The sequence below is a fragment of the Andrographis paniculata genome, unplaced genomic scaffold (assembly GCF_009805555.1).
Source record: "Andrographis paniculata isolate CXL003 unplaced genomic scaffold, ASM980555v1 Contig78END, whole genome shotgun sequence".
NCBI lineage: Eukaryota > Viridiplantae > Streptophyta > Magnoliopsida > Lamiales > Acanthaceae > Andrographis > Andrographis paniculata.
In genome coordinates, this window is record NW_026137615.1 from 2,274,265 (window position 1) to 2,414,914 (window position 140,650).

Consider the following 140,650-nt stretch of genomic DNA (forward strand, 5'->3'; position numbering starts at 1 on the left):
TTTTTATTTTACTGACACGATTCTCCATACTTAATATAAAAAAATACATTCATCCAAAAAAAACAAAATGAACACACACATATATATCATGTATATATATATATTTTTAATAGTATAGGAATTCGTAGTCATTACTCTTCATCATATGTCATAGGTAAAATTTAGAGACATAAAAAATTTAAACTTATGACGTTATAATCACAATTTCACCCCATACCATCAGACCATCCAACTTCTTCATGTACAATTTTATTTATTTATTTTTTTAATTTTTGGATGAACTCGTGATCGTGAAATTATGAGTTAAAAATCCAAATATTTCACTTTTCCTCTGCCACACATGGCTACCTAATATAATGTCTTGTTGGATTTAATTTGTAGGCTATTAGGTTCGGCCAGAAGTATATCAAAAACGCATTCGAAAAATAGCGATTACGAATTCCCATGTTTAAATAATAATAATAATAAAAGGAAAAACTTCTTCTTCATGTATAGTTGATGTGCAATAAAATGGAAGATGACCATTTCACATGACCATAGAAAAGCAAAGCTTTAGTATGTGAACACATCCATTTCTTACCAAAGCAAAAATTTGGTGGGACCCACCCTAATGGCTAAGCATTTTGACATTGTAATATATATATATCTCACATTGACCAAGTTCTTTCCCTTTTCCAACACACAATTATATTAATTTCAAAAATTATTTTTTCAAAATTTTTAATATAATTATATTAAATATTTAAATATATATATTATATATATATTTTATCTCATCTTAGTAAAAATAGTACATATGGTCAATCCCAACATCCATATGCAATTTGGATTATAGAACCATTCACACTCTTGTTCTACTTTGAATTTGCATGGTTTCCATTAATTTACCTACATGTAACTATCATACTACTTTATTAACAAAAATAATTTATTTTGTTTAGTAAAATACTATTTCAATCATTACTAATTCAAATCAAAATTCACAATAAAATCCCAAATAAACATATCCTCTAAATTGTATAATTATTTAACATGATATAAATTGTATAATTATTTAAAAATGCATATTTTGAATTTTTTTTATATATAATATATATCAAATAAAAATAGACATATAATGTGACGTTTTAAGGGTAACAAATAAATGATCATATTAATAAAAGTAAGAAATAATGAGAGAAAATTCAACCAAACAAACCCAATTTTGCTAATACATGTGGAAATAGTGTACGTTTGTACATTTATATAAGGTTTTTCTTTGTGTGTGTTATTTCAACAAAATAACATTATTTTGCACAATTTTTAATAAAAATATATTATTTTTTTCACAAAATATTAAATCACAATATTATTTAAATAAAAATTCAAATCTAATATTTTATTTCAAATCAGTTAGAAATCACAACCAAATAACCTAACTGTTCATTTACATAATTCAAACAACTTCTAGATTTATTTATTTTGCATTTTTTTATTTTTTTATTTTACTTTTTGAATTAGAAATATGCTCAAAAAAAAAAAAAAAAAACATATACGTACACCTTTTCGATTAATAATAAAAAAATTCAATATATAGTACATTCTATTTATTTATGAAAAATTAATAATTTAAAATATAAAATAATGTTTTTGTATATTCAAATACATGTCCTCATATTTAACTCAAAAAATACTTCAAACTAAAAACAGTAAACAAGTACAAGTTTTAAATAAAAATAAATACTAAATTTAAACTTTTAAATAAAAATAGGTTATAAACAAGAATGTTTCAACAAAATTATACATAAGATGTCTAAAACTTTCAAGTAAATAAATATTTTATTATAAATCACATAGTACGACACTAAAATCAGAAAATAATTAAATAAATCAAAGTGAACTAAATTAAGAAACAAAAGTTTGGTAATTTAATCCCGTTTGACAAAGTCAAAATTGATACCCTTTTTATAACCCCTTCTTTCAAGAATCTTACCCATGTCTTGTCTTCTTACATCTTTCTTCGAGCACAAAAATCAAAATTTCGATCATCAAAAAATCAAGAATTCAATCACCAAAACAATATAGATTTTTATTGCAATAATTGTGTTCAAAAAATGGGAAGAGCTCCTTGTTGTGACAAGACAAAGGTAAAGAGAGGGCCATGGTCCCCCGAAGAAGACCTAACTCTCAAGAACTACGTCGAGGCTTACGGCACCGGAGGAAATTGGATCGCGTTGCCTCACAAGGCCGGTAAGAAATTAGAGTTTCGAATGCATGACTCTATTCGCTGAAAAAAATTATTTTGAAATATTATTTTTCGATCATTTAGGACTTAAACGATGTGGAAAGAGCTGTAGACTGAGATGGCTGAATTACTTGAGGCCGAACATTAAGCATGGCGGTTTCACTGAGGAAGAAGACAATGTTATTTTGTCGCTTTACCATACCATTGGAAGCCGGTAAGGCTATCTCCGACCCATCAACTCCATTTATCCAATTTTATCTCCAAATATGCCGTTGCTATGGTAATTTTATTCCAATCATAACTCCATTTTTCACTATTATTATTCAAATATTCAATTTTTCCTATTATTTTAAACAAATTTTTATTTTTATAATTTTAAATAAAAATTTTAAAAATTTTAAAAAATTAAAATTAAATTTAAAAGTAAAATTTATAATTTTAAAAATTAAAAAAAATAAAATAAAAAATAAAACAAACACATCATAAATGACATTTGCTACAGTACAACACAAAAAATGGTGTTAAAATTGGCGCCCGATTGGAGACCGTGAGCGGCATAAATGGGATTGCAACGTCAAAATTGAGGTTGCATTGGAGATGCAAAATAATAAAATAAATTCTGACTTTATCATAAAATAAATTTCCTGGAAAAATCACAGTTCTATTCAAAACATATCTAAACACATTCATATTTTTTTTAAGTGTTCATATGATTTAGGGTTTAGGGATTAGGGTTTTTATTGAGTGGTTTAGTAATACATTTTGTGTTTAGGTGGTCAGTGATAGCATCGCAGTTATCAGGGAGGACAGATAATGATGTCAAGAATTACTGGAACACGAAGCTAAAAAAAAAATTATTGGCCACGTCATCATCCTTAGGGTCATCGTCTCACCCCGCCGCCGCCGCCGGCGGCGGCAATGGTGGCGGCAACTATATGACCTCATCGACAAACTATATTACGAGCCAAAATAGCTCGAGTTTCTTGGCTAGTAGCGTCGATGGCAACATGTCATTGCCGTATTATCCTAATTTCAGTGATCAAGAAACTGTCGCGGGTAAAATGCTTATAGAGGCGATGATCGCCGAGAGTTTGTACGATTCGGGGCCATTGTTGTTTCCTCTTCAAGAAGGGCTCTCTCCGGCGCTCTCTGTCGGGGGCGGGTCGTGGACGTCGTCATCGTCGACGTCGGGTAGTGGATCCGGGGGAGGTTACGATGCGTTTTTGCCCGACGGATCGATGCCTTTTGACCTTATGAATGCGTTCGACGAATTTTCGGGCGGTGTTTGAGGTTCGGTCAGCTGCCCGGCCGGAGGCATTAAGGGGTCTTTTTATTATATGTGAAAAAGCTAAGTTAAGAAGATGTAAATAAAGTTAATGAAGGTAGGGTTTGTAGTTAATTATGGCTAAGGATGAATGTAGTTTTTGATTTTTGAACAAATCAAAATTAAATTAATTAATTAATTAATTAATTGCCACTATTTAATTAATTATTTTTCTTTAAATATCACAATCATAATCATCGACATTATTGATCGATATTATATTATTTGTGTATGTAATAATTATATATATATATATATTAAGTCTTACAATAGATTGGGACACGAAAACTTCATGTAGGGTTTATTGACAGCATGAAATATCATTTTTTATTATTTTATTTTCCAAATCTTTTAGTATTAAATTTAATTTAAAAATATAGCAAAAATTATACTCTATCCGTCCGTCTCCGAGGGTCACGTTTACTGTGTTATTGTACTTAACGTTAAAAATATTCTTATATTTGTATAATATTTTGTACAAATTTCTTTCTATTAGTATTATAAGACACTAATTAAAGTATTTTTTTTCCATTTTTTTTTAATTTATACTATGTTTTGATACAATAATTAATATTCGAATATCAACGCACAAAAAATAAATGAGAGCCTTAGAGCCGGACAAAAATACTATAAATTTTCATTCTTTGTATGTATATATTTTTATTTTATCCTTATAATATAACCTTAAATAAAAAAAAATCAAAATAAAATGATAAAGAAAATCAAATATATTGAAACGTCACATCCAATAGTATATTACTCTAAAATACCCAAAAAAAAATAATACTAATAAAACTAAATACATACCAAGGGTGTGTTTATTTGGAGGTTTGGATTTTGAGTTGGGATTTGAATAGTAAAAATTTTGAATTTGAATAGTTGTATGATGTGATATAAATAGGTGTTGATGTGATGTTTTGAATGTAAAATTGATTTTTAGTATAATATAAAAAATAAAAAATAAGTGTTTGATTTGATATTTTTGGGGGGAAAAAATTGGATGAATAGTAAAAGAAAAATCCAATCCCGCAAACAAACACACCCCAAGTAAACATATATATTTATATGCATACAATCATTATCATGTTATTTAAAATTGCTTGGAATATTAAATATAACATTATAATAAATAAGAATTTTTATATAATTTTTTTTTTCGAATATAAATAAATTATTTAATTAAATATGCATATAATATTACATATGTTTAATTACATAAAAATAGAGGTAATGTATCTATGTCATCCTTAGAAAAAAAGTGGACATATATATATATTAGAATCCATACTTGTAGGAAGCTTCCACGAATGTTCCTCAATAACATAACTATAATAATTGCTGACTTATTGAGATTTTTATTTTTATTTTTTAATTTTTAATTTCAAACCACAATTTGTGTTTATATATATAAAAAAGTTTTGTCACTATTTATAGATATTACTTCTTTTTTAAAATGTACCACATTATTATTTTTTTATTTTTATACTCCCTCCCTCCGTCCACAAACTAATGTTCTACTTTCCTATTTGAGACGTCAAACAACTATTGTCCTCTTTCATTTTTTAAACGTAAATTTTACATTTTTACCCTTCATTCATTTATTACTTTTAATCTCTACCATACACTTAAGGACAAATTTGTCAATTTATAACAAAAAGACAATCACCTAAAAAACTGTGCAAATATAATTTAGGACAATAGAAATTGGACGGAGGAAGTATAAAATATCATACTCTCTCCGTCCACACATAAAGTATACAATTACTTTTGGCGCGGTGTTTAAGAAATAATAGTATTTTAAGTATAATAGGTAATTAAAAATAGTATAATAATATTTTTGCCCTTGTTTTTTGGTGTAAAAATAATGATGTGATGTAAAGTAGGGGTATTTGTGGAAAAAAATCGAGGTATTTAATGAAATGTTTACTTTGTAATTGGACGTCCCAAAATAAAAATATGTATATTTTTTAACTAGACGGAGAGAGTATTATTTATATTATATTAAACAATCAAATTTTATTTTTACCATATTTGTTTTCAAATTTTATTTATATTATATTAAACTATCATGTATTCTTTTCGAATTTTTCATTAATAACTATTTTGATGCAATATTTCCTACAATGAAATAATATATTTTTGAAAAATTATAATAATTATATAATAAATAAAAAAATAAAAATTTGAAGTTACTTATATATAAACAAGGCCCTATGTTAGTTACTTCGACATGGTTAATTATTGCACTTATTATATACTCTCAACTTCTACTAAATTTAAGTTTTTTTATTTTTTTATTTTTACATAACATATATTCTATTTGTCATAATTCAAAGTGTTTTTTTTGTATATATATATATATATATTATTTTTGTTTGTTTCAATTTTAGAAAAAATAATTATATCATTACATATGTAATTATAATATACATAAAATCAAATGGCAAAAATATACTAAAATTACAATATTTTTATCTAATAAAATATTATTCCCTCCGTCCCGCTGCAAAGTATACATATTTTTATTTTGGGACGTTCAATTACAAAGTAACCATTTCATTAAATACCCAACTTTTTTCCATAAATACCCTTACTTTACATTACATCGTTACTTTTATATCAAAAAGTAAGGACAAAAATGTCATCATACTACTTTTACATACCCATTATAATTAAAATACTATTATTTTTTAAACTTTGCGCCAAAAAAAAATGTATACTTATTGTTTAAAAGAATGAAGTATTATTTATTAATTTACTACAAAACGTCAAATGATCCATTTAATTTGGACAGGAGGGAGTATAACTTTTATTTATAGAAAAAAATTCTTATATCCTTTTCAATTTATAATCTTCATATTATATTTATTACAAGAATGTTACAACTACTTACTTATTCAATCAATTAAAGATTTTTGTTTCACTTTATTAATTAACACGCTCAGATATTTTCAAATATACTCTTATTTTATATCACAATCAACTAATATAATATTTGTGCAAACTTAATAGCGCACTCGAGGTTAATAACCCCTACAAAGAGATAATTAGTTAAATAATAATGATGATATTTTCGTAATAATACATAAGATTTGTTTGGTTGTTGTTTGAAATTGATTTTGAAATGAAACATTAGTTTTAGTTTTTATTTTAAATAGTATTTTGATATGATGATCTGTAAGAACAAATAATATATTTTTATTGAAAACTGTGTCGAGTGAATAACGTTGATTTCAGTTTAAAATAAATCGATCGATTTTGGGCATATTGTTGTTTAAACCAAATTACAAACCAAACACACTATCTGTTGGGGTGCAAATCCAAGTCCCACATCGAAAATTGTGAACAAAATTACACATCTTATAAATCCTAAGTGACCTCCACTAGAATGATGTCTTTTAGAGAATATCCAAAAATAAATTCGTGCGGGCTCAGCCCAAAACGGATAATATCATACTAGCATTAGTTGACCCAGTCCCAACACTATCTATTTAGTTGATCAAATTGATATTAATATTTTAAACAATGTGATTAAAAAAAAATAATAACAAAGTAATAGTAATATCTTTGTCAAATTCAAAATTTCAAGCAAGGGTTCACATTCCTATTTTTTAAGGGTTTACCAATAATATGAACATATTGGTCAGCTTATAAATAAATTTTCAAATGTACTTTCACTCATATACAATTAGGTGTGGACCCAATTTAGTGTCCTTAAATTTTTGTGTAACAATTTTTTTTTTACCATTCAAATCTATGTGATATTTTAAATAATTTTAAAGATTAGATTATAATGCTCAGATTGTTTTTATAGATTAAATAATTATGAAATTAATTAATATGATGTTTACTTTGTCTGATTAAATATAAAATGACATAAAGTATCACTTGGATAAATTAATCATACTCATTTATCTAGATATGATTAATTATATTTAATTAGCATATTAGTGTAGCTGGCTTTAATCAATATCTGATTTTAATTCATTACAGTAAATATATGATTTATGATGGATAAAATAATATTATCAATTCTAATGCTCCAAAGTAAACACACCCTTAATATATACAATATTAAGTAATAATTTATATTAATATAATATAAATATAATATATGAACTGACAAAATATGACAATAATTTACATAACAGTGCTTTATGACTATCTTATTCAATTGTACTGTAAATATATTATTGTGCTATAAGCTTGTAATTGCTGTTGTTTTGAAATTATATGTTTATTTATTTTTTTAGATACTTAATGCATAATTTCATATTTTAATTTTATATTTTGAATTAATAAAACAACTATACATGAATTCTATTAAATACTCCATCCGTTCGCCTCTAAAAGTCACATTTATTTTTTGCGTCATTATACTTAACATTAAAAATATCATTATATTTGTATAATTTTTTCGTACAAATATCCTTCTATTAGTAATACAAGACACTAACTGAAGTATTTTTGTAATTTTTTCTTAATTTGTACTATGTTTTGATATAATAATAAATATTTAAATATCAACACGCAAAAAATAAATAAGAACCTTAGAGCCGGACGGAGATAGTATCCTATTTGAATTGCAGTATCGTATATTTACGATTTATATGCAATCACATATATTTAATACATTTTTAAATGTAAAATATTAATACATTTGATCATATATATTGTAAATTCATCGATATTTTATGAAATTATATACTTTCTATGTCCCATAATAAAATATTTATTTTTCTATTTTAGTATGTCTCATAACAAAGTATTCATTTTCTTTTTTAATGACTGTACTATCTATCTAACATTATAAATATCCTTACAACTTACAATATATTACACAAATGTCATTACCTTTATATCACACATACTAATAAGATTATTTTAGTCATTTTTACTTTATTCATACTATATTCAAATATAATATTAATATTTTTAAAACTACGTGAAAAAACAAATGAATATTTAGTTATGAGACGGAGAGAGGGAGTACGTTGAATTTTTTTACCCCATTGAATGATTCTAAATACACAAGACAATTTTACTAATTCATATAATACTGATCAACATGCAAAATTTTGATAAATCTAATGGTGAATGATTCAACATAGTATAAGTCTTAGTCGATCAAATTGATTTAAATAATAGCCATGATTTAATTAAGGGTATGTTTATTTTTATTTATTTATTTTTAAATTTATATATTATAGTACAATTTACATTCATAATTTTTGTTTTCTTATATAATACTCCTTCCGTCCCATATCAATCTATCCATTTGTTTTTTGCACGGAGATTTAGAAATATTAGTATTATATTATGACGTAGTATAAATAAAAGTAAAAAGATTAAATTAACCTTATTAGTAGTGTTTGATATACAACTAATAACATTTGTGTAATATATTGTAAATTAGAAGGGTATTTGTAATGTTAGGTAGATAATACAATTACTAGAAAATCGGATATTTTGTTATAGAACGGACCAAAATAAAAAAAAATGAATAAATTGTTAAGGGACGGTAGAATTTGGTCGCTTTATATTTTTTGGTGACATGATTTTCATAAATACTATAAAAAATACAACATATACACATATGCATTAACATAATATAATATATATTCCCTCTGTCTAAATACAATAGTCTTGTTTACCATTTTTGTACGTTCCAAAACAATAGTCTCATTTCCATAAATAATCATATTACTATAAAATTATCCCTATTTTTTATTATTATTATACAATTGCCACTACTTTTTACACTAATATACTCACAACGGCAAAAAAGTCATTTATCCTTATTTTTTACCGACTACCAATATAATATCACTATTCTTTAAATCTAATGCCCAACACAACAAGATTATAATTTTGGGACTGTGGGAGTATTATTTTACAAAAAATCAACAGTTCAACACAATATATATATATATTTATATTACCGATATAATTCTCCGTACTTAATATAAAAAATTACATCTATCTAAAAATACAAAGTGAATTATTTTCTGACACATTTAGTACGAAATGGTTTGATGGTGTAAGAATGAATTTGTGACTAAATACTGCAATTGATTTCAGTACATACTATTTACTTTATACAACACGTATTATTAATTATATTTTTATATATTGTTTGTAATATTTTTATGTGTTGATTGAGTTTAATCGGCACCCGATCAAAATCATAACAAAAACGGATTGTGGTTATTATATTTAACTTATTTATTCAAATTATTATTATTATTATTATTATTATTATTATTATTATTGACTGAATAAAAAATTGTGGCATCCTTATCAATTGCTTGGAGTAAAATAAACATAGTGGCATAAGTCAACTGTGAGTTGTAAATTAATGGGTTTCCATTAGACTTTGCATTGGTGGAATCTCTCCAATAATCAAACAATTATCATTATTCAATAATAATAATAATAATAATAATAATGCCATATAAAAAGTTGTTTGGTTTTAATTTAAAATTGTGATAATAATTTAAATTTTGATTTAAATAGTATTTTGATATGATATTCTATATAATATATATATATATTACTCCTTCTATCCCACGTAATTTGTCCCTATTTTTCATTTTTGTTTATGCCACATAACTTGTCATTTCCTTTTTTTAGAAATATGATTATCCACTTTAATCAAATTTTAAATTTTATAATTTTTTTAATTTTAATTAAATTATTTACTTATTTTAATGTTAATCTATAATTATTTTTAATAATATATTTTTTAATTACTTACTATTTATATTTTACCTAAATTCTTTTATATACAGTAATAGACTCAAAATATATAGGACGGTGGGAGTTTATTAATTAATAGTGTCAAAATTTTCTATGTAAACAAATTGCCTAACTTCATCAACCTATTTATGGTAATTTGCAATTATCTCTTTTATTTTGTCGTTTTTTGTCATCATAATTTAATATTGTAAATTTAGTGGATCAAAATGTTATGTACTCTCTTTGTCCCATATTATTTTTTTTTAATAATTTTACTATCTACCTAACATTATAAATATCCTTACAATTTAAAATATATTACACAAATATTATTACTTTTATATCACACAATACTAATAAAGTTATTTTAGTTATTTTTACTTTATTCCTACTACATCCCAATATAATACTAATATTTTTAAAACTCCGCAAAAAGCAAACGGATACTTAGGTATGGAACAGAGGGAGTATAATTTCTCACATGGACAATTAAATCTATATTAATACATTATTATGATTATACTCATTTTGGTTTATAAAACTATGCTCAACTTTTTATTTATTTATTTTTAGCATGGAGATTAAAAAAATAATATTCTAATATATATTATTTTTGTATTTTTTATTGGTAGAATTAAAAATTTTATAGGATCCTATAAAATTTTGAATTAAACTAGAATGTGTAAAAAATATCAAGAGAGTCATCGGTGGCAAGGTGTAAATAAAGAAAATAATAATGGGTAAAAATTTAAAGAAATATTACTCTCTTTGTCATCTAAATGTGTGTTCATTTGACTTGGCACGAGTTTTAATAAAAATGAGTAATAATTGTTAATTTTTTTTTTATAGTAAAAAAAGTACAAAAGTAAAATGTTTTTTTACTTAAAAAAAATGATAAATTTTATCGATGACAACCCAAAAAGAAAAATGAGCATAGATTTGAATGACGGAGGAATTATTATTTTTTTGCTGTATATGATATGAAGATATGTTTTTATAATAATTGCTATATGTATGGTCACAATTTTTCGTAATTGTTTTTAAAAAATAAAATATCGTATTTGATTATTATTATTTAAATAAAAATAAAATTAAAATAAAGTGAAAAATATCACATCTAAAAATTTGAATTTACTATTTTCCTTATATATAATACACAATATATTTCAATAAGAAACCTCAATTTGTCCTCTTCAAAGTCTTATATTACACATAGTTTAAATGTTACTTATGTATACAAGTGTGTTTATATGTATATACTAAAAATTTCGTACCAATTAATTGAAGTATATATAAATTCGATTTTATATTTTGATATGGGCCACTTTGACTTAGTAACATATCATAAAAAGATTGTTAAAAAGATGACAACTACATTTAAATAATTTATTATAGATATTAATAATATGTCCCGAAAGTGCGCACTGGATAAATCCCCGGCTGAACCTAATACCCTGCAAACCAGGTCTGAAAATACCGATCGATACTGATACAGTACCGAACTTTTCGGTATAACTAAAATACATACCGGTACCGTACCGAAAGTTTCAATATACCGAATTTCGGTATACGGTATGTACCGTTTATACTGAAAATTTCAATTTCGGTACAATACCGTATATACCGCTTATACCGAAAATTTTGATTTCGGTAAATACCGGTATATACCGATTATACCAAAAATATAATTTTAAACTTTAAAATAATTAAAAAAATTAATAAGTATCACTATTCTCCACCACAAAAATATTATGAAAAAATACATAAATTTTTAATAATTTACATATTTTTCTGTTATGATTTAAAAAAATATTAATAATTATTATTTATATTAATAATTAAATTATTTAATAAAAATAATATATACCGAAAATTTTGTCACAAATTCAACACCTACCCCACCAGACCATGACTTTATTATAACATGTACTCACGAGTATTCTTTGCAATGATGCTTTTCATGAAATAAGTTTTAAAAAAAATTATATAAATATAATCGGTGACAGAAAGACTTTTGTTTTTGTTGCAACGGACAGAATTTGATATGTTACAATATAAAACAAATATATGTTTTTATATTAAAACAAAATAATTATTTATTTTAATATTTTGAATATAAAATTTTATATTTCACTTTCATCTAAATTTATATATATATTTTGTTATAAAAAATTATTATGGTTATACTTTTTAATAAAACATCATGTATTTATTTTTATTAATTTTATACTTTTTCTTTTTTTTTTTTTTTTTTTACAAAAAATATCAATTACTAATCATTAACATTAAAACATATGCCCAAAGTATCTGTATAAATATTAATTTTATCAAAAATTGAATTTTATAGGGAAAAATTTATTTTTGGTCTCAATATAATCAAAATTTATCAATTTTACTCTCAATATAAAAATCTTATCAATTTTGATTCCAATATAACCAAAAGTCATCATTTTTTGTCATAATTTAAAATTTTTATCAATTTTAGTCATAATATAACCAAAACTCATCATTTTTTGTCCAAATATAATCGAACCTTATCTTTTTTGGTCCCACTGTCAACAAACCGACGGAAAATACTGCAAGATTGTGCAATTTCTTCAAATATAAATATAAGGTTTGATTTCTTTTAAAGTTAGCATTCTCCGTCAGTTTGTTGCCGGTGTGGGACCAAAAAAATAATGTTTGATTATATTGTGACCAAAAAAGATAAGATTTGATTATATTTGGACTAAAATTTATAAAAATTTTATATTGCGACCAAAAATTATGAGTTTTGGTTATATTGGGATCAAAATTGATAAAATTTTTATATTTGGACCAAAATTGATGAATTTTGGTTATATTGAGACCAAAAATAATTTTTTCCCAATTTTATACTCCCTCCGTCCAACTAAAAAGTATACATATTTCTATTTTGGGATGTCCAATTACAAAGTAACTATTTCATTAAACACTCCAGTTTTTCCACAAATACCCCTACTTTACATCACATCATTATTTTTATACCAAAAAAATAAGGGCAAAAATATCATTTTACTACTTTTACCTACACACTATAATTAATGCGCCAAGTATTCCTTAATCTCCGCGCCAAAAGTAAATGTATACTTTTAGCTTGGACGGAGGGAGTATTATATATATTATTATTATTAAAACTCAAATAAATATACAATTATGATTTTGGCCCAACTTGAGCCCAACCCATGAAAGCCCACGACTCGATTTCATATCAAAACCAATGAATTCATTTAAAATATATTTAACTAACGGGCCTTACTATATTTCTCTTAATTCCAAATTTTAGTTAAGTCTTTAATAGCGACTTTGTTCCCTTTCAGTTTTAATGCAAGTTTTAACTATTTAAATTCTACGATTATTTTATGTTACAAAATATTATATTTTTTCTTATCATAAAAAAATTATCATCGACAGCTTAATCGGAAAAGTCTACCTGAATTTTTAATGCAAGTTTTAACTATTTAAATTCTACAATTATTTTTATGTTACAAAATATTATATTTTTTCTTATCATAAAAAAATTATCATCGACAGTTTAATCGGAAAAGTCTATTTGAATTGATTTTTTCTTCCAAAAAAGGAATCAGATCTATCTTGCGATATCCAAATAATTAACATCGCGTGAAAGCAAAAATAAATTTAAAAATACAAAGGAAAAGCTGAAAAAAAGAGCTGAAAATTAATTAAAGAAATTAAAATTGATGAAAATAAGCAGTAAAAAATAAGATTGTTCTTGAAAAAAAATTAGACTAAAAAAGTAAAATACAATTATTGAAAAAAGAGGGCGAATGCCGTAGGAGCAGAGAAAAAAAAAAAAAAAAAAAAGAATAATCTTATTATTTTATCAATATATTATATAAATGAAAAAAATAAAAATATTTACTAAATTCGATTAATCTACTCATAAAATATAATACAAAATTTATTTGTTCAATATAATGAAATAAAATTTATATTATTATGTATCATAGGAAACAAACACTATATATATTTAAATATATGTACAATATATATGTACAATATTTATTTAATATATGTTACTCCCTCCGTCCCACATACCGTGTCTACTACACTGTAGACATGGTATTTTAGGAAAAGTGTAATTAGCAAATAATTAAAAATGTATTAATGAAAATAATTATTCTATAATATAAATAATTATAAATTAAGATTAAGACAACTAATTAGTTTAATTAAAATTAAAAAAAATAAATTAAAAAGTTTAAAATGAAATTAAAGTGTATAATTATTTTTCAGAAAAAGAAAGTGACATAGTATATGAGACTGACAGAAACGGCAACGTGATTTATTTACTATTTAAGTTAAAGTACTTGATTTAATATTTTTTGAAAAAAAAAAAAAATTGATTAATAATAGAAAATTCGAGGAAATTCGCCAAACAAAAAATTGAATCAAACACATAAAATTTTAGAATTCTATCTCTTTCATTCACTTCTTACTCCTAAAACCTCAAAACAAACAGATCTTAAAAGAAAGCACTCTTAATATTTATTTTACTTATATGGTTTGTTTCTATATTTGTGTTTTGACCTTTTGAATAAAATATTTGAATTTAACATTTTATATAGAAAATTGATATAGTCCATTCCTCCGTTCCATTGAAAGATTATAATTTTATATTTTTATTCGTCCCAAAACAAGGTTACTATTTTCTAATTTAGTAATTGTACTACTTACCTAACATAATAAATACCCTTTCAACTTACATTATATTACACAAATATCATTACTTTTATATCACATCATACTAATAGGGATATTTTTGTTTTTTTACTATAATCCAATATAATATTAATATTTAAAAATCTACGTGCAAAAAATAAATGTCATCCTTCCAATGGGACGGATGGAATATATTTTTTTATAAAACATGATTTTACATAATAATAATAATAATAATAATAATAGTAGTAGTAGTAGTAGTAGTAGCTCAAAAGACAAAAGTAAATATAACTTCAGTATCTACAATTTTTCTTGATATATATATATATATATATATATATTCATCTCTTATCTCTAACCAAAATTGTTCTTAATTTACGATAAAAAAAAAAATAAAAAATAAAAAAAAATAAAAAAAAAAAGATCAGATAAAAAAAAAAAAGAAAATTATTCTTGATTTTCATGAAGTTTGGAACGAAATAAGATAAGGGTTTTTAATTATAAAAAACAAATATATATCAATTACGCAATTTACACTCAAGTCACATTAAAATATATATCCAAAGCATGGACATATATAATGTATGTGTTTATTTAGCCACCGAACTCGAGTTTTTACTATTTGAATTATGTATATTTTTAAAAAATATATTTTTTAATTTTATAAAATATCTCGTTATATATTATTTTAATACTAAAATCAAGCAAAAAAAATAAAATTCAAACCAAATCAAAAGAAACACGCCTTATATATTATACTCCCCCCGTCCACTTACAAAGTTTACATTTACTTTTAGCGCGGTGTTTAAGAAATAATAATATTTTAATTATAGTGAGTAGTTAAAAATAGTGTAATAACATTTTTGTCCTTACTTTTTTGTGTAAAAGTAATGATGTGATGTAAAGTTAGGGCATTTGTGAAAAAAAATAAGTTATTTAATAAAATATTAACTTTGTAATTAGACGTCCCAAAATAAAAATATGTAAACATTGTAAGTGGACGGAGGGATTATATAATAATGCAAAACATTATATGAGGAAAGATAAGCTTTAGGAAAGATAGCTGTAAAACTTTTTCGTCTTGTTAAATTTAATTTGCAGATTATTATGTTCAATTGAAAATTTATCCGCAAATTTTCACGTTATCAAAAATATATAAAAAATATGTACCTTTTGGATGAATCTTTTTTTCTCTAGTGCGTTCAGAGAAGAGAAAGAGACAAACTATGTTTTTGTTTTTTATACTGCATTTTTGTTTAGAAATAAATTTATATCATTAAAAAAGAAAATTTGAAATTTGAAATTGGTTGATTTTCAATATGTCGGGTGCGAGTGTTTATTTATAAAATAAAATTTTGATATATAATATTATTTTAATAAATTATATTCACTCCGTCCTACTGAAATTGAATCATTTGGTTAGGGACACGGTATTTGGTGGGAATGTTTAATTAGTTAATAATAATTAGTTATGATATTATTATATTATTTTTTGTATAATTAATAATATTTATAGTTTTAAAGTAAATTTAATATATAGATTTTAAAAATTAAAATATATATTTAAAAATTATATAGTAATTAAAAAAATATATTCAATGTGGGTATCATTTTGTAGAGAATAAAATCTTCTATAATACTAAGTAAATAAAAAAAAATATTTTTGTTTATTTATAATTAACATAAATCAATTTTATAAAAGATGTGTAGTTTTCAATATAAATAAAAATATTTATTTTTTTAAGAGATGTAGAAATAAAGGAGTTTTGAATGGGATTTTGTATGTTACGTAGTTAATTAAGTTGATTTATATTTGTTAAATATGTTTTAGTTTAATAATTATTTTCAAAAATAGAAAGATGTCAATTGTTATGTGAAGACAAAAATAGAAATAGTATTAATTATTGTGGAACGGAAGGAGTATAATCTTATGATAACATAATACAATATTTATTTTAATCAATTATTATATAAAATTATAGTTTCTTTCTCAAATAATATGATAAAACTAATACTATTATTAATTAGACAAAATATTTTTTTTTTAATATTAATATTAATATTATCTTATACTCCCCTTGTCCCGAAACCAAATATCTATTTGTTAACCAAATATCTATTTGTTTTTTACAAGTAAATATGACTAAAATAACCTTATTAGTATGTGTGATATAAAAGTAATGACATTTGTGTAATATATTGTAAGTTGTAAGGATATTTGTAATGTTAGGTAAATAGTACAGTTACTAAGAAAGAAAATGAATACTTTGTTATGGACTATGCTACTTTTACGTCATGTAAAATTATGCATAAGTTTGAATAACAATTTAAAAATAAAATATAAAATTTGAATAATAGTGGAGTATATTTTAATTATCTTACAAAAACTTAATATTTAAACACAATATTCTTATATTTCTATAATTTTTTTTATATATTTACCTTTTGCATCGTGTACTTAACATTAAAAATATTTTTATATTTATATAATTTTTTTATATATTTACATTTTAATGTAAATAATATTAAAAATATTCTTATATTTATATAACTTTTTTTATAAATATCTTTATTATAGATTAAAATTATTCACAATCTAAACAAATTTTTTATCCATAATTTTATTACTTTTATTTTAAGAAATTTGTCATAATTTTTCCTACTTTGATCTTTTACCAGTTTTTTATAAGTTTTTACATATCATATTAAAATATTACTCCATCCGTCCCATGTAATATGAGTGTATTACCGTAGACACCAGAATTTATGTAAAATATAATTAGTAAATAATTAAAAAATGTATTAATAAAAATAATTATTATTTAGTAAAAATAATTATAGATTAAAATTAAAATAAATAAATAATTTAATTAAAATTAAGAAAATAGAAAGGAAAAGTTGGACGGAACAAATTATGTCCCGGGAGAATAATTTATTATTTTCCATACAAGTAAAATGACATAATTAACCAAAATTAAATTAATATATTTATATATATTACCTCTGTAATTCGCTTGCCAAAATCAAGAGCATATTTTATATAATGAAAATTAAAATGAAAAGAACAGAAGAAAGAAAGAATAAATTAGTGCTAATGAATCTAATATTTTCTCATCCAACAATTTACAAGCAACAATCAATCAATCGACAGTAAAATCTGCCCCAAATCCAAATAATGATTCTCACCACAAAGAATAATTCACCCTAAAAATAATCGACAAACAAACATGGAGAGATGACCGACCGAACAGCACCACTGCACAAATCCAAATCCAACTCCGGAAAGAATAATTCAGCATCCGAAGTACCACAAAGTTAAATGTAATTTACCAAATTTCGACTCAATGAATCATGTACGTAATCGCCAGAGCAACCAGCATTAGCAAATACGCAATTCCTTGGTCAATCGCTACTCCTGCAATTCATCAAATCTACCGTTCAATCACCACTTCAATTTCACAAACAAACAGAAAAAATATATATATATATAAACAAACGTGTTTTCTTCAGATTCAAACTCAATTTCGAATCGAACAAAAATCAGTCACTAAATCTCATCCAATCCACGGATAAAATTACTTCAAAAACAAATCGAGTGCAGAAAACTAACTCACCGTCGCTCGTCGGAGCCGGCGCCGGCGCGGTGACTTGACCGCTGATCGAAGGAGCTATCAAGGCCAAAACGAGAGCGATCACCGCCATAACGAAGTACAATCTGATAATCTCCATAGATCTTCTCCGAATCTCGAATCGAACAGCCAAAAATATCTCGAAAACGCGAAGTAGACGCGGCTTGGAAAATCAACCCAAAATTCCTGAGAGAGAAACGCGAAGTGAAGCTCTATATATATATACAGATATATATATATACGCGGGGGGCGTAGAAAAGGGAATAAAACCTTACCTGTCAAAGATGATAGGCAGCCATGTTTGAGATCGTCGATGGAGGACACGTGTACGGCTGGGATGCAATGCACGTTACGCGTCCAGATATTATCGCGCTGGCATGGCAAAGGGGCAATTGTGGCACATGCAAAGAATGATTGGTGGGACCCAATTATTCTTTCTTTGAATTTAATTTTCAAAATTTTGAAATATATAATATTAATTAAAAAAAAAAAGTGGCATTTTCCCCAGCTGATGAGTTTTGACCAAAACGGTTAATAAAATTAAATCGATTTTTTTTTAATTGAATTTATTTAAATTCGTGTAATTATAATATATAAAGTAATTCATAGGGGGTGTTTGTTTCGGGGTTTGGATTTTGAATTGGAATTTGAATAGTAAAAATTCTGAATTGGAATATGATATAAATAGGTGTTGATGTGATATTTTGAATGTAAAATTATTTTTTATTATAATATAAAAAATAAAAAATAGGTGTTTGATTTGATATTTTTTGGAGAAAAAAAATGAGATGAATAGTGGAAATCTAATCCAATCCCCCGAACAAACACTCTCATCGAAATTGATTTTAAATTTTAAATCCAAGATTTATCTATTATATATTAACTATAGTTGAGATAAAAGAAATGGAGATATAACTTTATTTAATTTGATTTTTTTTAAAATTTTTATATTAAATCAACTATCTATTTTATATTCATTTTTTTAAAAATAAAAAACTAACTGACAATGTGTTTGGTTTTATTCATATTAAATTTGAAAGTTTGAAAGTTTTATTTAAATAATATATATATATTTTTTAATGAAGTGAAAAAATGTATATTTTTATGGATATGAAAATAAAAGAAAAACAAAATACATTATTCAATATATATATATTATCAAGTCAAATATAATTTAAAATAATTAGTTAGTGTTATTTAACACTAATTTTTAATTGCGATTCTGCAAAAATAATAATAATAATACAAATGGTAAATTATATAACACCTCATTGTTTTTAGTAAAAATGCACAAAATACCCTGTGTTTTATTTATTAGGTGAAATCCCCTTGTGTTAATGTAAAGTTTGCACGAAACATGTCCAAAACTGATATTTAGTTCTAAATAAATACCTAAATTACACAAGTTTTATCCAAATAAAAAGCACAAAATATTTTAAATAATTTTTTTTTTTTTGCATTAGATAAATAATTAAATAATTTATTAATTCTTTATTTTATAGTTTTTGAAGATAAATTATTGTTTGATTTTTATAAAAATTATAAAAATAAATGATTGATCAATTATTTATTTTATTCAAAAAAAAATTATTTAAGATATTTTACGTTTTTTATTTGTATAAAACTTACGTAATTTAGATCTTTATTTCGAACCAAACATCAGCTTTGGACAAAGAGGATGTGCAAATTTTCCATTAACACAAGGGAGTTTCACGTAATAAATAAAATACATGGTATTTTCTGCATTTTTAATAAAACACAAGGATGTGTTATACTCCCTCTGTCAAACTAACATCCTACTTTTTTATTTGGAATTTCCAACAATTATTATCCCCTTTCTATTTTTATACACAAATTTTACTCTTTTATCTCTACTTTATTTACCCTTTCATTTTATATACACAATATTAAGGGTAAATTTGTCATTTTATAATAAAAACTCTAATTATCTAAAAATGCGTGTATATATCAAATAGGACATTAGAAAATGAGCGGAGGAGTATAATTTACCCAAATACAAAAGGACACGGATGCCGTACATGGTACGGTTATGATTGAACAAAATATTACTTTGACAAGATTCTACGAAAGCAAATTCATTATTTCAAACATGGTAAGAGATAAAGACGGAACTATTTGACGGTTGCTTCAGTCTCCAATTTTATTTTTAATTTTTTTCTTAGCGTAAGAATATAATAAAATTTATTTAGTTTTATTGATTTATCCCTTCGACACTTAATTTTTTAAAATATTTTTTGTAGTGTGAAAAACACAATTTTATTAGATTTTTTATTTGGAAACCTTCAATTATTTTTTGAGTTAAAAACTGCAAAATGTTATACTCTCTCAGTCCGCCTGTAAGGATCGCATTTATCTTTTACGTCATTATATTTAACATTAAAATTATATTTATATTTGTATAATTTTTTGTACAAATATCCTTCTTTTAGTATTATAAGATATTGATTGAAGTACTTTTGCAATTTTTTTCTTAATTTTTACCATATTTTGATACTCCATCCGTCCCATAACTATATGTTCATTTGTTTTTTGCACGGAGTTTTAGAAATATTAGTATTATATTGGGATATAGTAGAAATAAAGTAAAAATGACTTTATTAGTATTGTGTGATATAAATGTAATGATATTTATGTAATATATTGGAAGTTGTAAGGGTATTTGTAATATTAGGTAGATAGTACGTTTACTAAAAAATGAAATAGATACTTTTTTATGGGACAAACCAAAATGGAAAAATAGATACTTTGTTATGGGACGGAGGGAGTATCATAATTAGGGGTGTCAAAAGTAAACCCGACCCGAAAAATCGAACCCGTTTGACCTGAAATTTTTCAGGTTCAGGTTTGGGTATTTCGGGTTTGAAAAAAATCGGGTCGACCCGAACTTGAAACGAAAAAATTCGTGTTGTGTTCGGGTCGTGTTTCGGGTTGACTTGATAAGCTGAAATATAAAAATCATTTAAGGTTTTGGGTTTCGTGTTTTGGGTTGACCTGAAATTTTTATTATTATTATTATTTTAATTTATAATGTTTATATTATTTTAAATATAAAATAATATAAAAATTTAAATAAAAATGATATCTCTTAGGCCAATTTAATTTTTTTTTTAAATTTTCGAGTCTGTTTCGTGTCAGGTTCGTATTGTGTTTGTTCGGGTTTCGGGTGACCTAAAACTAATTCAGGTCAACCTGAATCCGACCTGAAGGAATTCGTGTCGTGTTCGGGTCTAGGGTTTCAGGTCAGATTTCGGGTTCGGGTTGACAGTTTTTTTGTTATCCCCATGACTCAATCCGACACGAACACGACCCAAAAACACGAATTGACACTCCTAATCATACTTAATATTCAAAGATCAACACGAAAAAAATAAATTGACCCTTATAATCGGATGAAAATAGTATAATTTTATCGAATTTCCATAGCTCATCTCTTCCTCTTTTTTATTATTATTATTATTATTATTTTTTTTTATTTTTTTTTAAAATTATCTGTTGCACAAAGAAAAATTGAAAAGACATGACTGAAATAGTAGAAATGAACCGATGTTCTGTCCCTCAATTTTCGAAAGTTGATTAGGTTAAACATATATATAAAAAATAAAAAATATAATTACAAATTGAACGACTTAAAAAACTATTTTTAAATGAAAGAGAGTAGTACATATGAATGTTGAGATATGAAGCCGATTATATCCTAAAATTTAGATATGATTTAGATATTATATTCTAAATTTTAGAGATATAATTTGAATATTATTGGCATAGATTTAGCCTATAAATATCCATATATTCTCACTTTAACGTGAGTCTGCGTACTTTATAATAAAATTCCTGGCTTGACAACGTCCCAAATATAGATCATTGTGATCAAACTGAATTACCAAATTCTTGTGTTCTCGTGTCCTTTGTTTGCTTAATCTTGATTTCCTGAAATTTTAGTAACAATAAATTATGAGTAATTTTATTTAATTGTAATTTTATTTAATTGTTATAGAATTACGTCACGATAAAATTATTAATAAATTAAAATATTAAAATCAACATCTTAAAAAGAACAATTTGTATTAATGGTTTTTTTTTTAGGCAAAAATCAGTGAAGATGGGAGACAGGAAGGTTCTGAGGGTACATAGTTTGACTATATACCACTTTTGCAACGGTCTACTTTGACTAACCAAATTATGACCCGAAATCTATGAAATACTATTTTGTTTCTATTTTCTGGAAGACTTCAATATTTTAAATAAAATAAATAAATATATAATATACACTCACATATAATAAACACGTGTTGAATGTATTACTATTATTATTATTAGAGCAAAAATTCATTTTGGTTCCGATATAAAAAATTTATCAATTTTAGTTGTATTATAAACAATTTTAATCAATTTTGGTCTCGTTATAAACCATTTCAATCAATTTTGATCATACAGTTAAAATACTAACGGAAATTGCTGACGTGGATATAACGGAGGCGACATGGCAGCTGACTTGGAAACTATACGGCCATTTACAATTATACACGGTCATGTCGTCACACGGCTATTTATAGTTCAGTATATAATTATGTAAGGTCATATTGTGTAGATTGTGGGTAGGAGTGTTACATAGTTAAAAACCGGTCTAGATCATTTCAACCCGGCATTGGCCAATTTTTTATTTTATTTATTTATTAAAATTAACATGACTTGAGACTCATCAAGTACAATTCAATTGTGGTTAAATTGGGCCGGAACTTGACATGGGCCAATACGGTTTGAGCCAGCTTGTTTGGGCCTATCGAGTAGAACTTAAAAAAAAATAAGTATAATCCAAAAATTTGATTCGAACCTAATATAAAAAATAGTTTTGATACTAAAATATAAGTTTGAAAAATTCGGGCCAGCCTCGGGGGCCTGAGTCTATTCAAGTCGGGTTGCGCCCGATCCGACTTAAGAGATTAAATATTTTCAAATCTATGTTTGTCTTTTTTTATTTGATTTGAATTTTTTTTAATTTGAATTTAATATTAAAATATTTTTTTTATGATTTTTTCAAAAAGTCCAAATAGTATTTGAGAGTTTGATGAAAAAAGACGGTCAACAAAGCAATTTTTAGATATTTACATTCTACTTTTTATTCTTATTCAATTAAATATCTTTACTCGGCTAAAGATTTTATTTAACTTATGTGTCATTAAAAATATTTTTATATTTGTATAATTATTTGTACAAATGTCATTATAATAGTATTATAAGACAATAATATCATTTTCGTTTAATTTGTATTATATTTTAATATAATAATTAAATATTCAACTATAAAAAAAAAAAAATACTTAAAATTAGAGTCGGACAAAAATAATATATATATATATTTTGTACTTATCGTGCACACTCCCTACGCAACAATTCTTTCGGGACGGAAGTATAAAAGTCCAAAACAAGCACGCCCTTTGTATATCGAAATTTCAATAAACCACAAACAAAGCACGCCCGGCCTTCACCCGTCTGCCTTCGTCTTCGAATCTTCCGAAAAAAACAAAAGAAAAAAAAAGAAATCGAAAAATCCGTACCTCCCCCGGTTGCAGAAATCTCTGGAAACTGAAGAACAAATTAACGTACAGTAGGTAATGATGAGCTCCTTCTTTCCGCGGATTCCTCTGTTTCTCACTTTCTTGCTTCTGTTATCATCACACCATGCTGTACGTGCTGAATTTCCATCCAAGTTTCTGAATATGGCCAAAAGTCCCGAGCAATTCGAGTATATGGTGAGAATCCGGAGGACTTTGCACGAGAATCCGGAGCTCGGGTATGAGGAATTCGAGACGAGCAAACTCATCAGAAATGAGCTCGATAGAATGGGGATACCGTACAAATCCCCAATTGCTATCACCGGGGTCGTTGGATATGTCGGCACGGGACATCCGCCATTCGTCGCTATTAGAGCCGATATGGACGCCCTAGCTATGCAGGTTTTGTGATACGCTGTAGATTGTTCGATAATTGTTCTGGATTTTTGGGGAATTGAAGATGTTGGAGTAGAGGTAATTGATTTTGGGGGGTTAATTAGGGTTTGGGATTTGGTACCAGGAAGCTGTGGAATGGGAGCATAAGAGTAAAGTTCCTGGGAGGATGCACGCTTGCGGGCATGATGCACACGTTGCAATGCTGCTCGGTGCTGCAAAAATGCTCCAGGAGAATCGCATGGATTTGGAGGTTCGTTTCTTTCCTTCGTCTTGATTGATTTTGTGTTCTCTGTTCTTTTTTATTCGATAAATTTGGTTTTGGAACTGCAACGCTAATGAATCCATTTGGATTTGTATTTAATGATGAGAGAATTAAATAAGTAGGAAGAGGAGAATGTTCAACTGATCAATTTTGCTTCCTATGTGGAATTGAAGATAATTTGATTTAGGTTGGATTTGAGTAAAGTGATTGATATATCAATCAATTTCGATTCCTATGTGAAGATGATTGTAAGTTAGTGTCGGCTGGATTCGAGTAAAGTGATAGTTAATTTGATCGAATTTTGACTCCTATGTGAAGATGATGATCAGTTATTGTGGGTAGGAATTGAGTAAAGTTATTGCTACTTTGATCGACTTTGAGTCATAGGTGAAGATGATGATAAGTTATTGTAGGTTGGAGTTGAGTAAAGTGATTGCTAATTTGATCAATTTTGAGTCATAGGTGAAGATGACGATAAGTTAATGTAGGTTGGATTTGAGTAAAGTGATTGCTAAAATGATCGATTTTTAATTCCTATGTGAAGACGATGATAATTTAATGGGTTGGATTTGAGTAAAGTGATTGCTAATTCGATCAATTTTGATTTTTGATTCCTATTCAAAGAAGATTAATAGTTAATGTAGGTTGGATTTGAGTGAAATGATTGCTAATTTGTTCGATTTTGATTCCTATGCTAAGATGATGATAAATTATTGTGGGCTGGATTTGAGTTAAGTGATTGCTAAAACAATCTATTTTGATTCCTATGTGAAGATGATGATAAGCTAATGTAGGTTGGATTTGAGTAACGGCATTGATAAACCGATCAATTTTGATTCTTATGTGAAGATGATGATGAGTTAATGTAGGTTGGATTTGATTTTGACTAAGGCTGAATTGATAGCTATTTTTTCGTATTTGGGATAGTTTCTTGTTTCTTTTGAAGTGTTGTTTGAGCTCCGTTCGATAATTAGGTTTTTAAGTCCAATTCGAGCTTAGTGTTGCTTGGTTTGGTTTGTTGAGCAGTTTCTAAACTTCGATTTTCTACTTATGTTAAAATTCAAATTCAGCTTATTATATTAAGTATTACGAGTTGAGAGAGCTCAAGCTCGTTCTTGAAAATAGCAAGTTAAGTTCGTGTACGAATTCAGCCTTTTCATTTTATCAAATTACTCCCTCCGTCCGCTTCTAAGGGTTACATTTATCTTTTGTGTCATTGTACTTTAATGTTAAAAATACATTTATATTTGTATTCTTTTTCGTATAAATATCTTTCTATTAGTATTATAAGACACTAATAATTTGTAGTACGTTTTGATATAATAATTAATATTAAAATATCAACATGTAAAAAGTAAATGTGATTCTTAGAGGCAGACGAAGTTAATAGTACATTTTATCAAAATTAAATGAGCCGAGCTCGCGAACAACTTGTCTGATCAACAACTATAAGATGGACGGTAAGCATGAATCGTGATAAACACGACGTTAAATTTTATTTGTGTAATCAACAAACATGAAATCGTAAGGTTTAGACAGTGAAAATTTTTTGGTATGATTTGGCAATTTGTGAGTTAAGTTGTGCGATTTTTCATAATCAGCTGAAGAACTACAGAGGAATTTTCATGTTACGATTAGTCTTGCTGTACGAATGATCGGATAACTTCATGCTTTTTCATTTTTAGGGTACTGTCCTACTGGTTTTCCAACCGGCGGAGGAGGGTGGTGGCGGAGCAAAGAAAATGGTGGAGGCCGGGATATTGGAGAACGTCGATGCAATTTTTGGTTTACATGTTTCGACCCGCCACCCATTAGGCGCAGTTGCTGCAAACTCAGGTCCTATTTTAGCCGGAAATGGATTTTTCGAGGCGAAGATTACAGGGAAAGGCGGCCATGCTGCGATTCCACAGCAGATTATCGATCCTGTTGTGGCGAGTTCGAGCATTATAGTTAGCTTACAGCATCTGGTGTCGCGCGAAACTGATCCACTCGACTCTCAGGTTATTTGGCTGTTTGCCATTCTTGCGACACGACAGCTTATGTGCTAACAGATTTGTAATTTTTTCCGGCAGGTAGTGACAGTCGGAAAGTTCCAGGGTGGCCGGACGTTCAATGTCATCCCGGATACTGTCACTTTAGGCGGCACCTTTCGAGCTTTTTCCAAAGAGAATTTTATGCAGCTCAAACACCGTATTGAAGAGGTATGGATTTGTTAGAATTTTTGGTTATGTTCTTTTCGCATTTTTTTCTTTTTACGGTTACATTCAACAACTGTTTTACGTAAAAGATGACAAAAAATAAAACTTGCAAAACATAAGCCAATACAATGTGAAACTATCAAATTTTACAAATATAAACTTCCTCTGTTGTTCAAATTGGATTGTCATCAGAAAATATTTTATTTTTATTATATTATTTTTTTATATATATTTTTACTATGAAAAAGACAAAAAGTTCCACTTTTATTAAAATTTGTGTGCAAATTACATAATTAGATGACGGTGGAGTATAAGTTATTGATAACAAACACGAGATGATTTATATGTTCGATTTATTAGTTTATTGATCCAAATCTGGTGCTAAAGCATATTTTGTATGTCGTTCAATAGATTTTTTTCACTATATAAACATTCGAAAAATTGTATATCAAGGGTTTGTTTACTTGATTTTTTTTGGATAATATATTTTTAGTTTCGTATGTGATATTTATTATTATTTTGATAAATAGTCTTATATATCTGACCCTTAATTGTTGAGAAGATCATCTTGTATTATAGTGTGTGATGGTATATGAAAATTTTATATTGACATAAATTTACTTTTATATATTTTATTAAAAGATATATTTTATATTTATTTATAATTAAATTCAAGTCAAATTTTGATGTTAGAAAAATGTTATGTTGCTAGTTCATATTAACTCAAGAGGTACTGTGTCAGCGCACATGACAATTTTTTGGTATCAAATTATATATTCAACGACTACGAATTAGATATAATATTATTTTTACAAAAATTTTACTTAAAAACCAATATGATAATGTATACCATATTATATATGAGACTGAAAATATTCTTTTATCTCTTTTTTTTTTTTTGTACCTTCGTAACTTCTTATTTTAATATTTTTAAAATAGAATGGTTGTAGATATAATATGTTGTATCGAAATAGAAATAATAATAAATATGTGAAAAAATAAAATAAATAAAATAAACCTCAGTATATGTCTTTAGTTCAATAAATCTTTTATACGAGATTTAAGTTCCATTTTAACATGTTTTTTTATATCGTTTAACAACTTAATTTATCCGATACTTTGCTAGAACAAAGCTAAGTACAACCTAATGTATCCCGGAAAAATCAACTTCAGGTTATCATCCGGCAAGCCGGCGTGCAAAGGTGCAACGCAAGTGTAAACTTCTTGTCGCCTTTCTACCCGGCGACAATCAACGACGCCCATTTGGACAAACATTTCCGGGCAGTGGCTGAGACCATGTTGGGTGACGGCAACATCAAAGATCTCCAGGCGTCTATGGGAGCTGAAGACTTTGCATTTTTTGCCGAGGCAATACCGGGATACTTCTACTTTGTGGGGATGGCGAACGAGACGGAGGGCCTTCTAGAATCCGGACATTCCCCGTACTTCAGGGTGAATGAGGCTGCGCTGCCTTATGGTGCTGCTCTGCAGGCGTCATTGGCAGCAACATACCTCCGGGAGCACCGCCAGGGACCGGTCCCGAGCTCGCATGATGAACTGTAAGTGAGGTGAATGTTTTGTTTTTGGTCTATTTGATGATGGATTAGTGTTTCTATAATTGCTAAATTATAACTCATTTAACTTTTGCATGTGAATATGGATATAATGGTATTTATAGATGTGTAATACTCCATCCGTTCCAATATAATAGTCTTGTTTACCATTTTTGTCCGTTCCAAAACAATAGTCTTTCTTTTTATAAATAACCATATCACTATAAACCTACCCTTACTTTTTCATTATTATTACACAATTCTACTACTTTTTAAACTAATATACTCACAAGAGCAAAAAAGTCGTACTTTTTATCCACTACCGGAGGGAGTATAATAATAAGTCTTTTGGCATTAGTTATATCATAAAAAATGTATGGATATTTTGATATTTAATACTCCCTTCGTCCCAATAGAGTTGTCCGTTCCAAAACAATTGTTTTGTTTTCGTATTTAGTAATCGTGGTCCCCATTTTATAACAAAATTATTCCTACTTTTCCAAAATTCCTATAATTATTACTCTAACTTACTTTTTAAAATCATTCACAAAATAAGAGTATTTTAGTCTTTTTATCTTCTATTTTATACATATTTTTAATTAAATATTATTATTCCTTAATTCCTGTGCGCACTTTTTTTGAAACGGAAAGAGTATAAGAATTACTTTTACTTAAAAAAACAAAAATCTTTTAACTTTAGACAAATAAAAATAACAAAGTGAATATATTTTACTAAAGAAGCATCACACATCGTTGTGTTACTTTATCTTTTATTTATTTTAAGATAAATTATATTACACAATGTTTAATGCATTTTTATTAAAACACAACAAATATTATATAATTTATCTTTTATTTTATTAAAATTTGTATATAGAATATTAGTTTCACCCAAAAGTAATGGTTACTGTAGGTTTGTTATTTTGTTATTTCAAATTACTGATGAAATCAACGTTGTTCACTCTATATGTTTTCTATGAAAATATATATATATTTTTTATAAAACATCGTACCAATATTATTTAAATAAAAATTCAAATATAACACTACCAAGTTAAAAAAATATATATATATATATCTCGCCAAAATGTATTCTCTATTCAAAACATCACGCCATAAACCTACTTATATCACATAAAAACACTTATTTATATTCAATCTTTTAATATTCCAAAACCAATCAAAAAATTCCAAAACACTTATTTAACATTCGACTTTGTAACATTCCGAAACCAACCAAAAACTCCAAAACACATCTAAGTGCAGCCCCACAATTCAATGAAATTGATGAAGATAACATTCAGCATTTTTAATATTCTAGAAGGTCCTTGACAATTCGTTCAGATTCAGCAAAACAAATATTCAGAGTCGGGCGTACCATCAAGAAAGAAAGCACCATTCATCGGGACCAACTTAAACCAAGATTTGAGTGACCAATAACGGCAGCTCTTCAAAATTATAAATAGAAAACAAGCAACAGAAACTTATGAAATATAAATAAAACCATGCTCCGAGAACACCCACAAACCCTACTGAAAATTTGACCAATAGTCATCAGATCTTTGAACATACGGCCATAAATATATTTCGAACTTGCGACACATCCCAAGAAGCAAAGAGCCAAATTTTGCACAAAAGCAAAAATTACTAACTGATCATTAAGCAGCAATAATGTTCAATAACAAAAAAAAAAAAACAAGCACAAATTTAATCCAGTATGTATGGAATAATAAACATACGCTGATCGATCTTTTAGCTCTACTTCACTTCTCGGATGAGTTTGGTCCTCTCTTCTTCCCAAAGCCAACAACTGCACACAATACACAAAATCCAACAAAGAAACCATTTTGTATGTTAGAAGTGTGTTTCTTTTGCCAAATTTCCTCAAACTTAACTATTTGTATTATGCATTTCCGAAAAAAATTACACTTTTTCCTATCACACTTTAACAACAGATTAATCAAATCTTAATATCTTCACAAAATTGATAAACATTGAAGTTTGGAAGCAGAAATTTCGCAGAAATAAATCAAACGCTCTTAACAATGAGAGGAGCTATGCATAGACGAGTTCTCAATAGTTTCCATATCCGAAATGAGTAGATTCCAATGAGAGAGGGTTAAGTTACTATAGATATGTAGAAAACCGACAAAACTTGCTTTCGAATAGGTACACAAACGGTAATTATTTGCTCATGTAAAACCACAACCCTAATTTCTTGCTCCGCCACTGCTCGTAATCAAAATTATATATTTTCGTTAGATCATAATCGAAATTACTAATTTACTATTGCGAGTCGTCCAAAAATGTACAGAAACGTCACTATATCCAACAGAATTACAGCAGAGTCGGGAAATTAGGGTTACCAGCAGTGACGAAACGGCGATTGTATTGCATCCGCTTGTGGGCACGCCCTCGGGGCTTCTTCTTCTTGTCCTGTTTCGCAACCTTCGGCGTTTGCCCTCTCACCTTTCCGGCACGCGCCAATGAACCGTGCACCTTACCTGCAATATTCCATTCGCCAAATCAAACCACCACTAAATCGAATCTTCATTACTGTTTAACGAACACCAAATCTTTCTCACCCATGATTGATTGATCTAATTCTTCGCAAAACTCCGAGAAATCTTCGGTGCACCTTCCTCGCGTTCTCTTGCGGGAACCTGAATTGAAAAATGGCAGAATTCTGCAATTAGGGTTTCCCGAGGATTTTATAGGTCTGGGCTTATAATTGGGATGGGCCTTTAAGTTTAATTTGGGCCTTAAATATAATTCATATTGGGTTTATATTTTAATCAAAGCCCATTTATCCAGAAAATGAAACGACGCCGTTTGCGTTTATACTACGTCGTTTCGAACAGACCCGTTGATTTAAGGATTTCTCGTAGAATTGGGTCGATTCGTGTCAATTTGAATATTTTAAACGGGCTAAAGTACTCTACCGTAATTTGAAAATTGAAAATGAGTCGATTCGGGTTAAATACTTTAAACGGATTAAATTATTCAACCGTAATCCGAGAACTGTAAATGAATCGATTCGTATTGGGTTGAATACTTTAAATTGGTTAAATTACTTAACTGTAATCCGATCCGTTTATAATCGTGTCAGGTTCGTGTTAACCCGTTTATTATCGTGTGTGTCAGGTTTGTGTTAATCCATTTGTTATCGTGTCAGGTTCGTGTTGACCTGTTGTTATCGTGTCGAATTCGTGTTGACCCCTCTACGTAATTAAGTCGAAATTCTTGATTCAAATTAAAAAAACATTGTCATGTTATGTTAGTTTTTATTAGTTTTAATTTAAATTAATATATGAGTAAATTATTAAATTATAATTGTTTCATATATATAATAAATAAATTAATTAATATTAATATATTATAATCGGGTTATTCTGTCGAGTTTGAGTTAAAAGTCTCAACCCTAATCCGACTTATTTATTGTCGTGTCGTGTTCATGTCAACCCATATATAATCGGGTTAAAATACTTGGCCCAAATTCAATTATTTTGTGTCATGTTCGTATTAGGTGGTTGTATCGGGTCAGTTTTTGTATGCTCTAGTTTCTTGAGGGCTTTATAGAGCTTAATAGGCCTAATAATTCGAATGGGCCTTTGGCTTTAATTTGGGCTTTAAGTATAATTCATATTGGGTTTATGATTTTTAATAAAAGCCCATTAGGTCAGAAAATGAAACGATGACGTTTTTATTAAAACGTCGCCGTTCGAACAGACTCTGATTTTTATATCTTCTTTGTATTTTCAAAAAACGAAATTCTTAGTGGAAAGGAACGATGCAGAAACTGACGACGAAATGGAGAAGAAAATTGCGCGACAGTGTGGATGGCGAAGGCAGCGATCTACCAACTCGTGATGATTCCCGTCCGATTGATTCTCGAGGTTCATCATCTTGGTGAATTTTTGTTTGTTCGTCGATCAGTTCATTGTTGTTGAGTGTTGAGCGGAGGAGCTGGATGTATGTTTAATTGCTCGTGTAAATTTTGTTTGTGTGCAGAGCAAGAGGAATTAGTTCGATCGTTGGAGAAGAGTCAAGCTCAGCAGTCTCTTCTGTGGAGGGTAATTTACCATTTTCAATTGCAGCTTCGATCTGCTGGGGGTGTGATTGGATTTATATTTCAATTTTGGTAAATTATTTTGGTTTTGGTTTGAGTGCAGAGTGTGTTCGCGGGACTGGTTTTTTGCTACGCGATTTTCCTCATTTATACAATCCATCAGCAGGCTTATTCTCCCTGGGATTTGGTATGCATTCTATTAACCATCTGGTGTTTATTTTTGCCTGTGTGTCGATCATTTGCTATTTGTGTATGCTTATTTGGAGCGGCCTTAAGCATTTTTTAGTTCTTCATGTTTTTATCTACGGCTACATATGTGAGTTGCAAGTTGGATTATGCTACGTTCCTGCTTTATTCACACCGCAGTGTTAACTTCTGGAGTATAAATATAAATATATATACACTGCCTCATTTATGGGAACTATTCACATTAATACACAGAGACTCATATATATATATATCCTAAGTTTATGAGTATTGTTTTTGGGTTTTGAGCTGTTAAAAAGCTTGATTCAAACTAGTATTCAGGAATATATATATATATATGTACAGACAGCTATATAGAGAGGGAGAGAAAGATTATTATTTTCTAACTCTGAGTAACCATGTTTTAAGGATCGAATGCGTATGGTATTGAACAGTGATACTTGTCAATTTTATCTTTTTATGGTTATTACCACTATGGATATTTTTATCACAGTTTCCTTTATGATATTTAATCCATGTATGGTTATTAGTGTTAGACTTGCTAACATTGATAAATAATTGACTCATCTTTATTAGTACTCTCATTGAAAATAGAGCTCAACCCACAATTGAGAAATCAAGTTCTCCTAGTTATTAATGGAACAACTGTTACAAGGATCAGTGGTGGGATAACTCAAAATCTAGAGAGATTTGGCTAAAGTGATGATAGATTACCATGTTTTTTCTTCCATATTGCTGATTATATGTTCATATTTGTCATTTTCATCTCTCGCGCAGCGCTATCATGCTTACTTCATGTACGAGGTTGATTCAGGGAGCATTATAGCTGCAGGTTAGCTTCTTCATCTGCTCTACTTGTTTAACATTGACAGATTTTTCAATCCGCATCAGTGATAATAATGTTGTGTTCTTTTGCTTACTTATGATATGTTGTATTCATGATGCTGGCACAACAAAATTAAATGTTTGCCTCGTCTATGCTTTTGAATAAAATGATTATTCAACTAGTTCATCCGTATATGTGCATTTGTGCCAAACCACATCAATTCGGCAGTGAATTATCCTAGAGATTGATGCAACTAATGATCAATTGTTGCAATAAGGTGGCTACATGTAAAACCTAGCGAATTTTCATTTTATTTTGTGTTTCTTTTAACTTGCAACTAATGAAATATTCTGTTATTCTCATTAATATCCAGTGATTTATCACATACATTCAAATGTTCTTTCTGGTTCAAACTGTCAAACAAAATTGTTATTGGTTTATTTTACAACTGTTCCTTATATATTTTTATCAGTATTAAGATTTTTAAGATATTGCAGATGGGGCAGCTGTTTTGGTATGCTTAATGCTGATCACCGGCTTGATGCACAACACAAGACGCCATCGCCTTTGGCTTCTATCCTCATTTTTCCCGAGTGCATTATTAACAGTCTTTTGGTTGCACCATATGCTGAGGTAAGCTGTTCACTAGAATACTATTGAATAAGAATTTCAAAATATCCTCGACTGTTCATCTTCACTCGTTGATTCTAGTCTCTTTCACCAAGTTAGCATGGAACCAATGTGTATACTTTCTATCCTATTGACAATTCCAAGTTCTCTTATCTATCTATTATATCTGCTGCAGATTGGCGAAGTTTAGATGGGATGTGATTTGGCTTCCTCTAGCACCGCTTGGGTACGCCATTGTATACTTTCTGTTACTTTTTATCTTCTACAGTAAAAGATACAAAAAGTAGTACTCACTCCCTCTTGGAATGTTTATGCCACTTCCATTGATTACGGAGGTTAAGAAATAAAAGTATAAAAGTAGAGTTAGTAGAAAATAAAATTGAGGTATTATAGGATATTTATCAAAATGTTAATAAAAAAATAGCAGAATAAGTAGAAGAAATAGTCATATTTAAGTTATTACTTCCTTCGTCTGCCAAATTTACTTTTATTTTTCTTTTGAGTCTGTATGCTAAATTTACCAAATTACTAAATTTGTCAAAATCAACTAATCAACATTTATCTATTATCTTTCATTCAACAAATATTTACAAGTTATAACAAAAGTCACTACTTTTATTACATTCTCTCGCATCATTTTCTTTAATTTTAACTAAATTTATAAAAATACTTCCAATTACCTTTTTATTTTTATCACTTTTTCAATAAAATATTCATTTTTTATTAATCTCCGTACCGGATACAAATGCTCTAATTTTATCGGACGAATGGAGTATTTGTTAAGACAGGGTGAGTAGATAAAGTTTTTTACTATAAAAATAGAGTATGCCTAACCTTAGCTGGACAGTCAAACAAGGAAAACTCACATAATTATCTTGGACGTAGGAGTATGATTTTTATTTTTTACGACAGTTCAAAAAGGAAAGTACACATAAATTTAGATGACAAATGAAAGATCTTTTTATCTTGCATGTTCAGATTTTGCATGACAATTACTCAATTAGAGCGCGCTCGTTTTTAAAATTTGCAGCGGAGCTGGAATTTGCTTTTATGTGGACCATTTACTTGAAGAATCTTCGGAAGAAGTAAGGAAGCTTCGAAGTTACATGTACTCTTACAAGGCTTATTGAGGATTCGGGCTTCTACCGACATTTGGCTACACCTAAATTCTGGTATGAAATTTACGGACGCTGCAGTTTTCTTTGTTTTGCGCATTGCAAGTATGGGTAGGATGGATATATGTGTCGATAAGCTAATTTTATGTTCATGTTCGGGTATGTTCTTTAGGTTCGATAGATGCTCTCTCGTAGCAAATAGCAATAGCATGTGATAGAGAAGTTTCAATATATGAGATGATGTTAGCTTAGATTGGTGAAAAGAAGAGGATCCTATGCTGAATTTGTTTCAAATTTTGTTCACAAGAAAATTGATTATTTGCTCTCCTGAATTTGTAATTTCATTAATTGATACTTCTTTCGGTCTAATACAATAATCTTGTTTACCATTTTTGTCCGTTTCAAAACAATAGTCTCATTTCCATAAATAATCATATCACAGTAAAACTATCCCTACTTTTTCATTATTATTACACTGATTGTCACTACTCTTTACCAAGAGCAAAAAAGTCATTTATCTTTACTTTTTATCCGCTACCAATACACTGTACTTTTGGGACGGAGGGAGTATATGATTTGAAAGTAGGAACATAGTATTAACAATGCTAAATTGGCCTATTTATTTCATTGTGGGTTGAAAAGTGTATTTAAAACTTTGATACTTCAATTATTTAATTATAAATTAAAATTTTGTCTATAAATTATTTTGTAAATTATAAAAACACTTTAAAATATATCAATATGTATATATTTATTTATTTAGAAAAAAAATAAAAATAGAATACACGTTTATTTGTTTAGTATTTTGGTTTAAAAACTATGTTTATTATAAAAAATTGTATCTTGATTTTTATTTTTACTTTTACAAACCAACCATGAAAAATAATCAAAGAAATAAAGACTGAATATATAAAATTTGTTCGGTATGATTTCAAGGTTTTATTCTTTTTACCTTTTCAAATTTAAATTAACACTATTTCATAAAATTTTAAGGAATACTATTTAAATAAAATTTTATTTTACATCAATTTTAAACTACAACCAAATAAACTCCAATCTTATTTCAACATTATTAGTTCTCATAGCTCCAATTTTAACCTCAAAAGCATAATGTCAAATTTAAGATCAGCTAAGAGTATCTTCAACCCCAATCTTATTTCAACATTATTAGTTCTCATAGCTCCAATTTTAACCTCAAAAGCATAATGTCAAATTTAAGATCAGCTAAGAGTATCTTCAACCAGGGTCATTGGCGTCGGTTGGAGGCCAAATTTTGTGCCATTTTTTGGGGTGGTGTTGCACTGTAGTAACACCAAAAAATAGCGTTGCTATTATTTTTATTTTATTTTTTTAAATTTTAAATTTTATTTTTTTAAAATTAAAAAAAAAATTATTTTAAATTATAAAAATAAAAAATTGTTTAAAATAATAATAAAAAAAAATATTCGAAGAATAATAGTAAAAAATAGAATTATAGTTAGAGTAAAATTACCGTAGCACCTGCATATTTAGAGTTAATTCCTAATACCATCAAATTTGCGGTAGATGTGTTTCCTTGTTTAGGTGTGGGCAAAGTTTCCTTGTTTAGGTGTGGGCAAATAAACAGAACAATCGAAAGATTAGTTCGGTTAATCGAACAAAATATATTTATATTTGCAATTATTTTGATTTAATTAGAATTTATATTATTTTTTAATTTTTATTCAGTTCAAATCATTTACAAATATTACAAAAAATTTTGGTTCAAATACTGTTCACAAATTCAGAAATTGAGGTATTTGTTTAGTTCGGATATCATATGTCTGAACCGTGCCCACCGCTATCCTCGTGTTTTCAAAAGGAACCCTTAGTATTTCTTTACAGTAATTAATTTTCCACCACCCTAAAAAATAAATTATATCCAATAATGCTTAATTCATCAAGAGAACATTAAATCCAGAACCATATTTCAACTCAAAAACTAACTATCCAAGAACATTAAGAAAGAAAAAAGCACTCTGTCACAGACAAACAAAACTAAAAATAAACCAAAAATGCATAATAATATAACATGTCAAGAAACAATGTAAAAGACAAAAAGAAGAATACATTTTTATTCCTCCTCCTCATCAACTACCTGAGTTCCGAGCCCCTTAAGGCCTTCGGGGGGAATTTCGGCGACAGTAACCAGAGAATAGAGCTCTTCTTTTGCATCTTCATCTTCGTTCCTCTTGCGAGCAATCCTAACTCGAATCCTCCTCGGTACACTCCGGATGCCCCGACTCCAAATATGCTTGTTCAGCTTCACATCAACCCGCACGTCACTTGTGCCCATCGCTTTCTTTGCAAAATTTCTTATTTCTTTGATGGCTTTAGGAGCCTTCTTCTTGAATGTGCTGTTGTTAACCACAATAATCAAACAAAATCGGATAATAAGATCGGAGTCGAAGAATAGGAAATAATCTGTCGGTGATATATGAAATTTGATAGGCTATGTACTAACTCTGTCCCTTAACTATCTATCCATTGATCTATTTTAGTCTATCTCGTAACAAGTATCCATTTTTTTTCTTTAGTAAAAGTACTCTCTATTAACATTAAAAATACCCTTACAACTAACAATGTACTAATAAGATTATTTTAGTCTTTTCTACTTTATTCATACCACACTCCAATATAATATTAATATTTTAAAATTCCGTGCAAAAAACAAACGAATAGATAGATAAGGGACGGAGGGAGTATTTTTTCAGAAATTTTGGCACTATTTTATCATTACTACTCCCTCCGTCCACCAAACTTATGTAAGTATTCATTTTTTGGATGTCCACTAAACTTGCACTTTCATTTTTGATTTATAGCAAAGAACTTTATCTACTCAAAATATTCTTTACCCTAACTTTAACATAAAAATAACAATTTTGCCACTACAATACCCTCACTTACTTTTACCTTCCCCACTTTTCTTAATTTATGTGGCCACGCATATCTACATAATTTTCGGAGGGAGTATTTTTTCGAAAGAAAAAAACATCATACTCAAAGTTTGTTTCCTAAAGTGTTTTCAAACATAATTTGCCAAAAATATTACCCAAAACGTACAATATCTACACAAAAAAATAAAAGTCAACAAAAACACATAAAACAATATTCTCTATAATTCATTCACAATTCTTGATACCTCGCAAACGAAAATAAATAAAACCACTAAACTAACACACAGGTACTTTGCTATTCCTACAATTTTACAGAGCTCTAAAAACTTCTATCTAGACGGAGTTTTAATTTCCATATACAATCCTATCATAAGAGTATGAATTTACATTTTTTCCGCATGTGTTCTAAAGACCAGAAAAGACACATTAGAACACAACTTCTAGAGATGTTATTTGAGCCCATTCAAGCACTATATTTTTTATAATAATTTGAAATTTTTTAGGTTGCTTTGAGAGCTCAAATTCAAAATTGATATTAAAAATATGATTAAAAACATACAGATTATCAACTGTTCAAACCTAAACCCAACTCCTTGTTATGATCAACAAGATCGAGCATAAAAAGATTAAAAAAATTACACTTGTATATGAATTCAATACATATAAAGCCAAGCCAAGCCAATGCAATCAGCACAAATTCAATGGAAGGAATAGTCAAACCAAAAATAATAATAATAACAAAAATCATTAAACCTATTCGCCAGATAACACCGAAATCATCGAACACATTCCCAACGAAACGAAGCACCAAAAGAAAAATTCAAAAAAAAATAAAAAATGAATGCATAAGAAATACCAGCCATGGAGCCGCTTGTGGAGGTTGATGGTGTACTCTCTCGTCACGACCTCTTCTTTCCTTCCCTGTGTTCTCTCCACCATTTTTACCTACTCTCAATCGAATCACCACCACCTGCATCCATCAACGATTGAAAAGAAACAAAAAGCCAATATCAAAATCAAACTCAAAACCGTCGACAGATTTTCCAATCTCATAAGAAAAAAAAGAAAAAGAGAGTATAGAATGCAGTACCTGGAAGCGAAACGATCTCAAAAGGCAGGCAGAATGAGCCATGGCTGCTGAAGAGAGGGTAAATATAGTTCCCAATCAAAACCCTAGTGGGCCTAAAGCCCATAATACAAAGTAATTATCAAACTATTGTTATTGGGCTAATGATTGGTTTTGAGGAAAATATTTATTATTGTTATATTTGTACTCCCTCCACATAAATGACGTTTCTTTTGTTACTTTATTATTTTTTATATAAATAGTATCGTTAGTTTTATATTTCAATAAAATATACTTTATTTGTCTTAATACAATAATTTTGTTTGTTATTTTTGTCCGTCTCAAAATAGTAGTCTTATTTCCATAAATAATCGTATCACCATAAAAATACTCATACTTTTTCATTTTTATTACACAATTGTCACTATTTTTTTATTTTTATTATACAATTGCCACTACTTTTTACACTAATACACTAAGGACAAAAAAGTTTTTTATCTATATTTTTTACCAACTATCAATATAATATCAATATTGCAGTGCCAACCCAATTAAGATTATATTTATGGACGAATGAAGTATATAATATAAATAATAAAATTTTATATAATATAAATAAATAAAAAATATATTTATTTTATTTATAAATAATTTAAAACTAATTTTATAAAAAATAAAAAATAAAAATAAAAAATTTTAAATAAAAATAAAAATATTTTTTTATTAATGAAAGATAAAAATAAAAGAAATTTGAGCAATTACATGTAAAGGGGCGATAGAGACGAAAAAATAAAATGACGGGACGGAAAAAATATATTTTATTTGAAGCAATATTTTATTTAATTAAATATTTAGCCATTAGCTTTCTATTTATTTACATAATTATCATTGAGGATTCAAAACTTTTTTTTCGGTATGATTTTAATTATCATATCCTCCACGTCTACTCTTTATTTTAATAGTTTTATTGAATAAATAAATCAATAATTACTATTTTATTTTATAGTTTTTTTTACACAAATACAAATTGTTATTTAATTTTATAAAAATTATAAAAATAATTAATTAATTTATTAAAAAAATTCTTTGAGATATTTTATATTTTTATATTTACATAAAACATAGTAATTTAGGTCTTTATTACTTTACATTGGGTTTGATGTAATAAATAAAAGTCGAAATAAAATATTATATAATTTATTTTATCCGCCGCCAAAAATTGGTTGATTTGATATGTTTTTTTAAATATAAAATATATTTATAATATAATATAAAAAATTATTTAATTTAATAATTTTATAAAAAAATAAAATCTGAACAATAAATACATGCTAAACTTCGCATCCACAGCCTCCCTTTCTTCTACTTCTTCTTTACCTCCATTTTTATTTTTTCTCTTCCTCAATCATTCTTCTTCTTCTTCTTCACTGTTCGCTCTCCTACACACACACACACATATATATATATATAACAAAATCTGAACGGGCATTTCGAACCGCCGTTACCCTAACTTCAGTTCAGATACCGGCGGCGGAGCGATGTTCGTCGCCCACCCCTCTTTCCCCACTATTCAATCCCTGCTACCTTCAATTTCAATCCAATCGAACAAATATTCACCGTTTCTGGATGCGAGACCTCCATTTCGCGCTCGGATTTCTTGCAGGCGGCCGCCGCCGCGTATCTCCGCCGGCAGTGGAAAGAATTCTGAGTTGGAAATGGAAGTAAGCGGCTCCGAGGAAGAAGCAATTGAGGATGAGACGGACTATTCATGGCGTGGAGGCGGATTCGGAGAAAAGGACTACGACAAAGATCCGGAGTTCGCTGAGATCCTCGGCGCCTGTCTCGATGATCCTGATAAGGCTAGGTCCAAAGTCAGTTCCTATTTCTTCCATAAACAAAAGAATTAGGGTTTGTGTGTTTCTTATTCTGCAATTAGGGTTTATGTGTTCTTTATTCTGCAATTAGGGTTTAGGTGTTTCCTATTCTGCAATTCCATGGCGTTTCTGGATAATTTGGGTGCTAAGAGTTTTCTGGTGCTGTGGAAATAACCAATTAGAAAAGCTTTTTAGTTTCTTACATTGTAATTCTACTTAGTATTGTGTGTTTTGTTGTTAATGGCTGCATTTGTGTTCATGGCAGTTGGAGGAAAGGCTAAGGAGGAAGAGGAACAAGATACTGCATACGAAAATGGGCTCGGCGAGCCCGATGAAGGTGACTTTCAACAAGTAAGTCGACGAGCACTCTGCAGATAATGTTTATGACATTGTTAATCACTCCAACTCTATTCCCGAGTGTGTTTGTTTGGAGGTTTGGATCTTTGATTGGGATTTGAATATTAAAAAATTCGAAGCGCTTGATATATCTATTGATGTGATGTTTTGAACGTAAAATTGATTATTAATATAATATAAAAAATAAAAAATAATTGACTGATTTTATGATTTTGGACGAAAAGTTTTGTGTGAATAGTATAAATCCACCAAAATCTTTCAAACAAACACACCGGATTCATGGTTTCGTCCTAGACTTAACTTATTTTGGGTTTGGATGGTTGTTTAGTTCTAGTCATTTGCTATTTCCAAAAGTTTCGAAACATGCCTATTTGATCGAATTTAGTTATGCATATGCACTTGTAAGCATGTTTTGTGTGTAGTGTGTATCGGTTTTGGGTTAATCGACTAGCAATAAGCTCGTCATTTCGCAATTTACGAAAATTTCAGAGTGCTATTCAAGTGAATTAGTTATATACTCGATCTAAAGTGTTTGCTTTTAGTTTCAATACTGATTGCAGTAAGCTTTCGACGACAATGTTCTTTCATAAAATCAGCTTTGTAGTTGAATTGAGTCCTGGTTATCGGATTTGTTCATTCTTGTTACCCATGGAAATATAGAAATTACGCGGGAAGTTCAGTTTTACTCATTTGTAGGTTCTTGTGGGCAGATTTGATTTTTCGAATTCATACATATGGTTGGAGTTCTACATTGCGCCGTTAGAAAAAGACGTGACTTTGCTCTGTGATGTATGCAAATCCCGACCAATTTCCAATTCATCTAAGTTTCTTAAACTTACAGCAGCCACAATTTACTGTTGAAACTACTTGTGGTATTTAGGCAATTAGGGCGTGGCACATAATCGGCCGACTAGGAGGATGCAACTCTATGAACATGCAAGTAAGTTCCTTCACTTAAGTACAGTAGGAACGTAATTGCCGCGCTTCTTTTTTTTTTTTTTTTTTTTTTTTTAAATTTTTTTATCTATAATCTCATCATTTCTTGGTTCAGCTGTCACAAGCTCCTCTAGAAAATCGACCAAGTTATGATGCCATTCAGGGCGCAAATGTGACACCCGCCACATTTTACAACATAAGCGACCTCGAGATTCAAGATAATTTAGCGCGGATCTGGTAAGTTGTTCGGCATCTTTAAGTGTGTGTTTGTCTTGAGCTTTAAATTTTGAGTTTGAATTTTTAAATAGTAAAATTTAAAAGTGAATAGTTATTTACGTAATGCTTTTAATGTAAAATTGATTTGTCTCAGGAAATAATGCCCAAAACTTTTTGTTATGGAAATGAAAAAAAAAAATAGTATCTTAATTTCATTTGTACTTTTCTCTAAGGGTAGAATTTTTTAAGTTTTAGAGGATAGTAATGTAGAATATCCGTGATAAATATGTGGGATTCATCAGTTCGGTTATAGGATTTTGTCAAAATTTTACTATTCATCAAATTTTTTGTCCACTTTTTTTTTTTTTTTTTTTTTTTTTATACGTAACACCTATTTATATCACATTATATAACTGTTTCAATTCAAAATTTTTAATATTCAAATCCCAACTAAAAATTCAAACTCCCAAACAAATACACCTTTAGTTTAAGCGGATCGAAAATAGTGGATATAGTATGGTATGAGTATACTTTTACAAGACTGAGGAGTATAAAAATAGTTAATCGAACAGTAAAAAATCTTGAAAAATCGGGCAAGTTTAAAGTTTTGTTCATAGCTAGGATTCACTACAAATTGATGTATTTGTGGGTGTTTGTTTAGGGTGGATATCGGCACGAACGAACCTCTACTCTTGGATGTTCTGATAAATGCATTGACTCAATTAAGCTCCGAGTAAGAAACAGAAATCAAACTGCGAGTAATTGACAATCGCTATCGTCATCTCTAACAAATTTCGTTTCTAATTGTTTGTGCAGTTATGTCGGAATAAAGCACGTGACGTTCGGAGGATCCGAGCACGAGAATTGGAAGGAAAACTTGAAAACAGAGGAGGTAGGATACAGTGTTCATAGGATTTAGTAGATTTCTTTCTTTTCATGCACAACAGTTTCTCTTTTGTTGTAAGATTTAAGATCACCATGTCCATCCTATGAAATCTGAAAAATCCTATTATATGAAATCATGATTACTTCTAGTTAACCATGTACTGTTAGTTTATACAATATACTTCCACCCGTCGAAAAAAATATATACTTCCTGAGTACGCATTTTGATTTTGTAGTACATTAGAAAATAATACTACCTTCGCCCGTTTCTTAGGGTCTAAAAAATACTTCAATTAGTGTATTGTAATACTAATATAAAAATATTTGTACAAAAAATTATACAAATATAAGGATATTTTTAATGTTAAATACAATGACGCAAAAAATAAATATGATCTTCAGAGACGGATGGAAAGAGTAGTATTTTATTGATTAGTGTATGTTTGTAATTTATATTAAAATTAGAGTATTTTAGTATTAGTGTGACTATTTTTAACTCTATTAAAAAATAAATACTTTTGAGTGAGAAAAAATAACAAGATATTTTCAGTTGTAAATATACAAAAAATTTCAGTATACCGAATTTTGGGTATACCAAGTTTTTGATTTTGATACAATATGCAGCATCAACCCTTCATAAATATATTTACACATCAAACTGCCGTATGATTTACACATTACGATTGATCTCAGCATATGTGGTGACACAATACACTTACAAAAAATTTATGTGTTATTACATGCTTTCAAGCAATACATCATTTGGCTGTCTTCCTATCTTCAATGTGTCGATTTACCAACTTCGATTATATAACAACATACCTAGAGTGACATAAAGTAGCCTCTCTAGTAGCCGGCGACTCCTCCGAAAAAGCAATACAAATCGACGCTTACCATAACCGTTAAAATAATGTTGGAAGCAATATATACATTCACAAATTCATTATACTAAAGGTTACTATACGACGCGCTGAGCTAAAACTTCTTACGTATATCGACAGAGAGCAGCCCATCCTACGATCTCCGAAAACAAGACAAACGGAAAACATGCAATCAAGGAGCAAACAAGTTTGGAAAATTTTCAAGAAATACGAACATACACATTATTGATGGATATTTATCATTTCCTTATACAATATCAGCTACCTAACCTGATAAATCGAGCAAACAGCTTCTTTGCTGTATTTATTGCGTCGAACTTCCTGTATTCCTACCGGGATTCCTATGAACAGACAACAAAAAGGGGAACAATTAGTACACAAGTTCTTACTAAAAAACTCATTACATCACCTTGAAAAGAAGCATCGGATGCTTGAATGAAAGCTACATCGGATCGGACATCCAAGAATCCATCATTTTCTGTTTCCACATCCCCCATTTCCATCTCAGCCGAGGGCAACGGGCCGTGCACTGCGAAATAACGGTGCTCGTGACGTTAGAAACTACGTCACGGTGGATGAACATCGACATGGTTGAAAGATCACTACAATGATCCAATAAAGTGAAAATAGCCGATAACGTAGCCTCGACGTCATCCACAGACAAATACAACCTAATCTCCTTCAGCCCTTTTATTTGAGTCGAGCCTTCGACTACAGGACACGCTTCGAATTCGGACCAAGCGCCGGAATTCAATGTAAGAGCATTGACATTCGGAAAAGCACGAAGCAGCAACTCGAAAATCGATTTGGAAACTCCGACCGGCACTTCCCACCTAGGGGAATCGACAATTAGATTCTTGACGCTTTTAAATAAAGGCAAAGAAACGAGTACGTTCCGGAGGTTTGTAGATTCGATATACAGATGTTCCAAATGGGAGAATTCTTTCACTTTGAAGTTGCAAGTACCCTCGAAAGTAAGATAAAACTTCGACAAAAATGGAGCCTCGATCATGAGCATATTTGGCTTCACACATTTAAGGTTGAGGGAGATGAGATTGGGAGCGATTATAGATATCGAAATCGGAGCATTAGACAGCGACCAATGACACGTCTCGAGATGCATTAAATCAATCTTCGGCTCTTTGAGCCCTCCAACCCCAATCAACTTGAGAATTCGCAGACAAGGAAAACATTCACTAACCTTCTCCAAATTCTCATCATCCAATCGAATAAATTCGAGAGTTAAGGATGTGAGAGTTTTGAGAGGAGTTAAGCCGTCAACGGATAGCCAAGCATTCTTAATCTCTAATTCGTGAAGTTTAAGACCTGCAGATAAAGCAATTTCAATTATCCGAAAACATAAAGTCATACATTGTACTTATAAAAAAAAAAAAAAAAAAACCACAATAACCACACCCCCGGAACAAAAGAATGTAGTGATAAGAACAACTGACCCAAAATAAGTCTAGACAAGAGACTGTGGATCGAAACAGAGCAGTCAATGAACATCTCAAGACTTAACCAAGAAAATAATGACTGAAACACAGATGTAACTACTCAATAAAAATTGCCTCAATTATTACAAAAAAAAATCAAAATTTCAATCAAAATTTCATATCAAATATCTATTTATATCACAAAAAACACTATTTCAATCAAAATTTTACTATTCCCAAATCCAAACCTTAGAGAATCACACGGTAAGTGTCTTCTTGCAAACAGCCATTACTAACATTTACAGGATGATGGGACTGATAATTATTTAATCCAAGTTATTCATTATAAAGCTATAATTTGGTATTAGCACATGGACAGCTGATATAAAAAAATCCATTTTGACAAAATAATACTCTCCATCGGCTAACAGTAGACATATTTTGCTAATTAATGCGTCCACGAACAATACACATATTTCCTTGCTTAGTAAGTCCGAACTCACAATATTAATACTCCCTCCATCCCATGTATTATGGGCCTATTACTGTAGATACGGGAATTTAGGTAAAGTGTGATTAGTAAGTAGTTAAAAAGTGTATTAGTAAAAATAATTATTGTATAATAAAAATAATTGTGAATTAAGATTAAGATAACTAAATAGTTTAATTAAGATTAAAAAAATTATAAAATTTAAAATTTAAAATGAGATTAAAGTGTATAATTATATTTCCAAAAAAAAGAATGGACAAATTATGTGGGACGGACGAAAATAGAAAATAGGGACAAATTATGTGGGACGGAGGGAGTAATATATATATCATAATTTCATAAAAGTACGAAAATACCAATTCAATACACATCCCTTGTTAGATGTGAGCTCTTGTAGACCGACGACATTTCAATTTTTAAACACTTGCACACCATCTCTTAAATAAATTCCTTAATCAATGGGCAAATAGTAACTGTATCTATCAATAACAGAGGGAGGGAGGGAGGGAGTATAACCCTTGTAATACTTCTACAAATTTTTAGACGATAATCAGACTTCTCATGACAACTATCCTTCCTGGGAGCTGACTAGTAACTTTAGAGCTATGCGTGCTTGCTTCAAAGTAGTTTTAAAATGAGTTTCCTCTTGAAAAGAATTGTTTTAGTCAGCCTAGATCACATAACACAATCGAGTCTCTTCTACACAAACTTCTTAAAAGCCTACTCTAGACGAAAACAAGTTCCCAATCCATAAAAAAGAGGCTCACATACTAAAATGAGTAGTATAACAAGTTCAAATTTCTTTAATTCCATTTAATATCTTAAATACTCGATACTAATATCGCGCCGTGTCGTTTCAAATATTTCCTATAACCAAATATCATACTTTAGTTCTATTTGGCAATGTTGATTTCAAATTTCCAAAGTTATCGTGGATTTTCATTCTATTTAATATCTTATATGATCTATAACACTAATGCTGTGTTATTCCAATTACTCCTATAACCAAATAACATACTTCAGTTCTATTTGGCAATTCTTTGATTTCAAAAATCCAAAGTTTGTCGTGGAATTCCATTCCGTTTAACTATGAATCTAAATTCGAAGTAAAATCAAATCTATTCGTTTAATATCTAACCCCTAATTCAACCAAAACGAGGCCACAATTTATTGGTAGAAATCAATCCAGAAAACAAACAAAAATGGCGATGGAGTAACATCAATCAAAGCAAAGCAGAGAAACTGCTCACAGTGAGCGGAGAAGACGGAGAGCACATCGGATCGGCGCCAGCAGGACTGCACCCAGAAATCTGAAATCGAAACCGACGCCAAGTCGCCGCAGACATTGGGAAGCCACGCCTTCACAAAATTGACGTCGCTGAGGAACAGATCGTCCTCCTCGTCCTCCACGTCGTCGTAGGCGACCAGGCCGAGCGGCTTCCCCACGCCGATGGACACTCGCTCGACAATCCTCAATTGCGAGATCAATTTGTGGAATATCGACTTGAAAGGAGTGATGGAGGACCTGGTGAGCGGCGATCGCGACTTGGCGTAGCGGAGGTAGGAGCACTGGAGGTCGACGGAGCGGATCTCGGAGGCGAGCGTGTTTAGGGTTTTGGAGGAGATGCGGCAGCGGGCGACGTCGCCGGAGTCGCGGAGGCGGCTGAGGATTTCGAGGACGAGCGGCGGAGGAAGGTCGTCCATGGGAATTGAATTGAAGGGGATTGGAGTGAAGGTAGGAACGATATTAGGAAGCAAGCGATTCGATCCTTATTGCACTACCTACTTACTCTCCATGGATTTCGTCGAAGGTCCGGACTTTCTACGGTTGCTGTTCCTGTGGTTACGTACAGGGATGTCAAAATTACACCCACCCAGAAAAATACAAGTCATCCGAACTAATATTTTCAGGTTCGGGTTTGGATATTTTAAATTTGTAAAAAAATCGGATTGATCTGAACTTAAAATGAAAATTTTTTCGATTTGGGTTTGGATATTTAGGATTTGCAAAAAAGAGGGACAATCCGAAAAGAAAAAAATTGTATATATTCGGGTCATATTTCGAGTTGACCTGATAACCTGAAATATAAAAATTAGGTTAAGTTTTGGATTTCGTGTTTCGGATTGACCTGAAATTAAATTATTATTATTTTAATTTATAATATTTATATTCTCTCGGTCTCATATCTATTTATTCATTTAGTACGGAGTTTTAGAAATATTAATATTATATTGAAATGCAGTAGAAATAAATGTAAAAGGACTAAACTAACTTTATTGTATAATATGGTGTGTTTGTTTGGGGGTTTGGATTTTGAGTTGTGATTTAAATCGTAAAAATTTTAAATTTGAATAGTTGTATGACGTGATATAAATAGGTGTTGATACGATGTTTTGAATGTAAAATTGATATTTAGTATAATATAAAAAATAAAAAATAAGTGTTTGATTTGATATTTTTGGGTGGAAAAAATGGGATAATAATATATTTAAAATCCAATCCCCAAACAAACACACCTTGGTGATATAATTCGTGTAATATATTATAATTTGGAAGGGTATTTGTAATGTTAAATAGATAGTACAATTCCCAGAAAAAACGAAAGGGATACTTTGTTATGAGACGGACCCAATTGAAAAAATTGATAGATGATTAAGGGACGGAGTGAGTATTATTTTAAATACTACATCCGTCCTACGTAATTTGAGTGTGTTTGTAGACGTTAATTTAAGTAAAATATGATTAGTAAGTAATTAAAAAATACATTAGTAAAAATAATTATTCTATATTAAAGGAATATTGATATTATATTGGTAGTCGGTAAAAAGTATGGGTAAAAGACTTTTTTGTCCTTGTGAGTGTATTAGTGTAAAAGTAGTGGCAATTGTGTAATAATAATGAAAAAATAAAGATAGTTTTACAGCGGTATGATTATTTATGGAAATAAGATTATTATTTTAAAATGGACAAAAATAGTAAACAAGACTGTTGTATTGAAACCAAGAAGTATATATAACATAAAATCCATTTGTTTGTATTGAGCCCTTGGCGGGCCGGCCATGAATGCAACATAAAAATATATATATATATATATATATTTATATTGCAGATGAGGTGCGAAAAATTTCAAAAAATATCTGAAGAGACATAAGCCAAGATGAAAATATCAAATCTAATTGCAAGCGGAAAAAATCAGGGCAACAATAAATGCTTTTAATAAATTTTTAAAAAAATAAAAAATAAAAGATGAAAACTAAAATATGTCTATAAAAGCTGACGTAGCCAAAGTACCTAAACTATACTAACAGAAACTTAAAACTAAATTAAAAAAAAAAAAAAAAAAAACATTCTTCTCATTGGCCTCCATGCTTCTGTGTTCTTCTCTTCCAAATATAGAATTAATGCCATAATATTAGTTTGAAACTTTTTAGCACGATTTCGAGTAATCGGATCTAGTGATAGTGTAGGTTAATCGTCGCTTTTGACGACCTCGTCAAAAACATATTAAATAAAATAAAATTTTAGATACATTTATTTAATAATTGCAAAGAGTTTGAGTCTGCTGATGCTATAATATTTGTGTTTCAAGACCAACTCTTAGGGCGTGTTTAACAATTAGGTGTTAGCTGTTAGATGATACAATTAGATGGTTTGACTAGCTGATTCGATTAGCTGTTTATATTAAAATGTTTGGTAAAACAACTGTTTGATATTAGCTGTTTATACGTAAAATGACAATTTAGGATATTTCTATTTTATTCTTATTTCTAATATATTCAATTATGTTCTTTTGAGTTTAGAATGTTTAAAATTTTTTGTTATTAGTTATTGAAAATTGTAAAAGTGTTATAAAAGTATTTATTTTTATTACAGTTAGATTTAAAAAATAATATTTTTTTATTAAAATATATAAATAGTTTTTTTTTATTGAAAATGATGTAAAATATAAATAAATAAATTTTTTGTGTATATATTTATTATGTTAGTTATCGATTAGTTCATTATATTTATAATTTTCAATAAATTTAATTTATTTAATTTATTTTTAGTATAAAATTTATATAATGTAATTTTAATAAAAAAATAAATTATTAATATTTATATTTTTTATTTTATGTTGATTTTAATAAATTTATATATTTTACAATTAAAATAATTTTTATATAAAAATGAATTATTTTAAATTTATAAAAGTAAAACTATAATATAATTAATAAATAATCAAAATATATTTATTTGTGTAAAATGTATAATAAATTTTTAAGGGCATATAAGGAATAAAAAAAAATTTACAGAAAAAATTATTTCAAAACGCTGGGTAAGTTAGCTTTTCAGAAATTAGCTGTTTGGGTCCAAAAAGTTATTCCAAAAAGCTAATTTACCAAACACCTAAATTAGCTTTTTGACTAGTCAAACAACTAAAAGCTGTTGAATAAGCTAAAAGGTCTTCAAAAAACTATTTTGTCAAAACATTCCCTTAATAAATTATTTGCAAATTCTATATTATTTTATTTCTCAAAATTTTAAATTACTATTTATTAATATTATAAACAAGTCAGCCTTTTTTATGCCGTTTGAGGTGTTTTATGTTAAAAACATATGAACATGTATGTGATGATTCTTTTAACAAAGTTTATTTTATATAACACGGTTATATTCAATTCAAATTAGATGTCACAACTTTTGTTACTAAATGATTTATTATTTTGTGAGATTTATAATTATTTTTTATAGGACCAAAATAATAATAATAATAAAAGAAATTAATTGCAACAAATATTAACTTTTGTTTGAAATCTAGTTTTTTTTCAAATCGCCCATTTAAATTTTAAACCCTACCATAGCACCTGAAAAAGCCATAAATAAAATTTATTTAAATAATAATAAGAGTCTAACAGGAAAACAAGCGACCTTAGAGCAACTCCAATGCAAGCCACTTATGGAGTTTGATACTCATTGTTTTTTATCCAATCTACGCTGTAAGTGGAGGTGTTGCTAAAGTGAACATCGCCAAATTTGTTTTGTTTTGTTTTATTTTTTTTTTTAGTTTTTAAATTTTGTAGAAATTATATTTGAGTCCTATTTTAATTGTATAGGGATTTATTTGCAATTTGATGTATTTGTGTGTATATAAATATATATGTAATTTTGTGCTTTGTAGTGATTAAAATTTATAATATTTAAATTTTACAATAAATAATTAGAATATTTATAATAAACTCAAAATAATTTTTATACAAAAAATTTGAATTTTTTTATATAGTTGTTACACAATAATATTTTATATTTTCAATAAATAAAAATTTAAATATATAAAATAAACATTTAATTTAACATTTTGATTTAATTAAAATAATATATTATATACAAATACAACAACAACGGAAAAAATATAATATTATTTTTGTATTTAACTTGTAAAAAAAATGTTAATAATAAATTATTATTTACTTATATTAAAAACATATTATTAAGTAATAATAACTAATGTAAATAATAATAAAAGTTGGGTGTAAACTGTAAATATAAAAAAAAAAAAGTTTAAAACAATATATAAAATAGAATATTTGACGGATCTTCTTTTTGGAGTAGAAAATAGAGTTGTTGGTTGGAGTAAAAATATTGTAGTTCTTAGTTGGAGATGACCTTGATGGCTAAATTTCGTCAGGGTTTGATTTGATGCTCATCACTTTAACGCAACTTTGATAATGATTGGTCGACCAAGTAGAAAGGTCGATCGAGTATCACACCAATTCCAATTCCAATTCCAACTTCCAACTGGTTTGATTCAGATTCAAATGTACAATAGTTGTACTACAGTTAAAGATAGGATTTAGTAAGTTTGCTCGCCCAAGTTTTGGAATTCCAATTTCCATAAGTTTTCTTCTCTATTCAACTATGGCGGAGGAGGATCATTTTCCTTGCAAATCCGCTCACATACAAAAATTAATCTTTGATCCCCTACTTTACTCCTCTATGGTTGTGGTGCTGCTGCAGATACAATCCAAAACGGTTCGAGATTCATTCCCTACCTAAGAAAAAAGGGGCAGATGAAGCTTCCAATTTAGTGAGATAACTTCACCACTCTTATTTGTTTTATCTGTTTTTTTCTAATGTTGGAAATCAATCTAATTTATTTGTTTATTTAATTTTGAATTCTCCCTTAGTTTTTGTAATCAAATGACAATATACTTATTAAACAATGACCTTTTTTTAACATTACACACTGGCGTCTTGAGACTTTAATTTTCACATAAATTTTCTATGATGTGCTTGTTTTGTGACTCTCTTTCTTATGTTATAACGCTAGGTGATGCTACCAATTCCTATTTCAGCAAAAGTGAAAAACCTATTTTACTAGGTATGTTGTGTTATCGTGATGATTGTGTGTCTACTATAATATTAGACTTTAAAGTAAGCCTAAGGTTCTGTATGTTGTCATGTAATTTTATATCGTGCATATCTTAGTTAGTCTATAATGTTTTTTTTGTCGTAGTTTGTGAAAATAAATTGTAGAAAAGAATGATGTTAGCTCTTTAGTGCAATCACACTGGCCATACTCTATAGTCTCAATAAAGCTAACTACATACCTCCATATTGCAAAGTTTCTTCGATTGCGGATGACTTCACCTCTGCATTTTGCTTCCTGGTTGTACTTAGGTATTTATTATTAATTACGAGATAATTAAAGCTAGAAGTACCGATTAAAATAAATGAATAAAAATAGTAGAAATAGAGAGAATATTGGGCCATAAATTGTGTAGGTTTTTTCTGGGGAGATTGGTGTTTGAGAAGGTCATATATATGAAAGTTGAAACAAGAATGTTTTAAAATTCATGTCGTGGTAAGTCATTGAATATCTGTCAGGAGAATAATTTTCCTACAAAAACTATATCTTACTAGGATATAAATACAATTTCATGCTGAAATTGTTTGTTTTGGTCTTAAGAAATGAAGTTATTCAAAGTGTAAATATTGCAAGAAGGGATATTGTTGTTCATGTTGTAGTCCTTGATTTGTCATTTATAAATATATGCATAGTTTATGCATCAATAAGGCTTGGTTCAACCGTACAACCAAAGACTATAGAGTAGGTGAGCATTGCAAGGAGTATAATTAGGGTTGGCAATTCGGGTTTGCCCGGTTTTAAAATAGTTCGAACAGGCACAGCCCGACCCGCGCACAACCTGGTTTGAAACCGAGCTGTGCCAGGATTTTTTGTTTATTTTCAATTATTTTTTCCTTTTAAAATTAATATTAACAAAAATTTTAATCAAATGGAACCATATATAAACAAGACAAGTACCATTAAGCTATATCTTGATTTTTATCTTTATTTCATTAATTAATTTACATATAAAGATATAAAATTTCAAATATTAATTTTAATAAATCGGGTTGGGTCACACACGACCCACAAAATTTCAGGCCTTCTTTTAGAGGCCCAAGCACGGTTTATTTTCGTGGTGGGTTTTGGATCGATTTTTCGGACTATGCCTATTTTTGCTAGCTCTAAGTATAATTTTGATAGAGATTCGACCATTTTGCCCTTATTATTTATTTGTGATGATTGTATAAATTGTATTGATAAGGAAAAAAGAGAGAGTATATAGTAAACAAATTGAGCCGGAGAGGTAATAGCTTATGGTATAGTAAGTTTTTCTTATGGAATAATAGTTGTATGATATTATGTTGAAAGATCATATTTGTTACAATGATGAGATACTACTAATTATACATCATTTATGTTGTTAATCAAGCATGACCCTTGTTTAGTAAATGCGTCTCAAATTTATTTGTTCAATACATTTTTCTACTTTTAAAAACGTGTTTGCGCTTTTATTTTTTAATTTTGAATTTATTAAGGGAATTTTTTTGTCCATAGCGGAAGTTTTTTTTATGAATAGTGGAAGTTTGGAAAACTCTCTCAAACAAACTCACCCTTAGAAAAATTTAGGGCTACCTTTATTCCCTCCCAACGCCGCCGTTCCATCGAAGTTAGGTCTTCAGGTGCGATCACTGGAAAGTGTCTCCGGCGCCGACCCACCAGGTAAGTTTTCATACATCTATTCATTGAGAATCCTCATGTTGTTCGAAATTGAAACTCGATTGGTTGTAAGTTTTTTTTAAAGAATAATTATTTGTAGTTTCTAGCACTAGGTTTTTCGCTACCACGCGCCTTTCTCTCGGGCTGTGGTTCGGCCACGATCAGGTAGGTGGCTTCTCTACCTTTCCTCTTCCCTTATTTCGTGTCGGGGGTGCTATATACCCCCTCATATTCGCTTACGGCAGCCCTATCCTCTTATTAGCTTTGAGATTTTCATTGTCGCTTCTGTTCCATATTCTGAAGTATGTTTTTAGCCTTTCTAGATTACATATTACTTTGTTTTGTTGAGACTTTTCGCACCTTAAGTCTTCAATATATGTGTTTTTCATGTTGATTTATTGTATCCTTTGCCTATATCGTCGTATTTGACCCTGTGTTTGAATGAGTTTTCATGATTTAGTTTTTTCTTTATTTGTTTTGTTTTGATAGCTCTTTTGTTTTTGGATTTATTTTTTTATATTGATTTATGAGTGGAATTGTTAAATTGGTGTAACGAGAGATTTTGTTTAGGAAACTATGATTTGCTAGATTGAGAAGATTAATAAATATAATCAAGATTTGTTTTCCATTTCTTTCTTTACATAGGATTAATGGTTGAAATTTCTCAAAATAATGGTGGATTTTTTCTTAATGGTTATCTTTTTGAAAATAAATAAATAAATAATATCTAATATATGATTGTGAATAAAGTTCCGTTGAAATCTTTTAACACAAACACACATACTTGTGTTATCTTATGCCTTATGGGATACCTTTGCAACAAGGTGCACCTTGAGTTTCAAATAATTATGAATCTATGTTACTTTCTAATTTGTGGAGTAGTTATTAAAGAATCGAGACATCATGATGTAGAGGTTCTTTCTACTCCCTCAAATTGTACTATGGGTACGTAGTTCATTTAAATATGAAGATTCAAATAAATTTAAGGTTTAAGTGGTTTTGGAGTGGCAGTTATTTCGAAACAATTTAAAGTGTGTTTACCTATGTGTTCTAAGTCATTCTTGAATGTTCTTGTTTTCATTAATCTTGACTTCTATCCTACATGGATTTAATGAGACTTTTTTCTAACATTTTGGTCAATCAAGGTTAAAAACAAAAAGAAAATGGCTTATAGACGTCATGAGGGCTCCATAACTCACCTGACAGAGAAGGAGTTATCACCATCAATTCCTCGCTTTTTCCATGTACTGGATGATGTTGATGTCTCACATGCACTGGATGATGTTGATGTCTCACATTGTAATTTGGGATAATGTTGCATGTAATCACATTGTAATATGTAGGGTCTATTATTATGGGATGAAAACATGGTTTGGTGAACAATTACTGAACTTTAAGTAATTTATTGCATTGAGCAAGTATCCTCTCATCACCCACCAACTTATTGAGTACTAAATGTTATATTTTTTGGATGTTTAATAGCCAAATTGTTGATCTGTGTAGATGAAATTCTTCTATAATTTTTACAATTTTTATAAAGTATGTAAAAAATTTAATATTTTTGCAGCGCTTGCCATCTTTATTTGCTCCAAGGGTGGAGCACTTGGTGGACCAAGAAATCCTCTTTGAGGATTTATGTGGGCAGATATGGCCCGTGACTCTATCCTATGTTGACAATGCATTAGCATTCACATCAGGATGGAAAATATTTTATAGGGACCATGCTCTTAAGGGTGGATGTTCCTTGATATTTAACTATATAGGAGATAGGCACATTACTGTTCAAATATATGATCCAAGCGGTCGTGAAAGAACTTGCTTTACCTATCTAGTTGAGGGGATTTCTGAAATGGTATCAGCTCCTCAAACTGCAGCCATGGGAATTCCTCAAAGAAAGGGCGTCTCTATTTCCGATATCCATAATGGTGAGATAACTCCTACCTCCCTACTTATTTTCTCTAGATTTCTAACATTGACGATAACTTTAACGGTATTTTGTTTTCGTAAACATTGTCCTATTTCTTACATTTGTTTAGTTGCTTTAGTGAATAGGCTAGTGTTTATTTTCACGGGTTCTCATGAGTAATATTGTTTGGTCTCTAAAAAGTGAATGTGCAAACAATCTATCAAGAGTTTGGTCTTGAAACATGAATTTATAGCTATTTGTGTGCATTTTATTTTCGTTAACAATTCTAAATCTATGAAAATTATATACCTTATGAAGTTGGATATTGGGTTTATTTTATGCTATGGTATCACTCAAAGCCAATTTGTTATCCGTGTTGTAATTTATTAGATGCAATAAATGGGAAAGGATATGGAAAAGGGAAAGAGCCAATCATCGGGAAGAAATGGGGATCCATTCACCTTGATGCAACCCCAATTATGCCGCCACCAGGTATACTTTTTTCTTTATTTTGTTTTATTTTTTTGGCTAAATTGCACAAAATTCACCGGTGATTTCATGAAATTGCACCAAATCCCCCATATTTTTAAAATTGTGTCAAACTCTCTCGTGATTTCATAAACTTTACGTCTAACCCCCTCAGTGGTCCTTATTTAACGGTATTTGACCAAAATGCGCTCAAATTGCGAATAAATTTTAGAATATCAATTTATAAACCCCTAAAATTACAAATATATATTTTTATATTTACCAAAAAAAAATAGTAAATATACTCAATAATAGTTATTTTTTTCAGCTTTTAAGAGTTTATTTTTACTATTTTTTAAGGCTAAATATATAAAAAAATATATATATTTGTAATTTTAAGGGTTTAGAAATTGAGATTCTAAAATTTATTCGCAATTTGAGCGCATTTAGGTCAAATACCATTAAGTAAAGACCGCTGAGGGGGTTAGACGCAAAGTTTATGAAACCACGAGGGAGTTTGACGTAGTTTTAGAAGTATGAGGGATTTGGTGCAATTTTATGAAACCACAAGTGAATTTTGTGCAATTTAGCCTATTTTTTTCTTTAAATCTAATCTTTGAATTTGTAATTGAACAGAGTTAACATTGTCCGGATATTTTTGTTATTATTTGCTTTCAATCTTATTATCTTATTGGTTTTAACTCAATTCAAGAAAAATCTATATAAATTATATGTCATATGGTTTTCATTATTTCTTTAGTTTAACATTTCATCTCAATGGTTTAGGATTAAGCAAACCGATGGGAGGTATCTCCCTGAAAAGAATGGATGCCTCCACACTCGCAATCCCAACGAAAACAAAATTTGTGCCTGTGAAACAAGAGGACCCTATAAGTCCGCCTCCTGGTATAGTGTCTAATTTCTTTATTTTACTATTATCTTTACATTCGATCTTTTGTAACATTCTTAATTCTTGCATCTATGGCTGAATGGCACTGTATGGATACTTTTATTACTATTTGCTCTCCGTAATTTTATCTTTATTGGTTTTGACTACATTTAAGAAAAATCAATATAAATTGCATGTCATATGGTTTTCAATATTTTTTTAGTTTAGCATTCATTCTCAATGGTTTAGGGTTTAGCAAGCCAATGCGATGTATCTCGTTGGAAAGAATGGATACCTCTAGACTCGTAATCCCAACGGAGGCAGAACTTGTTTATGTGAAACAAGAGGACCCTATAAGCCCGCCTCCTGGTATAGTGTTTGCTTTCTTTATTTTTACTATTATCTTTACATTTGATCTTTTACAACATTCTAAATTCTTGCATTTATGACTAAACGGCACTGTCATGATATTTTTATTACTATTTGCTCTACGTCATTTTATCTTTATTGGTTTTTACTATATTGGAGAAAAATCAATATAAATTGCATGTCATATGATTTTCAATATTTCTTTAGTTCAATATTTCCTCTCAATGGTTTAGGGTTTAGTAAGCGGATGGGAGGCATCTTCTTGGAAAGAATAGATGCCTCTAGACTCGTAATACCACCGGAGGCAGAACTTGTTCCTGTAAAACAAGAAGACCCTATAAGCCCGCCTCCTGGTATAGTGTTTGCTTTCTTTAGTTTACTATTTTCATTGCATCCGATCTTTTATAACATTCTAAATCCTTGCATTTATGACTGAATGGAGCTGACACACTGTCTAGATACTTTTATTACTATTTTTCTCTTCGTCATTTTATCTTTATTGGTTTTGACTACATTCGAGAAAAATCAATACAAATTGCATGTCATATGTTTTTCAATATTTCTTTAGTTTAACATTACATCTTAATGGTTTAGGATTTAGCAGACCAATGGGAGGTATCTCCCAGGAGAGAATGGAAGCCTCTCGACCTGTAATCCCAATAGAGGCCGAACTCGTGCCTATCAAACAAGAAATTTCCGTAGAGGGTGGAATGGATGATACGGTGCAAGGGCGTAGGTTTTTTAAGGTCTACCATCGGCGGAAACGAATATGAAGATTATCACCATATTGATTTATCCGGTCAACATATAAAAAATTGACTGGCTGTCTATATTTATATCTGTGTGGCATAGACATATATTTTGTGATGAGATCAGTAATAGTTTGGGTTATATTAGTTCATATATTATATTTATATTATATTAATGTATGTTGCGTGGCGGTTATCATTGTATCATATGGTGTCTATCTTAGATGTAACGTGGATCATTCAGTAATTATTTGTTATTTATTTGTTAGGTTAGGTTGGGAGTGAGTTGCATTACTTCCTATTTATTTGGTTATGTTAGATTTTAGAATTGCTTATCATTTATTTGTGATGTTACAATTGAGCTCATAATGGTGGCTTTCTATTTGTTAGACAGAAGTACTTATCACCTACTTGTGGTTTAGAATGTATGTATTATTTAATTTTTATATATAATTTAAAATTACATGAAATATTATTGTATTTTCAAAATATTGCAAAAAATAATTTTAGGAGATTTTATTTAATATTTAAAAAATATATATAATGTGCAATGTTTTCTAAAATACGAGGGAACATTGTGCAATATCTAAATGACGGAGGAGTATGAGATTAATTTTTCAAACCGTAAGTGGATTATAAATAATTTTGTGTATTTGTTCTGATTTGGTCCCTCTTATTGTATATATTGGTCAAATGTTCTTTTCTTTTATATTTTGTTAACATCGAGTGATATGACAATAAATATTTTTGAGTTTGTTTTTAGTTTTTTTTTTTTTTAGTATATAACCATTATGCAATTTCTAAATCATGGAGGAGTATGGTGTTAGGCTTTCCAAAGTACATGTGTATTATAAACAATTTTGCATATTTATTATGATTTTGATCCCTCTTATTGTATATATTGTCGGAAAGATTCTTTTCTTTTATATTTTTTGAACAAGGAGTGATATTTGGCGACAATAAATATTTTAGAGTTTTTGTTTTAGTTTTCTAATGTATAATCATTAGGGTGTTTTATAAAAATATATTATTTTCACACAAAAAAATTACATTTAGATTACTTTTCCAACTAAAAGTAAAAAATAAAACTAGATTTTTAAAGAACAAACTTTTGTAGGGTTTTAATTATTTAGATTTATGTATAAATATGTTGGGTCTTTTTAGACAAATTGTTATCTAATTTTTATAAAAATTATAAAAATAAATGATTGATCAATTATTTTTTTATTTTTTTTTTTAAAAAAATTATTTAAAATATTTTACAAAACTTGCGTACAGAGAAAATGACTTTTGGTGCGGATAAGGTGGCACGGCTTGGCACCGATACCCTTAGAAGCCGAAAATTTGCACCAAAATTGTGAAAAATATTTTTGGAGTTTTATTATATTTCATACAAAAATAATAAAATTTAGAGCCTGATTAATATTTTCTTTTACTTATTTGTTCATGTGCTTTCTTCTTAAATATATTTAATTTTAATATATTTAAAAAATTCATATCTAATTGTAATTTTTATTTAAAATAAAAAAATTGTTTAAACACTATTTTGCACGATTAATTCTATATATTTAAAAACTCATAAGGCATGGTTGTTCGTTCCTAATATTAAATTTCATTTAAAAAAATTATTCAAACATTATTTTTCACAATTAATTTTAATATGCTTAAAAATATGTAAGTAAATACACTATTTAAATTTTATTTAAAAATAAAAATATTATTTAAGTACACCATTAATTTAAATACATATTAAATAAAATTATAAGAAGGCACGATTTTATGCCTTAGCTTTAAAATTATTATTAAAAAAAAAATATAAAAATAAGAGATTCTTAATTTTCGCACCTATTTATAAATCTATAATTAAAAATAAAATAAAAATAAGTGAGAGATGCTAATTTCCGCGCCTCACGACATTATATTTTTTCTGTTTTACAATGATATAATTAATAAATAATTAAGAACGTACTAATAAAATAATTATCATATAATAAAATTAATTATATATTAAAATTTTAAAAATTATAAATTAAATTTTTAAAAATAATATTAAATAATTAAGAACATACTAATAAAATAATTATCATATAATAAAATTAATTATATATTAAAATTTTAAAAATTATAAATTAAATTTTTTAAAATAATATTAAATTGTATAATTTTTTATTTTAAAAAAATAACATAAGACGAAAATAGAAACGCGATACGAGAAGTCGGACGGAGGGGAGGTAGTACTATATTCTCAGGAAGGAATCGTCGTATGCTCATGGAACCATGGCCGCCGGAATCGTTGGAACCCTAGCCACCGTAATTGTTGTGTGCTCTTGGAGGTTGCAAAGAAAAGGACCTCTGGACTCAGTTATATTTGGCAGGTTAGTTAAAGGATCATTGCTTATACTTCCGATTGAATCATTACGTAACGATATATTTAGAGGCGAGCGCGAAGAAGGAGAGCAAGTCATAATCGATGATTGATAGATGACAAGATTATATTTATTCTTCCACTTCTCAAAACGACTGCCTCAGACTCGTCTCCACTTCACTCTTCTCCACCTCCCACTGCCTTCAGCTTCTTAGTGTCTTAATCAGAATTCTTGTTGTTATAGATTTTCAAAGCCGAGGATATGTTTTCTAGTAGTGTTCTAATCAGAATGCTTCGTAGTAGCTGTCAGGATATGGCTGATTGTGTTTGGGTATGCTATTAATTTAATTTCATGGAAACTTCTAGTGTTTGTTGCTATGCTAGTTCAATTTATATCATTTTGTCGAGTGATACTTGTTATCAATTCGTGATTTATGTTAAGCACAACCTCCCATTCTTACAGTTTAGCTGTTTGCTATGTTTAGTTCTTGTAGGAAAGGACATTGGGGAAATTGATGATGGCCCTATAGAAAAAGGAATAAACTTACAACAATCGAAGTTGTTGGGGAAATGAATGATTCTCTGCCAATTTCAGTTGTATCGTCTCTCCGATACTCCGACTGTAACTTTATTTCATTTTGTTTATGCATTCTTTGTTTTATTTTTCTGGAGATTTTTCTTTGGCTAATGCTCGGAAAAATTAGTAATTAATCTAATTCATTTTCTAGTTCAAAATGAACATACTATACAAGACTAACCTAATTATATAATAAATCGTAGCAAAATTTACTGCATAAACATAAATCAAATGTTTAGAACAGTAACCTACATTACAAAGATATAAAACTGATTTGAGTGCCACATAGTTTGTGGGTGGTGTTATTCATTTGGTGGTATGGACAATTGTATTAAATTGGACAAGAGTAATATAATTGGTGTGTTGTAGAACTAGGGAATTTGATTATTTGTTTTTGTAATATTTTAGGAGCTGGATTTCTATGACATATGGCTTGTGTCGTTCTAGGTTTGCGAAGAAAAATTGACTACAATGAAACAGGAGTTAGAAGCATTGAACAAAAAGATAACTTACAAGAACTTTTCAATCCTGCTGCAAGATGAAGGTTGAACCAAGCGCCGGTAGGACAATAGCTTTGGTAAATGAGCACTTAGAATAGAGGGCCTCTTGCAGGTTTATTCATTTGGATATGTAGGTGGATATTCTTGGCTTGTGAACTTTTTCCCAAAGTAGGGGCTTAAGAGCATGTTGCTATTTATATTTTTTCTTTAGTTGCTATTTTGTTTCAGTATCTGTGTTATGTTGGCGGAACTAAAAGTGGATTAAGAGCCTTCTAGTGAATTATTGACAAAAGTTGTTGAAGAACTATTTGAAGAATTCCGAAGCACTAGACTTGACATCTCACAACCATATTTCAAGAAAGCTCACAGATGGAAAGCAGGTGTCATTCCTATTCTTAGAGTTTTATTTTGTGGCTTTGTGTTATTTGGGAGTATGACTAGCATTTCTTTTATCATGAAGTGAAAGGCATAAAATTATCTCATAATAGGAATCTGATAATGAACTATAGGATCCGGAGGATTTATCGGTGCCCTTTCATTGATCATATATATACTCCCTTATGCCGGTGCCCCTCCTCAAATATGTTTTTATATTGTGTGCAGAGCAAATGACTATGGGCAAGGTAAGTTCCTTTTGTCTCACTAGATGCCTTCTCATGAATGTTTTCTTTTTTTTGTCTTCTCATGAATGTTGTTTCAAAATGTGTGCAGCAATTTGCATCATGTTGGGGATGTACTTAAACAATGCTCAGAAATTCAGATTGAGACTTTATTCATTGATGAAATGCTTAACGATTGACCAAGACATATAGCAGTGTATTTGTTATGGGATAACCTTAGAACTGTCGAGGATCTGACCACATACAGCCGTAGCACATTCCATGAGCATTCATTTGCTGCTAAAACCAAGAGTTGGCTGGAGGCCTATGCATTCAGAAGGAATGCTTTTCTTGTACTTGCGGGGACATCCATGGTAATCGGTGATGGCATTCTCAATCCTGCTATATCTGGTACCTACCTTCGCTTATCGGCAATTTCCATATGTTCAACAAAGTAAATGGACTATCTATGTATACACATATGTGTGTATATATATATATATATATATCGATATATTGAGGCTGTCATTAGCCCATAATCAAGCATATTCCAAGCTGATTATATATAAACTTGATCTTGCTAACCAAGAATAAATGCAACAGTTCTTTCTGGCTCTGGAGGGATAAATGTGAAGCTGCAACCTCATATGTGCAATGGTATGATTCTCAACAAACTAAAGTGTCGCCTGTAATTATTAGCACTCTTTTGTTCCTACTATTTTTTTTTTTTTTTGTCTGCATTAGCCGTGTGTATCTTCATACAAATTTGGGCAATGTGCACTTTGATGCAGATATGGTTGTGCTTGTTGTTGTAGTCATATTAGTTGGATTGTTCAGCATGCAACACTATGATACAAATAGAACTGGTAAAAACTGATCCGATACGATAACCCGGCACGAAATAATTGGGTTTGGGTCAATTTTGACCGGATTATGTATATGGGTTGATACGAATTCGATACGATAATAAATGGATTGGGTCGGATTACGGTTAAGGCTCTCAACTCGAACCCGACACGACAACCTGATTGTAATATATTAAAATAATTATAATTTAATAATTTTTTCATAAATTAATTTAAACTAAGTTCAATTTTAAATAATTCAACATAATTTACGCTCAAATCAATAAAAATTAACGACAATACGACAAAAAATAATTTAATTTGAATAAAAAATTTCGATTTAATTATGTATACGGGTCAACGTGAATCAATTCGAATCCGTCATGACAATAAATAGGTCGGATTATGGTTGAATAATTTGGCCCGTCTAAAATATTCAACTCAACACGAATCGACTGTAAAAATTGCTTAAGGGACTGATCATGTGCTACTCTGTAGTTTTGCTGCAGTCTTGATTGTAGTTGTATTCTTATTTATTGATTGATTTTCTCTTTACTGTTTGTGTTGTTCTTTCTTTTAGAATTTTGTCAATGCTTAGATATTAAACCGTTCTATCATCTACAGCTCAGTCTCAATTATTATTATTATTATTATTATTATTATTATTTATTATTATTATTATTATTATTATTTTTGTATGAATGAATTAATATTCAAATATAAAAAATATTATTATATTTTGGCACGTAAGATTGCACCAGCATAGTTTATTTAGTAGCTCTACTTTCAGCGCCAACATATTTTATTATTTATTTTTATTTTTATTTTTTATACTGTTTTCAGTGTCAATATATTTTATTATTTATTTTAATTTTAATTTTTCGCACCAATTTCGACGTCAATACATTTTATTTTAGTTTTTGGCTCCACTTTCAGTGCCTAAAATTTTATTTTATTTTTTTGTTTCAAATTTAGTGCAATATTCGATGACTCAACTTTATATTGGTTTTCATGACTATTTTTTTTGGTGCAGGGCACCGTCCTTCGGCTTCGTACAAATCGTAGGTTTCACGCAATAAATAAAATATATTTTGTGTATTTTTACTAAAAAATACAATAAAATGTTATGTAATTTACCCAAAAAGTTGTATGTTTTTTTTCATTAATATTATAAAACATACTATAATATATACATGTATTTATATATAATATATAATATATATTTTATTTATTATTATATTTTATTTATTCATAATAAAACATCATTATTTTTATTACTAATGATTTTTAGAAGATTCTACATGAATAGTTGATATCCAAACCATCAAAATATTATTATTATTATTATTATTATTATTGTTGTTGTTGTTAATTTAATTGGGCTCGATTAACTATATTAATTTGATGGTATCTAAATTGAAGTATTTTTATTTTTATTAATGTGAATTACATTGATTGATTGTTAACACTTTAAAAATAATAAATAAATAAATAAATTTGAATGCGATCTAAGGACTTGATGCAGCAATGTGTTTAATACAGATATGATGTTACATTTTTATCTTATATTTTATTTAGAATATTTTATAAATTGTCTTTAATAAAATAAAATAAGATTATTACAGTATAAATAAAGAAAAACACATTAATATTAAAATATATCAAATTTAAAGTGGTACTAAAATTTTATTACAACATAAGTCAATGGCCAGAAAACAAAATACATCAATTCCAGCACAGCTCATATAAACACACATTTGATTAAATACAATACAAAAATCACTCGAATCTTCTAAAAAATAAAAGGACATAACACCCTATTTCTAAGCATTGAACTGATTGTTTAGAGGGAAAGGCTTACAGTTGGATAGATCCATAGACTTCCTATTCTAAATGGACGGCATCCATTGGATTTTAAATAAATGATAACCCACGAAATGTGGGTTGGGTTCATGGTCGTTTCCGTCGACGGTAGACCTTCAAAAAGAGACGACCATGCACCACCTCATTCATTCCATCCTCTATGCAGCTTTCTTGTTTACCTGGCACGAGTTCGGCCACAGGTCTGGAGACATCCATTCTCTCCTCGGAGATACCTCCCATCGGCTTGCTAAATCCTAAACCATTGAAATGAAATATTAAACTAAAAAAACGTTGAAAACCATATGACATATAAAAGATCAGATGTAAAGAAAATTGTAAAATAGAGAAAGAAAACACTGTACCAGGATGCGGGCTTATAGGGTCCTCTTGTTTCATAAGCACAATTTCTGCCTCCGTTGGGATTGCCACGTTTCATGGGTTAACTTTAATCCATCGAAGTAACCGTGCGTCCCTTAGCAACTCACTCCGTCAGCTACTAAGGCAGACTTCCCGACTCGGCCAAACACCACAAATACCAAAAGCTTTCAAAGAGAGAAACAACTAGAGAGAGAATGTGTGGAGACAAATTATAAACACTTGATTGCCAATGCTGAGTGAATACATAAGTGAATACAAATGAGAAGAGTGGGGCTCTTTTATAGGCCAAGGACTCTACCAGATTATTCTAGAATGTACAACTATCACAGCGAGATGTACAACGATTCTATAACACTTTCCAAAATAATTTCTGAATATGCTAAGGAATATTCTCTTTTCAAAATGGTCAGAATATGCTATGGAATATTTCCTTTTTAAAATAGTCTGTATATGCTAAGGAATATTCTCTTTTCAAAATGGTCAGAATATACTAGGGAATATTCCCTTTTTAAAATAGTCTGAATATGCTAGGGAATATTCCCCTTCCAAATCGGTCAGAATATGCTAGGGAATATTCCAAGTCTAGAACCTTCCGCCACCAAAATTGAGTGAATTTTTTTGCACAACTGAAAATTCTAAGTATGGGAAAACCATTGTACCGCAACAACCTCGATCGTGACAATTCTCCCCCACCTAAACCTAGATGTCCTCGTCAAGTCCTTGCTAAGGGCACACAATTACTTCGACGGATTGAAGTTAACCCGTAACATAGAGTTTGGAGGCATCCATTCTTTCTAAGGAGATATTTCCCATCGACTTGCCAAATCCTAAACCATTGAGCTAAAATATTAAACTAAAGAAAGATTGAAACCATATGACATGCAATTTACATTGATTTTTCTCAAATGCAATTAAAACCAATAGGATAATAAGAAGAAAAGTACATAATAACAAAAAAGTACTTGATCTCTGAATCAATGACACTCCAAAATCATTTGAATCTTAAACTTATTTGAATATTCAAATCATAATGAACTAGATACCAAAAGTACAATATCCATGACTTGAAAAGAAAAACCTCTGTATCAAATTTCACAGTTTTCTCAACATAGATTCATGGTTTTTTTTTTTTTTTTTAAATCAAAGAAGTACATTGCTGCAAAGGACAACAGACATGTGTGTCTATGCATTGTTAATAATTTCAACGACACTTTACTCACAATCTATATGTTATAAATTATTTTAAAATTTACCATTCAAAGCAAATTCATCACCTTTTGAGAAGTTTCAACCATATAAATTAAGAAAAAAAATCAAAATAACTTGGATATATACTTAGATCCATCAATCTTGCGCAAAATTACAGTTTCCAAACAGTATCAGACAGTACACCAATTTAAAAAAATTCACTCGTAAATATATACCAACAATAATTTCATAGACAAAAGATCCATCAAAACAAGACAAGAAAAAATACTCATTCAACACAAGAGTCAAATGCAAGGCATAACGAAAAATACAACAAAAGCAACATGACAAAATATATATATTGGATTTAAGGTGCAAAAAAATTCAGCGACATCGAGCAATATAATCTAGAAAGACCTGAAACATACCTATGGAGACGGAAGCTTTAGGTGAAATCTAATCGCAGACTACGGAACTTCTATGCGAATGCAAGGGGTATATATAGCACCCCATATCTTAGATTAGGGTTTAGTTCCAAAATCATAAACCGAAGGCGGCAAAAATTGCTTTGATGAAGGCGAGCAAAAAAATAATAAAAGCGCAAACACGTTTATAAAAGCATAAAAGCGTATTTAACAATTAAATTTTAGACACGCCTATTAAACATGAGTCGTGCTTGATTAACAACATAAATAATGAATAATTGATATTATTAAATTATTCTTACAAATATGATTTTTCAACATAACAGTTATTATTTGATTACAATTACATGAATTGAATATAACATAAGTAAATATGAAAAACCACACATTCACAAAATGACGACAAACCTAAAACGTGAAGCTTTCTAACCGTGGAAAGTGTTGGTATGTAAAAATGCAATACAGGTACCATTTTACAACTGAAACGATCAAAATTTCATCAATGCCCACCTAGTCCACAACCTTTGGTTGTATACTTGAACCAAGAATATTCATACATAAGTAATGCACACTGTCTACATGATAAATCAAGAACTACCATACAGATCTTCAATCTAGAAGAGTGTTTATTCCACAATAGGAAATGTTTAACCAACATGAACAACAGCATCCCTTCTTGCAGAGATTTGAGCCGTTGAAAACTTCCAACTCTTAAGATCAAAACACCAATTTTCAACATGAAACTGCATTTATATCCCAACTAGATGCAGTTTTCCTTGGAAAAATGTTCTCCAGTTAAATAGTCAATGCTTTACCACATCATGAATGTAAAAACTTTCTTGTTTCAACTTTCAGATAAATGAACTTCTCAGGAACTCTCTTCCTGTCTACTGGAAATGCCTACAAAAGTAATGGCCCCAATTGTTTATCTATTTCCGCTAATTTTATTTCTTTATTTAGTTATGTTGCTACTCTTGGCCTTATTATTTCGTAATGAATTAATACAATCAAGAAGCACGGGAAAACCACATTGGATTTGTTGGTTTTTGAACTAAGTTTCTTGCTCGTAGGCAAAGCCATTATAAGCAGGGGTGATGCATGGGATATAATTTAGTTGACAAAACAAGGATCAACAAGCATAACAGAGGAACTAAGGGAATGCATGGGATATAAAAGATGAGTTGCGCGATCCCCAAACACCTATTTCAAATTACACAGCATACAGAACCTTTAGTCCTACTTTAAAGTCAAATTATATAGTAGATGCAAAATAACAACGATACCACAATAAACCTGGAAAAATAGGAGTTTCACTTTTTCTGAAACGGAATTGGTAGCATCAGCTAGTGTTCTATCATCTAATATATCGATATCATTCGAGAGGCCCTACCTCCTTCATAATGTCAGCATTTTTCCTGCATTCTGTTAATTAATTGGTTCTTCTTACAAAGGGTATATGAGATGGCTCTTATTACGATAAACCAATATGTAACTTGTACAGAATCTCAAGATTTGAATCAATGAATATGTAAAACTAAAAATTCATCAGACAAAAACTACGGTTTCATACCAAATGTAACTTATGAAACCACTTGACAATACCCATCAAATTCAGACTATTAATTGTAACAAATCAGACATTAAAAAGAGATACACAAAACACGTACACCTACGAGCATTCTTGTGAAAATTGAAGGGGCAGTGTGTAGTGCTAAAACCGGTCATTTGCTAACGAGCATCATATTGTTATTGACAAATGCAAAAAAAAAATAAAAAATCAGATTCATTTCAAGCATTGGAAAAACAGAGGAAACAGATTAAGAGTGGTGAAGCTATCTCACTATGCTGGATGAATTGGAAGTTTCACCTGTCTTTGTTTTAGGTTGCATCTGCAGCACCACCGTACACAAGTAGGGTAGGGATCAAGGATTAATTTGTGTTTGAGAGCAGACTTGTGAGGAAGAGAATCCTCTGCCATGGTTGAATAGAGAAGAAAAGTTCTCGAGCATGTGCAGTTCCCAATCATGGTTGGAAATTGGAATTCCAAAACAACGCCAAGCTTCCTGCCTTCAACAGTTCAACTATTATTCGTGTGGGAAGCAAATATATATAAAATAAGGAAATTTTGTCCCAAAACTTGCATAAAAAATGGAAAAAGCAAACAATAGGGCACAATTTCAAGATAATGCAATAATGGGAAGCAATATGACTTGGATTGTCAATTCATACCATGCATTTGTGTTATAATAACATACTTTTGTGCCAAGATGATAGATCAATTGTGGTATGGCTAAGAAACACCAAATGAATGAATGGAAATACTCTTTAACCATTGTGGTAGGCTCATCATATGTATTCTATACCTCCTCATCCATATTTGGACTATGGTATACATCTGTCATTATTTACACATCAGATGTCGATTGATAGATTTTAATGGGAATGGTCCTTATCTTGTGACTCGAAAGAAAGTTTCTCTGGTAGATAGGGGGAATAAGAACTTCTTTCCCTGACAAAATCTAAAAACAAGAATATTGAATCAAAAATACCGATTCAAATCCAATATAACTCAACTAATGAGAAGTAGTACAATTCGCTTACAACATAATTCAATTAGTATGAAGCAATACTACTTACTTACAATGTAAACCAACAAATGAGAATCATTACAACTCAATTTCAATTCCAATATACCCAACAAATAGAAATCAGCACAGCTCAATTTCAATCCCAACATAACCCAATAAATGGGAAGCAAAAAGCCTCAATTCCAACTAAACCAAAAACCCCCAACATGTGATCAAACATTGTACAAAACTTACTTAAATATTTTTGAGACAAAACAAGCAGCACCTTGTTTGCCGCGCAAAACCTACATCAAAATCCCGGTGGTCTAGGGGGGAAAGCCTTCCAACTGGACGGATTCATCGAGCTCCTATTCTGAGATGATTGGGCTTCTTTGGAACCCCCTCCCTCTCCATCCATTGGGATGCTTCCAAGTCCCAAGGCAACATTTCTCTCATTGGGAAAACTTTCTATAGGCTTGTTGAATCCTAAAAGTAGGAAGTGGAAGATTAAACTAAAGAAATATTGACAGCTATATGGCATAAAATCTATATTAGTTTTTCTCAAATGTAGTCTAAACCAATAAGAATGACAAAATAGAAAGCAAAAACTAAGCAAAATGTATCAACACCGTTCAATTAGCAATTGCAAGAATTTAGAGTGCTTTGAAATATAATATGTAAGAAAATGTTGAAATAAAGTAAGTTGACAGTGTACCAGGTGGTGGCATCATCGGCCTCACAGGGGTCAGTTTTGCAATGCGGTGGCTGGCACTAAATGGGGCTCCATCAAGATCAATGAATCCCCGTTTCCTTCCTATGATTGGCTCCTTTCCCTTGTCATTTCTTTTTGCTTTATCATTTCCTGCATCTTGCAAATTATAATAATGCAGACAATAAATTAGCTTTGGGCATATAAGAAGCCCCATATGCAACTTCATAAGGAAGATAATTTGCACAAAATCTGAATCGAAGGGAAAAGTAATATGCACGAAAGAAAGCTATAATATTTGTGTTTCAAGATCAACTCAGAATAGATTATTTGCATATTCACATTTTGGCCATGAGAACACACAATAATAAATATTAGTCAATTTACTATAGCAACAAAACAAAGGTCAGAAAGAGAAAAACAAAATGCAGTGAAGATTGAAAACATGTTGTGATCTATAGATTACTCTCACACTGCAGTAGACATGCGAAAATGGTTTGAGCCAACAGTTTGTCAAAATGGCAAGCTGCCGTTTCCTTCTTTATAGGTACTATTTCCAATCATTTTGATTTTTTTTCAATTATATATTTATTTAGAAAAAAAAAAATTTACATTATAAGCTGCTATAATAAAATTTACGAAATACAAAAATTAGCATGCAAAATTCAAATACTTTTCATATTCAAATTATAATTTATTTTATTCTTACAAGTTACATTACAAAAGTTACAGCTCTTAATATATAAAGAAGTTACAATCCAACTTATGAATGCAACTAAAATAATAGAAACAAAAATGCATGCATTAAATCTTTTGGATTCATTTTGATTTTTTTTAGAAATAAATAATCCTAAACATGCTGGATTTACAAATTATGAAATTGAAACCAAATCTGAAAATTTTCGGTTTTAGTTACGGTTTTTCCACAGATACATTTCTTTTTTCACAAGGTTACACTTCGAACAAAAAACCAATGGTTAGAGCACATGTTTCAAAATATTTGACCAACAAATCTACACAACAATATCAATTTTGCCAATGAATATATACTAAAATAGAACACTATGGTATTTATCTTCAACATTAGAAAACTAGAGGAAATGAGTAGAGAGGTGCAAGTTATCATACCACAAGGGATATTGGAAACAACCCCAGCATGAGTCCAAGCATCGTTGTTCAGCAGACGCATTGGATAGATAAAGCAGGTTCTTTCACAGCCACTTGGGTCATATACTTGAACAAAAAAATGTCCCTCCTTCACGTAACTAAATACCAAGGAACATCCCTTCTCGAGATCATGGCTCCTATGAAACTTTTTCCATCCCTCCGCAAATGATAATGTATTTTCGACATAGGAAAGAGTCACAGGCCATATCTGCCCACATATATCCTCAAGTAGGACTTCTACGCCCACCAAGTGCTCCACTCTTGGAGCAAATGAAGCTGGCAAGTGCTGCAATAACATCAAAATTAGTGCCTAAACAAAAAAATTGCAGAAATCATATAGAAGAATTTTATCTACATAAACCAACAGGTTGGCTACTAGACATCCCAAAAAGTAATCATTTATTACTCAACAAGTTGGCAGGTGGTAAGAGGATACTTGCTTAAAGGATCAATTACTTTACGTTCAGTAATTGTTCGCCAAATGATTTTTTCATCCCATAATAACATTTGATACACATTACCATGTTATTACAAGCATCATAATGAACCAAGTATATACCAAACATTAAGACTTAAAAATAGACCAAACTTCAACATGGATGAGAGAGTTTGTACCAGTGACTGGGAGAAGTCGGCATCATGCAGTACATGCACAAAACAGGGAGTTGAAGGTGATAACTCCTGCAGAAGTTGAGATATGGAGCCCTCATGAAGCACTAGTCCTCTATAGGCCATTTTTTTTGCTTTTTCACCTTGATAATTCTAAAAGTTACGAGAAGTATCATGAACTCCATATAAGATAAAAAGTCAAGATCAATGAAAATAAGAATATTCAAGAATGCACTAAGAGCACACCAGTAAACAAGCACTTGAAATTGTCTATGAATCAATGACATTCCAAAATCATTTAAATCTTAAATTTAATTGAATATTTAAATTTAAATGAACTACCTAGCTATAGTACAATATTCAAGACTTGAAACAACCTCTATATCAAGATTCATATAGTTTTTATTTAAAAATAAACTAAAATAAAAAACAAAACTCAAGGGGAACCTTGTTGCAAAGGTATCATCACACTTTTTTTGGATAGATTTCAATGGTACTTTACTCCTGATCCATATGCTAGATATTATTATAAAAATTAATCATTCAAAGCAAATTCATCATGTTTTGAGAAATTCCAACATTTATTCCATGTTAAGCAAGAAAAAATAATCATATATAAGTTGTATATATTCATAGATCCACCCAATCTAGCGCCAAGTCGTAGCTTCCCAAGCAACATCACTTAGTACGCCAATATAAAATATTAAACTCATAAATCCATACCAAAAAATGAATTTACAGAAAAAAGATACATCAAAACAAGATAAGAAAAAAGTAGATCGTAAAAACTCATTCAAACACAAGGTCAAACACAAAGCATAGGCGAAGAATACAACAAAAGCAACATGAAATATATATATATTGACTTTAAGGGGCAAAAAATCTTAGCGACATAAAGCAATATAATCTAGAAAGACCGGGAACATACCTATGGAGAGAGACGAAAAAATGAAAATGTGAAATCTAATCGCAAATTAAGGATTTCTTTGCGTGCGGATGCTGGGGGTATATATAGCACCCCATTTTTCAGATTAGGTTTAGCTTCCAAATCGAAAACTGGAGGCGGCAAAAAATGCCTACAGTAGAGGCAAACAAAAAATAATAAAAGCGCAAACACGTTTATAAAAGCATAAAAACGTGTTGAACGATTAGATTTTAGACACATATATTAAACAACAGTCGTGCTTGATTGACAACATAATGATGAATAATTAATAGTTATTATTCTAAGTTTCTGAAAAATACGATCTTTTAACATAACAGTTATTATTTGGGCAAGAAAGCTTCCTAAATTCTGCATGCAATTGTAATCTAGAATTGCTAAAAACATACTTTGGGAAAAAGAACGGAAGCGACGATGAAAATCTCAAAGCTAATCAGAGGGTAAAGTTGTTGTAAGAGGATGTCAAGGCTATATATAGCACCCCTTGTTTCAAGTTAGGTTTTGGCTTCCAAAATTAAAACCGGGGATGGAAAAATGCCTTCAATAAATTAAAAAATAAAATATAAAAGCGCAAACACGTTTTTAAAAGTATAAAAAATGTATTGAACAATAAATTTGAGACGCATTTACCAAATAAGGGCCATGTTTGATCGACAACATAGATGATGTATAATTAATAGTATCCTATCATTGTGCAAATATGATCTTTCAACACAATACTATAAAACTATTATTTCATTACACAAACCAGTCATACCATAAGTAATACTTCTTCCGTCTTAATTTGTTTGCTATTATTTATATTTTGAGATGTTCCAATATGTTTTACAACTTTCTTTACTTTATACTAAATTTTATCTTTGTCTTCTTATCAATAAAATTTATAAAATCATCAAATGAAAAATAAAGGCAAAATGGTCAAAACTCTATCAAAATTATACCACCTGAAATGTCGTGCTAAAACAAATAACTAGCAAATAAAGTGGGACATAGGCAAGATAATATAAGAACAGCCACAAATTCACAAACCAATCACAATCCTAAAATGTGAAACTTTCTCCCAAGTTGGAAAGAGAAACGTATGTGAAAATACAATCCAAGTACCAAATTCAAATCGCAACAATCAAAGTTTCAGCAACGCTCACCTAGTCTACAGCCTTTGGTTGTATGGTTGAACCAAGCATATTGATACATAAACTATGCATAAATTTATAAATGACAAATCAAGGGCTACAACATGAACAACATCACTTTTTGCGAGATTTGCACTTTGAATAACTTCATTTCTTAAGACCAAAACAAAAAATTTCAGAACGAAACTGCATTTATATCCTAACCAGGTGCATTTTTCGTGGAAGATTGTTCTCTTGACAAATAGTCAATGCTTACCACGACATGAATTTAAAAACATTCTTGTTTCAAGTTTAACATATATATCCTTCTCCCTTTCTCCTGGAAACACCTGCAAAAGTTATGGCCCCAATATTCTCTCTATTTCTGCTATATTTATTTATTTAAGAACAAGAATATTGAATCAAACATAGGACTCAAATCAATATAATTAAACAAATGAGAAGTAGTACGATTCACTTACAACATAACTCAATAAATATGAAGAATTACGACTTACTTACAATATAAACTAACAAATGAGAATGATTACAACCAAATTTCTCTGCAACCAACAAATAGGAAGCAATACATCTTAATTTTAATTCCAATGTAACCCAAAAAATAGGAAGCAATACATCTCGATATCAATTCCAATATAACCCAACAAATAGAAAGCAGCACAGCTCAATTTCAATCCCAACATAACTAAATCAGTGGGCAACAAAACAGCTCAATTCCAACACAACCCAAAAACGCATGTTAAACATTGTACAAAAATTACTTAAATATTTTTTAGAAAAAAAAAAAAAAAAACGCAGCACCTGGTTGCCACACGAAACCTACATCAAAATCCCGGTGGTCTGGAGGGAAAAACCTTCCAATGGGATGGATTCATTGAGCTCCTATTCTGAGATGGTTGGGCTTCTTCAGAACCCCCTCCCTCTCCATCCATTGGGATGCCTCCAAGTCCCAAGGCATTATTTCTCTCATTGGGAAAACTTTCTATAAGCTTGCTGAATCCTAAAACCGCAATATTAAACTGAAGAAATATTGACAGCTATAAGGCATAAAATTTATATTAATTTTTCTCAAATGTAGTCAAAACCAATAAGAATGACAAATAGAAAGCAAAATGTATCAACACCATTCAGTTAGCAAGTGCAAGAATTTAGAATGCTTTGAAATAACATACGTATAGAAAAGAGTGAAATAAAGTAAGCAGACACTAGACAATTTACCGGGCGGCGGTATCATAGGCATCATCAGCCTCAAATGGTTCAGTTTTGCAATGCGATGACTGTCACCGGATGGAGTTGCATCAAGATCAAATCCCTGTTTCCTTCCTGTGATCGGCATCTTTTCTTTGTCTTTTCCTTTTCCTTTACCATTCCCTGCATCTTGCAAATTATAACATGAACAATAAATTAGCTTTGGCCGTATAATAAAACCCCATATGCAACTTGATAAGGAGGATTATTTGCACAAAGTCTAAATTGTTGGGAGAAGTAAAATGCACGAAAGAAAGATATAATATTTTTGTTTCAGGATCAACTCTGAGTAGATTGCACATTCACGTTTTGGAAACCAAACAATGTTACTCATGAGAACACAACAATAAAAATTAGCCAATTTACTAAAGCAACAAAACATATGTACGAAAGAGAAAAATACAATGCAGTGAAGACTGGAGACTCAAAATATTCTCACTGAATTGAAAGCTTCATCTTCCCCCTTTTTTTAGGAATCTGGCACCGGTCGTGGATAGCATTTGCAGCGGCACGAAATTTCGAGGAAGAGGATCCTCCTCCGCCATAGTTGAATAGAGAAGGAAGCTTATCGAGAATGTGCGGTTCCCGATCATGGTCGGAAATTGGAATTCCAAAACTTTGGCAAGCTTGCAACAGTGCAATTCTTGTGCGGGTGGAATCGGAATCGGAATTAAAGCAGGTTGAAATTGGAATTTACAGATATATATATCAGTATAAACTACGATCAAACCTGAAACCTCAATTGCAATTTGGAAGGTATTTGCACGTCGTGGGCTTTTCTTAGACCGACCGCTAATATAGTGTATGTTGCTTTTGGGGTAGTTTTTTTTTTTTTTTTTTTTTAATTTTTTTTTTATAGTTTGGTTGAAGTTTGGAGAGTTGTTTATGAGTATTGAGTTAATAGATAATGAATAAAATAATATAAATATGTATTAAATTTAATTGATAAAAATAATATTGTATAATTTGATTATGAATTTATATTATATTTAACGTATATATTTAAATTTTTATTTATTTGTATTATAAAAAATTTTATATTGCATTGTTTTTTCCCCTGTAATTATAATAAGTTAATTTTTTTATGAAAAAATAAATAAATAAATAAAAGTAAGCATTGCAGTAAAAAGTTGACCTAAATCGTAAGTAAGCAGCAGAAGTTGTCATTGGAAATTCTATCTAGCGCCAAAACTGCCTTCTACAGAAACCGCACAGTAAAAAAATATCAAACCATGTAAAAGAAACACAACCATAATAATAATTATATACGATAATTAGTCTAAATTAAAAAATATATATAATTTAAAAATAGAATTAAATAATGTAATACTTTAAAAAAATTAATATTTCTTCAATCTCAAATTAAAAATTTTTATAGTAGAATATTTTATAAATTACTTTTCTTTTGATTTTATATATATAAAATAATTGTTCGTGTATTAGAATATTTGTAATTTAAATAAAAGTTAAAAATATATTTGATTAATGTATAATTATTTTTTTTAAAAAGAAGAAAAATTATAGCAGTATAAAAAATGTGCAATTCACTAAAATCACATTATGACACGAGATATAGGACGGGATAGTGGGACGGATAAAATAATAGGTTTTATATCGAAATATTATTTAAACTAAATTTTAAAACAAAATTTTTAATTCAAAGCAAAATATATATCATGTTTTTTTTTTAAGGATTTCCAATAAATATTATTAAAAAAATACTCCCTCCGTCCACTCATAAACTATAAATTACTTTTGGCCTGGTGTTTAAGAAATAATAATATTTTAATTATAGTGGATAGTTAAAAGCAGTGTAATGATATTTTTGCCTTTGCTTTTTGGTGTAAAAGTAACGATGTGATGTAAAGTAAGGGTATCTGTGGAAAAAAGTAAGGTATTTAATGAAATATTTACTTTGTAATTGGACGTCCCAAAATAGAAATATGTATACTTTCTAGGTGGAAGGATGGAGTATAATATATATATATAATATACTCTTTCAATCTTCATTTTACCATTTTAATTTGTTCATTTCAAAATTTATTATTTTTTTTAGTAAATATAATTTTCAACTAAATAATAAAATACTCATATAGTGTAAAATATTACACTATGTATTTATAAAATATTAATTTACCTTAATTTATGCAAATTATTGTTAATTTGATATTTTGGAGTAAAACATGATATATTATGACACTTTACATGCAATCGGTTAGAGATGGTTTAGTATGGTATACCAAAAATATCGTACCATACTCTATACCAAAATTTTTGGTATGTTAACATATATATATATATATCAATATCGTGTGTTTGTTCTTTGAGAATGTTGAAAAAGAAATTTTTCACGTAAGATATAGAGAATCGTGTAAAAAATATAAAAATAATTAATGTGTATAGTGCGTTAATATTTTTGGAAAAACGTAAAAGAAAAAAAGGGTGAAAGTTTGGTATTATATCATATCGTACCAAAAGATTTTTCTATACCAAAGTTTTAAAAAATTTCGGTATTTTCTTAGTACAGCATACACACTATTTTGGTAGTTCTATTTTTTTTTTCATCCCTAATTTCGTTATACCAAATTATGGATATGGTACCCATACGGTAAAATACATAGCAAAATTTTTAAGAACTATCCCCGCCAAAACCAAGTTCAAAAAATTGATATATTGTCTATATTAAAATTTTTATTAATATGAATTTTTTTTATTGTATTAATTGTAGTTACATTATTAAAATTAATTTATTTTTTTGTTATTTAATGGCATGTATTAATATATACTAAATACAATAATTTATTTTTAAAAACTCAATATTTGAATTAAATTTTGTTTTGTGAAATAGTTTGAAGAGATGTTTTTTTATACCATGATTAATGTATAGAAAATTACATAGATAATATAAAAATTATGAATGTGTTTAGTGTATTAATTTTTTTTGAAAAAAATGTATTAAAAAAAAAACAAAACAAAAGGAACACACGATATTACTACAAAATAATACTCCCTATCAAAACGTATTACAAATAAAAAAAATTTGCAAAAATATTTCTATTAGTGTCTTATAATATTAATACAATGACATTTGTATCAAAAATTATACAAATATAAGAATATTTTAAACGATATTTTGAACATTAAGTACAAATGGATATAAATTATGTCAAAAATCTCTCTACTTGCTTTAAAAAGAATGGCTAGGGAATGAGATCGTCGGCCCCGATCCGATCCCCTCTAATATACATTGTGTATATAAATACAGTTTATATATATATATATATATATAAAATTTATATATCACATATACATACACAGTGGAGGTGAAAAGAGATAGTTAGATTTCATTATTTATTGAGTTTGCTAGGTGGAATATTATTATGTTTAAGATTTACCTTGATGAAAAAAAAAAAAAAATGTGTTAGAATGTGAAGGAAGTGAGAAAAATTTGACAAAAAAAATCTTAATGTGATCGAAAAAAATAATTGCATATCATGTGCAAAGATATGGGGAAATACTGATCACTGAGTTGGTAGTGACGAAGATAATCGATTAGAAGTTGGGTATCTTCAAGAGATATGATTTTGATTTCTGAAAATTGTGACTTTAATTGTATCCATGGAGCATCGTGTTTTAACTTCTTTAATAGTAAATCTCGTCTGGGTTCAAACTCCAGATATAGGCTAGTGCAGACAACTGGGTTAACAATTGTTTTGTGTTTTCTGCTCTTATAGTTAGTATAGTCTGATCTGAACAATCAGTCTGTGTTATTCAAAATTTCTGCTTTTGTTCGTAATGTTGAAGTTTCGTTACTGTTTGGTTTTTATCGATTTTTTGGACCAACAATATATTTTATGGATTGTGAGCACTATAACAATTATAATCGGTCAGTATAATAACTTTAATGTTTTTTCATATAAAAATATATTATTTCATCTTACAAAATATAAAATAATGTAAATTATCGTCTTAAGAAAATAACGTAAATTATGTCCAAATATTTCTTTTACCATTTCTTCACCGTACAGATCTCAAAATTTTCTATAACAATTTTCTCTCACAAAAATCACATTCGACCAAAGTTTAAACCAAATCCCGACAAAAAACAATAAAAAATCACCAACTAAACACACAATTGCAACTACATGAACATTTCTTTCCGGGGAACATATATATTCGATATCTACACACACATGAAAACAAAACAAAACAAAGAAGACAAGCATAGAAGAAAAAAAGGCCAAGAAATGACATGAAGCAATGAAGGGAATGAACAGATAGATAGCAACACATACCTTCAAAATGTTAAGTCCGATTCTTGCGAAGAGATTTTACGAGAGTGTCGTAGTCGGGAAGCTTCGGATGAACATGGCTAGCTCGCCGGCTACTTCCATCTTTCCTCGGCATTGTTGCAGCTTCTGTATTCTCATTGCCAATAAATTCCTTATTAGTCGAGGAATTCGCAGCTCCTGGAAAACTTGAGTTTCGAGTTTTATCTAAGGATGGATACCGTTGCCGAGTTTCCATATTAGTTTTCGGCAATGACGCCGGTTTTTCAGAACCATAGTTCAATTTACCAGAGCTTCTCAAAGACTTGGAGGTTGTCGGATTCTTATCTATCCCTTCATTAATGGCGTTTCGAATCTGAGCTGTTGTTGTAAGGGAGTTCTTCGGAGGATCCTTGTCCGAATCACTGTTGTCAGAACTGAAATATGGATTTGAAGCCGATAAGCTCGGCGTTGTCTTAACTTCCTTTCCTGATTTAAGAGTATTCTGTCTTGGCTTTCGATCGGATATCTTTCTTAAAGTGTCTTCTTCCTCGGAGCTATCAGTGTCCGATCCATAGTGGACCTTCTGCGCTAGCTGGCTATCCTTGTGTTCGGACAATTTAGGTCGCCTAGGAGACGATGCTTTTTGAGACTTAAAGAATGGGAGAGTGTTGTCTTTATGGCGCAAACCACCGGTAAGTTTTCCGAAATCGAGCTCTACAACACCTAGAGGCTTGGATTTAGCTGGCTCATCGATACGGCGCCTAATTGTGGAATCTTCTAGCCGACTGCGTCTGGACATATTCGTGTCGAGATCACTTCCTGAAGCTGATTCATCGGATTTCGACCTCACAGAATCATTCAGTTTCGAACCATCCCTCGATTCGATGTTTCCAGGAAATTCAGAAGAGTTCTTCCTCGGAGAAACAAGGTTTCCGAGTCCTGAGCTAGATCGTCGACTCCAGAGATGCTCGGGCGATTTCTGGCTTCCTGATGGAAAATGAAATCCTGAATTGTGATCATCATCATATCTAAAACCCGCGTTGAAATCATTATCATCGGCATCGCTGTCTGAATCAGACTTGTCGAAAACTACACCCGAAGAAGAGTCGTGGGAGATTTCTTCATAAATTTCTCCCTTCCCAGAACTCAGAAAAGGATCCTTACCATCGGACGTAAACTTGCGGTCCTCCGAGCTCGCAAATATATTGAAGTCCCAAGAAATTCTACCGTCTCTGGCATCATCATGTTTCTGCATATTCGTTTTGGCTCGAGAGACCTCTTCAAATTTAGTTTTCCGAGAATAGGCATATACATCCATGGCGTCATGATCCAACGAGCTGTTACGATTAGAAGCTCTGGACTGAGTAAACTCCTTCACACCACCACGACTGTCGTCATCGAATCCTCCACCTGTTTTCGGATAGTCATTCTGTACCCGAGTTTTCTCTGAAAACGATTGATTCCTCCGCTGCTGTCCTCTATCAGACTCGGTGGAATACTGCCGCATATAATTGTCACGGATCAAAAGTTCAGCAGCAGCTTTGGCAGCCATACTTGCTAGCTCTGCTGACTCGGCAGCCGCCTGTGCAGCATGAGTAGCATCTTTGAACTCCATACTCCATCTCTGTCGATCCAGACGGGTATTATGGGTACCTCCCGGAGAGAATTGTTCCCTCTCGTCACCTACAAGGAAAACAGATCATAAAGTCCTTTTGTATCGATACAAACGGTGGTTCATATTCAGTTGATTGTACCATACCTCGGTTCATTTCATTGGTACGCGGAGATATATGATCTGTATGGGGTACAGAACTATGCATCCTGTGGTTATTTTGGAGGGGTTCGTCGTTTAGTTTAGTCTCCTCGAAAGTTCTTGGCCCCTTCTGATGAACATGAAGAGTAACGCCTCGAAATCAGTACAAACATGAAAATGTTTTCGACTTTTATATGGGCTAAATTTCACAAAATCCACTTGTGATTTTACGAAATTACGTGAAATCCCCTATATTTTTTAAACTGTAATATTCTCTCGTAGTTTTATAAACTCTGCGTTAAACCTCCTCGGTCGTCATTGTTTAACGGTGTTTGATCTGCCCGCGCTCAAACTGCCAATAAGTTTCAAATTTTTCATTTCTAAACCTATGAATTTACAAATATACTCATTATTCTTATATTTAACCTCAATAAGTAATAAATATACTTGGAAATAATTGGTTTTCTCTGGTTTTGAGATTTTTTTATTGTTATTTGATAGACATGAGTATTTTGAAATTCATTTGCAGTTTGATCATGTGCAGGTTAAACACCGTTAAATAAAGACGGACAAAAGGGTTAGACACAGAGTTTATGAAATTACGAGAGAGTTTGACGCATTTTTTAAAGTACGAGGAATTTTACGTAAATGTGATATGAATGTCTAAAGCAATATTGTTTTACCAGTGAATCAGTGGTCGGTAATGGATCTTTGTCTTCGAATGATTTAGGATCCCATTTGACATTATGCTCTTCAGCTATTGAACTCAGAATTTTAATTTTGGTCTGCATATCAGGTGCAGTTGCAGAAAGCTTCTCGACTATCTGCAAGAAGATAGTAAAATGTATAATGAATAGAGAATATTGGTGATTATTTCGACTACTAAATAGTCATAACGAATATAAACATTAGTAACATACCAGACGGCTTACGCCACTCTGTGGGCGAAGTTCGACTGCAGAAGCTACAAAATCTTTTCCATATTTATCTGTAAAATGCTTCTTCACATCTCGAAGTTCAGTTACATCTCCGCATCTAGGTGAAGCGAATATTACGCTTGTAATTGCTTCCTTTAAGTCGATGGGGCAAGTCCTTCACATGCAATGAGGAAATTGTGTTCAAAAAAAAAATATTGCTATGGAAGACATTAGGTGTATCTATTTAAAGCTCTTGTTACTTCTGTTAAATTGGATTGTGTGATGGTAAAAAGTGTTTTTCTTCGTGCCGTGTCATCAATATATATATATACATGTGTGTGTACGATCATTTTGAATAAATCACTTACTTCTGAGTCTCAATTACTTGCATTCGAGCTACAATCAGTTCACAGTAGATTTCGATAAGATCGTATGCAGCCATCATCTTCTCTTCCCTAACCACATGTTCAACCTGAAAAAACGAGAAAGGTAAGCACATAATGTATTTCCAGGTGCATGTTATGTTCATATTTAAGTGACAATCGAATGTGAAAGAAAATGGAGGATAAATCAGAATAATACAATGAGATTGAAGCACACTTGATAATGAAAGGTAGGATTCATGGAAATCTATTTTTTGCTTTTGAAAAAGAAACAAACTATATTTGTATCAAGAATATGAAAGCTAATTTATGAGACACAAGATCAACTAACAAAGCCATGCCTCTTTCTATTATCCCATATTATCACCAGAAGAAACTCCACAATGTGAAATTACAGTGTGTTTGTTTACAAAACTTTACAAAACTTCACAAAACTTCTACTATTCATCAAAATCCCCCCTCTCCGTCCTAAAAACATCAAATCAAACATTTGTTTTTAACTTTTTATATTATACTAAATTAATTTTACATTCAAAATATCACATCAATACCTATTTATATATTCAACATTTTTACTATTCAAATTCCAAAGCAAAATCCAAACCCCCAAACAAACACACCCTTAACATGTGAACTAAAAGATTAATGTTAATTGTGTTTAACTAGAAATGAAAGTTATTAGTACTCGAGATCCTCAACCATTTTTAAAGAATGATAACTCTCCTGTTTCACAAAGCTAAAAACAGCGTACAAAGAAAGGGTCCAAAGTAGATTGGAATTTAAGTAAGGAAGACCATACACTGCCTGATATACACCCAAATCAAAGCTGAAGAATTAGAATTTCATATTATACTACTTCAAGTTCTATTTTGGCATCATAATGGTTAGATGGAAGACATCACTTAGTACCAAGTTAGATACATCAGAAAACAAATAAAGCCGAGGAATGGCATAGTCCTAAAAAGAAGAGCCTTCGAGTGTAGGCAACTTGCCAATAAGATTTTCATGAGTGGATCAATAATCCATTGAAGCATTTTACCGTCTTAAAATATCATTCAAAATGCTGTAAGAACTGTCACTAGGAAAACAAAAAATCCCAAAAACCCGAGCATTTTCTATCTAGTGAAAATGGCTAGAGCAACTGTGAAACATATCTCGAAGACGTGTTTGTCAAGCAGAAGTGTCATTCAAATTCATGAATATGACTTTTTATCAAGTATGCTTAGGGCCTACCAGAGTAGACATCTTTTCTACTACCGAAGATGTTCAACACAAAATCACAAATAAAACTGAGATAAAGTATCCAGAAGTGCTTTCTCTAAATCAATTCTCAACCAAATTGATCATTTTCTTTTTAAAGCTAAATCATGATCCAAAGTCAGGAACGAAGGTAAAAGTATCAAATACTAAACTCATTACACAATTCCATAAAAAAGTTTTTTGACTTAATTTGTAACAGAATTGCAAATCAAAGGAAAAGCAGATATGTATTGCATTTGGGTGTATGGAAACAGAAAATGTAGAGAATTTTATCAAAAAAAATTCGTCATCAATGCTCAGAATCTGTTTATAACTATAGATGATACTGGATATTAGGAAAAACATCAGTAACTTCAAACTTCTTATTTTCTTACAGTAGATTCCAAAAAAAAAAAATGTATATAAAGCAGGCTCTTTGTGAACTATCTGTTAGGTTTCTTGATGATCCTAATCTTGAACCCAGCACTTTCCACCAACCAATATATATACTTTAAAGTATATTTATATATACTTTAAAAATAAATAAATAAACGCTCTTCAATCACTTTGATTGTGTCTAATCATAAGTGTTACTCCTTCACAGAGCTTCAATACCAAACACAATTAATTCTCCGGTAAGCTTCTTATTATTCTTTTGTTTCCCAAAGTGATATTCATAAGATTAATAACAAGAACAAATTTTGCAAATCATACATCTACAGAACATAGCTCTTCCTCAAAAGTCAAAAGTATTGGTATGAGAATCAATAAATCCTTTCAGTACTAAAAAATATTGGTATGAAAACAAAATAAAATAAAATAAAATAATCCTTTCACTAGTCTTTTACTTCATTACGGACAAACTGTCAATTTCGCATGCTAATCAGGCCAACTACCAAACTATGCTCAGCAAAACAACAACGCCGCAAGGGAAAACAAAATTACAAAAAAGTTCAAATCATATGGATAGAGATGAATACTCTAATTCTAGCAGTTTGTTCATGGCCAGACTCAAGCAACTGTGATATTTCCCTTCTCATCTGCTTCACTTGCGCTTCTTTCTTATTCCTCAACAGCTTCGCCCGTGATCCCGCCAGCTTCAGCGCTGTCTTGCTGCATCAAATTCAATTTCCATTATTTCAACAACAATTTACCCAAAAATAAATCAACACACATACAAATCTCAACACCTTCAACATACATACACATATATACAGAGAGAGAGAGAAATCACTAATTCAAAAAGTAAACAACACTGCTCCATTCACAGAATCCAAAATACAAAACCGGCAACCAAAATCATCAAAACAAACCGATTTCTGCAGCATGCTACTGCGTGAATATCCAAACAAGTTTAAATAAATTACCATTTAGAAGGATTGAAGCTCCGAGAAAACAACTCCTTAGAACTCTTCAATAACTTCGATTTCTTCATCTCCAATTGAATACGAATCAAAAATCCAATGCGATTTTCCAGAAACTAATCATCGATTCCAACACCTGCAGATTGAATTCGGTCGCAGACGATTACCGATTGGAAGTTCAAAAAGGATTTATTCGCTTTCAATAATCTCTACGTTTACTTTGGAAGGAAAATTGAAATTTATTACTATTATATAGTAGTACCGCAATTTGGCAATTTGTGCAAAACAAAGTTACGCGAAGTTGTCATGGTGTAATGACCAAAATACCCTTAACAGTCCTAATAAAAATTTTGAATAAATAGATATTAAATTTGATATTTTGAATGTAAAATTGATTTTTAGTATAATATAAAAAATAAAAAATAAGTGATTTATTTTATATTTTTTAAAAAAAAATTGAATAAATAGTGTATTTAAAATTCAATTATACACTAGGTGCGACAATAAATACGAGGACAGTAAAGTCAATTTATAGAATTAATTAGCAACGACCTACATTGAAGTTTTTATGCTTTTTAGACCTTCTCGATCTTAATTATTATTTTTAAATAAAATTAACACTTTTGCTTATGTCCAATTTATTTTTAATATTAATTATTATACGAAAAATATATTATAAATTAAAAAAGTTATAAAAATATTTTTATTAATATTTTATAGTACTAAAAGATATTTATAAAAAAAAAAATTATGTAAAATAAAAATAGTTAGGGGGCCAAAACACCTCTGCTATTAGTAATATATATTGCATCAGTATATATTATTCCCTCCATCCCACGTACTATATCCATGTTATCGTGTCTGTACGTCTCACATACCATGTCATTTTTCTTTTTCAGAAAATGATTACACATTTTAATCTCATTTTAAACTTTTTAATTTTATTTCTTTAAAGATTTTAATTAAACTAATTAATTATCTTAATTTTAATTTATAATTATTTATATTATCGGATAATTATTTTCACTAATATATTTTTAATTATTTAATAATTATACCCCTTATAAAATACTGTGTCTACAGTGTGGACGGAAAGAGTATTAACAAACACATATTAATTATTTTTAAATATTTTTAATTTTGAAAAGTAAATTCTAAGACGTGTCAAAGTAAAATTTAAACTACTAGAAATTTATAGAGGTTGTGTTTATTGCAGGCTTTGCACAAGTTTTTATTGTTTATGATTCTTCTGTAATTTTTAAATTTATTATTATTACTCTCTTTGTCCCGCAGTAAGGGTGGCGTTTGTTTTTTACACGTAGATTTTTAAATATATATATTATATTTGATTATAGTAAAAAAGACAAAAATAGTCCTATGAGTATGGTGTAATATAAAGATAAAAATATTTATGTAATATATTGTAAGTTAAAATTGTATCTATTATGTGAAGTAGGTAGTACAATTATTAAATTAGGAAATGGTAACCTTGTTTTTGGACGAACGAAAATAAAAAATGGTAATCTTTCAATAGAACGGATGGAGTATTATTATTTTGTTATCATCTAAACTCTTGTGTTTTTTAGTAAAAAAAATACATTTTTTTTTTTACTTTTTTCTATTCTAAAAAATGAAAAAATTTATTTTTATTTATTTACTTTTTTAAATTTGTATCCTGTCAATTAAACATATACTTAAATGACATAGTAGTATTTTTTAAAAAATACTCCCTCCGTCCAAGCTAAAAGTATACAATTATTTTTGGTGTGAAGACTAAGGAATAATAGCATTTTAATTATAGTGGGCAGTAAAATGACATTTTTGCCCTTACTTTTTTGATATAAAAGTAATGATGTGATGTAAAGTATGGGTATTTGTGGAAAAAATGGGGTATTTAATGAAATGGTTACTTTGTAATTGGACGTCCCAAAATAGAAATATGTATACTTTCTAACTGGAATGAGGGAGTAATATACTTCTTTCGTCTTTTTATATATATATATATATATCTTATTATATTCCTTCTGTCTCATATATATATCTTATTATATTCCTTCCGTCTCATATTTATTTATCCATTTGCTTTTTATAGGGCGATACAGTAGAAATAAAGATAAAAAGACTAAACTAACCTTATTAGTATATTTGTCTAATATATTATAAATTGGAAGAATATTTGTAAGGTTAAGTAGATAGTACAATTATTATAAAAAAATGAATACTTTATTATAGAACGGACCCAAATAAAAAAATAGATAAATTATTATGGACGGATGAATTATATATTTATATACTCCATATTGAAACCTATAACGTTAAAGACGCACGTGGAAGTCAACGTCGGTCTTATTCAAATAAATAAGTAATAATAATAATAATAATAATAATACAAGAGCAAAAAAAAATGTATCATTAATCTCATTCAAATTCAAATTATTTTTTTTGTTTGGTTTAACTCAACAAATTTTATCAAAATTGGTTTTTTTTTTTAAAAAAAAAAAAATTATTATTTTTTGTTCTACCATTCAAATTTTACGTTATGGATACTAAAGTGACAACTGTGTTAGATCAAACATAATCGTATTACACAAATTAAAATATAGGTTTGTTTAAATTTACAGTACATTAACCTTCTTATTCGAATCAAACTTGGGCATGTTTAAAAAAAAACTAATCATATTCTGTATAATACGATCGTGTTCAATCCGATTCAGGTATCAACGTTCGTAACAATCACGTCAGCACGATCGATGAAATTTGAACAATAGAACAAAAAATAATGAACTCTTTTGTGTAAAACTAGTCTTGGTATAATAATAACAATAATAATTAATAAATAAATAAATAAATTTGAATAGGTGATTTTCCCTTTTAAAGAAACTTTCTAAAAAGTGGAGTTTGTCTTCACAACGTCGTCGTTTTGCAATAAGACACTTCATTTTAAATTTAAGAAAATAAATAAGGCCATACATCAAAAATTAAATTAAATTAAATTAGAAAGACTTCCGAAATTTGAAGGTTTGAATTTTGAGTTGGAATTTGAATAGTAAAAATTTTGAATTTGAATAGTTGTACGATGTGATATAAATAGGTGTTGATGTGATATTTTGAATGTAAAATTGATTTTTTTAGTATAATACTATAAAAAATGAAAAATAGGTATTTGATTTGATATTTTTGGCGAAAAAAATAGAATGAATAGTAAATTTAAAATTCAATTCCTCAAACAAACACACGCTAAGTATATGTGTCTGATTGTGACATTTTTTTGGCCGGATATGTTAATATATTTGTTTATATATTGGGTAAACTATTTTTTTTTTAGTTCCGTAACTGTACTCCCTTATCATTTTAGTCTCGTAAGTGAAGTATGTCGCAAACTAGTCCCATAAGTAAAAAATTTTCGTTGTTTTAGTCCTCCGGCGCCGGAGATGCCCGCGTGGCTCGCCGGAGGTGACGTGTCCGCCAGGTCAGTAGATTTTTTTTATTATTTTTTTTAAAACTTATTTTTAATTTATTTTAAATTTTTTTTTCTATTTTTTATTTTTTTTATTTGGTCCAATTAAAAAATTAAAAAAAAATCTACGTGTCTGCCAGATGTCGCTGACCTGGCGGACACGTCACCTTCGGCGAGCCACGCGGGCGTCTCCGGCGCCGGAAGACTAAAACAGCAAAAAATTTTCACTTATGGGACTAATTTGCGACATGCTCCACTTACCAAACTAAAATGATAAGGGGTCCAATTACGAGACTAAAAAAAATCGTTTACTCTATATTTTATATCTGATTGTGACATTTTTCGGCCGGATATGTTAATTTATTTATTTATATATTTTTTTATATGTTAATTTATTAATACGGTGATGTGTTGATCTTGGTATGACTTCACATGATATATGTACCTATATATTTATTTATTTATTGAATTTTAGTATAAGCATATTATTGAATTATGGCGTAGACATATTAAAATTTAATATTCTTCTGTCCCAATAAGTAAATATCTATTTATTTTTTTACAAAGTATAAACTACTAAAATAATCTTATTAGTACGTGTGATATAAAAGTAATGATATTTGTGTAATATAATAACCTTATTACAAAATAAATAAATTAAATGCATATACAGTAAGTGAATATACTACTTTGAATGGATAATTTATGTTTGTGTTATTTTTGTCAAAACTAAAAAAGAAACTAATGCTCCCTTCGTCCCAAAACTATAATCTGAGTTGTATTTGATACGAGATTTAAAAAATACTAATATTATATTGGTAATGTGTAAAAGATTTTTTGCTCTTATGAGTGTATTAATGTAGAAAGTAGTGGCAATTGTGTAATAAAAATGAAAAAGTATGGATAAGCTTATGGTGATATGGTTATTTATGAAAATAAGACTATTGTTTTGAGACGGACAAAAATAGTAGTCAAAAATATTGTATTGAGATTGAGAGAATATGTTTTTTTTCAAAAAAAAAATAATATTTTATATATATTTATTATTTTTATATTATATATATATTTGATTATTTTTTTGTTTATGAATACAATAAAAATATAGGAAATGTATTATATAAATTTGTTTAAAGTTGGTTTATTATTGAACAAGAAATTTTGGTAAACAAGAAAATAAGGGTGTGTTTGTTTGGTGTTTGTTAAGTTTTGGATGCATTTGTTTTGTAAGTTTCGAAAGTGTAGAATTTTTTTTTGATATTTTTGCCCATTAATTTTATATATAAAATAATTGTATATTTAAGATTATACTTGTAATTTAAGTAAAAATTAAGAATATTTTAATATTAGTATATAAATACTTTTACTAAAATAGAAAATAAATATACTTTGGAATGAAAAGACAAGTGGTAAAAAGAGTATTTTAAATTGAGACGAAAATAGTATAATTTTTCTTATAAATATTACATTAAATAATTGTTTGATAAAATAAAAATTTAAACCACACAAATACTAAAGCCAAACACCAAAACATAGTTGGAAGCAATTGGTGCATTTAGTTTATGTTTTCTCGAATGTATATTTTTTTATATGAAGTACGAAAAACCCGTGTCAATAATATAAAAAATAATATATTGCATTAATTTTTTTTAATAAATAAAATATATATTGCGTTAATATGTATATATATATTGTACTCTTTCCGTTCCATAACAAAATATCCATTTTTCCATTTTAGTCCGTCCCATAACAAAGTATCTATTTCCTTTTTTAGTAACTGTACTATCTACCTAACATTACAAATACCCTTACAACTTATAATATATTACACAAATATTATTACCTTTATATCACACATACTAACAATGTTATTTTAGTCAATTCTACTTTAATATTTCTAAAACTCTTTTGGGACGGAGAGAGTATTATTTATACTAATATTTATAAAGAAGCGTACCACAAAAAAATACTAAGGGTGTGTTTGTTTGAAGGATTTTGTGGGATTTCTACTATTCCCACAAAATTTTTCCTTCAAAAATATCAAATTAAACATTTATTTTTTATTTTTTATATTATACAAAAAATCAATTTTACATTCAAAACATCACATCAATTCTTATTTATATCATATCATATAACTATTCAAATTCAAAATTTCTACTATTCAAATCCCAATCCAAAATCCAAACCCCAAACAAACACATCCTAAGTGAACAAACTCATGCTCTACATAAAAAATAGTACATTACTTGAGAGGTTTTGATTTTGAATAGTAAAATTTTGAATTGAAATAATTGTTTGATGTGATATAAATATTTGAAATTTATTTTATTACCATTTTCCATATTTTAATCTTCATTCTTTGTGAATAATTCTAGACGTGGATATATATATATATAATTAAAATAAAACAATAGGCGATTTATTTGATTTTTAAATCTAAAAGTCCATTGGAATAAGTTGATGTCTAATATATTTGTCAAGAGTTGAAAATTAAGGCTTTGTTTTGTTGGTTTGTAACCAAACTTCTTCTTTCTTTTTTTTTTTTCTTTTTTTTTTTTTAAATTGTCAATTCTCACCAAAAAATAAAATAAAATAAAAGATAGTAAAATGCATTATTTACATATTAAGAAAATATATAGAGACTAGTCACTAGTGGACATATAGAGAGAGAGAGGAAAAGTATTTTTGTTAGTGTAATATGCAACACTAATTCTATATTTTAATTTCGGGAAAGCTATAAATGTTCAAAGAATACTTTTGAGTGTAATTTTTTTTTTTTTAGAATTTAATTAACTACAATATTTTTTTTATTGTTTGAACAATGGTTTGGTGTAATAATTATATGAAAAAAATAATAAATATTTATAAAAAATTGCCATAATTATATAGTTAAAAATTGGAACTAATTTATTAAAAGAACAAATTTTCATGTATAATACCTTCCAAAACACAAGCTTAACGAACCCTTAAATAAATCTGTAACATAGTATTTGAGAATAAAGCGGTGGTATAAACCCCCCCCCCCAAAAAAAAAAAAGAAAAAAAAAAAAAAAAAAAAAAAAAGAAGAAAAAGAAGTTGAATTTGAATTTTAAAATGAGTTTAAATTTTAAAATGGATTTAAATTTATGTATTTCTTTTGGTGTAAATTTAGAGGGTGTATTCAATATAGATTTTGTAAAATTTTGTTGAAGTTGTATTCAATCAAGACTGTCTTTTAAAATCTTGATGTGAAAATTTTGTATCGGAAAAAATCTCTCCTGATCATCATAGATTTTGATGAATTCTTAAAATCATTATTATTATTATTATTATTATTATTATTATTATTATTGTTGTAGTATATATGATCAATAGTATGATAATATTTATTACTATTATTATAATTTTTAATAAAAATAATAATTTAAAACTAAAATATATTAGCAAATTATTATAAATTTTTTGTAAATATATATTTTTATGTTATAAATATAATTTTTAAAAATATTATTATCACAATAAATGTGTATTACTGTCGTATTTTCTTTCAATTATCAAATACACTATATTATCATTACGATAACGGTAAAATAGATATTTAAATATATATTTTTTGTTGAACCGTTAATTTATATTTATTTATTTTAATATTTTTTCAAAAATCATAAATTATATTTTTTATTTTATTTATATAAGTATTTACTTTTTATGTAAAAAAAAGTTATATAAATAATAATAATAACTAATAAAGAAATATAAAACTAATTTGATATATTGAATGATAATATAATACTAAAATTATAAAATTAAAATTAATAATTTAGAATATAGTAGTATTATAAATGTATATTCTACATTATTAATACTTATATATTATTTATTAATATTAAATATTATTTTATTAATAATTATTTATTATATTTATAAAATTTGTTGTTTGATATAAATTTATATAATTAATATATATTCACAAAAAAATTATTTTACAATCCTACAAAATTCATATAAATCCATAAAGAATTCAATCAAATTCATAAAAATCAATCTAAATCAATTACTAAAATCCATAGACTCTGTGGATTTTATAAATCCACGTAAATCCATAAACTTTTTAAAATCCAAAAAAATCTCAATTGAATACAATCCCTTAATTTGAGTATAGAGAGTTTTACCAAGTATGATTTGATAAATAGTAAAATATAATAATATGAATATGTATTGAATTTAAATATTTAAAATTAATAATACTATAATTTGAATATAAATTTATATTATATTTACATATATATTTTAAAATTTTTATTTATTTGTACAAATATTCTTCTATTAGTAATAGAAATACTTGTCTTTTTTTTCTTTAATTTGTACTATATTTTGATATAATAATCATTATTAAAAAAAAAAATTAAATATAACCTTTAGAGTCGGACAATGTAATATTACAAAATGTTTGGAATAAAAGAGGGAGTATATACTATTGTTTGGTCATATACTATATTTATATTATATTAACATATATTTTTATATTATATTGTCATATTAAAATACATCTTGTGATATTAGTTTTTACCTAATGAGCTAATTAATCTCAATCGACACCGTAACCGTCGCCATCTAACTTGGGTAAAAAAGGTTAAATAATCAATGTGACCAATTTGCATTCACCTAAAAACCTCTTTTTATCTCCATGGAAGTATTTTAGGACATTTTATCGTTAGTTATTGAAAACGGTAAAAGTAAACAAACTCAAGCTAACTACCTTAATCCATGACTCATCTATTAAGTGAAAATTTACTCCAGACTTGTAACAAAGCAACTATTGTGAAAATTTACTCGAAAAGTGAATTTACCTTAGTCGCCGTAATAAGTTGCAGCCGTCTCCAATCTCCACGACAAGTCCGGGATGGAGCACCATTAGCGCGACTCAAACCTCTGTGCAGAGCAGTTAAAAAAACATAACAAAAGCTAGGATCAGCTGAGAATTAAAAATCTGCTCTCCCAAAAGTTTTCATGAAATTGGAGTTTTTACTTGAAAAACAACTTTGTGGTTGTATTTTTCTACGGGCCAAAAATCACGAATTAAATGAGAGGGATGAAAATAAATGAAAGATGACCCGCCAAAAGTGGAGGCGATGTTTGTCATGGGGGCGTGTCGAGTTCTACAACTCTGACTTTGAGCTCGCTGTCCTGCTTCGCCACCACTGCCTTATTCTGTGTGAAACTTTGTCGGCGTGGCCTTTCAGTTTCTCCCCGGCGTCGAAGACTTCTTTCTTGACCCTCTCCTTCCAATCCAGCTTCTTTGTTTCTTTCTGTTTTAGTACTTTCCCCTGAATCAAGACAAGTTAATGCACTGTTTAAGAACTCGGAAAGGAAAAGAAAGGAACACTTTTATGCTTCTACTTTAAAAGTTTTGGAAAGACTTTGGGTGTGTTCGTTTATGTGATTTTCTCAAAATTTTACTATTCATCAAATTTTTTTCCCCCCAAAAGTATTAAATTAAACACCTGTTTTTCATTTTTTATATTACACTTAAAAATCAATTTTACATTCAAAATATCACATCAATATACCTATTATTATCACATTATACAAATATTCAAATTCGGTGTGTTTGTTTGGGGTTTGAATTTTGAGTTAGGATTTGAATAGTAAAATCTTTGAATTGGAGTAGTGGTACATGTAAAATAAATAGGTGTTGATGTGATGTTTTGAAGGTAAAATTGATTTTTAGTATAATACTAAAAAATTGAAAAAATAGATATTTGATTTGATGTTTTGGGGAAAAAAATTTGGTGTATTAGTAGAAGTCAATGGAAATCCGCCAAACAAAGACACCCTTAAAAAATTTTACTATTCAAATCCTAACTAAAAATCCAAACCTCCAAACAAACACACATGTAATTTTCATTTTTAATCGGTATTTGCTAGTAAAATAGTATGTTTCATTAACACCTATAAATCTATATCTCCAGAAATTATATATACTTTTTATCATATTATTAAGGTTTAAATGTCGTATACCTAAACCATTATATTTATACACAATTCAAAGACTGCTTTAATATTTACCTTAAGTTCTAATTGTGACCTTAAGCAATAAGATTAAGCACTGGAAAAACTAGGAAAATGATGGCAAAGAGGAATTGGAGCATGTTCTCACCAGCTTTGACGGAAAATCTGCCTCGTCGTCGTCATCTTCATCTGCATCCTCATCGCCAAAGTTCTGGTTCATCAAATCCTCCCGCGAGTACATCTTCATCCCTGGTGCTCCGGGCATTCCCTAAAGCAATTAAATGCAACTGAAAAGTTAACAGACCATATTAAACAAGTATCAATGTCAATCATTTACTTCCTTTTCTTACTTCCATCGATTTCATCAGCCGCTCCATCTCCGCCTCTTTCTCAGACTTGGCAAGAAATGGCTCTCCTGGAACCCTATCCTGAAGAACAAAAGGAACAAGAAGCAAACTCAATACAAGAGCATGTTGGTTCAACAGCCATTGAATTAATCTCCGGAAAATTTTGTTATGTATTTGCGAACCTAGAGACTCCCATAGAGTTTGTGAATATAGAAGTATCAAGCTAACAAGAACAAATAGCTTCAGTCTTCAATCATTATCATATCCTTTCAAGAAAAATCATTATCACAAGTACCGTTGACAGTTTTCTTTTATTATTACATCTTTAATCTTAAATCCTTCTCCTTATATCATAACAGAAAAGATCTTGAACAATTGTGCAGGTTTGCGAAGAATAAATACATATATACAAATATCAAAATTTCACTAGATAGACAAACACTTCCATCCACAGATACAAAGCATCAAATGAAAAGATCTAGCAAAGGAACACATAACAGATATGCATCGAGGGTCATTAACAAAACTTGTCAGCCAGTGTTCGAGCAATACCTTAGGGACTGGTGGTGGGTCTGAGGTGCACGCATCTGTAAGGTCCTTACAAACGAACTTTACAAAAGAACCAAGCTGGGGTTTCTTTTTATATAAATACTCTGCAGCATCTGTATCAGAATAACCCAAAACCTACGAATCCCGTATTCAAAAGTTAGTCGTTGAACTCTATCTTTAATGTGAGCTACACGATAACTGTCACAAACTAATTGTCCAACTCGGACTTTAAAATTTGGCTGAATATAACAGAAATGCATATCTGATCTACATACGTCAGTTCGAATTGATTAACTAAACCACCAATTTTTTGGTCAATGCTGAATCATTTGTCACGATACTAAAAGAAAAATGGATTCCAATTATCAAACAACGTGAATCAATCAAGCTTCAGTACATATGCAACCAGCAGAATAAAGGATATCCTATGAAAATTTTTAGTATAGCAAAATAAATGCGAAAAGCTTCATCTTTTCTGCAACAACATATTGGAAAGAACAATGAATATGCTTGAAATCTCACCTCTTGGCAAGCTCGCTCGATTGTTTTACATTCTGAATTGCACTGTCCTTCGGAATCTTGCTCAACAAGCTGGACACAATTCATCTATTAGTAACTGTCAAGATAAACTTACCCTTAAACAAGAGCACGAGTATATCTAAAATGTATACCTCCAATTTGTCCCCTTTCTCAACAATATCAATTTTAAGAATCCAATCAGCTTCTTTCTTCTTCAGATTACAAACATTCTCAGCAATTTCTATAATTTGATACTCCGATACCTGCTTCCAGTTTCCCAAAAATCACATCCAAATCGTCGAGAAACAAGTAAATAAATAAGAAAATCACCAATAACACATTCTCAGTACGAAGCACACAACTCATAACAGAATAAAGAAATAATCCGCCGGAAAAGAGCAAACTATGAGCACAAACAAAAACACGTTCATCGCAATAATTGCGCACACCTAGTTGTGAATTGAAACAACGACAATAACTCATATAAAAAATAAATAAATTCACCTTCTTCGGAGAGATCTCAGCTTCCTTGGCTTGAACCTGGCGGAATATTTCGGACGATAACTTCTCGCAGACTTGGCATTTTATAAAGGGAATGTCTTCTTTTCTGGCCAATCCTGCTGGTTTTTTGGCGCAATGAGACGACGGAATCCATAAACATACTAGTACCAGTGCAAATACCGCTAGAAAATGCAGTGATCCGCCGAATTTCGCCATGACTGCGACCTAAGAAAACGCAGAGCACTGCACAACACACACTGATCAGAGCTGAGCTGAGTCCGACTTTCCGTGCAGTGATTTTCGGTTTTCGTTAAACGACGTCGTTGTGGTCATCGAACTTTGCCTTACGTGTTCTTTTGTTTCTGATTGGTCTATAAATGCCACGTGTCTTGGACCCCATCGATGACGTGGGAATATAATTTCACCTAATTAATACTCCATATTCAAATGGCCGTGCTTGTTTTTGCGATTTTCATCCGGTTTTAACAACACACATATAGCTGGCGAATAGCACGTAAGGTCGGTGACAATCGTATCATTTATATCAATATAATATAAATTTAACATTACACAAAGAGCTAGTAAATAACAGACAGTAATATTAGTGACAATATATCATTTATATTCATATAATACAAACACAGTACATGAAACAGTTCATTTCAACACATGATATACACTTATACAATAATTCATTATTACAAATAGGACATGCTGTTTTTAATAAAGATTTGTTCACCGTACTTATTTCTCCAAACCAGCGTCAGCATCGTAACCTTCCCCGGTGTTATAGTACAATTACTATTAAACCCAACCTACAAATCTTTTTCAACTCCAACCCATCCATCCTCTCTATTGCCACGTGGACACAAATCAATTTTCATTTTATTTATTTAATTTTTTATATAATTTTTTAATTGTCGGTCTCAATTCAAAATATATATATATTTTTTTTATCATTTTAATTTGTTTCCCTCAAAATTTATCTTTTCTTTTTAACAAAAGTAATTTTATACTAAATCAAAATATTATTTAACTTTTATTTAATTATAAATATAGCATTACATATCTAATTATTTTTGTCAAAAAGATCATGAATTTCTACACACTTTCACTGATCAATAAAATTATATTACATTTTAATATACTACAAAATTTCAAATTACTCCTTTAGAGTGAGATGAAAGAAATACTCCCTCCGTCACAAAAAATGTGTCTTATTAAAAAACTAAAATGTCAGTTATAGTAATAATCAAGAGTAGTTTAAAAAAATTTAAATAATTTTATTATAAAGTGAGAACCACAATTAGTAAATAAAAAAACAAGACAATTATTTTGAAAGGAACAAAAATAGAAAAATAAGACAACTATTTTGGGATATATTTTATATCATTAGATAAATTCTTGAGTCATCTTTTAAATTTCTTAGTTGGTGATTGATCTAGTGTCAAAAATAAAGTTATAGTGAAATGAATAACCAAAATATATTGTTTTAATAACATGGTTTTAAAAAAATGTCACTCCCTCCTCCCTATCATCAAAATTTATATTAGATTCGGCCGGGGTTTATCCAATGCGCACTTTCGGTAGCGATTGTGAATTCCCACGTTATAAAATATATATATATATATATTCATTGATTGAACACAAATTTTAATAAAAGTAAATAATAATAGTAATATTTTCATTTTGTAGTCTAAAACACGAAAAAAAAAAAAATAAAAAATATGATACTCCTTCAATCTCATATATTCTACAATGCTTTCTATTTTGATATGCCTTATATATTATTCAATATTTTCAAAATAGAAAATAATCGATTATACTCCATCTGTCAAAAAAAATGTGTCTTATTGGGTGTCTGCACGATATTTTAATTGAAAGTAAATATAAAGTATAATGTAAATGAGGATTTTAAAAAGTAAGCTAGAGTAACATTTGAAAAAATATGAATAATTTTTACTATGAGAACAAAAATTGAAAAACTAGACAATTATTTTTGGACGAATGGAATATTTTATTTAATCACATAATTTAAATAATAAATAAATAAATATACACTTCTATTTTTATCACTTAGGTCTCCATTTATTCTAATTAATATTAACCATCAATCGAAATCAAATATTTTAGCAGAGACATAGTGAATATTATTTTTTACTAAATAAATTAAATCAAATTATTATTTTTCTTTCCAATTTTAAGTATAAAACTTTATTCTCTTACATATGTATCACATTCATTTTATTTTTTCTTTATTTTTTTTATAACTTGAGAACTCGCAGTGTTTTCATCCTCTCAAGCAATTAATTTTGAAATTTTGATATACTCTTATTATATGTAATAAAAACTCGATTTCATAACCATTCTACATTACCTTAAATTATTTAACTTATAGGTTTTTTTGGTTTTTTTAAATTCATATTTTGATTTCTTATGATTTTATTTTTACATATCATATGAAAATTTTATTCTTTTTTAATTTAATATTTTTACATATCATATTTCTGTCACAAATGATTGATTTTTTTTTTTTGTCCCGTCACATAAGAAATACCATTAGTAAATTTATTCATCTTAAATACACTTTACAATTTTTTAACCTCCTAGGCATGATACCCACTCAAAACCCTTTTATTTATATTTATATTTAATAGATAAATGCTTTTATCTATATTTAAAATTCTTTAATTTTTATAAAATATATTTTAAGTTAATTATAAATAAATATATATGTTTGTTTATTTATTTATATTATATTATATTTTATTATTTATAAAATATGATATCTATATTGTATATATTTTATTAAAATATAATAATAAAATATTTAAATTAACAATCAAATTTTTATATAAAAAATAATAAAATAATATTATAACTTATTATTAATAATTTAGTAAATCACCTAAATTACTTGCCAATTTAAAATAATAATATTTAATTAAATATTTTATAAAATATAAAAATACTGCTCCATGTCAAGTATAATCTAGTATTTTTCATTTTGATCCGACTCACTGTCTCTTGTCTCTTTTCAAAAGTATTATACTTCCTCTGCCTCAAACACTGTCTACATTTCATTTTTTATGTGTCAAACATCTGCAATATTTTAAAATAGGAAATAATTAATTATATCTAATTTGTACCTCACAATTTATCCCCTCACATCATCCAAATAAAAAAATAAAATATATATTTCTTTCTCCATCCCATCACCTAATTTCTAAATTATTATATTTAATACTACCCAACTAAAAACCCGTATCAAAAATAAATATTGCACTTTATTTGGAAAAGAGAGAGTATATTTTAATTATATTTAAAAATTTTTAAATTTTTAATTTTAATTATATTAATAAATTATTTTAATTTTAAATTATAATTATTTTATTAATAAATTTTTAATTATTTACTAATCATACCTTTTCAAAAGTATTTTTAAAAAATGTAAATTCTAAATAAATTGGAATTTTTTTTTTACAAATAATTTGTGTTATAACATAATTTTTATAATTAATTATTCAATAATAATAATTACTTCAGCCCGTTTATTCGAATAGATTCTTCCATACATTTTGCCGGCAGAAGGGCTTCTCCAAGAAAGTTTCGATTCTACATACCATCGCTGATAGATACTTAGTCTCGGGTTCGATTTCACGATTTTACCCGCCATTGCTGCAATTTCATGGTTTAATTCGTTGAATTCCGGGGTTTCTGCAGAGGGAAGCATGAGTAAATCATCGTTGCCGCTGGAAGATGTGCGAGGGCGGGAGAAGCAAATTCTCAAGGAAGAATCTTTGGTGAAGCTGTTGCGATGGCATTTTGGGCATTCTGATTTCAGAGGGAAGCAATTGGCTGCCATTCAGGCTGTTTTGTCAGGTTTCCTTTCGTAAATTTGATGGATATTCTGCTTATGCACTTCCTACCGAGGCGTGTGAACTTCATTCGTTGTTGTTCGAAATTTCGATTATAGAACGCTGTTGATTGAATTTCAGGTCGAGATTGCTTTTGTCTGATGCCCACCGGTGGTGGAAAGTCGATTTGCTATCAGATTCCGGCAGTCGCGAAATTGGGGATTGTGCTTGTTGTCAGTCCTTTGATTGGTGAGAATGTCCTGACTTTGGTGATACTGTTTATCTTTTGATAGCTTATACTACACAGGTTCGTTCTTCTTTTTGTGATTTTTCCAGGAAAATAATCTGATTGCTTTATCCTGTGATTTTTGTTTCAATTGTCAGCTCTTATGGTGAGTGCACTTCATCTTTTAGGTTTTATATGATTCTGGTGTGTTTTTGTTCATTTGTATTTTCATATAATAGGAAGCATTGCTCTCTCTATCAGGAGAATCAAGTGGCAGCATTAAAGGAAAAAGGAATTGCTGCTGAATACCTCTCTTCGACGCAGACTGCCAAGGCCAAAAATAAGGTGTGGGATGATTTTAATTTTCAGTAAGAACTGTGATTAGTGTCGCATTCGTAGGCCTTATTATTGTGTTAGCATTCTCGACTTAATTTTATAAATGGATGATATATATTGACCAAGAAACTGTCTTTGCATTTGTTTTAATACTTTACAAGTCTAATTATTGGTGCGGAATATTCGTTTCATCTTATCAGTTAATTAGAATGTCTATGTTTTTGTAGGAAGTGTATTATGAACTGAATTTTCCTAATGTTATAGTCAAACAATAATGTTTTATTATCTAAGAAAATTTGTACCAATTGAAGAGTTGAAATATCTTCGGTGGGTGTTACTTGTCAATGACGTGAATTGATATCAGAAACTAATTTTAGAGTTCTTACGGCCTAAAATCAGTGCAATGAATCTAAGCTTGACTCAAAGCTCAAAGTTAGAATGGAAATTGGATACATATAGTTCGAATACCAAATTAAAAATAGCTCTCACATATATATGAAATGTAGAGTTAAAATGAATATAGATACAAATTATTTCTGTGGTAAACTTCAAAGATGGGATTGCAAGCTTACTTGTGACCGTTTATTCAACACAACCATTATATATTCTACAACTGTATCAAACCGAAAGTCATTCATATCTCTTGTGTTTTCTTTTTTATTCTTATACGAACTATAGATTGCTAGTTTTGTTACTTGGATTTTGTTCGACTCACATTTTCTGTATTATTTAATGTGGAGAACTATTTAGTCAAAATGCTTTTGGAGCTATGTAATGAGTGTTTTTTCAACAAGATTGTATTGTTGTATTGATACAATTGGTGTTGATATTTAGATATACGAAGACCTTGAATCAGGAAAGCCAGCTCTGCGGTTATTGTATGTTACACCTGAACTTATTGCAACACCGGGTTTTATGACGAAATTGATGAAGATTCATGGCAGAGGGTTGCTAAATCTAATTGCAATTGATGAGGTTCGAAATTACATGGCTTCAATATCATAAACAGATAGTTGTGGAAGAACATTGAATGATTTTGTGTTTATTTTAACATCGTCAGTCGACTCAGTCCAGTATTTTTACATGCCCTTTATTATTATTGTTAGGCACACTGTGTATCAACATGGGGCCATGACTTCAGGTTATTACTCGAACTTCACCTTGTATTTACGCATCACTTTCCTTGATTTATCTTCTCTGCTCCTGTCTGCACAAATACTATGGTTTTTCTTGAGTTCTGTTCTACCATTGTACACATTTAAATAATTTAAACTCATCTTTGGCTGTTCAATTATTTAGGCCAAGCTACAGAAAACTTTCTTCTTTGCGGAAAAGTTTGCCAAACGTACCAGTTTTGGCCTTAACAGCTACGGCTGCTCCCAAGTAAGTCTGATCAAAATAATGTCGACAGAAGTAGCATCTGTATCCCTGTGCCAAAAAAAACTTATCCTTTGATTTTTGTTCAACGGAAACAGTGAAAGTGTTACTAAAATATTTTATTTTTGTAATTCTTTGAGATATTTTTTGAAAGTAAATAATGTATATTTTATTGGGAATTATGTGTATTGGAATAATGTTAGATCAAAGCAAACACACTCATACTTTCTCGCCCAAGAAACTAATTAATAATATAGAAACTGGATGGAGGTTAACCCAGTGTTTGGTACTTCTGCAGAGTTCAGGAGGATGTGATATCGTCCTTGTGCTTGCAAAGCCCACTCATTTTGAAATCATCGTTTAATCGTCCTAATATCTACTATGAAGGTGAGGTTCCCTAACTTGATTTTTCTTACCTAAGCATCTCCCGACGGTTTGTTCTATGCACATTTCTGAGGAGAAAGCATGCAGAGTTTTCATTTTTAACGGGCTTTTGTTGAAATTTTCAGTCTAATGAGTTATTCATGTTTTGAAGTTGAATTAGTCATTTATTCTCTATAAAGTTAAAGGCAATTGAAAAATACAATCTGATTTAGTATGATCAAAATTGTATAGGCCAACCGAGTTAGTCTGTACATTACTGAAAATTGTGATGAACTCTATATGTGTTTTACGACATGTAGTTCGCTATAAAGACCTTCTGGATGATCCGTATTCTGATCTGTGCAATTATCTCAAATCCCATGGAAATATTTGTGCTATTGTTTACTGCCTGGAGCGTACTGCTTGCGATGATCTAGCTGCCCACCTGTCCAATACCGGAATCTCTTGTGCTGGTAATGATCTTTGCAGTTTCCAGGGAATTACTGAATTTTGATACCACTCTTTCCAACCTGATTTTCTTCCGTTATGCATAGCATATCATGCCGGATTGAACAGTAAACTGCGGACCTCTGTCCTGGATAATTGGATCTCATCAAAAACACAAGTAATTGTAGCTACAGTTGCTTTTGGGTATGTCGTCTTTTCATTTTTCTGCCTTAATATATCCGTACTTCAGCAATAGTGTTGTTTTTAAGTCATATTTTCTTTAGTTTCAGCAAATTAGGACTTCAATTTTCGTATTAGTGTATTTAAATCTTCTTTGACGGAAGGAGTTAAAGTAGTACTAGATTTGACTCTGGAAAATTGCAATTCTTGATGAATATTACTCCAAAAGGTTTGGTGGCCTAGTGCGGCATGATACGAGTCTTTCCCATGTAAACATGAACTAAACTGTCATTTTATGCCCCAGTCACGTGCCATATTGCTGTATGAGGGGAAAATTCATTATATTATCTTCAGCGTAAGGAATAACCTGACCCCGCCGTATATCAGTGTCTTTATTTTCTTGCTTTGATCAATTTATCGTTGACAGTGAGTTGAGATACTCTGAAGAAAAGTTAAGGATATTTCTAGTACTCAGGCCTTTTTTTTTTTTCTTGTTCTCTTTTTCTTTGCATATTGTTCATAAATTTGAAAATTGTGGCCACAGAAGATAGTAAAGATGGTAGTTACAAGGATTCCGAATTTCATCAGTATCTAACTTAAAGATGCAATTTGTTAAGTTCAGAAAATTTACTGGTATCTTTGCTAGGTTTTAACTTTTAACTCTTCTAATTAACCGATTGCCATGGTTAATGTCATTGCCTGAATAATCTGATTATCATTACTTGGGAGTAACCTTGAGTTCTATTTATCTTGGCTTGTGTTCGTTGCGAAATTGCGCTGGAGCTTTCAATTTCATGCACCTCTTCTGAAGCGATGGTCTTAGTGCAGGATGGTATGAAGCTATTCTTGTAAATAGTCATCATTATATACAAGTCGTCTACCGTGGAACAGAGGCTAAAGTACATATCCACCATGGGTTTCTGCTTTATTGTTTTAGGGCATAGATCGGAAGGATGTCCGAGTTGTTTGTCATTACAACATTCCCAAGTCTATGGAAGCCTTCTACCAAGAATCTGGTCGAGCCGGTCGTGATCAATTGCCATCTCAAAGTTTGTTGTATTATGGAGTGGACGACCGAAGGCGACTGGTTGGTTATCATTTCTCCGATTGATTCTGCTATTCTTTCTCGAGAAATATATGACGGCTCCGGTTTTAAAATTTAACGAGTTTATTAACAGGAATTCATCCTGAGTAATGCGGCGAGCAAGAAAAAGTCACATTCTTCAAGCTTCAATGAGGATTCCTCCAAGAAGTCATTAGCTGCCTTCCGCCAGGTAAATACGAGCACTCATTAACTACGGCAACGGTCTACATTGTATGATACATCATTGCTTAACATCACTTTCTAGATGATTGAATATTGTGAAGAGTCTGGTTGCCGAAGGAAAAAAATCCTAGAAAGCTTTGGGGAAGAGGCGCCGGCAACATTGTGTGCAAAATCATGCGATGCCTGCAAACATCCTAGTATGGTCTCGAAGTATTTGGAGGAGCTTACGACCTCTATTTCACTTCGGAGTAGACATGGATCTTCCAGAATATACATGAGCAGGTAAGTTCTTGTTTATACACATCTATTGCTTATAGTATAAAGGAAAAATTGCTTATAAGCCAGTTTGAAAAGTCACCATACTCCTTTCGCAATTTAGGAATTATGCAAAACTCTTTTGTATTTTAAAAAAGATAAAATTGTCTATAACTTTCTTGTGATTTTGAAATAAATCCCTTATTTACTTTAAAAATTGCATGACGTCCCCTTATACTTTAAAAAATATTGCATGAAACCCCTACGTGACACCCCTTGTACTTTCAAAACTGCAAGGCACCCTTGTACTTTCAGCGTGAAATCTCTCTTTATTTAAAAAATTGCATGGCACCCCTAACACTTTCAAAAATTTTGGATGAAATCCTCCATCATGTCAAAAATATAGATAAAAAATCATCTTCTCCATCATACAAGGGATGTTTTATGGCGGTGGGGTTTCGTGCAATGTTTTGTAAAGTATAAAGGGATTCCATGCAATTTTTTAAAACAGAGAAATTTCACGCTGAATTTCGAAACTACGTGGGAGTTACGAGCAATTTTACCTTTAAAATAGTGTAGAATTCTCAAGGAATAATATGGGTGAGCAATTTTACCTTTAAAAAATAGTGTAGAATTCTCAAGGAATAATATGGGTCTCCCTTGCATTTTCGAAAATATTGCGGGGATTCTGTGCAATATTAAAAAGAAAAACGAGAGAGGTTTGTGTAGTTTCTTAATCATAAGGGAGAATAGTGCAGATTTTCTGAACAAAATGTGGGTTATAAACAAGTTTTCCAGTAGAAAATGTTGTGACTGGATTTGTTCGATTCACGGAAAAATGATTACGATTATAATAATTTCATGGCTTATTCGCAGTGCTTCCGATTTCAATGATGCTGAACCACTCTCAGAATTTTGGAATCGTGACGACGAAGCAACCGCATCTGAAGAAGACATATCTGATTTCGATGGTAAAGCTAAATCGCCGAAACATACAGTTGATAATTACGTTTGCTTACTAACACAATTTTTCTCTTTCGACTTCAGATCCTGTTGAACTTGCGAAAAGTGTCGCCCTTTCAAGTAAATCTTCAGAAAGGAGATTACACGAGAGAATGGAGTCGTTGCAGCGCGCCGAAGAAAACTATTACCGTAATCAAAGAAACCAAGACAAACAGGTCGACCCCGACCACCTTCTTCCCATATCTTTCATTTGCATTAATTTCGACTAACATTTTTTCTGTGTCAAAAAGATGAACAAAGCCGACAAAAACAACATTTCCGGAACATTGAGGGAATCAGGGAGGCAACGGCTACTAAACGCCTTGAAGCAAAACCAGGATCGTTTCAGCGCCTTGCAGTACGTTTTTTTCATATCACATTACTCGTTCCAATTCACCCCGAAACAATCACAATACAGGGATAACAATAGGTTCGAGTAAACCGGACCCGGACCCGACCTATTTATTCGGGTCGGGTCCAATCATTCGGATATCAGGTCCGAGCCCGGTCGGATATTGTGTGCTCTTGTCGGGTGTGGATCGGATCTCGCATCCGAGGGTGGACCCGACCCGAACCCAATTAATATATTACTAATATATCCATTATATGTATAAAAAAAGTAACTTATAATAATATAAATTATATTAAAAATTTTAGTTTAATTTATTTATTTTTTATGATTTTATTATCCTCCCTCTATCCCAAAAGAGATATTTGAGATTGACACGAGAATTAAGGAATAATAATATTATATTAATAGTAGCTGTAAAAGTATTTTCAAGAGATCAAAATGACCCAACTCTATATAATAATTATGACAAAAAGTGAGATAGTTTTGTAAAAAATGTGAGGAGCTTGTTACAAAAATGAAAATGAGGCCATTGTTTTGGGTTAGACGAAAATGACAAAATACGATTATTGTTTTGGACGGAAGAAGTAATATTTTTTGAATAAATTATATAAATTTTAATATATGTCGGGTCCAGATTGGGATCCAAATTTAAGTTAAATTTTAATTATTGTAAAAGAAAATTATGATCTGTCGGGTCCATCGGGTATTGTTTGGGTCGGGTCTAGGTATAATCGGGTCTAATTCGGGTATCGGGACCAGCTATGTGTGTTCAGGTCGGGTCTCGGGTCCGACTGGCCCGACCTATTGCCATCTCTATCACAATCATCTCGTCTCATTTTATTTTTTCAGGATCGACTTCGCTGCATCAGCGGAGGCACTCGAGGATCAATGCTACAAGAAATACGGGAAAACCGGCAAGTCCTTTTATTTATCCCAGTTAGCGAGTACCGTAAGATGGCTGCCAACAGCAACCCCCGACGATCTAGCGATTAGGCTCGACAATGCACGACCCGAGGAAGAGAAACCGGAACCAACTTTTTCTTCGCCACGACCATCCTTGTCGACAAACAAGAGTTTTGTTCCCGCGGCTAGCTTTGTTGCCTACTCGCCTCTTTCCCGGGATACGGCTGCTCCGCCGGCAATCCCGTCGTTTTCCGAGTTCATTAACAGTAGAAAAGCTAGAGACGGAGAAGCTTCTGCAGAGAAAAGGAAGGGCAGCCATGGAGATTGCAGAGGTATGGAGAAGAAAATTAAGTCTTGATTTTTTTTATTTTAAGTGAATTTTTTAGGTTTCTCATCTAATATTTGGATTTAAATGATGGATCTTTTTGTTTAGTTTGAATCTTTTCTTTATGGTGCTTTTTTTTTTTTTTTTTTTTATGGCCTAAAATTTATATATATATATATATATATTTACTTATAATACTCCCTCCCTCCCATAATTAAGATATTATTTTTCATTTTTATCCATATAGGATATCATTTCTTAACATAAATAATACCTTTACAATTTTCAATTTAATACCCTTACAATTTTTAATATATTATACAACTGTCATTATTTTTATATCATACAATTTAATAACCTTATTTATGCCATTTTCATTCTAAATCAATATAATAATATTAAAAAATTTACACATTTACCAATTTTATGGGACAAAGGTAGATGTCCTTTCATCCAAAAAAAAATGATTGTCCTCTTTCTATTTTTATATATGGAATTTACTTTTTTTTATCCTTATTTTATTTATTTTGTTTATATCTATACACAAAATAAAAAATTATTTTATCAATTTACAATAAAAAACTAATTACTTAAAAAAAAACATGTAAATATCACTTAGACATTAGAAAATAGACGGAGAAAGTATAATTTTCATATTTATATTAGTAATAGGATAACTTAATTATGGTTCAGTTACCTTACTTACTCATAATGAATTTTATTCTTCATTTATCATCTTTTGCCATTTGTTCAAAAAAAAATAAAATTGCTATCCCTTTTTTCATAATAAAAGTACCGTTATTATATTTAATATTAAAAATATTTTTATATTTATGTAATTTATTCGAACACACAAAAGCACGAATGGTACAATTTATTAGAATAGGGTAACTTAACCCCACCGTTTGATGGTGGTCTCCTATTCTTTATCAATTTTTTTGGGAGGTAATAAAATAAACGATTTAAATATACATGATGAAAGATGATTATTTGGTAAATACGAATGGTACAATTTATTGGGATAGGTAACTTAACCCCACCATTCAGATGTTGGGCTCACATTCTTTATTAATTATTTCCACTTAAAATTATAAAAATATTAAGGGAAAAAATTATTTTTGATCATAGGGTGTGTTTGTTTGGCAGATTGGATTGAATTTACACTATTTATTTAATTTTTTTCCAAAAAAATATCAAATCAATACATATTTTTCATTTTTTATATTATACTAAAAATCAATTTTATATTTAAAACATCACATCAACACCTATTATGTCATATCATACAACTATTCAAATTCAAAATTTTTACTATTCAAATTCAAAATTTTTACTATTCAAATCTCAACTCAAAATCCAAACCCCCAAACAAACACACCCTTAATATAATTAAAATTTATTATTTTTGTCAAAATATAATCAAAATTCATCATTTTTTGTCATAATATAAAAATTTTATCAATTTTAGTCGCAATATAACTGAAATCATCATTTTTGGTTTCAATATAATCAAACATTATCTTTTTTGTCCCACCGTCAACAAACCAACGAAAAATACTGACGTAGACTTGCAAGATTGTGCAATTTCTTCAAATATAAATATAAGGTTTGATTTTTTTTCACGTCAGTATTTTCCGTCGATTTGTTGATTGTGGAACCAAAAAAGATAAAATTTAATTATATTGGGACAAAAAATGATAAGTTTTGGTTATATTGGGACAAAAATGATAAATTTTGGTTATATTTGGACCAAAATTGATGAATATGAATTATATTTGGACCAAAAATAATTTTTTCCCAAAAGTTAAATAACTAAAGTTTATTTATACAATATACAATAAATATAATTCACTCAAAATAATCGTAGTAAATAGTTATGCTGTTATGCACCTATGATTTATATTTTATATTTGAATAATACTTCTTCCATCCGCGTATAATTGTTACATTTATTTTTTCAGTTATTATAATTAACATTAAAAATATTTTTATATTTGGACAATTGTACAAGTTTCTTTCTATTAGTATTATAATAAACTAATGAAAGAATTTTTGTAATTTTTTTTTTAAAATTTGTATTATATTTTGATATAATAATTAATATTCAAATATCAACGCGCAAAAAAAGTAAATAAAACTCTTAGATCCAGACCGAAGTAGTATAAAAAAAATCATTTTAGAATACACAACTAATTATTATTGTGAGTTTGTTTGCTCAATCATTTTTTTTTTCCAGTATAATTTTCAATATACATAAAATGTGCTTTTTATTCTCTAGTTAAGTTAACATACAATATATATATTAAAAAAAAAAAAAAAACTCATTTTGTCCATTTAAAATATATATTTACTTTTGAAATGAATTTTAAAAAATAATACTAGTATTTTAATCATAATAGACATGTAAAAATAATTTAAAAATAATTTTGTCAATGTCTTTTTGTATAAAAATGATGATGCTATTTAAAATAAAAATATTTATAAAAACAAGTTAGATTTATCATTACTAGAAATGAAATGATTAGTCCCGTAAAGAATAATATAATGGTGTGAATATAGACTATTAACCGTGAGATTATAGGCATTTTACATTGAAAAAAATATATATTTTAAATCAAAATATTAAACAAATATATCTATTAATAAGAATTAACATGTATAATTAGAACAAGTAATATGTTTTTAAAAGTTATATTTTAATAAAATATATACAATATAAATATTATATTGCATGTATAAATTGTATACTATGTATAATACAAGTAAATATAAGTAATATAGTTTTTTATTTATAAATTAATTTTATTAAAAAGATATAGAGTTTTAAATAAAAATACAAGGGTAAATTATTTTTTTTAGTCTCGTAACTGGACCGCCTTATCATTTTAGTCCCGTAAGTGGAGCATGTCGCAAACTAGTCCTATAAGTGAAAAATTTTCGTTGTTTTAGTCCTCCGGCGCCGGAGACGCCCGCGTGGCTCGCCGGAGGTGACGTATCCGCCAGGTGTCCTGTCAGGTCAGCGACACCTGGCGGACACGTGGATTTTTTTTTTAATTTTTTTAATTGGACTAAATAAAAAAAACACAAATAAAATTTAAAATAAATTAAAAATAAGTTTTAAAAAAAATTTAAAAAATAAAAAAATAATAAAAAAAATCCACGTGTCCGCCAAGTCATCGACACCTGGCTGACACATCACCTCCGGCGAGCCACGCAGGCATCTCCGGCGCCGGAGGACTAAAACAACGAAAATTTTTCACTTATAGGACTAGTTTACGACAAGCTCCACTTACGTAACTAAAATAATAAAGAAATCTAGTTCCGGGACTAAAAAACAATTTACCCAAAATACAAATATTTGTTTATTAAGAAAAAAAATACAAAAATATAAATATTTTGGATATGTATAATATTATATGTAATATAATTAATTAAATTAGTTTATATTTTTTTAATTAGATGACAACTATTAAATTCAATACTATGTTGTTGAATAGCATGCAATATGCTAACAAATAAGGCACAATATTATTATTGACAGCACAATATTTATATTAATATAATACAAATACAACAAATAAACTAATAACATATTATATAGTCTCACACAATACATGAGCAATTTATTTTAGGACATGGCATACTCTTATAAAACACACGTTTGTTGTAATTACGAACAATCAACACATGTCCTTATTACAAATATGTATTGTTTATGTATAAAATAATTATATTTGTAATTAAGTAAAAAAAAATTAAAGTATTTTGGTAATAACATTGATTTTTACAAAAATAAAAAATAAATATTTTCAAATAAAATATACAAAAATAATAAAAAAAACAATAAATCAAACATAGCCAAAAGATTCACTCCAATTTCTCTCAATCATCGTCTTAATCTCTTTAATGGCCTCTTCCGTCGGATATTTTTTACGAGGACAAGGATTTTTTTTACGATGATGACATCGAGGACGAATCCGACTCATCGGCACCCGATCGTGGTGTTCCATCATTAATTTCGATTTTGTTGGACCAGGTCACGGTCCTTAGGAGTGGATATAGTTCGATTATTTGTGAATGTGCATATATTTGATATTCGAATTGAATAGAATAAATATCCAAAAACTTGTACTATATTAGAACAAATTTTTTTGATAATACTAATAAATTTAATGTTTATTAAGGAAACAATATTAAAAAAAAAAAAAAAAAAAAAAAAAAGAGTTTGGCTTCTCTTTATATAAAAAAAAAAAAAAAAAAAAAAAAATGTTGAGAGAAGTCCATACAAAGGAGCCCTATCCATGAGAGCTCAATCACACATTCTTGATCGTTCCAAAATTAACAAAATTTGTTATTAGATTCCATATGTGCAGAGATAGAAGTCCATATTCCGACTACTTCTCTAAATTTATGTTATATTAGATCTCTAGGATTGATTTCCATGCAATAAAATATATATATATATTTTGTACGTATGTGATGATTTGGTGGTGTAGGGATTGGACTTGTGACCTCAGGTCTCTCTTTTGTTTTTTTTCTAAAAAAAAAAAGAAAATTGAAGTCTGAGATGGCGTTGATATAAATAAAATTCAAAGCAAAATTCAAACTTGAATTTGATTGACGAATAATCTAAAATAAGTCTAAAATGGAAAGGGAGAGGACAAAACATGACAGGTGGCGAGAATATTCCGTCTGTCAACCGTCAAGATTTCCGCCGTTAACTGCGGTTGAATTATTGACAGCAGTCACTCACGGGACGCCCCCCGAAATGACATATATGCCCCTCACTGCGTCCACACTTCCTCCGTATAAATACACAGAAGAGAGAGAAAATGGCGGAGGAGAGAGAGAGAGAGAGAGAGGGCGGAGAACCGTCGGTGGAGGAGAATTGATTTCATATATTCGGGTAGAAAAACAAAAAACCAAAAATCGTAGACGAAGATTTGTAGGAAGCTGAAGAATCGCTTCGTCCACAAGCCTGCCTGCGCCTCTCTCTCTCCTAATACATACAGGTAATGCGAATGCGTTAGTGTTTTTGGAGGAATTAATTGCTCCGGAATCGGGAGGAAGAGGCGGCGGCGATGGCTGAATGGTGCGCCGACTCCGTCTGCCTCGACGTGGAGACGATTTATCTTGGTGGAAAGGTTTTGATTTAATTTTTGAAAAATTGAAGTTAGTTGTTAAAATTTGTCGTTTTTTAATTTCTCATCAGATCCTGTGGCCTGGTTGTTCTTCGTGTAGTTGATGGAAGGGGATGAGTTTGTTCGTTGGGGATTGACCTTCATTTTTGTTCTAGATTGATGATTTTAGATCTGCTTTTTAGTTAATGTGCTTTTGATCCGTTGTTTGCGGAAGGAAGTTACGATTTAAGTGTTTCTATTACTTTCCAGATTTCATTTGTCTTCGCTTTTTTGCCAAATTGATTTCAGATTATTAGGTAAAAACATGAAGAACAATCCTGAAGTTACTATGAATGAACAAATTCCTTTTAATGAAGTGAAAGTTAAGAAAAGGAGAGCTTAGATAACTAAGGATTGTTTGATCTGTTCCTTATAGATAAGATAAAAAAGAACAATTTGTGCATTTCCAAATGGCAATTTTAGTTTGGAGCCATTAATGTTCTTGGAAGTATATAGAAATGGACCTAAACTGTTGGGGATGATATGTTGTTTGTGATTGGAGATTTATGTTTGATTGATTCGAATGTTCGATTAAATGAAATTATCGCTCGACACCTGTCGTGTTGTCGTTGATTTACTTCCATGATAGCATAGGTTGGGTGTTATTCTATACACTATTCTTTTAGGCAGTGGTTAGATGTTGCAATCATTGTAATTTATAATATTATCTATCTTTATCACGAATTATTTATTAAATTCTTCGCTGCCATCCTTTTCGGATGCGAAGCTGTTTTTTCTTAAGCCTCAAATGTGTGTATTGTGGGAAAGTTTTTTTCTTTATTCAAACCTTTTTGCAATATTCTTTTCTACTCAATGTTTTGGATAAAAAGTGGATTGGGTACAACACATGCTTGATTCCTTTTCTAGGATGGAAGTTCATTGTTCTACACAGGTGTTCGACTTTACTTTAAGGGAAATCGAACCGAGCTATATTTATGATTATTTCATTAACATTTCTCTGTTTGGACATAGAATGTTCGGTATGTTATAACTTATAATGGCTGTTTCAATTTAGAAAATTTCAAATGTTCTGATTTTTAATTGCTTTTTTTTACTCAGGAACATATCATACAAACTCGATGTGGCTCGGTGTCGGTTATAGTGTATGGTGACCCGGACAAGCCTGGCCTGATCACTTATCCAGATCTGGCTTTAAATCGTAAGTTTTGAGTCGGTTGGGGTTCTTGTTTTCTTGTGTTCGATTTAAACTGAAGTTTTAATTCGGGTTGTATTTCTGCAGATATGTCGTGTTTTCAAGGACTGTTCTTTTGTCCGGAAGCTGCGTCGTTGCTGCTACACAATTTTTGTATTTATCATATCAGTCCTCCAGGGCACGAGGTTTGTAATTGGCTAACTTGTGGACGTTTTTGGTCGCTTCTTTATGGAAATTCCGAGCTTTATAACTCACATCAAATTTATACGGGACTCTGGTAAGAGTTCTTGCAGTTGGGAGCTGCTCCACTTTCTGATGATATTCCTGTCCCTTCGATTGAGGACTTGGCCGATCAAATTCTGGAGGTGCTCGACTATTTCAGGTAATGAACGTGATGGGTTTGCGGCTGATTGACCGACCTGTGTTATAACGATTGCTTGTATTGTAAAGTCGTCGTTAACAGCATTTTTAACTTCGTATACAGGCTTGGCGCAGTTATGTGTATGGGTGTAATGGCCGGCGCTTACATCCTCGCCTTATTTGCCGTATGTTTTCAATCTCGATATGTTTGGGCATTAATATGCGTTTTTTGTTTTAATTTATGTTTGTCGATGACACGGGTTTATGATACCAGATGAAGTTTAGAGAGCGGGTTCTTGGTTTGATCCTCGTTTCTCCTCTGTGCAAAGCGCCGTCTTGGACGGAATGGCTATGTAATAAGGTCTCGTATCGACATTTTATCTACTCCATGTTTACTTACTTTTCTCAGTTAAAATCGAATCGTTTACGACTACTGCAGGTCATGTCGAACTTGCTTTATTATTACGGCATGTGTGGAGTTTTGAAGGACTTCTTACTCTACCGGTACTTCAGCAAGGTACATTAGAATCTCATTGATGTCGAAAACATATTTATAGTTTCCGAGATATGCGGATAAGAACATTTTTTTTTTTTTCGTTTCAATTGCGATAGGAAGTTCGCGGCACTGTAGAAGTCCCGGAATCTGACATCGTTCAAGCATGCCGACGGGTTAGTTCTTCGACTCGCCTTGTTCCTACTCGCAAAGTAAATTAAAATGTTCGAATGTTTAGCATGCCGTCGTTTCTTACAGCTCCTCGACGAGAGGCAGAGCTTAAATGTTTGGCGATTCCTTCAAGCGATAAATGCGCGACCTGACATAACCGACGGGCTGAAGACGCTGAGGTGTCGCACGCTGATATTCGTCGGAGATGATTCTTCTTTCCATTCCGAAGGTCTCCACGTCGCTGCGAAACTCGATCGAAGATTCAGCGCCTTGGTTGAGGTACACTATTACTCTTAATCTCCCATAATTTGATCGGATGCTTTTGCCAAAAGTTTCTATACTTTCAACAGGGATGAAAAAAATAAGTGCGGTACAAAAAAATCGTACTTGGGTCTCCAAAAATAGGCCTGAAAATTTTTTGGCCATGCTTGGCCGACATGCTAATGAATAGTGTTGTGCTGGGCTCACAAAGATCGGGCTGTGCTTGGCCTGACTAGTATTTAAATTTTAATACATTTTATATAATATATATATATTAATTTTTTAAATAAAGATAAAAATTAAAACATGTCTTGATGATAAAGTTTTTGACTAACTCGCCCTTCGTTCCATTTTAAAATATATTTTTTATCATTTTTGTCCTTCTTATTTCTAAGTATCAATTTTTTTTAGTAAAAATAATTATATACTAATGCCAAAATAATCTTAACTTTTATTTAAATTACAAACATACATATGCATTTACTTTTTATATAAAGTCAAATGCTAAAAATATCGAATATTCTGATATACTTCCTCTAATAATAATAAAATATTACCACAAAACTTAAAATGGTCTCTTTCAAAAGAGTGATCGGAGGGAGTATATGTTTGGTTGTGGGTTCAATTCCCCACTTCTACTATTTAAATATATATTGTCTCGGGCCGGGCCGGCTCGAATTGCCACACCTAACTTTTAACAAAATGTCGTTTTTTCAGTCCCAAAGGATCGAAATAATGTATGAACTTTACGACGTGCGTATGTATATACAGGTGGAGGCGTGCGGATCGATGGTGACGGAGGAGCAGCCGCACGCTATGTTGATACCGATGGAATATTTCTTGATGGGGTACGGTATGTACAAGCCAAATCTGTTCAACGGAAGCCCGAGGAGCCCTCTGAGCCCGACATGCATTTCTCCGGAGCTTCTCTCACCGGAAAGCATGGGGCTGAAGCTGAAACCAATCAAGACGCGCATATCGTCGTCGTCGTCACCCCGAAGGTAGATCGAAATCAAAATCGAAACCGAAACCGAAACTTCAGTACAGGTTTTTGCTTTCTTCTTACTCATCAGTATAAGCATCAGCATCCATTTTTAGAGAAAACTAGAAGAAGATGAATTGTGTTTTTTATTTTACTTTTTTGGTAGAGAGAGAGAGAAGTCACTTAAAAGTATTGATTCTTTTGGTGAACATAAATATAAATAAATATATATATATATTATATGTATGTTAGGATGGAGACATATATATATATATATATACATTACATATGTGGATTTATTCATTCATTATGTGTATCTGTATTTTGTATCATCTATAAATCAATCATTCTGCCGATTTTATATGATTTCATGCAGCCTACTGATCATGTGCTGACTCACAATTGAGTTCAGCTTTTGCTGAATTGTATCTTAATCATTTATCTTATACTCTTTCTATTTCTGTCCAATGACTAAATATCTATTTATTTTTTGCTTATAATTTTAAAAATATTAGTATTATATTAAGATATAGTAGGAATAAAATAGAAATGACTACAATAATCTTATTAGTATGTGTGATATAAAAGTAATATTTGTGTAATATATTGTAAGTTGTAAGGGTATTTATAAGGTTAGGTAGATAGTATTAAAAAAAGAAATATATACTTTATTATGGGACATACTAAAATGGAAAAATAGATACTTTATTATAGGACTATATTAGATAGATAGTACAATTATTAAATTTAAAAATTATATTTTATTTTGAGAAATAAAAATATAAAATAATTTCTTTCTTATGGGACATAAGATGGAGGGAGAAGTTTTTTTTTTTAATCAAATATAATACTCCCTCCGTCCACTTACAATGTTTACATATTTCTGTATTGGGACGTTCAATTACAAAGTTTACATTTCATTAAATACCCTACTTTTTTCCACAAATACCCTTATTTTACATAACATCATTACTTATACACACAAAAAAAAGTAAGAGCAAAAATATCATTACACTACTTTTAACTACTCATTATAATTAAAATACTATTATTTTTTAAACACTGCACCAAAAATAAATATAAACTTTGTAAGTGGACGGAGGGAGTATTATACTATTAAAATATAATTTACAATTGGGAGAGTAAAATGCAATGACTCAGCTTACAATAAAACATGCCCTTACCTATTTAATAATTTGACCGGTAGTGGCCATATTAGGGGTTTGCTTGATTTGTTTTGTTCAAATCAAAATTTCTACTATTTAATATTCCATTCATTTCAAAATTATAATCTGAATTGTGTTTGACATGAGATTTAAAAAATATTAATATTATATTGATAGTAAATAAAAAATACGGATAAAAAACTTCTTGTCTCTGTGAGTGTATTAGTGTAAAAAGTAGAGGCAATTATGTAATAATAATGAAAAAGTAAGGCTAGTTTTATAGTGATATGATTATTTATGAAAATGAGACTATTGTTTTGGGACAGACAAAAATAATAAACAAGACTATTGTATTAGAACGAATGTAGTATATTATTTGTCTTAACTCAAAATAGTATTTTTATCATTTTTGTTTGTCTCACTTTAAAATATTTCTTTTCATATTAAAAAAAAATAAAATTAATCATACACTAATACCAAAATATTCTTAATTTTTACTTAAATTACAAATATATCATTACACATACAATTATTTTATACATAAAGTCGAAAGTAAAAAATATCAACATTTCTTGCACACTTCGTTAATTAATAAAATGCTACTCTCTCCGTCCCACATACCGTGTCTGCTACACTGTAGACACGGTATTTTAGGAGGGATGTAATTAGTAGATAATTAAGAATGTATTAGTGAAAATAATTTTCCGATAATATAAATAATTATAAATTAAGATTAAAATAACTAATTAGTTTAATTAAAATTAAAAAAAAATAAAATTAAAAAGTTTAAAATGAGTTATCTTAATTTATAATTATTTATATTATAGGATAATTATTTTCACTAATATATTTTTAATTATCTACTAATTATACCCCTCCTGAAATACCGTGTCTACAGTGTAGCAGACACGGTACGTGGGACGGAGGTAGTATAATATTTTATAAAAGAAAAATGCAAAGTAAATATACTATAATTTTTTTTTACTAAAAATATTCTTCAGTCCCTTAACAATCTATTCATTTTTCCATTTCGGTCAAACCCATATTCATTTTTCCATTTCAGTCAATCCCATAACAAAGTATCCATTTTCTTTTTTTGAAACTGTACTATCGACTTAACATTATAAATACCCTTCTAATTTACAATATATTATACAAATGTCATTACTTTTATATTATACAATACTAATAAGGGTAGTTTAGTCTTTTTGGCCTTTATTTATACTACATCGTAATATAATACTAATATTTTTAAAACTCCATACAAAAAATAAATAGATATATAGATATGGAACGGACAATACCAACTTGACTATATGTATTGATGTTTGTTAATTTATGGTATCTCTTTTTTTTTTTTTCTTTTTTTTTTTAAAAAAAAATTTCAAATAAAAAATAATAATCTTTATTTTTGCATAATTTTTAATAAATATATATTTTATAAAATATTATTTAAATTTAAATTCAAATCAATTTTAATTTTTAAACGGAATCTTAATTTAGGTTATTGAGGGTGATAGTGGTGATGTTAATGGAAACAATACAGAGGAAGTGAGCTGGTGATTGCTACTCCTCTCTATTAATTATTTATCTTTTTCCATTTTGTGGCAACCACATGCCAGTTCATTGTTCGATTACGATTTTTATTTTTTAATTATTTTTAAAAAATATTATATTAAATATATATATTTCCTCCGTTCCATAACTAAATATCCATTTGTTTTTTGCACATAATTTTAAAAATATTAGTATTATATTTGAATGTAGTAGGAATAAAGTAATTATGACTAAAATAACCTTATTAGTATGTGTGATATAAATGTAATGGCATTTGTGTAATATGTTGTAAGTTGTAAGGATATTTGTAATGTTAGGTAAATAATGCAGTTACTAAAAAAAGAAATAAATATCTTGTTATGCGATAGACTAAAATGAAAAAATGAATACTTTATTATGGGACGGAAGAAGTATATTATATAAAAAAATACTTATATTAGACGTCAATTGTTTACTATTTTTTGCGTCTGCATATAATGGTTACATTTATCTATTTTGCGTCATTTTACTTAACATTAAGAATATTTTTATATATATAATTATTTGTACAAATGTCATTATATAAGTATTAGAAGACATTAATAGGTATTTTTGTCATATTTCTTTGATTTGTACTATATTTTAATATAATAATTAATATTTAAATATCAACACGCAAAAAGTAAATATGATCGTTAAAGACGGACGAAATGAATAAATTTTTTAAGTTTTACAAAATTAAAATATTTTCAAAACTTATATCTAATCAAAGTCATTTTTTAAGATTTGAATGTTTGAAAAATATATAAAAAAGAATAACGATTTATTATAATATTTATAAGAATAAATAATTATTTGACATGTTTTTTAAAAATAATAAAATAGATAAATAGTAAAAGGTTTTCTTGTGTGTGATTTGAAATTGATTTAAAATGAAATATTGACTTATATTTTTATTTAAATAATATTTTAATGTGATATTTTTTATAAAAGAAAATAATACTATATTTTTTATAAAAGACCGTAGGAAATAAATAATTGAGTGTGTTTGTTTGGGGTTTATATTTTGAGTTTGTGATTTGAATGTTAAAAAATTTGAATTGAAATAGTTATATGGCGTAAGAATAGAAATACATGATGATATCATATTTTGAATGTACAATTAATTTTTAGTATAATATAAAATATAAAAAAATAAGTTCTTGATTCGATATTTTTTTAAGATAAAAAATCTTATTAAATAATAAAATTTGATAAAACTCCAAAGAAAAAAAAAAAAACATTCTATTTAACAAATATTGATCACTAATTAAAAATTTTCAAACAAAAAACCTTCCAAAAGTGTGAATAATAATAATAATAAAATAATTTTGGCTGAATAAATAGGTGGGCCCCATCCTATTTTTTTTTTAAAAAAAATTATTTGTACTTACAGCTTGTCAGTATAAAAATATATTATGTACTGCGAAATTATTTCATTTATATTATATTAATATAAATAATGTATTACCAATATTATAATAATATTGTGTGTTATTTATCAGCACATTATATGCTATATATTATGTAATTTTAAATTTAGCGCTGTAATAACAATAGAATACAAAATATGACATTTTTTTAACTAATTAATGTGATGTTTTATAAAAAATAATTCATACTAAATGTGATCTTTTGGAAAAACATATATAGTAAAAAAAAGATCATACAAACAATACAACTTTAATTTGTGTTAAATAATTATAAAAATTAAAATGATTTTAAAAAAATACTAATTGAATAATAGTACTATATTATCTAATTTATTTGTTCATTTTTGTTGCTTGATTTAGATACTCCACCCGTCTCGTATCAAAGTATGCATTTGCATTTTGCGTCATTGTATTTAATATTAAAAATATTTATTATATTTGCATAATTTTTGTACAAATGCCATTATATTAGTATTATAAGACACTAATGGAAATATTTTTGGCATTTTCTCTTGATTTGTAATATATTTTGATATAATAATTACTGTTCAAAGATCAACACGTAAAAAGTAAATGAATATCTTGTTATTGGACGGATGAAGCATATTAATAGAAGTCAACGATAACTAATTTTTCTTAAAATTTTTAAAAATAATAAAATATATATAATATAACAGTGTTTATCTTTCCATTTTTGTCATTCCTACTTATTTTGTCCCTTTTTTTTTGGAAAAATATTATACATTTTAATCTATTTTTTTTAAAAAAATTAATTTATTTTTTTTAATCTTAATTATACTAATTAGTTATCTTAATCTTCATTTAAAATTATTTTTATTAAATAATAATCATTTCACCAATACATTATTAATTATTTAATAATTATATTTTTCCTAAATTCCAGTATCTACGGTAAAAGGGACGCCATACCTGGGACGGAGGGAGTATTAATTTTTTTCGAAAAATACATTGAAAATTTTTGTATAAAAAAAGATACTATTAATATATGGAGAATGTTCAAATATCGATAGAAAAAATATTCGATAACAAAGATAGATTACTGGAAAAGAACTACCGCTCATGAAATTACGATTTTTGTGATCAAGTTTTAGATCATTTAAACAGTTTGTTTTGGTTGAGTATATATCATTGTAATCTCTAGATGCTTAGATGTATGAGAAAAATTGAAAGTTCGTTTAGTTATGGTTTGAAATTAATTTGAAATAAAATATTAGAATTAAATTTTTATTTTCAATAGTATTTTGATATTGTATTTTGTGAGATAAAATTATGTATTTTTATTAAAAACTGTATAGAATAAATAGTGTTGATTTTAATTTAAAATCACAAAAAATTATAAAGTGTTTTATTTTCTAAAGAAAAATTCAATGTGATTAAAAGTGCCTATATAATCCAAAATTCTCCATAGAAATATTTAAAAATTTTAGAGTTAACAAACGAACTTTTCAATTGTTTCATATACAAATACACAATTTGTATGTTGTATGAATAATCCTTAAGATTTTTTGCTCTTTTATAATTTCAAATTCAAATAATTTATAATAAAAATATAATATATATTTTTTTTATATAAAATATCACATCATAATACTATTTTTTTTAAAAAAAAAATCAAAATTCTATTTAAAATAAATTTCAAAATACAACCAAACAAACGTTCTTGTAATTTTATTTTACCCGTCGTGCTGAAATCCACCAGCAATGCTAAAAGTAAAACTAACATATTTATCCGAGGCCAAGGACATGTATATTTTTTAATATTATACTTATTCTGTCCGAACTCTTTATGTCATGTTGTTCGGACATAAAAATTAAAAAATAATACTCCTCCATTCTACTCCTACTAATTGTGTCAATCTTTTCATTTTCGTATGTCCTACTTAATATCATTTTAAAAAGTTTAATTTATATTCTCTTCGTCCACACATAAAGTACACATTTAGCGGTGTTTAAGAAATAATAGTATTTTAATTATAGCGAATAGTTAAAAGTAGTATAATGATATTTTTGCCTTTACTTTTTTGTGTAAAAGTAACGATGTGATATAAAATAAGAGTATTTGTGAAAAAAGTGAGGTATATTTACTTTGTAATTGGACGTTCTAAAATAGAAATATGTATACTTTCTAGCTGGATGGAGGAAATAATTTTTTTAATTTTAATTAGACTAATTAATTATCTTAATTTTAATAAAAAATTATTTTTATTATACGATAATTATTTTCACTAATACATTCTTAATTATATACTACTTGTATCCCTCGTAAATTTCAGTATTCACAGTAAAAAGGACACCGGTGAAGGGAACGATATTTTAAATATAAAGTAATGTGAAAATATTAAAATGCATTAAATTTTTTTAATAAAAGTAATCTGGTAAATAAAAAATTATTACAAATTAATTATTATTTATTAAAATAAAAATTATAAAATTATTTATTATAAAGCCCAAGAAAAAAAAATTGAAATAATTATACAGACCCATAGACTATATATATACACTGCACTGTCATATATATTTGAACCCAAAGCCCAACTTAATAAAGCCCAAATAGGCCCAGCCCGACAATATTCTGCCGCTTTAAAGCGGCAATGGCGACTTTCTCAGAAGACCCAAAGCCCGACCGCTCTCAAAAGCGTCGACACACGCAAGACTCGGCCGTTGTCGCCGGCAGGCAATCGCGGGTTTCCGGTGGACGACGAGCAGGTAGAACACTTCGTCCTGCATCTCTGCATCGTCTACCGATGCTTCACAGTTTTCAATTATTTTTGAATTTGGATGACACACGAGCTGGGATAAGTTATTGGCTTGACTTTGTGCACGTCTTGAATTTAGGGTTGGAATGTGTTTTTTTATTTTCTTAAAAGTTTAAATTTCCATGTCTGTGAGATTTTTTTATGTGATAATTTCCCCGAGAGTTTACGTCGCTGGATTGAATTTGAGTGTTGACTTAAATTGACTTTGTGAAGAATATGGCGAAGTGAATGCTGAATTTTATGGTTACAATCCAGTTTATGGTAAGTTTAAGCATGTTTGAAGTCTTTGGGTATCTGTTTGTTTAGGTTAGATTTTGTTGCTAAAATTGGTTTGTTTTAGGGTTTGGGATTAGGAAAAATTTGAATTGAAATAGGGTTTGAATGGAATCTTTGGAATGGAAATTTGTTTTTGATAAAATATTATTAAATGAAAATTAGTTGTTTGATTTATGTCTTCAAGGTGGGAAAAAAGTGAGAAATAGTGGATTTGCATTTATTTTGATGTTTTAAATTTGATTTTTTTTTTTCATGGAAAATAGATGTTGGATTCGATTATTGAAAGCGAAATATACTATTGATGTGATGTTTAAGGGTGGAAAAAATATTTGTTGTAGATTGCATAATGTAAAATTGGGATGAAAACAGGAGTGAACAAACAAAGACTTTGTGTTTGAGGGGTTGGATTTTTTAACTTTGTGTGTTTGTTTGAAGGTTTGATTTTTTTAATAGTAAAATTTTGAATTTGAATTGTTGTTTCATATAAATAGATATCTGATGCGATATGATTTTTAATATAATATTAAAAATGAAAAATAAATGTTTGATGTGATGTTTTCTGAAGAAAAAATTATTGAATATTGAAATATTTTAAAAAATCCACAAAAGAACACAGACAATAAATAGCTCCTATTTATGTTATTTATTATGCTATTCTTTTGTACGAGCAATCGTGTAAGTATGGTAGAGATCCATTGAGAATCTTTCCGTCAATCGCTTTTGTTCTTTGTTATTCGGAGATAGATTTCTTTATAAAATGAAGATCATCAGCCTTTGGTGATAATAATTTATAAAAATAAAATTTCTAGGTATTGAACTGTTAAGTTTTTGAGTTTTGTAAGGTGCATTTATTTGAATATGCAAATCAAATATATTGAACCTGCTCACGACAGTGTTTGTGAAATCTGTTACGGGAGAAAAGAAAATGTTTTGGCCTTATGTTGATATCGCTGCTATTGGTGGTTAGTTTCTGGGGCAATAAATAAATAAAAATAATGACGATAGTTGGCAACGTTGATTTAGTATACTTTTTGGGTCAAATTTCCATATGAACTTAGAAATGACTATCCTAAATTAGAAGATCCTTTTTGTTTGGTAATATTGCTTTAACTATTTCAGTTTATATTTTCCGATTTTGAGAGCGTCTGTACTTTGTTTCTCCAATGTATATTATCAGTAAATGACACCTTACACTTATGCATTGCTCTTAATTTATGTGTTATTAGCCTTTACTATTGAGAGACTAAGGGTTTGTTCTCTATATACTCAGTTTCATTTTTTTAAAAATTGTGCAGCTCTTATAGTTCCGAATACAAATATATTATTTCTTTTGAAAAAATATCACATCAAAATGCTCTTTAAACCATCAAAGAAAACACACCTTAAGGTTGTGTGCTTTTGCATTTTTGTTTTGTTTTATGTTTGGACTTTTTTGAGGCAAAAATTGTTGTTGGATGTGTAATTTTATTTATATATTCATGGAAAACGGGTGTTGAATATGTTGGGTTTTTTTTTTTTTTTTTTTTAGGAAAATTAAAAGATTGAATAACTAAAAATTTGTGTTTGAAATACACTTTTGGCACGTCGAATTGTGCTCTTTGGAAGTGGTCTTCTCGTTTCATACTTATTTGCCGAGACAATCATAATCTTTCATGATATGTGATTTAAGGTTTAGATGTGGTTTGTTGCATTGCTATTTGCTATATTTAGCCAAGAGATCTCAGAAGGGAACGTAGATAGGGTGAAAATAAAGATGCGAATGGTGCTACGTAAGAGTAGGTAGGGTGGGTAGTGGTGTAGGTAGGCATTTTTGGGTGTTGAATCTTTTTTGAGTTGCTTTAAACAGCCAATAACACATCTTCAATGAATGGTGATGTGGTGCTAAATATTAAAATAGAATTTGTCGGCTTACAGCCCCAATTTCATTGTTTTTCCTCATCGCGTTAGCAGGCATCATGAACGCACAATACTGTTAGATTTTAACATAGAAGAGACGTGTGCGCATAAGGGGAAGAACTTGTTAGAGAAAAATGGAGTCAGCGGAGCTGACGGGTGTCCAGAATGATAGGGTTCGGGTAAAAAGGAAAACATTAGAGGCAGTGCTGCGGCAATGCCAGTTTGCCCTTGAACAGTTTGTATCTGGCTGTGACGATGACGTGGATGAAAGAGACAATGGCGCCGAACTTGATGCTCCCCAAGATTCTGATAACTGCTCCCCTGAGCCTGCCAGTAGTGATACCGACACAACTGAGGTATATATATTTTTTTCTCACTATCATATATGTTTAGGGTTTCTTTCTCAAAAGTATTTTATAATTATTATGTTACGAGGAAATAGATCCAAAAATGGCTAACTAGTAATGAATATCTATAGTTATAATCTCTGAATATAATGATCATTTTTTCCGGTTATAACTGTAAGTTCTTTTCATTGAATACATTACTATAACATTCTAATATATTTCGTCCTAAATGTAAAACCCCACATTCTTTGTTTCCTTGCAGTTTTATGATCTCTTGAAATCCAGAGTTGAATGTGCTGATTTTGTCAAGAAACTAGAAATTGCCCAGGCATCTCTTCCTGATACCGTAGCTGGTATGACTTTAATATTAATGGTGACTTTAATCGTAGTTATACGACTTTTCTTAGCAAAAGAAAATCATAAATAGAGATGTAGTTGCACCTAATAACTCGAATCATCTTTTATATATATTGATATATTCTATACAACGTGTTCTCCATGTATATATATATATATTTTTTTATCCCCAATGGATGTATAGGTTATTCTCCCTTCTCTTTAGATACACCATTGTTACGGTGACTATTGTTTTTAACATATACAAGGATGCAGAGGAAGGCGGTTCTTGGGACGTGGTCAGTGAAAATGACCTGTGGGAAGGTGAAAATTCCGACTTAGACCCTGAAGATTATGTTTTGGTTGGGCAAGAAGACATAATGGATGGTATAGCTTCGTTCATGGCCGCTTATTTGCTGTCTCTCAAACAAACTAAGGTAGGGATGATTTTTCCTTGTGCTTGCTTTTGAAATCGCCAGCTAAAGCCTGTTTTCATTAGTATTTTAGTTCAAGTTATCGAACCCATAAAGTATTGTTATAGAAGAGACATGTATTAGGATTATTTATAGAGTATTATTTTTACGGTTTGTTAATCTAATTGGAAAATGAAAATCTAGCACAAGATGTGTAATATGGTAATTCCTTCTAGAAATAATGATTTACAGCATTCAAGTTTTACCGATACTCATTCAACACCATAAAATGCGAATTTTCATGTGCAATAATTGTCAAATGATCCGTCGCTAACAACTAGGTTTATTTTAATTCCCAGTAGTTAGTTGTCCACCTTTCTGATATGAAATATAATTAGGATGGGCGTCATGTAGTTTCACAAGCGCAAAGATATGTGTGCCGACGGTTGTATTTGTTTCCACCATGATGCTTATATTTTCTTCTCTTAGTGTACAATAAAGTCATGAAACTTTTTTGAATTTTTTTATTTATATTTTCTGATTGACAGATACTTTTTCATTTGTTTCGCAGGACGTGACGCCGAACCAGCTCCAAGCAGGTGGGTCCTGAGTTTCCGGCTTTTGAAGCCATCTCTTAGCAAACCTTCGCACGTTCGATTGCATTTGTTTTCTTCTTTAATGATCTCAAAAAGGATTTGTTAATTTCCAGTTTATGACATTGACGGTTAAACCGAACATGGAGAGACTAAATTTTCTTGAATTCTGTTTCAGCTCTGAGCAAGACATTCTCTGCAAAGAACAAGAAGAGCAAACTTCGGAAGGTGTGGGACGGAAGCAAAGTGATTTACAGCGTAGCATCGTGGGGAGCTACGGCTGTCGGGTGAGCTATCTTCAATAAATTCATTCACTATGGAAACTTCATGTTGGTTATCTGAGTTTTACCAAAATTGCGACTTGCTTATGAGTTTTTAATATTAACTCCATCCACAAAGTTGAACACGAGTTTTTATGAATATAGGGTTGCTTGTTTAGTATTTTAGCTTGAGATTTTTTTATTATTATTTTTTTTTGGTGAGATATAAGGAATCGTGTTTGTAATATGAAAAATAATACTCACTCCGTCCGCTTCTAAGGTTACACTTATCTTTTTCGTTATGGTATTTAACATTAAAAATATCATTATATTTGTATAACTTTTTGTATAAATGTCATTCTATTAGTATTATAAAACACTAATAGAAGTATTTTTACAATTTTTTCTTAATTTATGCTACGTTTTGATATAATAATTAATATTCAAAGATCGACACATAAAAATAAATAAGACCCTTAGAGCCGGACGGAGATAGTATTTTATATTGAATTTTTGAGAGAGTAGAATATAAATATTATATACATTGGGAATCGCATTAGGAAAAAAATTGGTTGGATGAACAAATCCGTAGTTGATTGTTTCGTAAAATATTAGTATTTTTGGAAGTATACGAGTAAATTAATGAGGTGGAGAAAAATTTGGAGAAATTGAATGTGTAAATGATTGCAGCATATTTGTAAATAAATGTAATATTGAAGGTATAAATTTAAAAAATGTGTAAGAATTTTATTTGCTTTATAAATGAAAAATGCCTAGATTTGGTGGGTGGAGCCGCGGAGGGAGTAGCAAATATGCAAATTCTAATGTCATCGAACAAAATAATTGTCGCTTTGTTCTTAATCCTTTGTACTTATCAAATTGTTTTTGAGCATTGAATTTTATTCTTTGATAATGTCGCCTAGCCTATGGTTCTTAAGCACTTTTACCAGTCTTCCTTTTTACTCGTTGCGGCTGTTTAATGGTGTATGTGTGTCTTTTGATGCTTGACAGAATATATCAGAATCCGGTGCTGTTTAAAGCTGCGTCGACGGCGTTCTGGAGTTCTTGCCAGGTTATCTCGAAGCTTTTCTGAGGCTTCATCGTCAGGGCGTTGAGCAAGACAAGGTACATTATGTGTGTGTGTGTGTATTTATTTGGGCAAATTTGTGGTTAAGGATTGTGTGTGCAATATTATTACCACATTTGTTTGCACTGGTGGCTGCTCTATTAATTTGTTCTTTGCAAGTCTTATTTCTTATCTGATCCTGTTCTTGTAAATATTTTTCATCTAAATTTATGTATATATATATATGGCTGCTGTTACTCTGTTAAATAAATTTATTAGTTGCGCTGTCGTGATAGTTGTTGGTTGACTTTCCGTTTATAGATAAATAAATAAATAATATGTATTTTTAAATGTTAGATTCTTTTATTGTCAATATGGTATTGAGGTAAATTTGTGATATGTGCATAGTTGAAAAAAATAGATACGATTTGAAATTTTGATTGGAGTTCGGCATGAAAAATTGGGTTTCCAAAAATAGGTCCAAGTTTTTTTTGTGTCTGACCCGGCATGCCAAAAAATCGGGCTGTGTTCAAGCCCATGAAGGCAGAACTGTGCTTAATTTGGCCCAATTAATTAAAATTAATAGTTAGAAATTTAGTACTTTTCTTAAAATGACTGCGGATATGGTGATTATTCCACACTATTTGATTACACATGAAATATAATCCGCACAATAGATAACACAAGTTATATGTTAGCTTAGTATAAATGCAACTTATTAATCAATAACATACAGCTATAGTAAATACAACACATACTATAATGAATTTAATATGTAAGATGTAAAAATATATGCTCCCTCCCTCCCAAAAAGAATATCCATTTGTTTTTAAAAATATTAGTATTATATTAGGATATAGTAGGAAAAAAGTGAAAATGACTAAAATAACTTGTTAGTATGTGTGATATAAAGGTAAATGACATTTGTGTAATATACTGTAAGTTGTAAGGGTATTTGTAATGTTAGGTAGATAGTACAGCTACTAAAAAAAGAAAATAGATACTTTGTTATGGGACGGAAGGAGTATTATACTCAAAATACAAATTAAAAGTATATTATAAGAATTAATTATGTTCATTCAAATCATATGCTTTCAATAAAATGTTGATTAACTTAAATCAAAATGCTAAATTGTCATCGGGCCTGGTTTGCAGGGTATTAGGTTTGGCCGGGATTTACCCAGTAGGCATTTGCATTTTCGGATAGCGACTTTGGATTCCCATGTGATAAAAAAAAGAAAAAAAAAAGAAAAAAAGAAGATGCTAAATTGCCAATCAAGCCATCTCAAAATTCAGTAACACAACCTAACAGAATACCAACTTCCAATTTCCACGTAATAATTTATTTCTTTTGACTTTGTTCTTTTATTTTTCTCAAATTAGGTCCGTTAAATTTATGTTTAAATTTAAATAATTTTATTATTCATATTTTAATAAATAATAATTAATTTGTTTCTCTTTTTTTATATATATATTTACTAATTATATTTATATTATTTATAATAAAATTCTCATTATACTCTTATTTTATTTTTTTACCTTTTACTTTAACATTAACTTATTACTCTCTCATTTGTAAAAATAAAATAAAGACGCTTGTTTTTTAACATATATTTTGATGCGATATGTACTTTGTTACTTTATATTCTTTTCGGGCAGATCTTAAAAAAAAAAGTAAAAAAAAAAAAAAAAATTAGTAAAAAATATAAAAATGTATTACAGTATTTTTTTTATTAAATAAAAAAGTGAGAATAATTTTTTATATCAATTTCATAAGAAAAGTAAACATATATGACAAATAAATTATCTTTTATAGTAAAAAATAATACTCCATCCGTCTCATAATTAAATATCTATTTACTTTTTGCACGTAATTTTAAAAATATTAGTATTATATTGGGATGTAGTAGGAATAAAGTAGAAATGACTAAAATAACCTTATTAGTATTGTGTGATATAAATGTAATGATATTTGTGTAATATATTGTAAGTTGTAAGGATATTTGTAATGTTAAGTAGACAGTACAGTTACTTAAAAAAAGAAATAGATACTGACGGACTAAAATGGGAAAATAGATACTTTGTTATGGGAATGAGGGAATATAATTTTTATTAATAATATTTTTAATAACAAAAAAAAGAAAAAAGGTCTATTTTCACTTATAACATACGGAATACTATTTATTTTAATTTCAATATTTCGTACATAAACTTAAATAAATTTAGTATACGCAAAGTATATATATAAATATATAAATTAAAAGGATATTATTATTGTTATTATTTATTTTATTTTATTTTATTTTTATTAAAAAAATGATATTATTATTATTAGTATGGTGACGAGTCAGTGGTTCAAACAGCTGAGAGAAGAAGCAGCAGCAGCTCCGAACCACAGTTCCCACCGCCATCAATGGCGGTTAGCAACAACCTCACCGCAATCCTCAACTTCCTCGCTCTCATCTGCTCCTTCCCCATCATCGCCGCCGGCGTATGGATCGCCTCCAACCCTACCAACGCCTGCATCCACTGGATCCGCTGGCCGCTCGTCTTCCTCGGCCTCGCCGTCCTCCTCGTCTCCCTCACCGGCTTCATCGGCGCCTACTATAAAAAGGAAGGCCTCCTCTCCGTCTACCTCGTCTCTATGTTCATCCTCATCCTCCTCCTCCTCGCGCTCCTCGTCCTCGCCTTCGTCGTCACCCGCCCTCACAGCGGCGCCGCCTCTCCGCCGCCGCCGGGAATTGCCTTCCGCGAGTACCGCCTCGACGGATTCTCGCCGTGGCTCAGGAACCACGTCACCGGTAACGAATACTGGCCGGGAATTCGAGCCTGCTTGGCCGATCAGGACCGCGTCTGCGCCAAGCTTGATCGGAAATTCGCCTCCGCCGCCGAGTTCTTCGCCGCGGAGCTTTCGCCGATTGAGGTTAGCAAATTGATTTGGGGATTAGGGTTTTGTTGGGGGCTGTTTGGTTGTTTGCCTATTTGGGGGAATTTTGCGGGTTTGTTTTCGTATGGCGCCAAACAGGGTCTTAAATTACCAAACTTATATACGAATTACCGGAATTTTGAAATTGGACGGAGTTTAATTAATGAATTTTTGGCAATTACTAAAAATTAACTGTACTTCAACTATGTGTGTATATATTTTATAGAACTCTAATATACAAATTTAACATCCCTCTAATACAATTATATATATATATATATATCATATATACGGAACGAACGGACGGTTAGAGTGCTGAATTTAAAAAATTAGCACCGTGCTAATATATATAAACAATACACAATTTTATTATAGACAATACATTGTGTATAATAATGATGGGTGAAATTGTTTCATTGTTGTATAACAGTACGTAGTGTGCTGAAATCAATTAATTTGTATAACATGCGTTGTTAGTTTATGTGCTATATTTGTATCATATGAATGCAGACTGTATGTTGCCCGTAGTAAATATATTGTATATATATATACTCCCTCCGTCCTACATAATTTGTCCCTATTTTCTATTTCGTCCGTCCCACCTAACTTGTCATTTCTATTTTTTGAAATATAATTATGCACTTTAATCGCATTTTAAATTTTATAATTTTTTTAATTTTAATTAAACTATTTACTTATTTTAATCTTAATTTATAATTATTTTTACTAAATAATAATTATTTTTACTAATACACTTTTTAATTACTTACTAATTATATTTTACCTAAATTCACGTGTCTACGGTAATACACATATTACATGGGATGGAGGGAGCATTATTTAACACACTATTGTCTTTGTTATAATTTGGTTTATAATATAATAGTACAACTAATAATCACTAAAATTTATTTATTTGTGATTTAAAATTAATATAAAATGGAGTATTGATTTAATAAAAAATAATATTTTTATTAAAATTGTAAAAGAATGAATAGTATCCTTTAGTTTAAAATGACAAAAAAAGAAAAATGTTTATTACAAAAAATAGTATTGTCTGTATAGTGTGTCTGTTTGGGGTTTTGGATTTTGAATTGATATTTAAATAATAAAAATTTTGAATTTGAATAGTTGTATGATGTTATATAAATAAGTGTTGATATTATGTTTTGAATGTAAAATTGATTTTTAGTATAATATAAAAAATAAAAAATAGGTGTTTGATTTGATGTTTTTGGGAAAAAAAATTGGATGAATAGTGTAAATTCAATCCAATCCCCCAAACAAACACATAGACGTGTAAATTTTCTCCACATAAATTTGCTTTTGCATTTTTTACCATTCTATATATATTTTCATTATTTCAAATAAAAAATAACGATAAAATAAATCAAACTATCTAAATTATTTTATTACATTTGATTACTTTCCCTATGATAAATTATAGGTTTATTTAGTTTCGGTGTTTGAGTTTTTTATTTGATTTTTTATTTAAATAATATTTTGATGTGATGTTTTGTGAAACGAAATACGTCACAATTCAATATTTTATTTTTATCATTTTCGTATATTTCACTAAGAGCATTTATTTTTTATTACAGTAAAAATATTTCATATATGAATACCAAAATACTTTATTTTTTACAAAAATATTTATATCTTATGTACTTATAAGGTTAAAATGATCAAAATCATCTTAAATATTTATACTAATTAATAAAATATTATTATTTTTAAATTTATTAAAAAATTAATTAAATTAAAAGGGTACATTTTATTGGGAGGGATGAAGGAGTACTATTTTTGTTATAAAATGTGTGTGAGAGGTGTACTTAGTTTTGTGTTTCGGTTGAAAAAAATATATTATGTGATATATATAAAATTTTGTAGATAATATATAAATAATGAGTATGTATAGTATATTAATTTTTTTCTGAAAAAATATGTAAGTTTCTTTTTACTAAAAAAACAAACTAATACTCCCCTATGTTTCATATCTATCTATCAATTTACTTTTTACACGGAGTTTTAGAAATATTAGTATTATATTGGGATGTAGTAAAAATAAAGATAAAAAGACTAAATTATCTTTATTAGTATTGTATGATATAAAGATAGATAATACAGTTACTAAAAAAAATGAATATTTTGTTATGAGACAAACGAAAATAGAAAAAATGGATAGATTGTTAAATACGGAAGAGAATATATTTTTCTTTATTATCATAATTTATTGGTTCTCGAATTTGATCCAAATGATACATACATAGTCGGGTTGCTGCAAACCTCCTTTGGTATGCGGGTTCCAATACTCGAGCCCGACAACATGGCTCAACCCGTCCAACATAGGAGCGACTAGGGATTGCGCGGTGTGGAACAACGACCCGAGCCAGTTGTGCTACGGGTGCGACTCTTGCAAGGCCGGGTTGCTCGGGAACTTGAGGGAGGAATGGAGGAAAGCCAACGTTATTTTGATCATAGTTGTGGTAGTTCTAATTTGGGTTTACGTTATCGCGTGTAGCGCGTACCGAAATGCGCAGACCGAATCGCTCTTTCGTCGGTATAAACGAGGTTGGACGTGAAGTAAAGTGATGTTACTATATCATGTGTTTGAAAAACATTCGAGCGAATGTAAGAAGTTGTATTTGTTGTAAGTAAATGTTGTGTTATTTATAGAAAAATTGTCGATTGATGTGTTTGGTTGTTATCTCTGGGAGGTCTCCGTAAAGGATAATCGAATCGATGTGATTGGTGAATTTGTGATTTTGAAGTCATGAATTCAAAATTTGTTGACGCTGTCTCAATTTTTTTTTTCAAATCTAACGTGTCTTACATGACTAATAGTTGTCAGAAGAAAAAAGAAAAATCTAATTCTAGAAAATTGTTTTTGTAACTAAATATAATACTACCTTCGTCTGGCTTTAAGGGTTTTATTTAGTTTTTGCGTGTTGATCTTTGAATATTAATTATTATATAAAAAAACTTGCAAAAACTACTTTTATTAGTGTTTTATAATACTAATAGAAGGACATTCGTACAAAAAAAAAATTATATAAATATAAAAATATTTTTAATGTTAAGTACAATGACGCATAAAGTAAATAAGATCATTAGAGACAAGGAGTACTATCTTATAATTTAATTTCAATAGTTATATATTTATTGATATAGCTTCATAAGTATGCTGTTAGAAAATAAATTTGAATTAAATTATTTAATTAAGAAATTAACACAAAATTTTCAATAGTAGTTATTTAAGTAAATGTTAAATATGCGGGTTTTCTTTTTTTTTTTTTTCTTTTTTTTTTTTTTAGTTTCAAACGCATTTTAATATTATTAACTTCAGTAAATATATATTTATATAAAATCAAAATCAGACATCTAAATTCAAATGAAAATCAAAAACACCAACAATATTTATATTTAAATTTTTAATTCAGTTTTGTAAATTAATACAGAAAAAAATAAATAACAATTGATTTTATTATTAAATATTATATTAATTCATTCTTTTATATCCATATAAAGATACCTTTTTTATTTTTTTTACATTATTATTATTATTTTATCTATTTTTTTTTCTTTTATTTTATTTATTGGGATTGTTATCATTATTAAAATGTTGGTTGTAGTATAGCGGCAAAAGTAGGGAAGATTCAGTTGTGGATATAAAGGGAGAATCTCACTTTATTGCATCTCTTTTGTTCCTTTGGGATGTGGGAATCTTTCGGGATTTGTTTCGTTGTGTTTTGGCAATTTTTTTTTTAAAAAAATATATATAATTTAAAAATATAATACTATCTCCATAAATTTTTTAATATTAGTATTATATTGATTTATAATGAAAAGACAAAAATGTCCTTATTAGATCGTATGATATAAATGTAATGACATTTGTGTAATATAATAAAAAATAGTATCATTCTTATGGGACGGAGGGAGTACTTCTTTTGTTTCACATATCATTTTTTTTTTAAAAAAAAGATTATTATCTTAATTTTAATTTACAATTGTATTTATTATACATTAATTATTTTTTATTAATATATTCTTAATTATTTATTAGTTATATTCTTAAATTTGTGTTCTATAGTAATATAGAAACACGATAGTTATTTGTTCTTTTTAATAATTTTTGTTAACTGAACAAAATCAAATATATTTATATTATTATATTTTTTAAATTTATATTACTCTTTCCATCTCAACTAATTTGTCCACTTTTGTTGGACAAAGAGTTTTAGGTATAATGTAATTAATAAGTAATTAAAAAGTGTATTAATAAAAATAATTATGATATAATAATTATTACAAATTAAGATTAAGATAATTAAATAGTTTAATTAAAATTATAAATTATGAATTTTAAAATGTGATTAAAATGTATAATTATATTAAAAAAAAAAAAGAAGACAATTTATATGAGACAGACGAATATAGAAAGAGTGGATAAGTAGGACAAAGAGAGTAATAGTTATGTTATTCAAATTCGCTTTGGTGCCAGTTTAGTTTAATTTGAAATATTAGTTATTTTTTAATGTATAAATATTTTGATTCGATTTGATTTAAATTATTCACAAATACTACAAATAGTTTTTATTAATCAAAACTTTTTGTTCGAATTCAGTTTATGATTTCGAATATTTATTTTATTCAAATCAATACCAAATGCATTTATCTTTGCAAATAACTTAATCGTGTCTACCATGTTCAAATCTTATATGAAAAAATAATAATAAAAAAAAAAGTCCTTAAAAATATAGCTTATATTACAAACAAATTGTATAGGTATCATAAATTGTAATGGCTTTAAAGGATGGTATAAAAGGATCATTGTGCATTAATAGTGATTATAGGATAAAGTAAACCGATTTTTTATTTTTTATTTTTTATAATGCAGGAATTCAAACGTTATTTAAATTTTTTATTATTTTATGATTTATACGATCACAAGTTCATCCCAAACTATTAAGTTATTTTTTACAAAAACTAATTCTCGATCATTTTGAAATGTTGGGATATCATTTTGAAATGGTATCCTTTAATATGGGGTTTTATATTTAAAGTTCGAGTTGCTTGATATATAATATATATAATATATATATAGTAACACAAATATAGTAATATTATACTATAGGTAACAAATACAAAATTAAAGTACAATTAAAATTAATGCATATCATCATAAAAAATAAATTGTCTTGCACAACAGATGAGATATATACTAAAAAATACAACATTACAAAAGATCGAAAGACTTCGTTATCACTATCATACACGCGACAACAAGGAGAACAACACAAAGAAAAGTAATGATATTTCCGATTCTTTCCATATTCTTGACGTTCAAAGCTAACGCTTCAACAATTTTGTCCAATTGTGCCGTATCTATGGAACCATTCACTTCATTGACGCTTGTTCCAGATTTTAACATATCTTTCTCTTCATTAAATTTAGTGACCAGATCTTGTGAGCGTTCTTTTTCTCGTGCATTCGAAGGCTCCAACCAGCAAAAAAAATCACACTGGCTATTCATGCACTCGCAAAACAACTTACCTTCATTGGCTTTCATAGGGCCGACAACTCTTATTGCAGCATATTTATCACATTTATACTGTGGATTTTTGTATCTCAGGTCCAATATTTCCGTTCTCAATCCCTTCTTGATATTCGACGGCATTACGGACATTGTCAACCTCTATTTAAACCTAGGCATTTATACCAAGCAAATGTATGAGATGGTATATGTCATATTTTCATAAATTCTTGAAAAGAATTCGAACAATAAATCGATATATCTTGACATACAAGGCTCTCGAACAAACTAAAAGCAATACTTGATTGAATATCAATAAAGAATAACAAAATCCATCAAAATCATATATGTTCAACATTTTGTAGATTCAAATGGTTATATTATTCAAGAATTTTTTAGACACTCGAATAATCAAATTCATGAATTTTTTTAACGAAGTTTGACGGTGTACAAAAAAAGTTATTACTCTCTCTCCGTCAGTCAAATTTATTCTGTTTTTTTTAGTTCGTCTGTTGAATTTATCCAATTACTAAGCAAAATCAACAAATCAATATTTAACTATTATTCTCAATTCAACACTTATTTATAATAAATAAAATTACATAAATTTCTGAATCCAAATGAATTTTTATTGGAGGGAAATAATTTTTACCCAATTATAAACTTACATATTCATAGCACCCACTCTTAAACATGTCCTAAGCAATCCAAACTTCTCGACCCAAAAAATAAACATTCGAATGAAATATCAAATTGAAGCAAATCGAATATATGAGGTTCGAGTTTTTACCTAGAGGGTGAATTACACGGTGCTCAGATAAAATCCTTCCCTAGAAGCTTAATCAAATTCATTCGACAAAGATTCGTCTATAGCTGACAAAAATAAACACGATCTGAAAGTTCGACCTAAGTATGGTACAAAAAGAAAATAAATAATAAGAAGTTGGGCCTAAAAATTAGATCCAAAAGAGTTTTTAGCCGTGCCAACCCCATATAGTTGAAAACTTGGGTCGTTTTTGGCTTAACCTAATTTATAAAAACAAAAATAAATAATAATTTTAAAATACAGTAATAAATTCATAATAAAACTATAAGTTAGTCATATATTTAACTATTAAATTCTTAATTATCAATAAAAATATTATTTTATTATAATTATATTTATTTAGATTGATATAATTTATTTTTAAAGAAAAACGACATAAATATAATTCCCGTTGTTGTTTTCAAAAATCCAAATTGGTTTGGGCCCCGGTTTTGAAGTCCAATTTTGAATCGGGTAAGGCCGGGCCAAAATTGTCACCTATAGGTTATGATTTTTATTTTATTTTTTTTTATTTTTTTTTTTTATGTATACGGAGTTGTTTGGTTATGATTTGGAATTAATTTGAAATGATCTGTTAACTTAAATTTTTGTTTAAAAAATAGTTTTAGGTATTATTTTCTGATAATAAAAATATATTTTCATTAAAAATTGTACGAACTAAATAGTATTGATTTTAATTTAAAATTTAAAAAAAAAGTAGACCATTCATTTATATTTAAAAATATAATACTCCCTCCGTCCCATTGAAATATTGCTATTTTTCATTTTCGTTTGTCCCAAAACAAGGTTACCATTTTTTAATTTAATAATTGTACTACCTACCTAACGTAATAAATATCCTTCTAACTTACACTATATTACACAAATTTCGTTACTTTTATTACACAATACTAATAAGGGTATTTTTGTCCTTTTCACTACAACTCATTATAATACTAATATTAAAAAATTTACATGCAAAAAGTAAACGATAACTTTACACCGGGACGGAGGGAGTAAATTTTATTTAAAAAAAAAAATATTTTTGTATGACAATTCAAAAAATAAAATTAATATAAATTTGAATACCGGAGAAAATATAATAAATTAAATATAAAATTTATTGTGCAACTATCATACAACACAAGTGTTTGTACAGAGCTTTACACTCATTTATACTAGTATAATTTATTTGTATAAATAAATTCTATTTATAAAATATATATTATATTGTATTAATATGATTATTTATTGTATTTTTTAATAATATGTACAGGCGATTGTGTAAAAAAAATATTAATTGACATCCTTTTAATATTTTTTTTTAATCTGAATTTTCAAATTAAATAATATTTTATATAAATAATTAGTATATTTTTATTGAGAATTATTAATTTCGATTTGAAATTAAAATAAAAAAAACACTTTTAATTCCTATTGAGAGAGAAATAAATACTAAAATTTTTATTTAGCAGTTTTGTTAAATACTTAAAAGCAATATTCCCTCCTCCTGGTGCAAGGTTGTCGTTTAGCACGTAAATTTTTAAATATTAGTATTATAATTGATTGTAGTACAATTACAAAATTAGAAAATTGTAATCTTGTTTTGGGATGAACGAAAATAAAAAATGACAATATTTCAATAGGACGAAGAGAGTATTTTAATTTATATTATTAAATAATATAATTATATATAATTAAAATTTGGGCATCAGAATGGTGCACCCTAATTTCTATCAACATTTATACCTTAAATTTTACCGTAATAGATATATAAATAACTTTTAAATATCTTAATTTCTTAACCCATTCAAAATACAATTTAGCTTAATTGCACAAAATTCATTTGTGGTTTTATAAAATTGATCCAAATTTTCCATACTTTTAAAATTGCGATCAAACTCCTTTATCGTTTCATAAACTCTGTATTTAACTCATTCGGCGGTCCTTATTTAACGATATTTGACCTAAATGCGCCTAAATTGCAAATAAATTTTAGAATCTCTTAAACCTCTAAAATTACATATATATATATATATATATATTTATTTTTCTTATATTTAGTCCCGAAAAACAGTAAAAATAAACTATTAAAACTTGAGAAAAATAATTAATTTTAAATATATTTATTACTTTTGAGACTAAATATAAAAAAAATAAATATATTTATAATTTTGGGATTTAAAAATTGAAATTCTAAAATTTATTCGCAGTTTAAGTGCATTTAAGTCAAATATCCTTAAATAAGGACCGCCGAGGGGGTTAGACGCAGAGTTTATGAAACTACGAGAAAGTTTGACGCTGTTTTAGAAATATAGAAAATTTAACGCAATTTCATGAAATCACAATTAGATTTGGTGCAATTTAGCCATACAATTTTGAATCTAGGCTATGTTTGGAGGTTTTTATGTTGTATT

General features: G+C 29.2%; 16 protein-coding genes and 1 long non-coding RNA gene across 39 annotated transcripts; 10 read left to right on the top strand and 7 right to left on the bottom strand.

The window, feature by feature from the left end:
• The first annotated feature begins 1,992 nt into the window (after positions 1-1,992).
• Positions 1,993-3,687, top strand: LOC127239881 (transcription factor RAX2-like). Its single transcript, XM_051258235.1, has 3 exons — positions 1,993-2,229; positions 2,309-2,438; positions 2,997-3,687. Exons 1-3 carry the CDS (start codon positions 2,094-2,096, stop codon positions 3,511-3,513), a joined length of 783 nt encoding a protein of 260 aa, XP_051114192.1. The 5' UTR covers positions 1,993-2,093; the 3' UTR covers positions 3,514-3,687.
• Positions 3,688-18,061: 14,374 nt separating this feature from the next.
• On the bottom strand, positions 18,062-18,832 carry LOC127239830 (arabinogalactan protein 41-like). The gene is made up of 2 exons (XM_051258172.1): positions 18,602-18,832; positions 18,062-18,402 (listed from the first exon to the last, which is right to left on the bottom strand). Exons 1-2 carry the CDS (start codon positions 18,714-18,716, stop codon positions 18,329-18,331), a joined length of 189 nt encoding a protein of 62 aa, XP_051114129.1. The 5' UTR covers positions 18,717-18,832; the 3' UTR covers positions 18,062-18,328.
• A 5,239-nt stretch (positions 18,833-24,071) lies between these two features.
• On the top strand, positions 24,072-28,768 carry LOC127239972 (IAA-amino acid hydrolase ILR1-like 4). Its single transcript, XM_051258375.1, has 5 exons — positions 24,072-24,591; positions 24,710-24,835; positions 26,533-26,847; positions 26,920-27,048; positions 28,219-28,768. The coding sequence occupies exons 1-5, from the start codon at positions 24,250-24,252 to the stop codon at positions 28,606-28,608; spliced, it is 1,302 nt and encodes a 433-aa protein (XP_051114332.1). The 5' UTR covers positions 24,072-24,249; the 3' UTR covers positions 28,609-28,768.
• Positions 28,769-30,022: 1,254 nt separating this feature from the next.
• On the bottom strand, positions 30,023-31,280 carry LOC127239586 (40S ribosomal protein S30). Its single transcript, XM_051257799.1, has 3 exons — positions 31,184-31,280; positions 30,965-31,102; positions 30,023-30,408 (listed from the first exon to the last, which is right to left on the bottom strand). Exons 1-3 carry the CDS (start codon positions 31,185-31,187, stop codon positions 30,362-30,364), a joined length of 189 nt encoding a protein of 62 aa, XP_051113756.1. The 5' UTR covers positions 31,188-31,280; the 3' UTR covers positions 30,023-30,361.
• A 1,077-nt stretch (positions 31,281-32,357) lies between these two features.
• Positions 32,358-35,777, top strand: LOC127239590 (uncharacterized). 2 transcript variants are annotated; one of them, XM_051257804.1, is made up of 7 exons: positions 32,358-32,494; positions 32,610-32,671; positions 32,771-32,854; positions 33,652-33,706; positions 34,198-34,333; positions 34,506-34,556; positions 35,361-35,777. In XM_051257804.1, the coding sequence occupies exons 1-7, from the start codon at positions 32,389-32,391 to the stop codon at positions 35,458-35,460; spliced, it is 594 nt and encodes a 197-aa protein (XP_051113761.1). In that variant the 5' UTR covers positions 32,358-32,388; the 3' UTR covers positions 35,461-35,777. The 2 variants fall into 2 exon arrangements, with proteins under 2 accessions (XP_051113761.1, XP_051113762.1); XM_051257805.1 differs by having other exon boundaries at positions 32,364-32,507.
• A 1,534-nt stretch (positions 35,778-37,311) lies between these two features.
• On the bottom strand, positions 37,312-39,509 carry LOC127240006 (60S ribosomal protein L31-like). The gene is made up of 3 exons (XM_051258427.1): positions 39,451-39,509; positions 39,217-39,330; positions 37,312-37,820 (listed from the first exon to the last, which is right to left on the bottom strand). Exons 2-3 carry the CDS (start codon positions 39,297-39,299, stop codon positions 37,538-37,540), a joined length of 366 nt encoding a protein of 121 aa, XP_051114384.1. The 5' UTR covers positions 39,300-39,330; positions 39,451-39,509; the 3' UTR covers positions 37,312-37,537.
• Positions 39,510-40,773: 1,264 nt separating this feature from the next.
• LOC127240010 (uncharacterized) lies at positions 40,774-43,897 on the top strand. The gene is made up of 7 exons (XM_051258432.1): positions 40,774-41,297; positions 41,566-41,651; positions 42,368-42,446; positions 42,538-42,597; positions 42,709-42,830; positions 43,471-43,542; positions 43,626-43,897. Exons 1-7 carry the CDS (start codon positions 40,965-40,967, stop codon positions 43,726-43,728), a joined length of 855 nt encoding a protein of 284 aa, XP_051114389.1. The 5' UTR covers positions 40,774-40,964; the 3' UTR covers positions 43,729-43,897.
• Positions 43,898-44,315: 418 nt separating this feature from the next.
• On the bottom strand, positions 44,316-48,389 carry LOC127239939 (F-box/LRR-repeat protein At4g29420). Of its 2 annotated transcripts, XR_007836262.1 has the most exons (3): positions 47,752-48,389; positions 44,846-45,901; positions 44,316-44,708 (listed from the first exon to the last, which is right to left on the bottom strand). XR_007836262.1 is itself a non-coding variant. In XM_051258326.1 (2 exons), exons 1-2 carry the CDS (start codon positions 48,203-48,205, stop codon positions 45,018-45,020), a joined length of 1,338 nt encoding a protein of 445 aa, XP_051114283.1. In that variant the 5' UTR covers positions 48,206-48,389; the 3' UTR covers positions 44,316-45,017. The 2 variants fall into 2 exon arrangements, 1 of the variants encoding a protein (XP_051114283.1); XM_051258326.1 differs by having other exon boundaries at positions 44,316-45,901.
• A 5,989-nt stretch (positions 48,390-54,378) lies between these two features.
• Positions 54,379-59,190, top strand: LOC127239846 (uncharacterized). Of its 5 annotated transcripts, XM_051258187.1 has the most exons (7): positions 54,379-54,552; positions 56,117-56,474; positions 56,846-56,947; positions 57,710-57,829; positions 58,062-58,181; positions 58,415-58,534; positions 58,776-59,190. In XM_051258187.1, the coding sequence occupies exons 2-7, from the start codon at positions 56,399-56,401 to the stop codon at positions 58,952-58,954; spliced, it is 717 nt and encodes a 238-aa protein (XP_051114144.1). In that variant the 5' UTR covers positions 54,379-54,552; positions 56,117-56,398; the 3' UTR covers positions 58,955-59,190. The 5 variants fall into 5 exon arrangements, 2 of the variants coding, with proteins under 2 accessions (XP_051114144.1, XP_051114145.1); XM_051258188.1 differs by lacking the exon at positions 58,415-58,534; XR_007836250.1 differs by lacking the exons at positions 56,117-56,474; positions 56,846-56,947; positions 57,710-57,829; ... (1 more) ...; positions 58,415-58,534; positions 58,776-59,190 and adding exons at positions 54,650-54,714; positions 55,695-56,043.
• Positions 59,191-61,145: 1,955 nt separating this feature from the next.
• On the top strand, positions 61,146-63,944 carry LOC127239596 (uncharacterized). Of its 7 annotated transcripts, none has more exons than XR_007836153.1 (6): positions 61,146-61,305; positions 61,540-61,626; positions 61,781-62,752; positions 62,882-62,995; positions 63,084-63,382; positions 63,575-63,943. It is a non-coding gene; the product is annotated as an uncharacterized LOC127239596 (long non-coding RNA). The 7 variants fall into 7 exon arrangements; XR_007836154.1 differs by lacking the exon at positions 61,540-61,626 and having other exon boundaries at positions 61,781-62,502; positions 62,584-62,752; positions 63,575-63,942; XR_007836152.1 differs by lacking the exon at positions 61,540-61,626 and having other exon boundaries at positions 61,781-61,917; positions 62,320-62,752; positions 63,575-63,937.
• A 5,366-nt stretch (positions 63,945-69,310) lies between these two features.
• On the bottom strand, positions 69,311-76,809 carry LOC127240003 (uncharacterized). 9 transcript variants are annotated; one of them, XR_007836282.1, is made up of 6 exons: positions 76,486-76,807; positions 72,729-76,175; positions 72,075-72,399; positions 70,953-71,105; positions 70,493-70,723; positions 69,311-69,737 (listed from the first exon to the last, which is right to left on the bottom strand). XR_007836282.1 is itself a non-coding variant. In XM_051258420.1 (6 exons), the coding sequence occupies exons 3-6, from the start codon at positions 72,846-72,848 to the stop codon at positions 70,548-70,550; spliced, it is 774 nt and encodes a 257-aa protein (XP_051114377.1). In that variant the 5' UTR covers positions 72,849-75,791; positions 76,017-76,175; positions 76,486-76,807; the 3' UTR covers positions 70,223-70,547. The 9 variants fall into 9 exon arrangements, 8 of the variants coding, with proteins under 8 accessions (XP_051114377.1, XP_051114375.1, XP_051114373.1 ...); XM_051258420.1 differs by lacking the exon at positions 69,311-69,737 and having other exon boundaries at positions 70,223-70,723; positions 72,729-75,791; positions 76,017-76,175; XM_051258418.1 differs by lacking the exon at positions 69,311-69,737 and having other exon boundaries at positions 70,223-70,723; positions 72,729-75,798; positions 76,017-76,175.
• A 3,206-nt stretch (positions 76,810-80,015) lies between these two features.
• Positions 80,016-86,189, bottom strand: LOC127239978 (uncharacterized). Its single transcript, XM_051258383.1, has 7 exons — positions 85,977-86,189; positions 85,590-85,722; positions 83,356-83,459; positions 82,991-83,162; positions 82,754-82,894; positions 82,077-82,200; positions 80,016-82,000 (listed from the first exon to the last, which is right to left on the bottom strand). Exons 1-7 carry the CDS (start codon positions 86,042-86,044, stop codon positions 80,352-80,354), a joined length of 2,391 nt encoding a protein of 796 aa, XP_051114340.1. The 5' UTR covers positions 86,045-86,189; the 3' UTR covers positions 80,016-80,351.
• A 7,881-nt stretch (positions 86,190-94,070) lies between these two features.
• LOC127239531 (uncharacterized) lies at positions 94,071-97,640 on the bottom strand. The gene is made up of 8 exons (XM_051257725.1): positions 97,342-97,640; positions 96,990-97,100; positions 96,841-96,909; positions 96,322-96,453; positions 95,773-95,850; positions 95,571-95,690; positions 94,525-94,737; positions 94,071-94,342 (listed from the first exon to the last, which is right to left on the bottom strand). Exons 1-7 carry the CDS (start codon positions 97,552-97,554, stop codon positions 94,570-94,572), a joined length of 891 nt encoding a protein of 296 aa, XP_051113682.1. The 5' UTR covers positions 97,555-97,640; the 3' UTR covers positions 94,071-94,342; positions 94,525-94,569.
• A 3,263-nt stretch (positions 97,641-100,903) lies between these two features.
• Positions 100,904-108,359, top strand: LOC127239986 (ATP-dependent DNA helicase Q-like 3). Its single transcript, XM_051258396.1, has 17 exons — positions 100,904-101,220; positions 101,337-101,444; positions 101,580-101,587; positions 101,683-101,766; positions 102,592-102,732; positions 102,864-102,898; positions 103,057-103,140; positions 103,433-103,521; positions 103,818-103,970; positions 104,052-104,152; positions 105,062-105,211; positions 105,303-105,398; positions 105,474-105,673; positions 106,523-106,617; positions 106,694-106,824; positions 106,900-107,006; positions 107,850-108,359. The coding sequence occupies exons 1-17, from the start codon at positions 101,070-101,072 to the stop codon at positions 108,259-108,261; spliced, it is 2,145 nt and encodes a 714-aa protein (XP_051114353.1). The 5' UTR covers positions 100,904-101,069; the 3' UTR covers positions 108,262-108,359.
• A 4,702-nt stretch (positions 108,360-113,061) lies between these two features.
• On the top strand, positions 113,062-117,194 carry LOC127239925 (protein NDL1-like). The gene is made up of 10 exons (XM_051258309.1): positions 113,062-113,372; positions 114,468-114,567; positions 114,649-114,746; positions 114,855-114,943; positions 115,046-115,106; positions 115,196-115,282; positions 115,361-115,438; positions 115,534-115,590; positions 115,673-115,864; positions 116,618-117,194. The coding sequence occupies exons 1-10, from the start codon at positions 113,310-113,312 to the stop codon at positions 116,849-116,851; spliced, it is 1,059 nt and encodes a 352-aa protein (XP_051114266.1). The 5' UTR covers positions 113,062-113,309; the 3' UTR covers positions 116,852-117,194.
• Positions 117,195-123,628: 6,434 nt separating this feature from the next.
• On the top strand, positions 123,629-130,245 carry LOC127239768 (uncharacterized). Of its 3 annotated transcripts, XM_051258075.1 has the most exons (8): positions 123,642-123,729; positions 126,003-126,307; positions 126,561-126,651; positions 126,911-127,071; positions 127,619-127,646; positions 127,819-127,927; positions 128,912-129,025; positions 130,122-130,245. In XM_051258075.1, the coding sequence occupies exons 2-7, from the start codon at positions 126,086-126,088 to the stop codon at positions 128,991-128,993; spliced, it is 693 nt and encodes a 230-aa protein (XP_051114032.1). In that variant the 5' UTR covers positions 123,642-123,729; positions 126,003-126,085; the 3' UTR covers positions 128,994-129,025; positions 130,122-130,245. The 3 variants fall into 3 exon arrangements, with proteins under 3 accessions (XP_051114031.1, XP_051114032.1, XP_051114030.1); XM_051258074.1 differs by lacking the exon at positions 130,122-130,245 and having other exon boundaries at positions 123,629-123,729; positions 126,006-126,307; positions 128,912-129,223; XM_051258073.1 differs by lacking the exon at positions 130,122-130,245 and having other exon boundaries at positions 128,912-129,223.
• A 1,134-nt stretch (positions 130,246-131,379) lies between these two features.
• LOC127239767 (tetraspanin-2-like) lies at positions 131,380-134,679 on the top strand. The gene is made up of 2 exons (XM_051258072.1): positions 131,380-131,889; positions 134,163-134,679. Exons 1-2 carry the CDS (start codon positions 131,380-131,382, stop codon positions 134,472-134,474), a joined length of 822 nt encoding a protein of 273 aa, XP_051114029.1. The 3' UTR covers positions 134,475-134,679.
• Positions 134,680-140,650: the final 5,971 nt, after the last annotated feature.

What these genes read in the sequence shown, in the direction of transcription:
- LOC127239939 (XM_051258326.1), bottom strand. Translation starts at nt 48,205, where the DNA reads ATGGACGACCTTCCTCCGCCGCTCGTCCTCGAAATCCTCAGCCGCCTC. An exon ending in CTCCGTCTTCTCCGCTCACT is followed by an intron (nt 45,902 to 47,751) that starts GTGAGCAGTTTC and finishes CTTTATCTGCAG; the next exon opens with GTCTTAAACTTCACGAATTA.
- LOC127239590 (XM_051257804.1), top strand. Translation starts at nt 32,389, where the DNA reads ATGCAGAAACTGACGACGAAATGGAGAAGAAAATTGCGCGACAGTGTG. An exon ending in CCGTCCGATTGATTCTCGAG is followed by an intron (nt 32,495 to 32,609) that starts GTTCATCATCTT and finishes GTTTGTGTGCAG; the next exon opens with AGCAAGAGGAATTAGTTCGA. An exon ending in CTTCCTCTAGCACCGCTTGG is followed by an intron (nt 34,557 to 35,360) that starts GTACGCCATTGT and finishes TAAAATTTGCAG; the next exon opens with CGGAGCTGGAATTTGCTTTT.
- LOC127239925 (XM_051258309.1), top strand. Translation starts at nt 113,310, where the DNA reads ATGGCTGAATGGTGCGCCGACTCCGTCTGCCTCGACGTGGAGACGATT. An exon ending in TCTACCGGTACTTCAGCAAG is followed by an intron (nt 115,439 to 115,533) that starts GTACATTAGAAT and finishes CAATTGCGATAG; the next exon opens with GAAGTTCGCGGCACTGTAGA. An exon ending in GATTCAGCGCCTTGGTTGAG is followed by an intron (nt 115,865 to 116,617) that starts GTACACTATTAC and finishes ATGTATATACAG; the next exon opens with GTGGAGGCGTGCGGATCGAT.
- LOC127239531 (XM_051257725.1), bottom strand. Translation starts at nt 97,554, where the DNA reads ATGGCGAAATTCGGCGGATCACTGCATTTTCTAGCGGTATTTGCACTG. An exon ending in TCGAGCGAGCTTGCCAAGAG is followed by an intron (nt 96,454 to 96,840) that starts GTGAGATTTCAA and finishes CGGGATTCGTAG; the next exon opens with GTTTTGGGTTATTCTGATAC. An exon ending in CAGATTTTCCGTCAAAGCTG is followed by an intron (nt 94,738 to 95,570) that starts GTGAGAACATGC and finishes GTCTTGATTCAG; the next exon opens with GGGAAAGTACTAAAACAGAA.
- LOC127240003 (XM_051258419.1), bottom strand. Translation starts at nt 72,848, where the DNA reads ATGGCCTATAGAGGACTAGTGCTTCATGAGGGCTCCATATCTCAACTT. An exon ending in CCGACTTCTCCCAGTCACTG is followed by an intron (nt 72,400 to 72,728) that starts GTACAAACTCTC and finishes ATGTTATTGCAG; the next exon opens with CACTTGCCAGCTTCATTTGC. An exon ending in TGTTTCCAATATCCCTTGTG is followed by an intron (nt 71,106 to 72,074) that starts GTATGATAACTT and finishes ATAATTTGCAAG; the next exon opens with ATGCAGGAAATGATAAAGCA.
- LOC127239972 (XM_051258375.1), top strand. Translation starts at nt 24,250, where the DNA reads ATGATGAGCTCCTTCTTTCCGCGGATTCCTCTGTTTCTCACTTTCTTG. An exon ending in AGAATCGCATGGATTTGGAG is followed by an intron (nt 24,836 to 26,532) that starts GTTCGTTTCTTT and finishes TTTCATTTTTAG; the next exon opens with GGTACTGTCCTACTGGTTTT. An exon ending in TCAAACACCGTATTGAAGAG is followed by an intron (nt 27,049 to 28,218) that starts GTATGGATTTGT and finishes AATCAACTTCAG; the next exon opens with GTTATCATCCGGCAAGCCGG.
- LOC127240010 (XM_051258432.1), top strand. Translation starts at nt 40,965, where the DNA reads ATGTTCGTCGCCCACCCCTCTTTCCCCACTATTCAATCCCTGCTACCT. An exon ending in CTGATAAGGCTAGGTCCAAA is followed by an intron (nt 41,298 to 41,565) that starts GTCAGTTCCTAT and finishes TGTTCATGGCAG; the next exon opens with TTGGAGGAAAGGCTAAGGAG. An exon ending in ATGAAGGTGACTTTCAACAA is followed by an intron (nt 41,652 to 42,367) that starts GTAAGTCGACGA and finishes TCTTGTGGGCAG; the next exon opens with ATTTGATTTTTCGAATTCAT.
- LOC127239986 (XM_051258396.1), top strand. Translation starts at nt 101,070, where the DNA reads ATGAGTAAATCATCGTTGCCGCTGGAAGATGTGCGAGGGCGGGAGAAG. An exon ending in TGGACGACCGAAGGCGACTG is followed by an intron (nt 105,212 to 105,302) that starts GTTGGTTATCAT and finishes GTTTATTAACAG; the next exon opens with GAATTCATCCTGAGTAATGC. An exon ending in GATCGTTTCAGCGCCTTGCA is followed by an intron (nt 107,007 to 107,849) that starts GTACGTTTTTTT and finishes TTATTTTTTCAG; the next exon opens with GATCGACTTCGCTGCATCAG.
- LOC127239978 (XM_051258383.1), bottom strand. Translation starts at nt 86,044, where the DNA reads ATGAAGAAATCGAAGTTATTGAAGAGTTCTAAGGAGTTGTTTTCTCGG. An exon ending in CAAGTAATTGAGACTCAGAA is followed by an intron (nt 83,163 to 83,355) that starts GTAAGTGATTTA and finishes TTGCATGTGAAG; the next exon opens with GACTTGCCCCATCGACTTAA. An exon ending in TACCGACCACTGATTCACTG is followed by an intron (nt 82,201 to 82,753) that starts GTAAAACAATAT and finishes CATGTTCATCAG; the next exon opens with AAGGGGCCAAGAACTTTCGA.
- LOC127239586 (XM_051257799.1), bottom strand. An exon ending in TCGCCGTTTCGTCACTGCTG is followed by an intron (nt 30,409 to 30,964) that starts GTAACCCTAATT and finishes TATTGTGTGCAG; the next exon opens with TTGTTGGCTTTGGGAAGAAG.
- LOC127239830 (XM_051258172.1), bottom strand. Translation starts at nt 18,716, where the DNA reads ATGGAGATTATCAGATTGTACTTCGTTATGGCGGTGATCGCTCTCGTT. An exon ending in GCCGGCTCCGACGAGCGACG is followed by an intron (nt 18,403 to 18,601) that starts GTGAGTTAGTTT and finishes GATGAATTGCAG; the next exon opens with GAGTAGCGATTGACCAAGGA.
- LOC127240006 (XM_051258427.1), bottom strand. Translation starts at nt 39,299, where the DNA reads ATGGTGGAGAGAACACAGGGAAGGAAAGAAGAGGTCGTGACGAGAGAG. An exon ending in CACAAGCGGCTCCATGGCTG is followed by an intron (nt 37,821 to 39,216) that starts GTATTTCTTATG and finishes GGTTAACAACAG; the next exon opens with CACATTCAAGAAGAAGGCTC.
- LOC127239846 (XM_051258187.1), top strand. Translation starts at nt 56,399, where the DNA reads ATGGTATCAGCTCCTCAAACTGCAGCCATGGGAATTCCTCAAAGAAAG. An exon ending in CCCTATAAGTCCGCCTCCTG is followed by an intron (nt 57,830 to 58,061) that starts GTATAGTGTCTA and finishes TCAATGGTTTAG; the next exon opens with GGTTTAGCAAGCCAATGCGA. An exon ending in CCCTATAAGCCCGCCTCCTG is followed by an intron (nt 58,182 to 58,414) that starts GTATAGTGTTTG and finishes TCAATGGTTTAG; the next exon opens with GGTTTAGTAAGCGGATGGGA.
- LOC127239881 (XM_051258235.1), top strand. Translation starts at nt 2,094, where the DNA reads ATGGGAAGAGCTCCTTGTTGTGACAAGACAAAGGTAAAGAGAGGGCCA. An exon ending in CGCGTTGCCTCACAAGGCCG is followed by an intron (nt 2,230 to 2,308) that starts GTAAGAAATTAG and finishes TCGATCATTTAG; the next exon opens with GACTTAAACGATGTGGAAAG. An exon ending in TACCATACCATTGGAAGCCG is followed by an intron (nt 2,439 to 2,996) that starts GTAAGGCTATCT and finishes TTTTGTGTTTAG; the next exon opens with GTGGTCAGTGATAGCATCGC.
- LOC127239768 (XM_051258074.1), top strand. Translation starts at nt 126,086, where the DNA reads ATGGAGTCAGCGGAGCTGACGGGTGTCCAGAATGATAGGGTTCGGGTA. An exon ending in GTGATACCGACACAACTGAG is followed by an intron (nt 126,308 to 126,560) that starts GTATATATATTT and finishes GTTTCCTTGCAG; the next exon opens with TTTTATGATCTCTTGAAATC. An exon ending in GCCGAACCAGCTCCAAGCAG is followed by an intron (nt 127,647 to 127,818) that starts GTGGGTCCTGAG and finishes ATTCTGTTTCAG; the next exon opens with CTCTGAGCAAGACATTCTCT.
- LOC127239767 (XM_051258072.1), top strand. Translation starts at nt 131,380, where the DNA reads ATGGCGGTTAGCAACAACCTCACCGCAATCCTCAACTTCCTCGCTCTC. An exon ending in CGGAGCTTTCGCCGATTGAG is followed by an intron (nt 131,890 to 134,162) that starts GTTAGCAAATTG and finishes ATACATACATAG; the next exon opens with TCGGGTTGCTGCAAACCTCC.